This window comes from Dendrobates tinctorius, unplaced genomic scaffold (assembly GCF_039654945.1).
Source record: "Dendrobates tinctorius isolate UK_male_01 unplaced genomic scaffold, ASM3965494v1 ptg000633l, whole genome shotgun sequence".
NCBI classification, from domain to species: domain Eukaryota; kingdom Metazoa; phylum Chordata; class Amphibia; order Anura; family Dendrobatidae; genus Dendrobates; species Dendrobates tinctorius.
Window position 1 is genome coordinate 43,142 of NW_027362285.1, and position 136,530 is coordinate 179,671.

The window sequence follows — 136,530 nt, forward strand, 5'->3', positions numbered from 1 at the left end:
AGAAAAAAAAAAAAGCAATAGCAAAAAATAATGATTTATTATCATACCACCGAACAAAAAGTGCAATAACGCGCGATCAAAAAGACGCATATAAATATCCATGGTACCGCTGAAAACGTCATCACCGCAAAAAAATAAAAAAGTTATAGCTCGCAGAATAAAGCGATACAAAAATAATTATTTTTTATATAAAATTGTTTTCATTGCAAAAAAAACTACAAAACATAAAAAAAGACCTAAATGAGGTATTGCTGTAACCGTACTGACCCGAAGAATAAAAACACTTTATCAATTTTACCGCACGCGGAACGGTGTAAACGCACCCCCCAAAAGAAATTCATGGAACGCTGGTTTTTGTTCATTCTGCGGCCCAAAAATCAGAATAAAAAGCGATCAAAAAATGTCACGTGCCCGAAAATGGTACCAATGAAAACGTCAACTCGTCCCGCAAAAAATAAGACCTCACATGACTCGGTGGGTCAAAATACGGAAAAATTATAGCTCACAATATGTGGTGATGCAAAAACTATTTTTACAATAAAAAGCGTCTTAGCGTCTTGACAGCCGCCAAACATAAAAACCGCCATAAATAGTAAATCAAACCCCCCCCATTATCACCCCCTTAGTTAGGGAAAAATAATAAAACTAAAAGAAAATGTATTTTCCATTTTCCCATTAGGGTTAGGGCTAGGGTTAGGGCTAGGGCTCAGATTAGGGTTAGGGGTGTGTTGGGGTGAGGGTTGGAGCTATAATTGGGGGGTTTCCACTGTTTGGGCACATCAGGGGCTCTCCAAAGGCAACATGGCGTCTGATCTCAATTCCAGCCAATTCTGCGTTGAAAAAGTCAAATGGTGCTCCTTCCCTTCCAAGCTCTGCCATGCGCACAAACAGTGTTTTACCCCCACATATGGGGTATCAGCCTACTCAGGACAAATTACAAAACAACTTTTGGGGTCCAATTTCTCCTGTTACCCTTAGGAAATAAAAAATTGGGGGCAAAAATATCATTTTTGCGGAAAAAAATGATTTTTTTATTTTCACGCCCAGGCGTTATAAACTTCTGTGAAGCACTTGGGGGTTCAAAGTGCTCACCAGACATCTAGATAAGTTCCGTGGGGGGGGTGTCTAGTTTCCAAAATGGGGTCATTTGTGGGGAGTTTCAATAGTTTAGGTACATCAGGGGCTCTCCAAAAGCAACATGACACCCGCAGACCATTCCATCAAAGTCTGCATTCCAAAACGTCACTACTTCCCTTCCGAGCCCCGACGTGTCCCAATACAGTAGTTTTCTCCCACATATGGGGTGTCAGCGTACTCAGGACAAATTGGACAACAACTTTTGGGGTCCAATTTCTCCTGTTACCCTTGGGAAAATAAAAAAATGGGGACTAAAAGATGATGTTTGTGGAAAAAATACGATTTTTTTATTTTCACGCCCGGGCGTTATAAACTTCTGTGAAGCACTGGGGGGTTCAAAGTGCTCACCACACATCTAGATAAGTTCCTTGGGGGGTCTAGTTTCCAAAATGGTGTCATTTGTGGGGGGTTTCTACTGTTTTGGTACATCAGGGGCTTTCCAAACGCGACATGGTGTTCAATCTCAATTCCAGCCAAAAACGTCAAATGGTGCTGCTTCCCTTCCGAGCTCTGCCATGCGCCCAAATAGTGGTTTACCCCCACATGTGGGGTATCAGCGCACTCAGGATAAATTGCACAATATCTTTTAGGGTCCTGTTACTCTTGGAAAAATAAGAATTGAGGGTGAAAAGATCATTTTTGTGGAAAAATTATGATTTTTTAATTGTACGGCTGTATGTTATAAACTTCTGTGAAGCCCTTGGGGGTTCAAAGTTCTCACCACACATCTAGATAAGTTCCTTGGGGTGTCTAGATTCCAAAATGATGTCATTTGTGGGGGGTTTCCACTGTTTTGGTACATCAGGGGTTTTCCAATCGCGACATAGTGTCCGATCTCAATTCTAGCCAAAAAGTCAAATGGCGCTGCTTCCCTTCCGAGCTCTGCTATGCGCCCAAATAGTAATTTACACCCACATGTGGGGTATCAGCGCACTCAGGATAAATGGTACAATAACTTTTAGGGTCCTGTTACCCTTGGAAAAATAAAAATTGGGGGTGAAAAGATAATTTTTGTGGAAAAAATGATTTTTTAATTGTACCGCTGTACGTTATAAACTTCTGTGAAGCCCTTGTGGGTTCAAAGTTCTCACCACATATCTTGATAAGTTCCTTGGGGGGTCTAGTTTCCAAAATAGGGTCGCTTGGGGGGGTTTCCACTGTTTAGGTACATCAGGGGCTCTCCAAACGCGACATGGCGTCCGATCTGAATTCCAGCCAATTTTGCATTGAAAAAGTCAAACGGCGCTCCTTCCCTACTGAGGTCTGCCATGTGCCGAAACAGTGGTTCCCCCCACATATCAGGTATCAGCGTACTCAGGACCAATTGCACAATAACTTTAGCAGTCCAATTTCTCCTGTTACCCTTGGTAAAATAAAAAAAATTGAACCTGAAGTATTCTTTTTGTGAAAAAAAGTTAAATGTTCATTTTTTTTTAACTATTCAAAAAATTCCTGTGACGCATCTAAAGGGTTAATAAACTTCTTGAATGTGGTTTTAAGCACCTTAAGGGGTCAGGTTTTAGAATGGTGTCACTTTTGGGTATTTTCTATCATATAGACCCCTGAAAGTGGCTTCAAATGTGATGTGGTCCCTAAAAATAAAATGGTGTTGCAAAATTGAGAAATCGCTGGTCAATTTTTTAACCCTTATAACTTCCTAACAAAAAAAAACAACTTGGTTCCAAAATTGTGCTGATGTAAAGTAAACATGTGGGAAATGTTATTTATTAAGTTTTTTGTGTGCAGTATCGCTGTGATTTAAGGGCATAAAAATTAAAAGTTGGAAAAATTGCGAAATTTTCAAAATTTTTGCCAAATTTCCTTTTTTTCACAAATAAACGCAAGTTATTTGAATGCAATTTTACCACTAACATGAAGTACAATATGTCATGAGAAAACAGTGTCAGAATCACCGGGATCCATGGAAGCGTTTCAGAGTTATGACCTCATAAAGGGACAGTGGTCAGAATTGTAAAAATTGGCCCGGGAGTTAAACGTGCAAACCACCCTTGGTAGTGAAGGGGTTAAAATACAAGGTTTGCTAAATAGTACATATGATGAAATATGCTTAACTGTCAGCAATCCTTATTTACGTTACCAAAGAAGTAAAAGAATGACATTTTTATTTTGTACGTAAGGATAGCAAACTAAGCATTACACCCATGTCTTCACATCAGCTGAAAAGAGTTTCTAAGTCAAGAAACTTAAATGTCATACAAGCAATCATATATATGTATATATACACACACATACATACATACATACATACACACACACACACACACACACATATACATATTGTGAGGTAGCGCTGTCATTTACTTAGGGAATTCTTGCTTGCAGCCACAAAAAAAAATAAATCACATCCTGGACAGGGTTTTCATCAAATCAAAACAGTCCATGCGGTTTATTCACGTCTCATAAACGACAGCAGCAACAGAAAGTTCACTTAACAGCATTACCAGCATAGCGTCCATTACAGAGTTTCCCTCAATGTCCAGCATACACAGGCTCTTCAGCCTTCCTAATTATCTCACCCACGTCAGGATTCTCTCATGGCTGTTCTTCCATGCTGCATGCATTCATTCCCTCCAGGGAACTTTCAGACTCTGGCAGCCATTACACACAGCCACACACAGGCTGTTAGCCAGGAGACAATCCTGAGCACGGGACCTTCCGCTCTGGACCAACCAGGTCCCTGCATTCACCACATGTGACCTACCCTGGCCACATTATATGGTCTATAGCCACGCCCACCGGGTCAAGTGACCCATGACCTCATCACAGGTCCTTCACACACTCATATAGCCTTTTACTACAGGCGTTTTCAGACACACCCCTGGGTGGGTTTGTAGGTAAGCAGAACCCGCCCATCTCTCTAGTTACCTGAAGACTTCTCCCTTACACTTTGAAACAACACCTCAGCAATGATATTGCTGATCACACATACACAAGTCTCCATCTCAAAGCCACCCACTTTGAGATACATAACCATCCTTCAGGATTCTGCCACTCATCCGTTCTCTTGGGACATCCACACAGCGCCCCCTAGCGGACACAGTGGTTACTACACAACATACCTCACCCCTCTGTTCAAACTTGTGGAGTTTAACACACATTACATCAGGCTCTCAAGACCGGGCACTTATCACACCTTGCCCCACAGGTCGAGAGAACCTTTTCCAACTGTCACACGGCCTCCTCTCTACGTTAGGCCTCCCCCGCCCCCAGCGGTCAGAATATCGGTCCTGCTCTTTGACCCTCCAGTTACAGTCTGTCTGCGTCGTCAGACACTGTGTAGCCACCACATTCCTCTCTGTTTGTTCCGTTCCCCGACCAGCTTCCCCGGTTGGTACGGTCATCAGTCTTAAACAGGCCCTGTCTGGCCTGAGTCTGACTCATTTAGGGTCTCACAGGAACTACGGTCTCTCAACGTCATCTTGCCAGTCGACCTACCACTTGCTTACATTCTTCGGCCATCTGCCCTGTCACTTCTTGGTGGAACCCTTTGGGTCCTTACATCTTGTTGGGTTGGAGGCGGCCGCCACCTGGTATTCCGTACTTCTTTATTAATTCGCCGTCGGTCCAGCCTCAACTGCTCAATTTCTTGCAGGTACCCCACAAGCATTCGAAAGTCTCTCAGGCTTTCTACAGAGCCAACTACCATGATGGGTATCCTACCCACCTGACTGGATACCGGGTCTTCATAATCATCATCAGGAGGGATCCTCACTCTCACCACACTGGAGATATTCACAAGGTCTTGCATTACCTTCCCGGATCTTCCAATGATTCTCCCAATCAGAGCTTTGGGTACCGGCACCACATCTTTCCGCAAACCCAGCTGATCCATAGCCTCCCTTGCTAACTCTAGGCGTCGAGCAGCCTTCACATTACTCTGCCTGACCCGCTGTTTGGTGTGGAGACATTGTAGATGCATCTCTTTCAGAACAGCTACTCGGTTTGATGTATCTTCTCTGTCCGATACTATCACTAACTGCCGAGTCTCAGGTGCCCAGCGCACCTTACATGCTTTGACCGCTTCTTTGAAAGCCTCATGCACACCTTCCTCCGCACAGGCTTCTTGCACGTCCTCTGGTACATAAATTACAAACTGGAAGGTTGTGGTCTTGCTCTCTTCCTGGACCGAAGGCTCTAGCTTTACCACAGACACTTCGATCACTGCCGTTGACCCGACCGGGTGACTGTCTTCTTCCGTTCTTAACTCACCAACTTCACACGATTTGACCACTTCATGACCCTTTTCCACGAGGGCTACTGGCCGTTCTGTCCTGTTATCACTTGCGCTCACCCGTGGTAAGTCTTCGTCCAACTTCTCCCGCAGAAGACTTTTAACTACTCCCCTGAATTCTTCCATTTCTTCCCGAAGGGTCTTGTTCACATTTTGCCACATTGACAGGTGACCTCTGAGCTCCAAGACTCCTTTCTCAAGGCCTTCCACATCTTCTCTTAAGGTGTTATTCGCGCTGTGCCACGTTGACAGGTGACCTCTGAGCTGCAAGACTTCTTTCTCGAGCTCCTCCACTCTGTGCCCGGCCATTTGTCTCATCACAATTTCTCGCTCGAGATGTTCCTTCACTGTCTCTTTTATTAACTGTATCTCCTGCTCTAGTTCTCTTTTGGCCAGTATGTGTTGCCCCATTACTTAATGATATCGTCAAAAGGTACCCCTGGGTTAGTCCCGTCAGTCGAGTGAACCTCCCAGTTACCCTCTGTGTCTCTACACCCATTATCTTCTCGATCAGGTTACCATCAGTCCTGTCACGAGTTTCAGTCAGCACAGCACTAGATTCTGTTCTAGTGATGGCTACTGGCAACAACACGTCACAGTCACACCACCCCGTACGGTAAACCCCCAAGGCGCACTCTATCCGTGTGTCAGCTCTGCTTTTTGTTTACCACACCCTTCTCATTCACACTGATGTACCCTTCAGGTGACGTTAGGTCAGTAAATTCGTCCAACGCCATTCTTTCTCCGGTCGCCCCTACGTCTGGCCTGTCCACGTTAGGAGGCGTCAGCGTCTCAGTGTCTGCTAGCCCTACAGTAGAAACGTCTCTATCCTCCTCCCCCACATCATCAAATAGGACAAAGTCACGGCGCTTCTCAAAGGTATGCACTAAGCTTGGTGGTATCCTACCACCTTGGCACTCCCCCTTTATCATCTCAATCAGGACTCTGTCCACCTTATAATTCACAACGCCCCGTGGACGCAGCGAACTCTGACGTTTTTCTTGGTCAGAGATAAAACGAGCGGAGTTCCTGTCAGAGTCACTTGACTCTGGGAGTCCAGTCTACCAGAGACTCCTTCCTGGTACAGCATCACGGTACACAACTGGGGCCCGTCATTACTACCCGGAAAGGATATTTCACATTCCTCCCAAGACATACACTGCGGTACTGCAGACATAGCACTGGTTGACTCAGTGGGTGTCATTTCCTGAACCACCCCAATTTGGGTTACCGCCCCCTCCCGGGACTCCACCCCTTTTTGGGTTACCACTCCGATTTGGGTCACCGCCCACTTCTGGGACTCCACCCCCTTTTGGGCTACCACCCCAATTTGGGACACCGCCTCCTTCTGGGACTCCACCCCCTTTCGGTATCTCCCCATGTCCGTTATACAGGTCTTCTCAGACCACAGTTCACACAACACAGTTTATGTCTTAACGATACCACACAAGTCCTTGTTGGCACCACCACAGCTCCTACTGTCACCGATCACCGACTGCTGTTCACACACAGAGGCTGGAGTCACTGCAGCTCCTGCTGCGCCGTCTTCATGGACCCACCGATCCACCGGAAGCCGCTTGTCCCCTTCGTAACCCCGTCGAGTTACCGGAAGCCGCTTGTCACCTTCTTGACTCCCACTGAGCCACCGCAGGCTGAGTTGAGAAAAGAAAAGAAAAACACAACACAAAAAACTCACGTGTCCTTTCTGTGTGCTATTCAGGACGTACCGTCTCCGCCTGAGACCGTCCAACACACAGGGCGCACCCGGTGCTATTCAGGGAGCGACCCTCCTCCCAGGGTTTCCCAACACACCGGCCTCACCAGGTCCAGGGGCATAGCGGGTGCTATTCAGGACATCCGTCTCGGCCAGAGACTGCCCAACACTTACGCCTCACCAGGTCCAAGGTCATACCAAGTGCTCCAGGGATCTTCCCAACACTGACCCTCCAGGAACAGTGTCTTACTCACTTACCCAGGTCAGTACCACACGAACACCAGTCCGTTGCCTGTGTCGGCCACACAGGTCCTTGGATACCTATTCTCCTCAGAGGCACCCTATAGCAATCACCAGTCTCTTTCTCACTGATCCTGGTCAGTAAAACACGTTTTTCACGATCGTCACCTGCTGGCCGCGCAGGTTCTCGGACCCCTCTACAGCAGAGGTATCCTAGTAAACACCAGTCTCTTTCTCATGAGGAAACGGCCACACTGGGCTCACCGATTCGGACAGTGCCTTACTCACTAGGCCGCCCTACGGTTCCAGAACCACAGCCGGGCAGTGGCTTCCCCAACCATCAGCCTTCCTGGCTCAGAGTTGCCAGCACTGCAACATACTTTTTTTTTTAGAAACCATTGCCCTTAGCAACCGTCTTTGCAGTCCTCTTCCGTTGCTCCCAGCAACAAGGCTACAACAATGCCCATAGCTTTCTCCACCAAATGTGAGGTAGCGCTGTCATTTACTTAGGGAATTCTCGCTTGCAGCCACAAAAAAATCACATCCGGCACAGGGTTTTCATCAAATCAAAACAGTCCATGCGGTTTATTCACGTCTCATAAACGACAGCAGCAACAGAAAGTTCACTTAACAGCATAGCGTCCATTACAGAGATTCCCTCTGTCAGCAATGTCCAGCATACACAGGCTCTTCAGCCTTCCTAATTATCTCACCCACGCAAGGGTTCTCTCATGGCTGTTCTTCCATGCTGCATGCATTCATTCCCTCCAGGGAACTTTCAGACTCTGGCAGCCATTACACACAGACTGTTAGCCAGGAGACAATCCTGCGCACAGGACCTTCCGCTCTGGAACAACCAGGTCCCTGCATTCACCACATGTGACCTACCCTGGCCACATTATATGGTCTATAGCCACGCCCACCGGGTCACGTGACTATGACCTCATCACAGGTCCTTCACACACTCACATAGCCTTTTACTACAGGTGTTTTCAGACACACCCCTGGGTGGGTTTGTAGGTAAGCAGAACCCGCCCATCTCTCTAGTTACCTGAAGACTTCTCCCTTACACTTTGAAACAACACCTCAGCAATGATATTGCTGATCACACATACACAAGTCTCCATCTCAAAGCCACCCACTTTGAGATACATAACCATCCTTCAGGATTCTGCCACTCATCTGTTCTCTTGGGACATCCACACAGCACCCCCTTTTATATATATAAAGCTCAAGTGTGTGTATGTATGTGTGTATGTATGCATGTATGTATGTCCGGGATTGGCATCCGCACCGTCGCAGCTAAGCCACAAAATTTGGCACTGTCACACGTCTGGACCCCAAGAGCGTCCTAGGCTATGTTGTGAGGCTAAATTTTAACCCTGCGCGTTTCAATTCACCAAACAATTTTGCCCCTATCTACATAATGGGGAAAAAGTGTGTGTATCAAGCCCCGCCACTCATTATTATGTCATAATGGTTGCCATGGTGATGCTGATGTCATCATAGGTTGCAAGCCCCTCCGCTCATTAAGATGTCATAATGGTTGACTATGGGATGAAGGATGTGTGATGGGTATATGGGCAATGGACTATGGGATGGAGGATATGTATGACGGGTATATGGGCACGGGACTATGGGATGGAGGATGTGTGATGGGTATATGGGCACTGGACTATGGGATGGAGGATATGTATGACGGGTATATGGGCACTCGACTATGGGATGGCGAATATGTATGATGGGTATATGGGCATGGGACTATGGCATGGAAGATATGTATGATGGGTATATGGGCATGGGACTATGGGATGATGTGTGATGGGTATATGGGCATGGGACTATGGGATGGAGGATGTGTGATGGGTATATGGGCACTCGACTATGGGATGGAGGATATGTATGATGGGTATATGGGCACGGGCCTATGGGATCGTGGATATGTATGATGGGTATATGGGCACGGGACTATGGGATGAAGGATAATTATAATTTGCTATAACTAACCACAGTTAGTTACTATGCCCGGGCTCTTCAGCTTATATATATATATATATATATATACACACACATATACATATACACATATATATATATATATATACACATATACACACACACACATTATATATAACATGCACATAAAAGAAAGGACTTTATTACAATTATTATAACATATATATTTGTATTTCTTCAGAAACTTTGTTATACCATGCTTGGGGAAGTCCCGAAAGCTTGCTTTGTAACATCATTATTTTTAACTTTGTTTGCAATTAAAAGATACCATACATAATTAGAAGATTATCTTGTTTTTCCACACTGAAAGCATTATTTTTTCAACTGGCTAACACGATACTAAACCACCTTTTTTTTTTCCCCTTTTAACACCATGCATATACACGCAGCTGCTACAATCATCCCACACACTGTTGCATTTGTATGCTGTTTCTCTTCATTATTAAAAACTAGTGATGCACTACATGATCGGCGGTGCTCGTCCAAGCATCGTTATGCTCGATAAGCTCGGCACTCGCTCCAGAATCCGGGGTACTTTCTCGTCATGCTCGATTCCCTGCCCCACTTCACATGCGGGGATTACCTGCATATTGGCTACTGGCATTCCTGTAATTGGCTGGCCACATAGCGTCATCAGGTCTATTTAAGACCCGGAGACGCCATCTTATCGCATTGTACCCGGACATAGTGTAGGGAGGGTTGCTGTTGCAGAAGGGACAGTGTGTTCTATAGCATTTATTTAGCTGCTGATGCAACATTAAACCAACAGTCCTTTTTAGGACTAATTCAAATCAGTTCTATTCTCTAATGCTGCTCTTAGCTGCAATTAGGATAGGCTTAGCAGCTGTAGTAGGAGACTTTATTAGAGGAACTTAGAGCAGGGTTGATTGCATAGTCCTTGGTGCTGCCGTTAAGCCAACAATTCTTTTTAGAATCGATTCTATTGTGTAATAATTCCACTTATATATATGAAAATTTAGGGTTAGCTTGCAGAGTAGGGATTAGCGTATTAGACATTTTAGCAGGTTTGATTGCGTTACACATCTTGTGGCTGCCACATACAAGAAAAAAATACTTTCACAGACAATTCAAATAAAAAGTCTATTGGAAATCTGGGTCTGTGGTGAGTTGGGGTTGTCAGTGTGTTCTTAGGGATGCGCCTGTTTTCTCCACCTCTCCTCAGTCTCATGATATTCCTGATTATCTAGCCGATTTTTCTGATGTATTTAGTGAGAGCAAGTCTGCGTCTTTGCCTCCTCATAGGAGTTATGAATGCAATTGAGTTGATGCCTGGGTGTAAATTTCCCAAGGGTCGGCTTTTCAACTTATCAGTACCCGAACATGATGCTATGCGATCCTATATTAAGGAGTCATTGGAGAAGGGTCATATTAGACCATCCTTGTCACCTTTAGGTGCTGTTTTTTTTTGTGTGGCCAAGAAAGATGGTTCATTAAGACCGTGTATTGATTATCGTTCCCTTAACAAGATGACTGTTAAATATCAGTACCCATTACCTCTGATGTCTGATTTATTCTCCAGAGTTAAGAGTGCCTGCTGGTTTACTAAGCTTGACCTCAGGGGGGCGTATAATCTTATTCGCATCAAGCACGGGGATGAATGGAAGACGGCGTTTAATACTCCGGAGGGACATTTTGAGTACGTGGTGATGCCTTTTGGGCTCACTAATGCCCCTTCTGTCTTCCAGTCCTTTATGAATGATATTTTCTGTGACTTTGTGGATAAGTTTTTGATCATCTATCTGGATGATATTTTGATCTTTTCTAGTGATTGGGATTCTCATGTGGAACACGTCTGGACTGTGTTCCGGATGTTGAGGGAGAATTCCGTTTGTTAAGGGATCGAAATGCCTTTTTGGTGTAGAGGATTTCATTTTTGGGATTTATCTTATCTTATCTCCATCGACTATTGAAATGGACCTGGCCATGGTACAGGCCATTTATGATTGGGTTCAGCCTACTTCTTTGAAAGCCCTCCAGAAGTTTTTGGGTTTTGCTAATTTCGTAAAATTATAGGTAATTTTTCTGGTATTGTTAAACCACTGACTGATCTGACCAAGAAGGGCGCTGATGTGCTGAATTGGTCTCCTGAGGCCATCTCAGCATTTCAGAAGCTTAAGCAGAGATTTACTTCAGCTCCAGTTTTACGGCAACCTGATGTCTCACTTCCATTTCAGGTGGAGGTAGATGCTTCTAAGATTGGTGCAGGAGCTGTTTTGTCCCCAAAAGACCCTGTGACTTCTAAGATGAATCCCTGTGCCTTCTTTTCTCGAAAGTTCTCCCCATCTGAACGCAACTATGACGTGGGGAATCGGGAATTGTTGGCCATGAAGTGGGCATTTGAGGAGTGGAGACATTGGTTGGAGGGAGCTAGACATCAAGTTGTGGTCCTCAGCGATCACAAGAATTTGATTTATCTGGAGTCGGCCAAACACTTGAATCCTAGATAGGCTAGATGGGCCTTATTTTTCATGCGTTTTAATTTTGTGGTCTCTTTTCTTCCGGGCACTAAGAATGTTAAGGCAGATGCCCTTTCTAGGAGTTTCTTTGCCGATTCTCTTAGTGTGACCGAGCCTACTACCATCCTAGGTGAAGGGGTAGTTCTTTCTGCCATTTCGCCCGATTTGAGACGCGCCCTGGAGGAATTTCAGGAGGATAAACCTGAGCGTTGCCCTATGGGAAAATTGTATGTTCCTGACCAGAGAAGAAAGTGATGTCTGAAATTCATTGCTCCGCATTGGCTGGTCATCCAGGTATTTTTGGTACCAGAGATTTGGTGAGTCGGTCCTTTTGGTGGCCTGCCTTATCGCGTGACGTCAGGAATTTTGTATAGTTCTGTGGGACTTGTTCTCGGTCTAAACCCTGTTCTTGTTCTAGTGGGTTGCTGATGCCCTTGCCGGTGCCCAAGAGGCCATGGACCCATATCTCAATGGATTTTATTTCTGATCTTCCTGTCTTTTAGAGAATGACTTATCTGGGTGATTTGTGATAGATTTTCGAAGATGGTCTATCTTGTACCACTCCCAAAGTTGCCATCTTCTGCTAAGTTGGTGCCCTTGTTTTTACAACAGGTGGTTCGGTTACATGGGATTCCTGAGAACATTGTGCCCGACAGAGGAGTCCAGTTTGTTTCCAGATTCTGGAAAGCCTTTTGTTCCAATCTGGGAATTCAGTTATCCTTCTCCTCCGCGTTTCATCCCCACACCAATGGACAGACTGAGAGAACAAACCAGACCTTGGAGTCTTATTTGAGATGTTTTATATCTGCTGATCAGGATGATTGGGTCTCATTTTTGCCCTTGGCCGAATTCGCACTGAACAATAGAGCTAGTTCTGCCACTTTGATGTCACCCTTTTTCTGTAATTTTGGGTTTCATCCTCGATTCTCTTCAGGGCAAGTGGAATCTTCGTCCTGCCCAGGTGTGGACACTGTGGTTAAGAGAATGCAGCAGATATGGGACCAAGTGGTGGATAAGTTGTCAATCTCTCAGGAAACGGCCCAGCGATTTTCCAACCGGCATAGGACCATTGGTCCCCGGTTTAAAGTGGGTGTTATGGTTTGGTTGTCTAAGAATATTCCTATGAAGGTTGCATCTCCTAAATTTAAGCCAAGATTTATTGGTCCTTATAACATTTTGGAAATTCTTAATCCTGTTTTGTTTCAATTGGCTCTTCCAGTTACGTTCAAGATCCATAACGTATTTCACAAATCTCTGTTGAAGAGGTTTGTTGAGCCAGTGGTGCCTATGGCAGCACCTCCTGACCCTGTGTTGGTTGAAGGCAATGTGGAATATGAGGTAGAGAAAATATTGGATTCTCGTTTGGTTAGACGGAGACTCCAGTATTTGGTCAAATGGAAGGGTTATGGTCAGGAGGATAATTCTTGGGTCTCTGCCTCTAATATTCATGCCAATAGATTGGTTCGTGCTTTTCACCAGGCCCATCCTGGTCGGCCTGGTGGCGTGGATGAGGGTTTGGTGACCCCTTCTCAAGGGGGGGGTACTGTTGTGAGTTCATTCACTGGTTCACCAGTTGTGAGTTCTCCTTCCGGACTCCCTCTGGTGATAACAGGAGGTAGTGAGGCTGATTTGATCGGTGGAGATCTGCCACCTGAGAATGAAGATTGGACCTCAGGAATCTCAGATTGGATTTAAGACAGCCGACGTCGTATTCAGTTGCTGGTGATTCCTCCTGGCTTGTCAGCTCTTGGTTTTCAGCTCTGTTCCAGTCATCTAAAGCTAAGTTTTTCTGCTAATGTTCACACTTGATTTTGTTGGTCTATTCAGTTGCTGTGTGGTCAGCCAGCCCCGGCTGGGGGCTGTGCTGAATTTCCACTCTTATTTTGCCAATTTGCTTTTTGTCCCTTACTAGTTTGGCCTCTTTTTGCTCTGTCTCAGAATATTTCAGAGTGCTGTTATAGTGGGAGAAGTCTAGTGACTTCAGGGTTAATTTTGCTATCAGAAGTGTTGGACATTATTTTTGTAGGGTTTTTTTGCAGGTTGCAGACAGTGTCTTTCTCTTTCCTTTCTAGTTAGTTTGGGTGTTTGCTCATCCTATTTTCCTGCCTGTGTTTGTGCTTTCATCTTGTTTTACCGTCAATACATGTGTGGGGGCTGTCTTTCCTTTGGGGTCTGCTCTGGGGCAGTTAGTTTTCCCCTTTTCTTGCTTTAGGCTTATTTAGTCCTCCAGCCGTGCCGAGGCGTCTAGGATCATCGTAGGTACGCTCCACGGCTGCTGCTAGTTGTGCGGTAGGATCAGGGATCTGCAATCTGCATATATACCAACCTCTCTGGTTTTCTGTGACAGCTTGTTTTGCTTTTTTCTCCTCGGTGACCCATTCATAACACTCTTTGCCTCTTGTGCCACTGTGTGGCTCCACAGGTTGCATCAATAATCTGACCCCCCAGCTAAATTTTCCCACGGATCTTCGGAGCTTGAACAACAGCAGCTGTTTCTCGTACCCAGTAGAATGAGGATTGGGCTTTGGCTCCTGACTAGCGTATTCTGGGTTCCGGGTCTTATGCCGGAATAAAGACCTGAACTCTGGGCCAAGACAAGCGTTGTCTGGATTATAGAACTAATCTGGCACCATCTGGGTTCTGCTTCCAGGGGCACTCCAACCTGCTAGTTCTCATTTACTGCTGTGTTCAAGCACACCAGCCTCAGGTTATTCCTCTACACGTCCTGACCGTCCCTTCTCTTGGCGCCAAATCGCCTCCTGTTTTGAAACGCTGAACTTTTACACCAGGAAACTTCGTCATCAAGGTCACCTGACCAGGTGATTCATCAAAACCTGTCCCTCCTGAAACTCTTCTTCGGTTGGTTCCACAGGGTCCCGTATGGAGAGTGGAAGTCAGTCCTCATGCACAAATGCTGCACAGTGCTGGGGATTATCAATGTTTATGCCACATCCTCTTACAAAGAGGCAAAGTAAACCTTCAGCCATCTGTGCCCAAAAACAAGAAGTGCCGAATTCAAGGTCACTCAGGGTACAACAGGCACAACAAGGAGCTTCAGGCATCAGACAAGAGATGCATTTGGGTCTTTCATCCATGTCATAACTGCTGTTTTCTTATGAGGCTCGAAAGCAGCAGCCACAGCTCCCTCAAGTTGATTCAGTGGATAACCTGGGCTCAGATGAGGGCAAGATGTCCTAACCGCAGATACCCACTGACTGTTTTCATCAGAAGTCCCACTCTGTCTAAATATAAATGTTTATGAAGTCCTATTCTAGGTACTGTATGTTCCAGGGTGTACTAGAGATCCTCCTAATTTTGGAAGCCCTTTGCACATAGTGCAAATGCTTTACCAGTCTAGGAGGCCCACTGGTTCCAAATGGGGGAAAAAGATTTGGAGACCATTTTCTAAGTGTATTCTAGGGTGTATTGCAATCCTGCATAGGCTTCACCAGAATCTCAGAAATCTCATCCACACAATTCCTTGTTCTTTTCGGTTTCCTTACTGAAATGGAAAACTGCTGCATTATTTGTAAAGAAGCCTGGTCAATTCCTTCAGCATTTTTGCACTATTGAAAGCAATGAGAATACAAAAAGGAGTAAAAAAAAACACTCTGACATAAGCTTAGGGGTAGAGGAGGCAGTTTTTTTCTCTTTTTAACTTTCCTCATATACCAGTCACTATATTGGAAAAGAATGGTGCATAACCTTTTTTCCATGTAAAGTCAATTTTTTCTTCGGTTTGGTGTGTTTTATTGTCAGTCCGTAAAAGTAGCATAACACTGACAGTATTCTTTTCAGGAGCGACTTGGGAAGCAGATGCATCTAGGCATCTTCCTTCTGCTGTTCCCATTCCTTTTCACTGCGGTTTCCATTAATTTCAGCAATTTTCCTGCTCCCCAGATATCCTGGAAGGGTCCGTTGTAAAAATGCTTGTTTCCCCATTAACTTCCTTTATACTTTTTACTCGAGACGATCACCACTAATAGCTTGTAACAAGCATCCAAGCAGGTTAGTGCTCACCCATCACTATTGAAGAGCCATTTTTCACTCATCGAGGAGAGAGGGGTTTTGTTTGTTGCTTTGACAAATGCCTTAGCATCCAAATGTACATAATACTAGCGCTCTTCTCGTTGCCTACAGATTACAATGTCCTACATAAAAAAAATTGCGCCCTTTCACCATAACCATGCTACCATAAAGCTTGTTACCTAAGGAAAGAAATGGTATGGTCACTTCCTGTACTAGGTTTATAGTGATGCGGATTGTCAGCGCTGATTCCACAACAATGTACCAAGTCCACCTGCCGCTCTTCTCCACAAGAATGTGAACTGGTGATGCAAGGGTTGTCCAGTTTAGAAAATCAAATAACATTTACCTGGAAAACACTAAATTTACATCGCTTGGAGCAGAAAGTGGTTAAAAAGAGCATGTCTAGCTCTAGAGAACTCTGACTTCAATGAGAACCAATTTCCTATGTGATGGCACGGCAAGGAAACTGTAGGGAAACCGGAAAATAAAGGTACAGAGAACATCAAATGATGGGCGGTCTGTAATATTGATGTTCATCTAGCAGACACTTTATAACCCTTCCCTTTAGCTCTGGAGTGACAGCGGCAGTGTTCCCTTGATTGGACTCAACAGAAGTTAGGGGTGAGGATGGGGTAATGGTTTGCCAACTACAGAGACCATTTCTGCATTAGGGAAATGCTGCGTGGCATTTTTACATTTTCTTTCCTCATTCATGCTGCTCCTAAAACACTATAAAAAAGTTACCATTTTAGCACCTCTACTGGTCTATTACCATTGCTTATATCCTTTCTGTATACTCTGCTATTGAGGAATCAATCTTTTTTTTTTTTTAAATAAAAAGTTGCATAACGATAAATTTATTTAATAACGCAGTATTCCCAAGACCACTCATATACATGTGTACATGTATATTTTCACATTCGATAACATTTATAAAACAAAACATTTATACAACAAGCTGCATAAAATAAGAAATATCAACAAAAGAACATGAAAACAAGAATTCCACAATGGATGATCTTGGTATATACATTTTGTATTTTACAGAATGGTGATCTTTTTCTCTTGCAACAAAAAGAACCCAAAACAGAGCATAGGCAAATCTTGTGTTGTCTCTGCAGGAAGGTACATTCAGAAATGCAATTGACAAGTAAACCATTGATATGAATAACACAGGAGGAAGAGGAATGAATGCATAAAAATGGCAATTTCCCCACTTTTCAAATTTCCACCAAGCTTCTTCTGATTGCTTCTTCAATGTTGGCTTCTGTGGAAAAACATTAGAAATTCAATAGTTATATATGACTCATGTTACCGTGCGTGCACCTGAATGGCTACCATAGGTGTGGTTGGGAAAAAAAAACAAAGGTTTGCTTTCTCTATTTTTAAGCAATGAAGCCTCCTTCATGTGACCATAATGTCTCCCTGTTATAATGAGTGGTAAGATGGCACCTCGTGAAGTCAACGACGAAATACTGTCTCCTAGTGGGCATATTCACTAATCTGGAACCTTGCAGGGGTGCACAACAGTATCAGCAGATGCCAACAGCGGGAGAGCTACTTCTTACTCCTGAGTCCCTGGGTGGGGAACACTGCTGGAGGGCAAAGCAGGAATGAATCCAACATGCAAGGGATCCGTGAATGACAGATGCTAAAGATGGAAGCTGATGGAAAAAGATGAAGACAAACCTTCATCCAGCTCAGCTTTGCTGATTTCCATGCCATCAGGGTCTGGAACAAAAAAAGTTTATATATTACAGTTACAAACAATGCAATATATATTTTTACAGACTCTGTTGCTCTATAAAACATCCACTACTCTTCAGTCATGTATCAGATTGTGCATCTGTATTGATAGCTACCTCCGCTATCCCAGCACCTATCATATACTGAAGAAAAGCAGGGTAACAAGTCACACTGTCAGCTATATTGGATGGTAGATTAGCGGAGACGCAGAATAAGAGATGTTGTATGTAACATTCATGACCAATAATAATGGACATTCACGCATCAGCTCTGCTGTGGTTAATATTTGCTAGTGTATGCCTACAACCTCTGGAGATAAGGTTCACCAAGGGCAATTATTCCAATACTTTTTATATTCCTTACAGAATAAGTGGAAACATCATTTTTTATATACAACTATAATGAAGACACCAATGCTGTCTTGATGGCCAAGGATTCAGAATGTGTCCCCCACTGCCGGAAAGCGGTCTTCATAATGCTTCTCCTGTAGAGAGTGAACTGGTCAGATTGTTTCCAGCGGTTAGGTGCCCCCGGGCACACTACTATTGCGTAGCATAATATTGTAAGGTGCAATGACCAGTAGTAAAAGTAAATGCCAGAAAAAAAGAGAAAAAGCACTACTGTATAGTATGCACACTTACTCATGTGTAAGTGTGCATACTATAGAGTAGTGCTCTCTCTTACACAGGAGTCCCAGGACAGGTGCCATAGAGTCATCTGCTCCCTGGTGGAGCAAGTAGGCGGCAAGAAACGGCATCACGTGAGGTCAATACCAAAAGTTCATGTCAGGGACAAAACTCAGAAAGCAAGTGGGCAAAATAAAAGCAGAGGTCAGAAAACTGGATATACAAAATAGTATAAAGAGAGCAATGGCTCAGTACTGTAACCAGGTCTAATTGAACTATATAACTGGCAGTTAGGGACGGTTTGCTGGTATTTATATAGAAAGGAACCCAGTCCATGCATCCCAAAGTTAATTACATTACCAGCTCACTGCAGCAAAACACAGGTGGACAGGAAAGTGGCAACTAATCTCAGCAATCTTACAGCTAAAATAGTATTTTCCAGCAACCAGGGCAGCGATAACAGTGGCATGTTTGAGTCATGAGTTAAAATCACTCATACAAGACAATGGGCACCTGAAAATCACAGACATCACACAGATGCGATCTAAAATACTGTTAAAAGTATGACCATTATTATTTTTTAAGTTAGGAAGAGTCTGATGCATATGTGCAAAAGGTACAGAAACAAATGATGAGATGCACTATGCTGCTTCCATTCATTCAAAACTATTCAAACGGGGGGGCGTGGCTATGCCATGAACGAGAGAGGACGCTGGCTAGGAGAGCTCCTCAATCTCCTGCTAGATCCTGGACCCCCTTTTTTTGTGGCTTGCTTGGCGCTGCCTGGACCCCCTGGACGTCGGGATCCCCCGGGTACCCCGCAGCACGACGTGAGGCGACTTTTGAGAGCGGGCGGCTGATCCTCCACGAGGCGGCGGCCATCTTGGACGCGCGGCTATGCCTCTGAGAGCTGCGGCGTCGGCCCATACTGCTGCACTGCTGCTCGGGCAGTGAATACATCAGAGGACAGACCTGAGGAGACACGCGGTGAGTGCCCTGAAAGATTGGGCCCTGCGTGTTATCTCCTCTCTATCAATTGCTCACTGCGCTGGCTGGCACCATTACTAAGGGACGCTCTGAACATCCTCCCCCATTACTGCTGTCTCTGTGGGGTCCCCCTCTCCCTCCCCTGGCCACAAGGAACTGTACTGAATAATGCTGGTTGCTGTCCTCACAATTAACGTGTCCTCCTTCTGCGGCCTGAACTCTAATTAACCATTACTAGACCTGCTGTGATCCCCATCTGTGGTGGAAGATACCTGAAACACATTTCTAACTATTTCACTGAACCGCACTGCAGATAACTATGAGTCGATTTAAGGGATCAGGAGCGGCAGAAAAACTGAAAGTTTGTCAGACCCGACCCTACTGAAAGTGCACGACCTATCAGAAGCATTTCCTCTCAAGTCCAACGCAAAAATCACCCTTCTGGGGGTGAAGAGACGGAGCAGGAGGAATTGACCCTTAAACAGGTGTCTGAGCAGTTGATGCAGGCTATTTCTCTAACCAGGACATCCCTGACAGAGAAAATTGAGGATGTTTACACTGAGGTGGGGAGACTTCGTCAGGATATGCAGGCCATGAAGGGACGCATAACGGAGGTGGAGACGAGGGTGTCCAGGGTAGAGGATACCATTACACCTATGGAGGCTAAATTAACGAAAGTGGCAGGCTCCATGAATGCTTGGAAGCAGAAGGCGGATGACTTGGAGAACAGAATGCGCCGGAATAATATCCGCATCATTGGTCTGCCTGAGCGCTCGGAAGGTCAGCATCCTGAGCAGTTTCTGGAAGATTGGTTTAAGACCTCCCTGGGAGATGAATTCTCCTCAATGTTGGCTATTGATAGAGCTCATAGGGTTCCCTACAAAATCCCTGCCTCCAGGGGCCCCGCCTCGACCTTTCCTGGCATGCCTGCTCAAGGACAGAGATACCATTCTGCGTCTTGCACGACTAAAAAGTCCTATCAAGTTCAATAATGCTGTCATCGCCATCTTTCCGGACATTTCCATGGAATTGCAGAAGCAGCGGGCAAAATTCATCGAGGTCAAGAAACGGCTCAGGGACAGGAACATTGTATACTCGATGATATATCCGGCCCGACTTCGGGTTGTTCATGAAGGTGCCTCCGTGTTTTTCACAGATCCAGCGGAGGCGACTGAATGGCTGCGGTCCCATAGGGGATCCCCTGCAAAGGAATCCTGATGTGGCGGCTGTTACTCCGGATCCTTTCAATTTAGGGTCTAATTGGAGCTCTTTCGGTGAGTATCCAGTTATCAACAATACTGGACGCTGTGTTGAGTGACGGTATCCCCTTGTTTATTTTTTGATGGGGGCGTGAGACTGTGCTCCTAAACTGTGTTCCAAATTATTATGCAAAAAGAGTTTAGGAGTGACAAGGTTAGAATTTTTTTGTTTGTCATTTAAACTCATTGATGGTGATGTGTGAGAGAGCTCTTTATATCACTGAAAGCAATTGCAGATACCTGTGCAAATTAGTTTGGCATGTGTGTCCAAATAAAGGCAAGACTACTTAAGGCTGTTCCACATTATTAACCCCTACACGACCTTTGACGCCACGTAGGCGTCATGAAAAGTTGTGCCATAACGACCCATGACGCCTATGTGGCGTCATGATTTTAAAGCCCCCCTGCGGGTCGGGTGACCTAGGTCACTGAAAGGTCACCCGACCCGCAGATACAGGGGGCTTTGTTCTTCGCCACAGGGGGTGAAACAGCCAATCAGAGCGATAGTAATATTTCATCAATGAAAATTGATGAAATATTACAATCCAGCCATGGCCGATGCTGCTGTAGCATCGGACGTGGCTGGAGACACCGATTCCACCCCCCCCCCACCGGCGATCGCCCCCCCCCCCCACGCAACTGAATGACAGCGGCGATCTGCCGCCGCTGTCATCATCTGCCCCCCTCCCATTCTCTCTGCTCCCCGCCAGATTCCGATAACCCCCTCTCACCTCCCCCGGCACCTTCTAAGTCCCCCTGTCGCTCCCGGAGTCTGGCGGGTCCGGTTCATGGGCGCCGCCATCTTAGAAAATAGCGGGCGCATGCGCAGTGCGCCCGCCCGAATCTGCCGGCTGCAGATTCCATTCTTTCATTTTGATCACTCTCACAGTGATCAAAATGAAAGTAAAAGTAAATAAACCCCCCGATTATCACCCCCATAGGTAGGCACAACTAATAAAATAAAGAAAATATTTTTATTTTTCCATTAGGGTTAGGGTTGGAATTAGGGTTAGGGTTGGAATTAGGGTTAGGGTTGGAATTAGGGTTAGGGTTGGAATTAGGGTTAGGGTTGGAATTAGGGTTAGGCTTGTGGTTAGGGATGTGTTAGGGTTAGGGCTGTGGTTAGGGGTGTGTTGGGGTTAGGGTTGGAGTTAGAATTGAGGGGTTCACACTGTTTAGGCATATCAGGGGGTCGCCAAACGCGACATGGTGCAACCATTGATTCCAGCCAATATTGCGTTCAAAAAGTCAAACGGTGCTCCCTCCCTTCCAAGCCCTGACGTGTGCCCAAACAGTGGTTTACCCCAACATATGAGGTATCAGCGTACTCAGGAAAAATTGCACAACAACTTTTGGGGACTAATTTCTCGTGTTACCCTTGGGAAAATAAAAAATTGGGGGCTAAAAAATTATTTTTGTGGAAAAAAAATGATTTTTTCATTTTCACGTCTCTGCATTATAAACTTCTGTGAAGCACTTGGGGGTTCAAGGTGCTCACCACACATCTAGATAAGTTCCTTGGGGGTCTAGTTTCCAAAATGGGGTCACTTGTGGGGGGTTTCCACAGTTTAGGTACATCAAGGGCTCTGCAAATGTAACATGATGCCCGCAGACCATTCCATCAAAGTCTGCATACCAAAACGTCACTACTTCCCTTCCGAGCCCTGACGTGTGCCCATACAGTGGTCATCCCCCACATATGGGGTATCAGTGTACTCAGGACAAACTGGACAACGACTTTTGGGGTCGAATTTCTCCTGTTACCCTTGTGAAAAAATAAATTGCGTGCTAAAATTCATTTTTTTGGAGGGAAAAAATGATTTTTTTATTTTCACGGCTCTGCATTATAAACTTCTGTGAAGCACTTGGGGGTTCAAGGTGCTCACCACACATCTAGATAAGTTCCTTGGGGGTTCTAGTTTCCAAAATGGGGTCACTTGGGGGTTTCTACTGTTTAGGCACACAGGGGCTCAGCAAATGTAACATGACGCCCGCAGACCATTCCATCAAAGTCAGCATTTCAAAATGTCACTACTTCCCTGCTGAGCTCCAACGTGTGCCCAAACAGTGGTTCCCTCCCACATATGGGGTACCAGCGTACTAGGAAAAAAAAAAAGATTTTTTATTTTCACTGCTCTGCATTATAAACTTCTGTGAATCACCTGGGGGTTCAAAGTGCTCACTATGCATCTAGATAAGTTCCTTAGGGGGTCTAGTTTCCAAAATGGGGTCATTTGTGGGGGAGCTCCAAAGTTTAGGCACACAGGGGCTCTCCAAACACGACATGGTGTCCGCTAACGATTGGAGCAAATTTTCATTTCAAAAAGTCAAATGGCGCTCATTCCCTTCTGCGCCCTGCCGTGCACCCAAACAGTGCCCCCCCCCCCCCCCCACATATGGGGTACCAACATACTCAGGACAATCTGGACAACAACTTTTTTGGTCCAATTTCTCCTGTTACCCTTGTGAAAATAAATAATAGCGTGCTAAAAAATCATTTTTGAGGAAAAAAAATGATTTTTTATTTTCACTGCTCTATGTTATAAACTTTTGTGAAGCACTTGGGGGTTCAAAGTGCTCACTACACATCTAGATAAGTTCCTTAAGGGGTCTAATTTCCAAAATGGTGTCACTTGTGGGGGAGCTCCAATGTTTAGGCACACAGGGGCTCTCCAAACGCGACATGGTGTCCGATAACGATTGGAGCTAATTTTCCATTCAAAAAGTCAAATGGCACTCCTTCCCTTCCGGGCCCTGCCGTGCACCCAAACAGTGGTTTATGACCACATATGAGGTATCGGTGTACTCAGGAGAAATTGCCCAAAAAATTTTAGGATCCATTTTATCCTGTTGCCCATGTGAAAATGAAGAAACTGAGGCTAAAAGATAATTTTTGTGAAAAAAAAGTATTTTTTTTTTTTTTAAGGATCAATTTGAGAAGCACCTGGGGGTTCAAAGTGATCACTATGCATCTAGATAAGTTCCTTGGGGAGTCTAGTTTCCAAAATGGGGTCACTTGTGGGGGAGCTCCAGTGTTTAGGCACACAGCGACTCTCCAAACGCGACATGGCAAGCGCTAAATATTCCAGCATATTTTCCATTCAAAAAGTCAAATGGCGCTCCTTCCCTTCTGAGCCCTGCCGTGCGCCCAAACAGTGGTTTAAGACCACATATGAGGTATCGGTGTACTAAGGGGAAGTGGGAAATTGCCCAACAAATTTTAGGATCCATTTTATCCTGTTGCCCATGTGAAAATGAAAAAATTGATGCTGAAAGAAAATTTTTGTTGGAAAAATTAAAATGTCCTTTTTTTCCTTCCATGTTGCTTTAGTTCCTGTGAAACACCTAAAGGGTTAATAATCTTCTTGAATGTAGTTTTGAGTAGCTTGAGGGGTGCAGTTTTTAGAATGGTGTCACTTTTGGGTATTTTCTGCCATATAGACCACTCAAAGTGACTTCAAATGTGAGGTGGTCCCTAAAAAAAATGTTTTGTAAATTTTGTTGAAAAAATGAGAAATCACTGGTCAACTTTTAACCCTTATAACTTCCTAACAAAAAAATATTTTGCTTCCAAAATTGTGCTGATGTAAAGTAGACATGTGGGAAATGTTATTTAGTAACTATTTTGTGTCACATAACTCTGGTTTAACAGAATAAAAATTCAAAATTTGAAAATTGCAAAATTTTCAAAATTTTCGCCAAATTTCTGATTTTTTCACAAATAAACGCAAAAATTATCGATCTAAATTTACCACTAACATGAAGCCCAATATGTCACGAAAAAACAATCTCAGAATCGCTAGGATGCGTTGAAGCGTTCCAGAGTTATTACCTCATAAAGGGACACTGGTCAGAATGGCAAAAAAATGGCCAGGTCATTAAAGTCAAAATAGGCTGGGTCATGAAGGGGTTAAGCAGCCTACATTTTTTGCCAAAATGGGAAAGAAAAATAATGTGTCGGCTGCTGAGAAGCAACAAATTGTGGAGTATTTAGGTCAAGGCATGATTACAATAAACATTGCCAAGACACTTCATTGTGATCATCGCACAATCAAGTAGTATGTAGCTGATTACCAGCACACACGTGTGCGTGCTGAAAAGGAAAAATTGAGGACTCTTTCCAACAGGCAATTGCGTCAGGTTAAAAGAGCAGCTGCAAAAATGCCTTGTCATAGCAGAAGACAAGTTTTTGAAGCTGCTGGTGCCTCCAACGTCCCCCACACAACAAGATGCAGGGTCCTTCAGAGGTTTGCAGCTGTGCGTAAGCCATCCTGTCGACCACCTCTATCCACTGCACACAAGCAGAAACGGCTCCAGTGGGCCAAACGATACATGAAGACTGACTTCCAAACTGTTTTGTTCACCGATGAGTGCCGTGCAACGCTCGATGGTCCAGATGGATGGAGTGGAGGATGGCTGGTTGATGGACACCCCATGAAAACACGGCTAAGGCGCCAACAAGGAGGAGGTGGAGTAAAGTTTTGGGCTGGAATCATGGGGAGAGAGATTGCCGGCCCCTTTAGGATCCCTGAAGGGGTAAAGATGAACTCCATAATCTATGTGGCGTTTCTAAAACAGCACTTCCTGCCATGGTTCAAGAGGAAGAACCGTGCTTTCCGCAGCAAGATCATTTTCATGCATGATAATGCACCGTCTCATGCTGCAAATAACACTTCTGCATCTCTGGCTGCTATGGGAAAACAAACTTATGGTGTGGCCATCATCTTCCCCTGACCTCAACCCCATTGAGAACCTCTGGACCATCATCAAAAGGAGTGTCTATGATGGCGGGAGGCAGTTCACATCTAAGCAACAGCTCTGGGAGGGTATTCTGTCCACATGCAAAACAATTGAAGCACAAACAATCCAAAAAATGGACGAGAGTTCAGAAGCTTCTTTCGAACAAGGGGTCCTATGAGCAAATATAACATCACCTAGAATAAAGTTTTGACTTGAAAACTGATTTCATTTTGTAATAAGCTGATGCTTATAATTTCACAATTGACCATTTTTTGTTCAAAAACAAAATAAAAAGGTTGAAAACTGCTGTGCATAATAATTTGGAACATGCATTTTGAGTGTTTATCATTTTAAAAAATATACTGTTTTCATATGCAGTTTGTTCAAAAACACTGCAATTATACTAGAATAGTAGATGACTGGAAAATAGCAATGACTGCAATTCATATAGGTAATTTAGAGAAAATATGAGAAAATATTTTTTGCATAATAATTTGGAACACAGTGTATATTGCAAGGTTCTTGTTTTGTTTTTTCTTTTTCAAAGGTTTTAGTTCTTACAGTTATTTAGGTAAATGCCGCAGCCGACGCCAGTTTTGTTCTCTAGGTGAGATTTCTGCATTCTGTTTGGGCACCAGTATGCAACATATCCAGATGGACGGGAATGGGTTCGGAGTTGATTTGTATGACTTGGAATGTAAGAGGCATCAAAACCCCTCGAAAGAAAATTAAAGTGTTTTCACAAATTAGACACTATCACCCTCACATTGTGGCTCTGGTTGAGACGCATCTGACTAGGGATACGGTTCAGTGGGTGCAGAAACCGTGGGTGCAATGGTTTATACATGCTTTTCACACCAGCTATTCAAGGGGAGTTTCACTGTTAATTCAGCAGGATGTTTGGTAGGAGACCAGGGAGGCACGGAAAGATCCTGAGGGACCGTTTTGTTTTTGTACATGCGCTGATCAACTCTCAGAAATATCTACAACCCCCCCCGGCCAATATGTCAATTATGCAGAAGGCATTGAGTTTCGCCCTGAATTACCCAGATGCACACGTCATTTGTATGGGAGATTTTAATTTGGTCGTGAATAGTCATCTTGATAAATTGAGACTAGGCGACGGAGTACAAAGTGGGACACCCCCCCGGTTACATCTCAGCTGTCACAATTTATGGCGGGAAGCGGGTGGCTGGATCTATGGAGAATGCGCCATCCTGAGGCGAGTGGGTATACTTGCCATTCCTCCACTAAACGCTCTCTGTCTCGCATAGACTACATCTTTGGATCCAGCAGCCTAGCGATATGGGTAGATAATGTTGAACATGGAAGTAGGGGGATTTCAGATGATAGCCCGGTTGTTCTTAAACTTAAATATGGGACATCGACCAATAGGAGAACATGGAAATTGAACCCTTTTTGGCTGAAGTTGATAACATCGCCCGATAGAACGATATATCAGTTACGTTGCTTCGTCTTGTCCCACCCTGAACCATGAAATATTAATTTTGGGATGCTCTTAAAGCTTACCTAAGGGGTTGTTTATCCTCTACGATTTCTTACATTAAACAGGTGACATCGGAGGAGGATGGCGCGACGTCTGAAAGATTCGGAGGCAGCCTATATATCTGATCAAACTAACAGCAATAGGGTGGAGTGGTTGACTGCTCAAAGGTTATATACTCAATATATTGACACAAACGAAACAAATTATTTTTTGCCCGACAATCTTATTTTGAGATGGGGAATCAGGCAAGCAAATTTTTTGCTTATTTAGTGCGACAGCATAATGCAACTAACACAATATTACAGATTCGCAATTCGGATGGTACTTTGGTTTCCTCAACTGAAGAAATACTGAAGTGCTTTTCTGATTATTATGGTTCATTATACAATTCTAAGACTGATGTTGATAGCCCGGGGTGTCTAAATTATCTGTCAGATATAGTTTCCTACACTGAGTCCTTCCCAGCGGGCCTTTATGGATGCTGAGTTTACTCTACTTTAGAGGAGGTGGAGGAGGCCATAAAAGATATGGCCTCTGGGAAGGCCCCTGGCCCGGATGGATTTCCTGTCGAACTATATAGAAAATGCCAGGAGATACTGGCGCCCCTTTTGTTGACGGTGTTTCGTGGGATTTGGGAGGGGGGATGCATGCCGGAATCCTTTTATGTGGCTAATATAATAGTTCTTAAAAAGGAGGGGAAGGACCCTTTAGATTGTAGATCTTATCGGCCCATATATGTGGATAAGATTTTTACAAAAATTTTGGCCAAAAGGTTGAACTCAGTCATATTAGATCTCATACACTCTGACCAGACTGGTTTTATGCCTGGTAAGAGCACCTCCATCAATATTAGACAAGTCCAGTCAGTGGTCCAATATAGTTCTCTGGTACCAAATAATGAATGAGCATTGGCATCGCTTGATGCAGCCAAGGCCTTTGACTCTCTTGAATGGCCTTTTCTCCGTGCATGTCTGCAGAGGTATGGATTCGGTGATAGATTCCAAAAATGGGTCAGTGTTTTATACATGAAGCCTAAGGCCCGGGTCATCGTAAATAATTCCATATCTGAGCCATTTTCATTGCATAGAGGAACTCGTCAGGGGTGTCCCCTTTCCCCGGCCCTTTTAGCTCTTGCTATTGAGGCACTGGCAATTCGTATAAGATCTTCTCCTGGTATTGCTGGTATAGGAATAGTGGGTCGGACAGACACCATAGGCCTTTATGCTGACGATATGGTGATATTTATGGACAAAGCGGAGGAAACACTGACAGGAGTGATCACTACTATAAATAAATTCAGTAAATGTTCTGGCCTATATATAAATTGGGAGAAATCTGCCTTGATGCCTCTTTCAAATGCTCCAATGCCACGACTTGAGACTCTCTCCTTACTGCCCATTGTAACAAGTTTTAAATATCTGGGTGTCCATATTTCTCAGGGTAGTAAATTTGATTTGCAACTTAATATACATCCATTGCTGGAGACGGTCAAAGGTAAATTCGCAATCTGGGGTAAACTTCCACTGTCTGTAGCCGGACGTATTAATTTAATTAAAATATTACTCCCCAAGCTTAGCTATTTTCTCCAACATAGTGCTGTGGTGGTGCTCAGATCCTTTTTCGCTAATCTGAATTCCCAGATCACATCCTTTATATGGGGGAAAACCAGGCCTAAAACTTAAACTATCCACTCTACAGAGACCCAAGAGGGGAGGGGGGCAGCGCTACCCGATTTCTTCCTGTATTATCTGGCTGGACAGGCCAAAGCCATAAGTACATGGATGCCTGGAGGTCACCTCCCTAATTCTGAAAATAATCTACTGCATGCTGGCCAAATTAGCTGCCCACTGGGTTTTTTGGAAATGAGGAAAATAAATGTTTCGCGACTGTTACCCCTGCTTCGGCTGGCATGATCAATATGGAGACAGATTAAAAGGGTGGTTGGATTTGGGGATATTATAGCTGAAATGCCCCTATGGAATAATGACTACCTCCCGGCGCTACTTGAACATCCATCTGCCGAGTTTTGGGCTCAGTATAGTATCTCTATGATAGGTGATCTATATGTTCATGGAACTTTGATGTCCTTTGAACATTTACAAGTTAATCGCAATGTCCCGAGATCCCAGTTTTTTCATTATTTACAACTAAGGTCAGCTTTTCAATCGCACATGAGATGTATAGGTATGAATAATGCTATTTCGTCTCTACCCTTGATAGGGATCCTTAAATCACAAGGCCCCCAAGGTCTCATCTCCTCTCTATATACATATATGCTGTCAGTGGGGACGGAGTCTACCTTAGATTCCGTTAAAAAGAAATGGGAGAGGCTCATCCCAGATACACAGGGAGAGGTGTGGGAAGAAATCCTGGAGTCACCAATCTGGGTATCTCTGTCTGCCTTGACTCCAACTCGAATCTTTAAGATGGGCTGATACCAATCATCGGAATGTTTGAGATGTAACTTAATAGATGCAGACTTTATCCATATGATCTGGTGCTGTCCCATCGTTGCACAATATTGGAGGGAGGTGACATCACTATTGACATCTTTGGTACAAATCCCTGTTCCCCTTGAACCACTGGTCTGTCTATTTGGAGTATGGGATGAGGAGACATGGGGTCAATATGCTGGGATTTTTCTACGGGAGGCACTGTTTATGGCGCGAAAGGTACTGGCATTACGGTGGATGGGAAGTTCATCTCCTTCTCTCGGGTCCTGGATCAATTTGGTGAATTTGATTATCCCATATGAACGTACCTTATATCAAAACAGAGGGTGCCCGGGAAAATTCTAAAAGATTTAGGAGAGGTGGACTTCCTCTCACCTCACTTTGTAAAGTAGAGATGTCACATAGTAAATAGCTAATTATGTGGAAGTAGGCTGTGGAATAGTTTAGGTCCTTGTAGGTGTAGGTATGGTTTAGAAGCTAGGTAGATTTCATCACTGGAATAACACGAAGCTATTGTGATTTAATTAGCATTATGTTTTGCTTTATTTGTATACAACTGATGCGCACATTTTGCTTTACATTTTCATGTTATATGAAGCATATGTATATCTTGTATCAAGCTCAACATCATGTACCAGTGTGTGTACTGTATAGCTGTTTACGGTTTAATAAATGAATTTAAAAAACAACTAAAAAAAAAAAAACACTATTCAAACCCCATTGCAAATTAGGTTAATAAGCAAAACATAGAAACTTTTTGCAATAAACCAAAAAAGAACAATTTAAATATTATACCACAAAGAATATAGCAAGTGAATTCTCCAATATCATAAAATGCCATTTCTAATGATTACTGCAGCCTCAGAATTATTCAACGCCTCCACGACAAGCGTCCAATACTTAATTGAGATCTATTTGGCTGCTATGACCTGCTGCAGATGTGATGCAAAGAAAGACAACAGCTTCTGCTTTCTTGCTTCATCAAATTCAACCAAAATTTTCCGTATAGGTCAAGTTGGGCAACTGTCATGGCCACTCCAAAATATACCAGCACTACTTCTGAAACCAAATCTTGGTGGATCATGAGGTATGCTTGTAATCACTGTCCTGTTGGAAGGTCCAATGAAAGTTTCAGTTTCCTCACAGAAGACATGATGTTTCCTCTTAGGATTAGCTGATACTTAATTGTATCTATCTTGTCCTCCACACTCTGCAGGTTAACAGTGTCAGAGGAAACAAAGGAACCTCGGAGCATCGACGAGCCACCACCATGCTTCACTGGAGGGTTTTCTTTTCATCACATGCCAAATTCTTCCTCCTCCAGCCATGCCACTGTTCTATAGGCCCCTACAAAAGTTTCAGTTTTGTTTTAACGCTGCACACAGCAGAATCACAAAACCTTCTGGGTGGCAGCAAGTAATGTTTCATTATGCAAAGTAAGGCACAAATTAAATATTGAAGGTCTCCAAGACACACACACACCTACTAATCCCAAAACACAGGTAAAGTCAGATCTAATAAGATCAAACCATATGACTAACACAAAAAAATTGGGATCCTTCTTTATGGAGTAATTAAACAAAACTGGAACTTTCTGGGTCAATGGATTGCCAGGATGTTTGGAGGAACAAAAATGAAGAAAATAAGAAAAGGACACCACTTTCAGAGGATCATGGTAGTGGCTTGATGCTCTGGGGCTGCTTTGCTTTCCCTGACATTGGAAACCTGCAGCATGTGGAGGACAAGATAAATTCAATCAAATATCAGTAAATCCTAACAAAACAAAAACCCAAACATTCATTCATTTCAAGGATCTGAAGCTTCGGCATCATAAAACATTCCAACAGGACAATGACAAGGCTTGGCTTCATAAGGAGTCCTGGAAGATTCTGAAGTTGGGTGTCACATTTGCCTGACTTGAATCCCATAAAAAATGTTTGTTATGAGAAGGCGTGCCCTGACAGCCATGTGAAGAGGATGCACTGAACTTCGCTCCACTCTACATTCCGTCATTTCCATGGATATTAGTGAAATATTGATTCCTTTGCATCGATATTAGTGAAATATTGATTCCTTCGCACCAGAAGCTGGGTTAACCCCTTCATGACCAAGCCTATTTTGACCTTAATGACCAGGCCATTTTTTGCAATTCTGACCAGTGTCCCTTTATGAAGTAATAACTCAGGAACGCTTCAACGGATCCTAGCGATTCTGAGATTGTTTTTTCGTGACATATTGGGCTTCATGTTAGTGGTAAATTTAGGTCGATATTTTTTGCGTTTATTTGTGAAAAAATCAGAAATTTGGCGAAAATTTAGAAAATTTCGCAATTTTCAAATTTTGAATTTTTATTCTGTTAAACCAGAGTTATGTGACACAAAATAGTTACTAAATAACATTTCCCACATGTCTACTTTACATCAGCACAATTTTGGAAACAAAATATTGTTTTGTTAGGAAGTTATAAGGGTTAAAAGTTGACCAGCGATTTCTCATTTTTACAATAAAATTTAAAAAAATTTTTTTTTAGGGACCACCTCACATTTTAAGTCACTGAGGGGGGTCTACATGGCAGAAAATACCCAAAAGTGACACCATTCAAAAAACTGCACCTCTCAAGCTACTCAAAACTAAATTCAAGAAGATTATTAACCCTTCAGGTGTTTCACAGAAACTAAAGCAACGTGGAAAGAAAAAAAGGACATTTTAATTTTTCCAACAAAAATTTTCTTTTAGCATCAATTTTTCATTTTCACATGGGCAACAGGATAAAATGGATCCTAAAATTTGTTGGGCAATTTCTCCTGAGTACACCGATACCTCATATGTGGTAATAAACCACTGTTTGCGCGCACAGCAGGGCTCAGAAGGGAAGGAGCGCCATTTGACTTTTTGAATGGAAAATATGCTGGAATATTTAGCGTTTGCCAGGTCGCGTTTGGAGAGCCCCTGTGTGCATAAACATTGGAGCTCCTCCACAAGTGACCCCATTTTGGAAACTAGACCCCCCAAGGAACTTATCTAGATGCATAGTGATCACTTTGAACCCCCAGATACTTCACATTTTGATCTGTAAAAAAAAAAAAAGTACTTTTTTTTTTCACAGAAATTTTCTTTTAGCCTCAGTTTTTTCATTTTCTCATGGGCAACAGGATAAAGTGGATCCTAAAATTTGTTGAGCAATTTCTCCTGAGTACACCGATACCTCATATGTGGTCCTAAACCACTGTTTGAGCGCAGGGCAGGGTCCGGAAGGGAAGGAGCACTATTTGACTTTTTGAATGGAAAATTAGCTCCAATCGTTATCGGACACCATGTCGCGTTTGGAGAGCCCCTGTGCGCCTAAACATTGGAGCTCCCCCACAATTGACCTCATTTTGGAAACTAGACCCCCTAAGGAACTTATCTAGATGTGTAGTGAGCACTTTGAACCCCCAAGTGCTTCACACAAGTTTATAACACAGAGCAGTGAAAATAAAAAATATTTTTTTTCCCTCAAAAATGATTTTTAGCACACTATTTTTAATTTTCACAAGGCTAACAGGAGAAATTGGACCACAAAAGTTGTGGTCCAGTTTGTCCTCAGTACGCTGGTACCCCATATGTGGGGGGGAACCACTGTTTGGGCACACGGCAGGGCTCAGAAGGGAGGAGTGCCATTTGACTTTTTGAAATGCAAATTACTTCTAATCGTTAGCAGACACCATGTCATGTTTGGAGAGCCCCTGTGTGCCTAAACATTGGAGCTCCCCCACAAATGACCCCATTTTGGAAACTAGACCCCCCAAGGAACTTATCTAGATGCATAGTGAGCACTTTGAACCCCCAAGTGCTTCAAAAAAGTTTATAACGCAGAGCCGTGAAAATAAAAAAAATTTTTTTTTCCTCAAAAAATTATTTTTTAGTGCGCAATTTTTTATTTTCACAAGGGTACCAGGATAAAATAGACCCCAAAAGTTGTTGCCCAATTTGTCCTGAGCATGCTGGTACCCCAAATGTGGGGGGAACCACTGTTTGGGCACACGTCGGGGATCGGAAGGGAAGTAGGACATTTTGAAATGCTGACTTTGATGGAATGGTCTGCGGGTATCATGTTACATTTGTAGAGCCCCTGATGTACCTAAACTGTGGAAACCCCCCACAAATGACCCCATTTTGGAGACTAGACCCCCCAAGGAACTTACCTAGATGTGTGGTGAGCACCTTGAACCCCCAAGCGCTTCACAGAAGTTTATAACGCAGAGCTGTGAAAATAAAAATATTTTTTTTCCTAAAAAAAAAAAAATATATATATTTTTAGCCAGCAATTTTTTTTTCACAAGGGTAGCAGGATAAATTGGACCCCAAAAGTTGTTGTCCAGTTTGTCCTGAGTACGCTGGTACCCCATATGTGGGTGGGGAACACTGTTTGGGTACTTGTCGGGGCTCGGAAGGGAAGTAGTGACATTATGAAATGCTGACTTTGATGGAATGGTCTGCGGTCGTCATTACGTTTGCAGAGCCCCTGATGTGCCTACACAATAGAAACCACCCACAAGTGACCCCATTTTGGAAACTAGACCTCCCAAGGAACTTATCTAGATGCCTGGTGAGCACTTTGAACCCCCAAGTGCTTCACAGAAGTTTATAACGCAGAGACGTAAAAATAAAAAATTTTTTCCCAGAAAAATATTTTTTTAGCTCCCAATTTTTTATTTTCCCAAGGGTACCAGGAGTAATTAGACCCCAAAGTTGTTGTGGAATTTTTCCTGAGTACGCTGATACCCCATATGTTGGGGTAAACCACTGTTCGGGCACACGTCGGGGCTTGGAAGGGAGGGAGCACCGTTTGACTTTTTGAACGCAAAATTGGCTGGAATCAATGGTTGCACCATGTCGCGTTTGGAGACCCCCTGATGTGCCTAAACAGTGGAAACTCCACAACTCTAACTTCAACCCTAACCCCAACACACCCCTAACCACAGCCCTAACCCCAACACATCCCTAACCCTAATCCCAACCCTAACCATAACCCTAACCCCAACACACCCCTAACCCTAATCCCAACCCTAATTCCAACCCTAACCCTAATTCCAACCCTAACCCTAATTCCAACCCTAACCCTCTTTCCAACCCTAACCCTCTTTCCAACCCTAACCCTCTTTCCAACCCTAACCCTCTTTCCAACCCTAACCCTCTTTCCAACCCTAACCCTCTTTCCAACCCTAACCCTCTTTCCAACCCTAACCCTCTTTCCAACCCTAACCCTCTTTCCAACCCTAACGGAAAAATATAAATAATTTATTTTATTAGTTGATCCAGCCTATGGGGGTGATAAACGGAGGGTTTATTTACTTTTCATTCTATTTTGATCACTGTGAGAGTTTATCACAGTGATCAAAATGAATGAAAGGAAATTGCAGCCGGCGGGCGCACTGCGCATGTGCCCGCCATTTTCCAATATGGCGGCGCCCATGGTCCGGGACACCGGGAGCCATAACGGCACTCGGTGAGTACCAGGGGGTAGGAGGGGGGCGATGGGAAGCCGGGGGGAGCGGAGGGAAGGCGGGGGGGAGATGATGACGGCGGCGGAACATCGCCGCTGTCATTCAGTGGCAGGGGGGCAGATCCTCCCCGTTAACGGGTGTGGGGGGGGGGTCGGATCGCTGTCACCAGCCATGTCCGATGCTACAGCCAATCAGAGCAATCGTAGTCACGTGGGGGCAAAGCCACGCTCCCTATGGTGAAGAACAAAGCCCCCTGTATCTGCGGGTCGGGTGACCTTTCAGTGACCTAGGTCACCCGACCCGCAGGGGGCTTTAAAGTCATGACGCCACATAGGTGTCACTGGTCAGATTAGCACCAGTTTTCATGACGCTTATGTGGCGTCATTGGTCGTGAAGGGGTTAAAGTCCCTGGAATGTACGGAGAAGCATTGAAATTCACTCACGCATGACGAGAAGCAAGCATGAGAAGGCGCAGTCGATATAGCATGCCTTCCAACATGGTGCCACCGCCACCCCACATCAGCCAGAGTGAGAGAGGCTGAGGCTGCTGCAGCAAACCTGAGGAGACTTGGTAGGCCTGACCTTAGACCCAATGACAGATAAATTACAATCTGATGAGGTATTCTCCCAGGGGGAGAGAGAGAGACACACAGACAGACACTGCTACTGTGCAGGGAAGGCAATGTGGCACCGCTCTAAGCGCAAAAGTCAAACAGAGAAGTGCAGGAACCTATGGGGAAGCTAATCCAGCCAATGATTCTGGGAAAGATCCAGCACTACAAGACTTTCTCTTTTGTAAAATCCTGCAGCCTCTTCATTACAAACTCTCAAACACATGGGAAGGCTTAGAAAGGACAATAATCTGATCAGACAGGACATGTAGAAAATAAACAGCAGGGTCAATGAGTTGGAGGAAAGAGTGAGTTCTGTTGAGGACCAAATACATACTATATAAAAATGTCACAGGAGAGGTCTTCGGAATATCTATGACCTAGACAATAGGCGTCGGCGAAATAACATGCATTTAGTCGGGGTTCCTGAAAAAGCGGAGGGTCGAAAATTCAGTTGATTTTTTTAAATCATGGTCGACTACAATGTTCAGCAAATACAAACTCTCAATTTTCTGCAATTGAAAGAGCTCACAGAGTTCCTACACGCCCTTTGCCACCGGTGGCTCCACCGAGGCCTGTACTCATCAAATTACTACATTTTGAAGATAGGGACCACTCTTCACTTACCATTGATGAAAGAAAAATATCTATTTATCCTGACTTTTCAACAAAAGTTCAGAAGAAGACGGCCAAGCTCTGGGATATAAAAAAGTGCCTATACTTTGCATGTTTTGCAAATAGATTTTATTCCGCTACTCCACTTCAAGCAGGAAATGCAGAGTTATGATAATATATGTACCTGCATTATTGTACATACAAACTATTCGTCTTTTAAGGGCAGTCAGGTTTGTAATTAGCCCTATTTCTCATAAGAGGAATGTGTATTTTTAGTTGAATGGTTTCTGGTTTTATGAAGGGGAATATTCAAGAGAGGTTTTCCATACTATACTATGCAAGAAAATATAACAGATTAGCAATTCAAAAGGTGGGGGGAAATTATGCTTTAGGGATTATTTAAATATTTTTCCATATAATTTATCCTGCTCTAAAGTGATGTACTACTTAATATGGGGCATATAATTAATGTGATAGTCTGGAATGTCAGGGGCTTGGGGAAAGCTGTCAAAAGATGAGCTGTGTTCTCTTCCATAAAACAATTTCAGCGTGGTATTTGTCTTTCAGAAACTCATTATCTGTGAGACTCCGATTTCTAAGGGGCTCTTTGGTAGTGTGCACAGTACCATTCAGTTTTTTCTACTCATGCATAAGCATTTTAGTGCATAGATCAATTCCATGTATCTGTTGCTCCTCTAAAATAGACACTGATGGAATATTTACATGTTTTGCTTATACCAATCCCACCAAGGCAACATCTGCAAGGAGTTTGCATGCTCTCCCCATGTTTCCGTGGGTTTCCTCCAGGTTCTCCGGTTTCCTACCACATTCCAAAGACATACTGATAGGGAAATTAGATTGTGAGCCCCATCGGGGACAGCGATGATAATGTGTGAAAACTGTAAAGCGCTGCAGAAAATGTTAGCACTATATAAAAATAGATTATTATTACCATATACAATATTAACTTTACTATAGTAGCTTTGCATATTCTACCCCCCTTACTCAGCAGAAATACTTAAAAAGGATTATTTAATAATTTAACTTCCAGAGACACCGGTTCTTATAGTAGGGGATTTTAACACCTACCTACAACCTATCCAGGATAAATTTAATACGGGAAATATTTCTCAAAATTCTCAATATGCATCTCTACATTATCTGCTAGAGGAGGTTGTAATGGTGGCGCTATGGAGAAGAAGGCACCCTGATGTCAAACAATATTCCGGTTATTCTGCCTCCAAACATTGTCAAGATTAGACCTAGCTATTGGGTCTGAATCAATCATACCCTGTATTAAATTGGAGTTTCTGTGACCACTAGCCTACACTGCTGATAGGTGTTGTGAGGTCTCTGGGGAAATATACAAGGGGCCTCCTTCCTTTTTGGCTGCAACTAATTGGCTTATGTGTACTATGTACTGGGAATAAGCATAGGGGAAATCCATAAGAAAAACCAAAAATTGCAACATAATGTTTGGGAAAAAGGCACTTTATGTAGAATAGAATGGGAAAATGCACAGAAAATACTGAATGATCAACTGGTTTTTTAAGCAAAAATACTTTATAGAAGGTGAGAGCAGGTCACCTACTGGCAACTAGTTAAAGCACAGACGGGGATAATCTATATACAGTTGCTTTGTCATGGGTAGTCGAATTTTTCCCAAAATATATCACCAGATGTCAGGAAGCTTATTATTCCTCCAAAGTTAATATTGTGCTGTACAGATTACTGACAAAGTAAATGGAGTCAAAGTGAGTCACCAAACTGTGGTCCGACGACTAAGAGCAGTAGGGTTGAATGCATGAGTTCCAGTCAAGAAGCCTTTCATCTCTACAAAGAAGCAAAAAGGTCCTACTTGAGTTTGCCAAAGAAAACAGCCAATGGAAAGCTTGGTCTAAGGCAGGGGTGGGCAATTAATTTTCCCAAGGGGCCACAGGAGAAACTGGCACTGCTCTGGAGGGCCGAACCAATTGGCTGAGCTTAAAGGGGCAGTCTGTGTAATACTCTAATCTCGTTTTCTAATATACTTCAATGAAAAATTCTCAAACATATACTCGACATTCAGACTTCCTGTCTTTTTAACTTCCAATGAAATTTTGTTAGAAATTCACCAGTGCATACTCAAATGAGCCGTCATCAGGAGGCAGACGCTGTTGACACTGCCACAGCCTCTGTGCCCTCTCTGAAATGAGACACGATCAGTGATGTCTGTTTTGGAGGCTCGGCTAGTCCTGCTCACCTCATAAAGCATCGGATGTAAATTGCGACGCATAATCAGTATGAGCTCAACCACTGACGACTCTCAATTCTAAATATTTTTCTATCTACTGGCTAACATGGTACAAAGACAAACATCTTTCCTGTATCATGAAAATATACCTTTTACGTTGCGCTGCACTTTATATACCTATTAGGGGATTACATACATATACACACACATACATACATATTGGCATATACACAAGAAAAACAGGCGATCAAAAAAAGTCCAAAAGACTAATGGATTCAAAAGATAAAACATTGAATCTTTATTATAATATGACCGAGGTGTAAGGAGGATGAAAACAAGTCAGACATGACCATGGTAGCACGAAGGCGACCAAGTGGGGCATACACAGGGCTTATGGACAATGTGGGGAAAAAACAGGTTGCTTAAAGATAATCATGATGGTAACATTAAAGGTTAGCTCCCATCCCCAGACTATGCATATTGCAAACACAACCCAACAGGATGTACAAATATAAAGGTAACACAATATCATAATGAAAACATCTTTACCTGTTGGAGTGGTAAGTGGAAGTCCACCCAGGTATGACCCCCCCCCCAACGCACGTTTCGGCGAATGGCATTTCTCAAGGGGTGATGGGAAAAGGGAAGTGAGGGATATTTAAGATAGAGTCCACCAATAAGACGGTAGAACACACACGTGACAAATCAGGCCAATCATACATATAACAGGATTTACTCACAAAAATGGCGCTTGTAACCATGGTTACAGCACAAAAGCCAAGCGGCCACATGTGACCCAATCTCATATGTCAGTGCCCAGCAGTGGGAAGTGGACAGGTGCCTCATCCAAGATTTAATTATAATAATAGCGCCATCACTAACCTAAAGAAGATATCACAAAGGATATCTAATATTGGGGCAGAAAAGACCTAAGCCCCGTCCCATATTGATGACATCAACAGGCGCGATAGAAAAAGGCAACAATCACCTCAGAGCGGCCGCTTCCCCTGCTCAATCACAGACACAGGCGCATCCAGTCATAGTGACGCGGTCGCAAAACCAAAGACCACGTCACAAACTCCTCCCCTTAATGAGTCATGTGACGGCGCGTCCAACCATAATGACGCGCTCCGCTACCCTGGCAACCCTGACGGCGGCATCGCCCAGTCGTGACGCCACATCACGTGGTTTGTCACATGACCCGATGCCAAGAGCCGACCAGCGTGTGGGAGACAGCAGCGCGTGCGGCAGGAGCGCCTGTCACATAAAGAGGAGATATATTAATACGAAAACCATAAACAGATGGGTGCCAATACTAGAATCACAAAGGGGAAAGGAGTCAGGATCAAATGAGATAAGAATTAAATATACATATATAACATTAATTTCTAGTGTCTGGAGCATATGTGGTTACTGACCATATGTACGGCCATGTAAGATAATATATACAGCACCAACAGAACAAACAAGGCATAAACAAACAAAAGAGAGAAGACATTATAAAGGAATATTGTAAGAACGTCATATGATAACATGGGCAAAACTAAGCAATATAATTATCATTATAGGTACACTAAAGATCACAAGTATACGATGTATATTGCCACGAAGATGCCCATAGCGTTCCTCATCTCAAAGATACAATATGCCCGAATGTATCCAAATGTAGAAGGGCCATGTAGATTTCCAAAGATTGAAACACAAATGTGTAATACATATTGTAAGTTGGGCTTGTCATTAAGGTAGGGGACACTCGCTTTGCAGCCAAATAATCAGATCCGGCACGGGTTTTCCATAAAACAATAACAGTCCATGCAGTTTATTCAGGCATCATAAACCCAAAGCAATAGAAAGTTCTTATCAAACAGCATAGCGTCCATGACAGAGCTCCACTGTCAACCCTGTAGTCATACAGGTTATGCAGTGTTCAATACGCAGGCTCTCTAGCCTCACAGTTATCTGACCCCGTCAGGGTTACCTCATGGCTGCTTCATACTCCAGACCTTCATTCCCTCCCCTGGGAACTGTCAGACACTTGCAGCCATAAAACACAGCGTCCACATGTGCTGTTAGGATAGCAGCCACTTCTTCCAGCGAGACCTTCCATACGGACCAACTGGGTCCAAGCATCCACACGTGACCTACCCTGGCCACCTTATATGGTCCGAAGCCACGCCCACCACATCACATGGCTATGACCTCATCACTGGTTCTACAAGCATTCACACAGTCTTTACTATAGGCATTTTTAGACACACCCCTAGGTGGATTTGTAGGTAGCTGGTCCAGCACGTATCACCAGCTACCTGGAAAGCTCTTCCTGACACAGTGTAACAGAAGCTCAGCAGTACCTCTGCTGATCAACACACATATTAAAGCTTCCATCCCAAGGCCACCTACCTTGGGATACATAACGGTCATTCAGCATCCTGCCACTCATCCTCTCTACTGGGACACCCACACAGCGCCCCCTAGCAGACAGACACAGTGGTCACTACACCACAATATACACACACAAAAAAATAAGGGAACACTCAAATAACACATCCTAGATCTGAATGAATGAAATATTCTCATTGAATACTTTGTTCTATACAAAGTTGAATGTGCGGACAACAAAATCACACAAAAATCATCAAGGGAAATCAAATTTATTAACCAATGGAGGCCTAACTTTGGAGTCACCCACAAAATAAAAGTGGAGTGTAATGTCCTTAAAACAAGTCAAAATGAGGCTCAGTAGTGTGTGGGGCCTCTACGTACCTATATGACCTCCCTACTGTACAATGCGTGGACATGCTTCTGATGAGGTTGCGTTTAGTCTCCTGAGGGATCTCCTCCCAGACCTGGACTAAAGCATCCATCAACTGCTGGACAGTCTGTGATGCAACGTGACGTTGGTGGATGGAGCGAGACACGATGTGCTCAATTGGATTAAGGTCCGGGGCACGGGTGGGCCAGTCAATAGCTTCGATGCCTTCCTCTTACAGGAACTGCTGGCACACTACAGCCACATGAGGTCTGGCATTGTCCTGCATTAGGAGTAAGCCAGGGCCAACCACACCAGCATATGGTCTCACAAGGGGTCTGAGGATCTCATCTCCGTACCTAATGGCAGTCAGGCTACCTCTGGCGAGCACATGGAGGTCTCTGCGGCCCTCCAAAGAAATGCAACCCCACACCATTACTGACCCACTGCCGAATCGGTCATGCTGAAGGATGTTGTAGGCAGCAGATCGCTCTCCACGACATCTCCAGACTCTGTCACATGTGCTCAATGTGAACCTGCTTTCATCTGTGAAGAGCACAGGGCGCCAGTGGCTTATTTGCCAATCCTGGTGTTCTGTGGCAACTACCAAGCATCCTGCACGGTGTTGGGCTGGGAGCACAACCCCCATCTGTGGACGTCAGGCCATCATACTGTACCATCCTCATGGAGTCAGTTTCTACTGTAACCGTTTGTGCAGACACATGACACATTTGTGGCCTGCTGCAGGTCATTTTGCAGGGCTCTGGCAGTGCTCCTTCTGTTCCTCCTTGCACAAAGGCGGAGGTAGAGGTCCTGCTGCTGGGTTGATGCCCTCTTACGGCACCCTCCACGTCTCCTGGTGTACTGGCCTGCACCTTCCATTTGTTCTAAATAACTACGTTTTTACAGAAACGGACAAATACACCTACCTGGGCATGGAAATTCAAAAGTCACGAGTTTCAAACGAGCCAGAGACCCTGAAGGACAAGGCCTGCAAAACCTTCTATGCCATCCGAATGAAACTCTACCATCTGAAGCTGCTAGTGAGGGTCTGGCTAAAAATTTTCGATGCCATAATCACCCCAATCCTCCTGTACGGCAGTGAAGTCTGGGGCCCTCACACATAACGAGACTGGTCAAAGTGGGATTCCAGTCCAACCGAAATATTCCACCTGGAATTCTGTAAACACCTTCTCCAAGTCCAACAGAGCACGACCAACAGTGCCTGCTGGGCTGATTCCCACTGCACCTAGTAGTCCTGAAGAGGGCGCTGTCCTTCCAGGCTCACCTACAGAGTAGCAACCAAAACTGCCATCACCACAAAGCCATGCTACTTGTAGGCGATCTCCACAAACCAGGACCCCTGGAACAGCTCATCCAAACCCAACCTGACCGAACAGTCAACCAAAGCAACCTGACAAAAGCCAGTATCAGGAAGACGGTAGACGAGAGGCAGGAGAAATACGTGACTGGAAGAACGATATCAGCAGTTCTCGACAGATCCTGAGCCGTATAGACTCAGTGCCCACAATCTGGCCATCGAGGTCAGACGTCAGAGTTACAAGCCCAGGGAAGACAGACTGTGCCTACACTGTGACCTGGAGTTTAGACCCACTTCCTGCTACACTGCACCAAATACTCAACAGTGAGGGATACGTACCTCAGGAAACTATCCAATCTCTTCCCGGATTTCAGCTCCATGAAGGAGGAAGAGAAAAATATATCCTGCTGGGGGGGGGGGGGGGGGGAGAAGCACGACGGAGATAGCATCACAGTATGTAAGTGCATGCCATAGGCTGCGAGAAAGACAACCATGATATGCAACCATGGACTTCATTATCGCCCACCCTGTACCCCATCCATCATTCTCTGAGTCCCCCAACCATTAGCCCCACAGTCCCTACTGTACATATGCTTGGGCAAAACTAATGTTTATGTTTATTTGGTCCTGCCAATAAAGCTTATTTGATTTTGAAAATATGTGTATGTATATATAATTTTTATGCCCTTAAACCAGAGAGTTGTTTCACACAAAATACACTGCTCAAAAAAATAAAGGGAACACTTAATCAACACAATGTAACTCCAAGTCAATCACACTTCTGTGAAATCAAACTGTCCACTTAGGAAGCAACACAGATTGACAATCAATTTCACATGCTGTTGTGCAAATGGAATAGACAACGGATGGAAATTATTGGCAATTATAAAGACACACTGAATAAGGGAGTGGTTCTGCAGGTAGGGACCACATCTCAGTACCAATGATTCCTGGCTGATGTTTTGGTCCCTTTCGAATGTTGGTTGTGCTTTCACACTCGTGGTAGCATGAGACGGACTCTACAACCCACACAAGTGGCTCAGGTAGTGCAGCTCATCCAGGGTGGCACATCAATGCGAGCTGTGGCAAGGAGGTTTTCTCTTCTGTCAGCGTAGTGTCCATAGGCTGGAGGCACTACCAGGAGACAGGCCAGTACACCAGGAGACGTGGAGGGGGCCGTAGGAGGGAAACCCAGCAGCAGGACCGCTACATCCGCCTTTGTGCAAGGAGGAACAGGAGGAACACCGCCAGAGCCCTGCAAAATGACCTCCAGCAGGCCACAAATGTGCATGTGTCTGCACAAACTATTAGAAACCGACTCCATGAGGATGGTCCGAGTGTCCGACGTCCACAGATGGGGGTTGTGCTCACAGCCCAATACCGTGCAGGACGTTTGTCATTTGCCACACAACACCAGGATTGACAAATTCACCACAGTCGCCCTGTGCTCTTCACAGTTGAAAGCAGGCTCACACTGAGCACGTGACAGACGTGACAGAGTCTGGAGACGCCGTGGAGAGCGATCTGCTGCCTGCAACATCCTTCAGCACGACCGAATTGGCAGTGAGTCAGTAATGGTGTGGGGTAGTATTTCTTTGGAGGTCCACACGGTGTGTCTTGATAATTGCCAATAATTTCCATCTGCTGTCTATTCCATTTGCACAACAGAATGTGAAATTGATTGTCAGTGTTGCTTCCTAAAGGCCCCGTCTAACATAGGGAGATCGCTGAAACGTCACAGATTTCGTGCTCAAATGTCCTGGGCCATTTTTTGACCACAGGTGTCCCAATGCCAGCATGCATTGCTGTGTTTGACTCCAACGAGCGACCTCCTTGGCGACTCAGAACTCAGGGACACAGGCGAGAGTCGTCAGAATCACTGCTGTGTGACAAGGTCCCAACTGCCGAGGTCGTTCTATGGACCGCCGGAACGTTGCTGCATCGCTGGGTAAATCTGCCTGTTTGATGGCTTACTGGTGACCATGTAGCGACGCACCAGCAAACCTTACCACGTCATATCATTGTCGGGATCGCTGGTGCGTCGCGCAGTGTAACGGTACCCTAAGTGGACAGCTTGATTTCACAGAAGTTTGATTTACTTGGGAGTTAGATTCTGTCGTTTAAGTGTTCCCCCAATTTTTTTTGAGACTATATATATATATATATATATATATATATATATATATATATATATATATATATATATACACACACACATACACACACACATATATATATATATATATACATACACACTATATATATATATATATATATATATATATATATATATATATATATATACACACACACACACACACACATACACACACACACACACACACACACACACATATACACACATATACAGTGGGGAAAAAAAGTATTTAGTCAGTCAGCAATAGTGCAAGTTCCACCACTTAAAAAGATGAGAGGCGTCTGTAATTTACATCATAGGTAGACCTCAACTATGGGAGACAAACTGAGAAAAAAAAATCCAGAAAATCACATGGTCTGTTTTGTTTTCATTTTATTTGCATATTATGGTGGAAAATAAGTATTTGGTCAGAAACAAGCAATCAAGATTTCTGGCTCTCACAGACCTGTAACTTCTTCTTTAAGAGTCTCCTCTTTCCTCCACTCATTACCTGTAGTAATGGCACCTGTTTAAACTTGTTATCAGTATAAAAAGACACCTGTCCACACCCTCAAACAGTCTGACTCCAAACTCCACTATGGTGAAGACCAAAGAGCTGTCAAAGGACACCAGAAACAAAATTGTAGCCCTGCACCAGGCTGGGAAGACTGAATCTGCAATAGCCAACCAGCTTGGAGTGAAGAAATCAACTGTGGGAGCAATAATTAGAAAATGGAAGACATACAAGACCACTGATAATCTCCCTCGATCTGGTGCTCCACGCAAAATCCCACCCCGTGGGGTCAGAATGATCACAAGAACGGTGAGCAAAAATACCAGAACCACGCGGGGGGACCTAGTGAATGAACCGCAGAGAGCTGGGACCAATGTAACAAGGCCTACCATAAGTAACACACTACGCCACCATGGACTCAGATCCTGCAGTGCCAGACGTGTCCCACTGCTTAAGCCTGTACATGTCCGGGCCCGTCTGAAGTTTGCTAGAGAGCATTTGGATGATCCAGAGGAGTTTTGGGAGAATGTCCTATGGTCTGATGAAACCAAACTGGAACTGTTTGGTAGAAACACAACTTGTCGTGTTTGGAGGAAAAAGAATACTGAGTTGCATCCATCAAACACCATACCTACTGTAAAGCATGGTGGTGGAAACATCATGCTTTGGGGCTGTTTCTCTGCAAAGGGGCCAGGACGACTGATCCGGGTACATGAAAGAATGAATGGGGCCATGTATCGTGAGATTTTGAGTGCAAACCTCCTTCCATCAGCAAGGGCATTGAAGATGAAACGTGGCTGGGTCTTTCAACATGACAATGATCCAAAGTACACCGCCAGGGCAATGAAGGAGTGGCTTCGTAAGAAGCATTTCAAGGTCCTGGAGTGGCCTAGCCAGTCTCCAGATCTCAACCCTATAGAAAACCTTTGGAGGGAGTTGAAAGTCCGTGTTGCCAAGCGAAAAGCCAAAAACATCACTGCTCTAGAGGAGATCTGCATGGAGGAATGGGCCAACATACCAACAACAGTGTGTGGCAACCTTGTGAAGACTTACAGAAAACGTTTGACCTCTGTCATTGCCAACAAAGGATATATCACAAAGTATTGAGATGAAATTTTGTTTCTGACCAAATACTTATTTTCCACCATACTATGCAAATAAAATGAAAAAAAAACAGACAATGTGATTTTCTGGATTTTTTTTTCTCAGTTTGTCTCCCATAGTTGAGGTCTACCTATGATGTAAATTACAGACGCCTCTCATCTTTTTAAGTGGTGGAACTTGCACTATTGCTGACTGACAAAATACTTTTTTTCCCCAGTGTGTGTGTGTGTGTGTGTGTGTGTGTGTGTGTGTGTGTGTGTGTGTGTGTGTGTGTGTGTGTGTATATATATATATACACACACACACACACACACACACACACACACATATATATATATTCAAAAGTAGGTAGACAGAAAATAACATTTATTTTCATTTATATATAAAATTATATTTACTAACATAAGCATAACGTTGACAATTTTATTCTGAACAATACAAAACAGTGCTTTCTGTGCTGACCCGCTCCCCTTGGTTTTTATGATGTCTTTCCCTTTCATTATGTCTTGTTAAATGTCTCAGTCTACCTTTGTCCTTGTTGGTGTCCTTATTTAATTAAATGAAAATTTGTTATATTGAATGAATTGTTGGTATTTTTTCTTATTTATACATTTTTTCACGAAGTTTTTCTGAAATAGTGTTGTGGTGTCTACTTTAATTTAGCCATATTCACCTGGGTACTAATTTCTCTCCTTAGTATTGATGTTTTTTTAAACAAAAACTAACACTTAGACAGTGCTCTCAGGCTTGGTTGGCTCACTTTGTTCCAGAAATTTGCACCAAAATCTATACATTTTTTTTTAGCAAGGTGTCCCATGTTTGGTCCCATCCATTTCATCATATCACTTTTCAGTGATGCCATGCTCGCTTGCCAGACAAGGCGCAAAAATTGTTTAAAAAGCATACATTTGGCGCAAGTCAGTTTTTGGTGCAGAATTCTGAAATGTTGGCTTAATAAGTAAGCCCCAGTATTTCTTCTGATTAGTTTAGGATTTGGAATGTTCAGCCATTTACTAATTTGCAGTATGGACCACCCGTTCAACACAAAGCAAATACAGACCACCGCTCAACGCTAAACTTATTTACAATGAAGTAAACAGGAAAATAAAGTCAAGAAGAGCAGCTTTATTAATGATGCAGCTAAAATGGATGTCTCTTTCTTATTGGATCATTAATGCCTATGGCATGTGGCAATGATTTCATACCTGGTGTTGTTTCTGCTATGCTGTTCAGGATGGCACACATTACATCTCCTCCTAAATGATGTGGATTAAGGACATGAGCAAGCCGCTGGGTTTTATTGAATTGGTTCTCCAATTCCAGAAAACCTTTATCACCTGATAAAATAGTGAAAGGGATTTGCTTGGGTAGTTTCTCATCTAGGCGTCCTGCCTAAAAGCAAACACAAACACAAGTTAGTGCCAAAATGTCCTGTGTGATGCCCATTACATATCAAGTGTAATAAAAATGTTATACTCAAAAACCCTAAAGTAAAAAGGAAATGTCATTCTATTTATACATATGTATTTTACATTGTGAGATCCATATATACCGTCATGAGGATAACTAAGCATAACCTTGTTAAAGTCTATGGTTTCATATATCAGGACATAATGAAAGATCTGAACCATTAACATGCTGAAGCCTTTAGACTACGAGCTGTAGCTCTTGGGGTATTTGCCATTTCTCAAGTAATGCATCGTCTGAACTTCTGTTGATACTGAAGCGACGATCACTCCTGGGGAAATATTCAGCAGTCTAGAATGTTTTCAGCTTGTGAATAATCTTTCTCACTGTAGAATGAAGCGCTCCAAAATGACTTTACAACACTACCTAAATTGATGGATAGCAACAATTGCTTCTCTAAAATCATTGCCTTTAGCTTTACTCCTTTGCATGGTGTAACACACGAACGCATACTCCAGAGCAGCAAACTGCCAAACTTCTTTTAATCAAAGTGGTCACACCTGCTGATGAATAAATAATCAGGGCCTTTGATTAGCAGCACTTGAGTGCTACTTTCCCTCTTAAGTCCTATGGAAGCAGTCAGGGTGCATTTCATTTTTTCACATACTGCTTCTGCATTTAAATCCACTTTTTGGTAAATAATAACATGGTGTAGAGACACTAAAAGGAACTTACATGCATGCAAATAGCAAAGTCAGCGGCATTTTTCCTTCTGCTGCAGTGAGGATGAAGGAAAAAACAGCCAATATTCAAAAGATACTTATAAATCTTGCAGGTCTCAGGGGGCTTCCAATTACTTCCTCCACCTTCAAACAAATTAAATGTTTAGTTAATTGGATCAATTTTAACAAGTTCATGACCAGCTACATTTGAGTTTTTCCCACATTTTCGGATTTAGAATCTTTAAAAGAGGTATTCTCATCTCCAAGATCCTATCTTGATATGTAGTAGGGATAATAATTTATCCGATTAGAAATGTAGTATAGTTCTCCTGATTCACTATGTTGCTTACCCCATGTGCAGGGCATTGCAGCAGCTTAGGTATCCATAGCTACGCCCACTCAGTGACAGTTGAGAGCAGTCGTAACCATGGATACGTAAGCTACTGCAATGTCTGCATATTTGAAAAGCCATATAGCGAATCAGGCAAACTATATTACATTTCTAATTGGAGGCATTTGCTATTGCTTACACCTACTACACATTGGGATGGGATGTTGGAGATCGGAATACTCCTAACTTCCTTGTTCAGTCATTCAAATAATTTTTACATCTTTTTTTCTTAATCCTTTAAATTACATTTTTATATTCACATTTTTATTCTATAGATTTTTTCCTTTATACTGTTGTCAGATAGGAAATGAAAAGGTGTCTGCTTTTCACATTTTAGCCACTCATTTACTCTACTTTCTATTACAATTATTTTATGGATGAAATGTTCACCTCCCCCCCCCCTCCCCCATCAGCAGAGTAGGTACCAACAGTTAATCGGACTGGTGATGGCTTTTTCATTTTTTTTTTTTTTTCTTATTGACGATTTACTTTTTTCCTAAATTTATAATCACACATTAATTATGCCTCTCCCATAAGGTCATGAAAAACACTTCAAAACACTGAAATATATTTTCTTCTTTCCTTTAATTGCCAATATCCCCTATAACTGAGGCTGAGATTTTATCCATAGTTACAGGGCACATTGAGTCTCCTGCCAGCAGTGTAGAGCCAAGTTTCGCACATTGCCTTTGTTTTATGCGAATGACTTTAACAAATAAATACATTTTATTACTATTTCTGAAACAAGATGTGTACAGCTGCAGCATATTTAAGTATTTCTTGGAAAAAAATCCAAACACAATTTTGGATATTTTCACTCAAAAAGTAGCAAATAGAGCTCCCCTTCTTGAACTGCTTCTTAGCTGCAATTTGAGTTCTGGGTAAAAAGAACTGATCACAAAGAAAAAAAAAAGACAGCCAGCTCACCGACTTGTGGAGGAAACACGGAGCACCATCCTGGTATGGCTTGATCCAATGCGAAAAAAAACGAAGAAGGCCCAGCTTCTCATGATAAAACTTGAAATTTTATTCCATCATAGGTATAAGAACAAACATACAGCTCCTTTGGACTATATCAGCTCATCAGACAGACATGAGCGACATGTTTCGATCGCTTGCGCGATCTTTATCAAAACTGACATTTCAAGACCACATACAGATTAAAAAGGAACAAACACCAATCATCTGTTAGAAACAGATCACGATTGAAGGTTCTATTCACATGTTATAAGAAAAGTGCAAAAACTATATATTAATATATAAAGACAAAAATTCATACAAAATACACAAAATTGAAACAGTAGATAAAAGTCAAATGCTTGATAGTTAATAATGAAACATAATGTCATTCTTTTTATTCAATCCGTCCGGGAATCTAGTTCCTAAGTTGAAAATCCAATATGCCTCACGGGTGAGTAAAATTCTCCTAAGGTTACCACCTCTTGCAGGTTTCTTTATTCTTTCCAAACCTGTCACCGGTAGGGAAGCAACACTACGCGAGGGAAAATTTATAAAGTGTTTTGCCGCAGAAAATATATTACGTACCCCATCACTGACATTTGTTATACCGTATATACTCGTGTATAAGCCAAGATTTTCAGCCCTTTTTTTTGGGCTGAAAGTCCCCCTTTCGGCTTATACGAGAGTCTAACGGGGTTGGCGGGGGAGGGGAAGTGGGGGGTGACCGAGACCATACTCACCCCCTCCTGGCACGGTCTCTTCAGCCCCTGCTTCCCCCATGATCTCAGCATCCCAGCTGTTCCTGCATTCAGCGGTCACGTGGTAGCGCTCATTAAACTCATGAATATGCGCATATTTAATGAGCGGTACCATGTGACCACTGAATGCAGGAACAGCTGGGAAGCAGAGATCATGCATGAAGCAGGGGCTGAAGAGACCGTGTGCCAGGAGGGGGGTGAGTATGACGGGGAGCAGAGCAATATTTACCGGTCCCCGTTCCATCGCTGTCTCCCGGGTCCTCTGGCTGTGACATTCAGCGGAGGGCGCGATGACGTAGTCAGTGCGTACCCTCTGCTAACGTCACTGCACAGGACCCGGGAGACAGCGATGGAGCAGGGAACAGTAAATATAGCCAGTGCCCGGGGCCTGAGCCAGCGACTACTCCCACACCTAGCCCACAGTGACAGAGAGGTGAGTATGTCTTCCTTTTTTTTTTTTTTTTTTTTTTATATATAGCAGCGGAAGCAGCATATGGGGGGTATTTTATATATGGAGCTTCTACTTGGGCCACTTAACCCTTGTGCAGCGTATGGGGGTATTTATATATGGAGCATCTACTTGGGACACCATTAACCCTTGTGAAGCAATATATGGGGGGTATTTATCTATGGAGCATCTTTTTGGACCACCATTAACCCTTGTGCAGCACCACCCTCGGCTTATACATGAGTATTCCCATTTTTTTTGTGTCAAAATTGGGGAGGGGGGGGTTGGCTTATACGTGGGTATATTTCTCTGATGACATTAAATGAATCAGAATAGTATAAAAATTAAATGAATCAGTGATAATCTAAGAGCAGAAAATTCTATGAATTAATCTGACAGTCTAAAAACAAATAATCAATACTTTTATCCGATCCAGTCGAGATCTGATTGTATGGACAGTTTTCAGGAGACTGTGGAACGTGAGGTTAAGCTTTTGAAATATGATAATGTTTCAAAGAAAAAAATTCATTTTTCAAAAAAGAATAGAATGGCAATACAAGAGCTTAAGGAGATGACCGATATGACTACAAAAATATTCGATAAAGGACGTGTCATAGTTGTTATGAACTCTGAGGATTACAAGAATAATATTGTGGAAATGCTATCCGTTTCTTCTACGTATAAAAAATTGCCTACTGACCCACTCCACTATATAAGAACCAGGTGGATGAAATTATAAAAGAGGCTAGGAGTCTTGTCCAAGAAACAAGCTGAATTTTTGGAAGTTTCTAATCTGGTTTTACCAATATTGCATGGACTGCCCAAGATTCATAAGAATGAAATTTTTCCACGAGACCAATCTCATGAGACCTATGAGACCAATTGTCTCGGGAATTGGTTCTGTTAATGAACATTTGGGAGAATGGCTTGACTCTCGATTGCAACCCTTAAAATTCCTGGTTTTATCAAGGATACTAAAAATGTGCTTGATGTCTTGAAACAAAAGGAGTGGTCAACTGATTATACGTGGTAGAGTTGCGATGTCACAGCTCTATACGAGTATACCACATAATATAGCGTTACAAGCCCTTGATTTTGACCTGAAAAAGCATAGCAATTATTCTTCAGATCTAATCAATTTCATGTTGCAGGTTACATATTTGTTAACCCATAATTTCTTCTCCTTCGATCAACAATGCTACCTGCAAAGTGCAGGAGTAGCGATAGGTGCTAAATTTTCACCTTCGCTAGCCAATTTAGTCATGGCTTATTGGGAACATCAATTTTTGTTTTCTCCGTCTAATGTTTTAGCATCCTACATTGTCTGGTATGACAGATACATCGACTACACCCTGATAATTTGTAGGGGCGATGTATCTGCCATACTGGACTTTGTGGATTATATCAACGCAAATAAATATAATTTGAAATTCACGTATGTTTATAACATGAAATTTCTTTTTTAGATCTTTTCTTACAGGGTATTCCCGGTCAATTAATTTCAACTTGTACATATTCCAAGCCTATGATGGGTAACACAATTTTACATGCTGATAGCGGTCACCCTAGACATACGGTGAGATCTATTACTGTTGGCGAATTTACAAGAATCAAACGAAGTTGTAATAACAATGATAATTTAGAATGGGAATTGAAGAAATCTTGCATTAATTTGAAAGACATAAATTACCCTAATTGGATGTTAAGGAGGGCTCTCAACGTGTGTGTCTGATAAAAATTCTATACCTGGACAGTGTAATAAGAAAATCTCTTCTAAAAATCCTGTTTCCAATATAGCGCCCAATTCAATCAAATAAAGGGAATTATCAAAAAATGTATACCGATTTTATACCAGGATCCCATTTTGTCATGTTTTAGATCAGGGATATAACATAGTGGCAAGGAGAGCACCCACTTTAGGCAACAACTGGTCACCCAGTTAATTTTTGTCAAAAAGAAATAGTGACACTTGGTTGAGCTGCAAGGGTAATTTTAAATGTGGGAGCACGAATTGTAAAACTTGGAAACACGATTAAAACAAAAAATTTCAGTAATAATCATGGCACCACATTAGTTAATATAAATGAATTTATTAACTGCAATTCAAATCATGTGGTTTACAAAATAGATTGCGATATTTGTAAAAAAAAAAATCGTATGTTGGGTGTACGTCTAGAAAGCTGAAGACACGTATAGTAGAACATCTACAGTATATGATATAGCAAATGTCAGTGATGGGGTACATAATATATCTTCTGCAGCAAAACACTAGAAATTTTCCCTCGCGTAGTGTTGCTTCCCTATAGGTGACAGGTTTGGAAAGATTTAAGAAACCTGCAAGAGGTGGTAACCTTAGGAGAATTTTACTCACCCGTGAGGCATATTGGATTTTCAACTTAGGAACTAGATTCCCAGACGGATCGAATAAAAAGAATGAAATTATGTTTCATTATTAACTATCAAAGCATTTATCTTTTATCTACCGTTTCAATTTTATATATTTTTTGTCTTTATATATATATTAATATATAGTTTTTGCACTTTTCTTATATGTGAATAGGACCTTCAATCATGTGATCTGCTTCTAACAGATGATTGGTGTTTGGTCCTTTTTAATCTGTATGTGGTCTTGATATGTCAGCTTTGATAAAGATCGTGCAAGCGATCGAAACGTGTCGCTCATGTCTGTCTGATGAGCTGATGTAGTCCAAAGGAGCTGTATATTTGTTTTATACAGTGCTGTGCAAATTATTTGGGACACAGCATTTTTTTAAGTAAAATCGTAAGTTGGTTACCAGTCAGTGATTCAAACCCGTTTTAACTGCTTTCAACAGGCACTCACACCTGCTCACAGCCGTTAAAACTGGTTTGAATCACTGACTGGTAACCAACTTATGATTTTACTTAAAAAAATGCTGTGTCCCAAATAATTTGCCCAGCACTGTACCTATGATGGAATAAAATTTCAAGTTTTATCATGAGGAGCTGGGCTTTCTTTGCTTTTTTCGCATTAAAAAGAACTGATGCCAGCAAAGTGAGTGAGAATCCTGAAATCTCATGCACACGTGGCTTATTTGTGAATTGCAGATTTGGTGCAGATGTAAATCTGCACAATGTCCATTCTTTCAGCATTTTTGCTGCAAATTTCACCCATAAATGATTGGGGAAAAATTAGCACAAAAACTATATGTAGAATAACGTAGTAAAAGTGCGCCTATTTTAAAGGGAATCTGTCACCTCATTTTTGCCATCACCGCCATCAGGGGCTTATCTACAGCTCATAGGCCAAAAATGAGGTGACAGTCCCTTTAAGCAGTGTTTTTCCTGAATTTGTGATGATCGAATAATGAAATATTCAGAAATATCTGTGCATGTTTACCAAATAACGAATCCAATGCCAGTCAATGAGAAAGCCATTTTTTTTTTTTTGCTGGACTCAAACAGGTCTGGGAGTATGAGGAAAAAAGCTGAAATGGATGAGAAAGATCTAAAACTAAATGGGAACAGGATGGAGAAGATACCTGCTTGCCTTTCAAACTCACATATGGTATCTGGGAATAATGTCAGACTATTGCGCTACAAAACCTAATTTTTTTTAAACGGAAAAATACTAAGAAACATTTTTTCCTTCATAATTTCATGCATATAAGGCATAAAAAAAAAAAAAAAAGAATTATACCTCCCCCTTAGGATATGTAAACAAGGAGTGTTTTGGCTTTATAGTTTTTCCTTTAACAGTTCCCTCCCTCATGCCAAATAGTTAGGAAGATAGTGGAATACATATTATCCATCCCTTTACAAATGGCATTTCAAACATGCCCATATGAATTTTGTGCTTTGTCAGCCACGTTGTCCACCATCATGTCATTATGAGGCCCTCGATTACAATTAGCAGAGTGCCAGCTGGTGCCGTGAATCCTGAGTTTGGGAAGGGCCCTCAGGTGACCCTGTATCATACATTTGTGATGGCTCTAACTCCTACATTTGGGAGGTCACTCCCTCATGCCAAATAGTTAGCCAGATAATAGTGGAATACATATTCCCCATCACTTTACAATGCCAGCTAAAACATGCCCATTTGAATTTTAGGCCCCAATCCCCACCGTCATGTCATTATGAAGCCCTTGCTTAACATTTTCAGAGGACCAGCAGGTGCAGTGAAACCTGAGTTTGGGCAGGGCCCTCAGGTGGCCCTGTATGATACATTTGTGAGAGCTCTCACTCCTATATATATGGGAGGTCCCTCAGTAATTCCAAATTTATAGCTAAAGCATGAAATACATATGCCCCATCACTTCACAATGCCAGCTATAATATGTCCATTTGAATTATGGGCTTTGCCCGCCACCACCACATTCACCGCCATGTAATTATGCTACTCGCTTCAAATTTTCAGAGGCCAGCAGGTAATGTGAAACCTGAGTTTTGGAAGCTCCACAGTTCATTTTGGCCACCAGATCCCAATGGAGCCACTATCATAGCGGGTGAAGTCACTGTAAGGTGAATATAATACAGGAGTTGGGGAAGCTGAATGATCAGTCAGGAAATTGGATTCTACCAGACACCAAAACCATTAGAATTAAATTCTAAATACAGTGTATGCAAGTAAGAACCTGTATTGTGGTCAGTGTCAGGCCTGAAACCCATGTCAGGAACATGTACAAGCCTCACTTTACTTGGAAGCTGCCTCAACAAGGAAACAGGAGTGCCACTGACGAATCTGCACAAATCTAAACACTTCTTCTGGAAATTACCCAACCAGGAAGAATGTATCTCTTGCATGGTTTTGAGCAACAATGGAGTAATTACAGGATATGGCCTGGAGAGTGATGAGGTCTATGAAGTGTATTACTCAGGTGACAGCCAGTCCTACAGCGCTCAGGTAAAGGCCTTAGCCTGGCAATGACCATGTTCCAATATGGGTAAGGCTGCAACCTGAATAGGTCTGAGGAGCTTATTAATCCAGTCTCTTAGACGTGCTTAAAATGTACAGAAACTACCAATACCCCAACCACCATTTTATTGTAAAGACCCAACTTTAGCAAATGTAAGGGAAGCGACCGTTTAAAGGGAACATGTCATCCCCCCCCAGGCGTTTTTAAGTAAAAGAGCCATCTTGTGCAGCACTAATGCTGCATTCTGTCAAGGTGGCTCTTTTACTTAGCATCCCTTCCACCGCAGAAATAGTTTTTAACCTCTTCACGACCGCCCACAGTAGATAAACGTTGGCGCTTGCTGGGCTTTGTGCAGCGCCGACGTTTATCTACTGTCGGCGGTTTTGTGCCCCCCGGGACCCCCACATACCTTACAACGCGGGGATCCCGGTGCGCAATGCATGCTGGGACCCCCGACGTCATCGAGACCTGATTGGTTCAGGTCCCGATGACGTCAGCGTCACAGCAGCCAATGGGAGCGATCGCTGGGAAAGCTGCTTGTTTCCTGGCGATCTCCCTCATTGTAACGCGGCTTCTCCCTCTGATCTAACACTGATAGCTGATCAGAGGTGAAGCAGCGTTGTGTGACTAGATCGCTGCCTGGCACAGCTGATCGCTGCCTGGCACAGCTGTGCCAGGCAGCGATCTTGTCACACAGTAACGCTGCTTCACCTCTGATCATCTGTCATTGTGAGATCAGAGGAGAAGTCGCGTTATTATGTGCCAGGCAGCGATCTTGTCACATAGTAACGCTGCTTCTCCTCTGATCTCACACTGACAGATGATCAGAGGTGAAGTGGCGTTACTATGAGTCAGATCGCAGGGCAGCGATCTTGTGACAAAAATAAAAAAAAAAGTAAAAAAAAACAAATGCTAGGGTTAGGGTTAGGGCTAGGGTTAGGGCTAGGGTTAGGGCTAGGGCTGGGATTAAGGTTATGGGTGTGTTGGTGTTAGGTTTGTGGTTAGAGTTATGGTTAGGGCTGAGATTAGGGTTAGGGGTGTGTTGGGGTTAGGGTTGGAATTAGAATTGGGGGTTTCCACTGTTTAGGTACATCAGGGGCTCTGTAAATGCAATATGACGCCAGCAGACCATTCCATCAAAGTCTGCATTTCAGAACGTCACTACTTCCCTTCCGAGCCCCACCGTGTGTCCAAACAGTAGTTTTCTCCCACATATGGGGTACCAGCGTACTCAGGACTCAGGACAAATTGGACAACAACTCTTAGGGTCCAATTTCTCCCGTTACCCTTGTGAAAATAAAAATTGGGGGCTAAAAGATCATTTTTGTGGAAAAAAAATGATTTTTTTATTTTCACACCTCTACATTATAAACTTTACTGAAACACTTGGGGGTTCAAAGTGCTCACCACACATCTAGATAAGTTCCTTGGGGGGTCTAGTTTCCAAAATGGGGTCACTTGTGGGGGTTTCCACTGTTTAGGTACATCAGGGGCTCTGCAAACGCGACATGACACCCACAGACCATTCCATCAAAGTCTGCATTTCAGAACGTCACTACTTCCCTTCCAAGCCCCACCGTGTGCCCAAACAGTAGTTTTCTCCAACATATGGCATACCAGCGTACTCAGGACAAATTGGACAACAACTCTTAGGGTCCAATTTCTCCTGTTACCCTTGTGAAAATAAAAATTGGGGGCTAAAAGATCATTTTTGTGGAAAAAAAATGATTTTTTTTTATTTTCACGGCTCTACATTATAAACTTTAGTGAAACACTTGGGGGTTCAAAGTGCTCACCACACATCTAGATAAGTCCCTTGGGGGGGTCTAATTTCCAAAATGGGGTCACTTGTGGGGGGTTTCCACTGTTTAGGTACATCAGGGGCTCTCCAAATGCGACATGGCATCCGATCTCAATTCCAGCCAATTCTGCATTGAAAAAGTCAAACGGCACTCCTTCCGTTCTGAGCTCTGCCGTGTGCTCAAACAGTGGTTTAGCCCCACATACGGGGTATTGGCGTATTCGGGAGAAATTGCACAAAAAATTTAGTGGTTCATTTTCTCTTTTTACACTTGTGAAAATAAAAAAAAATGGTTCTGAAGTAAAATGTTTGTGAAAAAAAGTTAAATGTTTATTTTTTCCTTCCATATTCCATTCATTCATGTGAAGCACCTGAAGGGTTAATAAACTTCTTGAATGTGGTTTTGAGTACATTGAGAGGTGCAGTTTTTAGAATGGTGTCAATTTTGGGTATTTTCTGTCATATTGACCCCCCAAACTCACTTCAAATGTGAGGTGGTCCCTAAAAAAAAATGGTGTTGCAAATTTTGTTGTAAAAATGAGAAATCGCTGGTCAACTTTTAACCCTTATAACTTCCTAAAAAAAAAAAAAATTACCGTATATACTCGAGTATAAGTCGATCCGAGTATAAGTCGACCCCCCTAATTTTGCCACAAAAAACTGGGAGAACTTATTGACTCGAGTATAAGTCTAGGGTGGGAAATGCTCCATAGATTATTCCCCCATATGGTGTCCTCAGAAGAAACTCCATAGATTATTCCCCCATATGCTGCTCCCATAAGAAGCTCCATAGATTGTTCTCTCATATGCTGCCCCCACAAGAAGCTCCAGATTATTCCCCCACAAGAAGCTCCAGATTATTCCCCCATATGCTGCCCCCCCATAAGAAGCTCCATATATTGTTCCCTCATATGCTGCCCCCACAAGAAGCTCCATATTGTTCCCCCATATGCTGCCCCCACAAGAAGCTCCATATTGTTCCCCCATATGCTGCCCCCATAAGAAGCTCCATATTGTTCCCTCATATGCTGCCCCCACAAGAAGCTCCATATTGTTCCCCCATATGCTGCCCCCATAAGAAGCTCCATATTGTTCCCTCATATACTGCCCCCACAAGAAGCTCCATATTGTTCCCCCATATGCTGCCCCCATAAGAAGCTCCTTAGATTATTCCCCCATGTGCTGCCGCTGCTGCTGCATGTAAAAAAAAAAAAAAAATGACATACTCACCTCTCCGTCGCTGGGTGTCAGATTCTCACCTGTCCTGCGTCCATGGCTGGTCACCGCTATCTGCACATCATCAGTCAGTGACATTCAGACTGCAGGGGGCGCGGCGCGCACTAACCACGTCACCGCGCCCTCTGCTGTCTGAAGTCACTGACCGATGACAGACAGCAGCAAGCAGCCATGGACGCAGGACAGGTGAGTATCGCTATACTTACCCGTCCTGACGCTGTCTTGAGACCCCAGCTTCTCCGCGCTCTCTCTTCCTGCCTTCAGCGGTCACGTGGTGCCGCTCATTAAAACTCATCAATATGCGCATATTGATGAGTTTTAATGAGCAGCACCACGTGACCGCTGAAGGCAGGAAGAGAGAGCACGGGGAGAAGCTGGGGGCTCAAGACAGCGTCAGGACGGGTAAGTATGACCTGACACATCCGCCCCCTCCGACCCCTTTGTATATGACTCGAATATAAGTCGAGAGGGGGACTTTCAGCCCAATTTTTTGGGCTGAAAATCTCGACTTATATTCGAGTATATACGGTATGTTTCCAAAATTGTGCAGATGTAAAGTAGACATGTGGGAAATGTTATTTATTAACTATTTTGTGCGATATCACTCTCTGATTTAAGGGCATAAAAATTAAAAGTTTGAAAATTGCAAAATTTTCTAAATTTTTGCCAAATTTTGATTTTTTTTAACAAATAAGTGCAGATCATATCTAAAAATTTTTACCACCATCATGAAGTACAATATGTCATGAGAAAACAATGTCAGAATCAGTAGGATCCGTTGAAGCGTTCTAGAGTTATGACCTCATAAAGTGACACTGGTCAGAATTGAAAAAATTGGCCCGGTCACGAAGGCAAAAACAGGCTCAGGTGCGAAGGGGTTAAAATTGTTCAAAAATACCTGAATTTTGACAGATGCCTTGCATCCAGTCATTTATTTGGCGCCGCCTCCTCAGTGTTCTTTTGACATGCAGGCGCCTGCGCGGTACTATAGTTTCGTGGGCATGCACAGTTAGCGCTGCCCGACGTGCCCATACTCAGATCACATCCTGGCCTTCACATCGCGCGGCCACAGATCCCGCCCCGCAGTCGCTTATGATTTATTCACACTGCGGGGCTGGGAATCTTGGGCATGAGAGCCGCAGAGAACTACTGCGCATGCCTAAGATTCCCAGCCCCGCAGTGTGAATAAATCATAAGCGACTGCGGGGCGGGATCTGTGGCCACGCGATATGAAGGCCAGGATGTGATCTGAGAGCACGGGCACGTCGGGCAGCACTAACTGCGCATGCCCATGAAACTATAGTACAGCGCAGTTGCCAGCATTTCAAAAGAACACTGAGGAGGCGGCGCCAAATACGAAATGACTGATGGATGCGAGGCATCTGTGAGAGGGGGAAAGACCTGCCCCCCTGTCAAAATTCAGGTATTTTTTAACAATTTTAAAAACGATTATTTCTGCGGTGGAAGGGACGCTATCTAAAAGAGCCACCTTGACAGAATGCAGCATTAGTGCTGCAAAAGGTGGCTCTTTTACTTAAAAACGCCTGGGGGGGGTGAAAGGTTCCCTTTAATAAAGAGTCAAAAGTCTCATTTAGGAGCCTGGAAAACTCAGTAATGGTCATTGTTTAGCACTGGACAATGTAAATTGCTAAGAAATATGTATGCCACACCTAAGTAACAATTTGTGAACGGACATATATGCTGACGAGAGACAACTGAACGCTGCGTTGGGACAACAAACTGGACGTGGTTGCTGACTATTGTGTCTGTGCAACTGCAGGTTGTGGACAGGAAGCATCACTGCCTCCATCTTGGCCAGCAAATTGGGAAGAACGTAACATAGGGGAAGGGCCAGTGGTTGCAGTCAGGCACAGATTTTGTACCCAGGCGTTATGCCCACCTACTGAGGTGCTGCATATATGAGAAGTATATGGCGTATGGTAACAGAGGTATGTCAAATTTCCCTTTATAAAAAGGATGTTTGGATAAGATTTTCAAACTAACAGCATATATAGAGCATGTTTCATTACTCCTATTATCCTTTATTAATGCATTCATGCTCCAAAATCTGCAAGTGCAGATCCAAAAATCAACATCAGGCTACCAGATACACGCTTAAAGAGACTGTGAGGAGGGCAACACAATAGTAGTATAATAATAGAATCTAGAGAGATTGAGAGTAGAAAATTGACCTTTGCACAATGGCCAAAGGTTCTAAAAAAATTACCCCAAGGGGGTGTGTATCTGACCAGCTGAAAGATGCTGTTATGGGGACCTCACAAATCAGTAAGCAGTTATTACAAGTGGTAGAGATAGAGAGCATAAGTTTCACCATTGCACATTGTTCAAAGGTTTCAAAAAGTACAAAACGTAGGGTATACATAGATAAACACTAAGTACTTGTTGCAGAAGCAGGAGGAGGAAGAGTAGGTGATTTCCTGAACAAAATAGTTTTGGATAGCAAGAGATGGACGTTAAGACAACTTCCAAAAAAACAAACATTTGGCCTGCATTTACATAACGTTGCTGTCCTCCGTAGGGCTTACAAAGTCGGAGGAAATCCAGCCCTTGTTAAATTTTAGAAGAGTCAGTCTGTCTGCATTTTCCATTGACAGGCATCTGCGCCTATCCATAATGAATGCACCTGCCGAACTAAAAATCCACTGAGACAACACACTTGCAGCAGGGCATGGCAGCACATCCAAGACGTACAAGGATGTCCCTCATCGTCATAGTTACACCCACAGATAGCCCTTGCTGAAGGGACAGTCACATGAAAATGGCCCAATTGGTGAACATTCTCCCCACCCCGAGTTGCAACTGGTGTGCGTGGCCCTCCCCTGTAATCCTTGTGGGTGAAAAGAGCCGGGGTACCTCTGCTACCAGCGTTGTCTCCTGAGGGTAATCTTTTGAGCAAGTCTTACACTACGGCCCTCTGGCATACATGCACAGAAAATGGCATGTGTCTCAGACATTAAAGCAAATTTCTCCTTGTATCGTGGGTCTGTAAAGGTGCACAGCCAGTATTTCATGGTGGACAAAATGTCTTTCACAAGAGGGCCTTGGGAAAGGCATCTTGAAATGAACTCTGCCATGTGTGGCAGACTACAAAGAGTCAAACGTTCAGTGTCCTCACCAGAAAGAGAACTAACCATCCTCTTTCCTCCTCATGACGCATAGCCTCCTCCTCTTCAGGCCATCCATGCTGGAGAGGCATGAAGCTGGGATTGGGAGTCCCCTCTGTAGCACTGAGCAAAAACTCCTGTTCCTCCTCATTCTCCTGTACCTTATCACCCAATGTGGCCTGAGACTACTGTGTGAGGTTGGGCCGTGTGTTATCAGCTGCTGTACAATCTTGCTCCATTAGCCACCTGCTCGGCATTCAAAGCTTCCTCTTTCAGATTCTGCAGCCAACGATTTAATAGACAACAGCAGGATGGTTAAGCTGATAAATAGCGTCATCAGCGCTCACCATCTTGGTGCAGTACTCAAAGTTTTGAAGAACCTCACATAGGTCAGCGATCCACACCCACCTCGGCAGCTATATGTGCAGGCTGAGTGTTACTCTGTCAGGCCTTGAGAAGCTGGAATTCAGAGACTGCCCTCTGCTGCTCACTATACCTTGCCAACATATGGAAGGGCGAATTCCAAAGTGTGGGCAAGTCACAAATCAGTCGGAGAAGAGGCAAATTAAAGCGCTGCTGCACTGAAGCTAGACTGGAAAAAGCCTGAGATGACTTTTGGAAATGTGCGCTGACACTATCTTGGCAAGTAGGTTAGGCAAGTCAAGGTATGTTTTTAAAAAATGCTATACAACCAAGTTCAGCACGTGGGCCATGTATGTAATGTGTACCAGCTTGCCAAGCTTTAAAGCTGCTACAAAGTTACGCCCATTATCGCACACAACCAGTCCTGGTTGGAGGCTCAGCTGGGAGAGCCACTGATCGGTCTGTTCATTAATCCCTTTCAACAACTCGGCTGTGTTGTGAGCTTTATCACCTAAACAGATGAGCTTCAGCAGTGTACTGCCTTGCCAAGGCAGTGCTACAGATTGAGACTGAACCCCTGATGGAAGTTGGGCTCACTATTCTAGGTGTGGGTAAGATGTGTGATGTCCCAGACTCCACCAGGTTAACCCAGTGTGCTGTCATGGAAATGCCTCATCCCTGTCCAAAAGAACTTGTCCATGTGACTGTGGTTAGGTGGACCTTACCTGTGACTGCACTGGCCAGAGCACGGCTGATAATGTGTAACACAAGCTTATGTAACGTGGGGGCGGCACACCGAGAAAAATAGTGTCGGGTGGGAATAGAGTACCGTGGGGCTTCCACCACCGAAAGTTCACGGAAAGACTCAGTTCCCACAAGTTGAAACTGCAACATTTCCAGGGCTAGCAGTCTGGGTGTTTAGAGTGGGTGGATGGCTGGATAGGTGTGCTTTCCGGTAAACGTCTGGGGCAGGGACAACTGAACGCTGCACTGGGGACAACTAACTCAACAAGGTTGCTGACTTATGTGTGTGCAACCGCTGGTTTTGGGCAGGAGGCATCTGCGCCTGCTTCATGGACATTAGATTGGGAAGGCCATAACAGACACCCTCAGACACAGAATTTGTACCCAGGCGTTCCACCCACCTACGGGGGTGCCGTCCATGTACTTTTGCATGCTGGTGCTGCTCAGGTTGGCAATGTTCTTGCCTCTTAGCTTGGTTTGGCAGATGCTGCAAATTAGAGTTGTTTTATCTGAAGGACTTTCCGAAAAAACCTGCCATACAGGGGAACAATGCATTCTTGGCCTTTTATCTAGCCAAGTGGGGGGCTCTGTAGATCAGTTGACAGAGTTCTACCTCTGATAAAACCACTACCTCTTCTTGCCTGTTTTCTTGCTACAAATCCATCCCTCTCTGCACTGTTGTGTTGTGCTCATTAGGCATGCCATCGTGCCAGGTTGCATCAGTGGCCTCATCATAGACAATGTCATCCTCCAAATCCTCAATCTGATCCTTTTGAGTTGTGATTTGAGGCTGACCTAATGGCAACTGTGCGTCATGATTATCTTTCAACACTTCAGACATTAATTGACCTTCGCCAACATGGCGTTCTCCTGGTCTTTGGTGCTCAAATGTTTTGGGCATCACTGCACTCCACCTCATGACCCTCTTTAATGGTGCACGTTGAGAAGCCTGACAAATTACAAGTTACTCAGAGTGGCCAGCGGTGGGGTCATATGTCTCCTGGGTCTCTTGATGGAAGTAGGACCAGGTTGAAGATTTAGAGGTCAAGCCTCTTAGCTACTAAGACTGAACCGTGTGGAAGACTTAGTCTGCCATCCAACCCACAACATTCTCGCACTCTTCTGGGTTAGTTAGTGGTGTAGCGTGCTGACCAAATTTGGACAGGAACCTAGAACGAGATCCAGTCACCTTCAGGTCTGTCAAATGGCCTTGGCGGGCACCACCACATCCCTTAATGTCACCCACTATTTAATGTGTTATGCTTATGAAACAAAAAAATACTGGCTTTATTTTTCACAAAAGGTCTTATGTACAAATTCACTGTATGTAGCAATGTGTGACTATTTTTGGACATCACAGCTTGATTATACACGGCAACTGCAGACTGATGTAAACTACAGGTAAATAGTCACGTCTGCGTATCTCTGCAGGCTTTGCGCCAGTTGCACAACTAATAGATAAAGATACTCTATTTTTTAAACCAACAGAAAATTATGATTTTTTTTTTTTTTTTTTTTTTTTAAAGATCGCCTTGCTGACACCCTCCAAATGCGGAGTAATGAAGATTATTGCCCCTGCTAAATTATCACTTAAGATCATCTCTACCCAGATTGCGCCAGTCGCACAACTGCTAGACAAATATTAGGTATTTAAGCAATGGACGAGGTTTATTATTTAGCAATTAGATTTTAAAATGGATGTTACTATATGCTGCCACTGAGGAACATTATTTTGCAGTAAAAAATAAAATAAAAATTATAGGCTGCTACACAGGGATATTATGTAGCTCCCAAAAATGGTTTGGTATATTGCCGTCACTACTTAATATTAGTTCCCTCTACAAATAGCTGATTTTTATATTTTGGTAGTGGCTGAAACCCTCCCTATTTCACCCTAATCACAATGTCTGTTCCTAATACTAACTACTATACAACACAGTGGAAAATAGCAGAGATGTGAAGAATGTACTTGCAATGATGATGTGATATCACCCTGGTGCATGCCGTTCACTCTTCCTCCTATTAAATCTCTCCATACTTAATCCCCACCTAACAACTATATCTTGACAATCTTCAGCTATTAAAAGAGCTTTTAGGAATGAAGAACATTTAATATAATCTCCTTTCACCCTCACTATGCTCAAACTACTCTCTCCCTATGCTGTTTCCAGCTGCAATGTGCGCAAGATGGCGCCGGCAACCTTAAAATATCCCCTCATGACCCTGTAAGGTCAGACAATCACAGTAATGCCCCACCAAAGATTGCGCAGGCATTACTGTGATTGCAAACCAGCCCAGCATGTTCATTGGCTGCAAATAAAGCGCCAAACATGCTGGGCGGGTCACTCGAATATACCCAGGTGAATACCTAAATTACAAAAAGCCCGAATACCGTACTATTCATGCGAGCGATCATCACTACTGCTAAGAGATGCAGAAATGTCTGCACCAAATACTTAATGTGCACATACCCCAAGACTGACAACACACAGACAAGAAAAAAAAAAAAAAAAAAAAAAAAACACAACTGACAATTCCCTCTCCCGATCCCACATACGTAGCGCACAGAATCTGGATATGTGTACATGTGTTCTCAGTAGAGGAGTAAATTACAGCCAGACTCCTCTTCCTAAGCACAAAATAATAAGGTAGCTAAAAACCAAATGTCTATTGCTTCGTTCTCTGCCCTCGTGAGGTCAAGGCCCCCATTTACATTAAATTTTAACAGTTGAACCCACCAATTCCAGTATTGTCTAAACTATAGGGCCAACAGAAAGTTTTCCCTAAACCCTCCAAATTATGTATGTGATGTAGTATCAGTGCATTAAAATACTTACCAATTGCAGTCTCTCTGGTCCGCTTCTTGCTCATGCGACATGAAAACAGACTAGCCAGCTCACCCAGAGGTCTGTGTGTGGAGCGGAAGTCGCTTTCTTTTTATAAGTCTATGGAGACTCATTTTGGTTCTCATACACTTACATCGGATAAGAAACCACTGTACACAATAAAATCCGACAAAGCTAGAGCGGTCACGTGGGCCAGAAAAGAACCGGAGTCGTGCTGGAAACCGGGGGAAGACTGCAATCGGTATTTAAATTACACTAGCACTACATCAAATACATAATTAGGACAGTTTAGAGATTTCATCTTTAAAAGGGGTTCTCTACACTTTATATAATGCACTGTCAGGATTTTAAATGTCAGCTGCCTTCTACAGCAGTTTCCCAGCTGAGACGTAGTAGGACAGGTTACATAAAAACCATCTGCTCGAGACCGATATCGGATGAGAGCAACATCCTGTCAGATATCGTGATCGCGCACTGAACCTGACAGGACAGGAGCTACCGGGATAAACAATGCAGACTGTCTTCAGCCGGCCTGGCATTTCTGCTTGTTAACTCACAGAATCCTTTCACTATCGGGTATATTCCAAGTAAAAATGTAGGTATCCTTTATTACAGCAACTCCATGCCCTCCTGCCCACCACTAAACCTGTCAGGTTGCATGAGATAAATGTTCAATCTCGGTCAGCTAAACAAAGTTTATCTAGTGCTGTAGTCCGCTCAGTTTTGTTCCTCCGTGGTGTCCTATCAGGTTCAGTAACAGAGCAATGCGCGTTCATGTTCCTGACTGGAAGCTGCTCTCACCGTCTGTCTCGAGCAGCCCGTCCTACTATGTGTCAGCTGTGAAACAGCAATGGCAGCACACATTTGAAATCCCAATGTCACGCCGTGCTCACCTGGGGGCGGGACCTCAGTCCCGACGTCATCTCTTCCGGAGCTGCGGTCACTCCGGGGGTCCCGTAGGGTGCGCACGCGCAGCTCTCGTTCCCGGGCCTCCTCCTACATGTCACGTTTGCGCGCTCCTGTCAGTGCTGTATAGGGCTCGGTCCTCTCTATGGTAATGGAGGACCTGACCCGGAACCTGTAGTGGTCATGTGCTTTCTGGCTAGGTCCTGACCCGGAACCAGTAGTAGTCATGTGCTATATCAGACGACCTCCCCCTAGGGGAGGTGCCTGATTATTGTTGTGCTTCCTGGCTTGGTCTGCCGTGTCCCTGCCTGGCTGTGCGCTGTACTCAGGTCCTCTGCCTTGCACTCTGTTGTGCCTCTTGGCACACGCTCTGAACCTGCACTCTGCTTTGTACTTGGTTGTGCCTCCTGGCACACGCTCTGACCCTGTGTTCTGTCTCATACTCGGTTGTGCCTCCTGGCACATGCTCTGACACTGTACTCTGTCTCATACTCGGTTGTGCCTCCTGGCACACGCTCTGACACTGTACTCTGTCTTATACTCAGTCGTGCCTCCTGGCACACACTCTGATTCCGTGCTCTGTCTTATACTCAGTTGTGCCTCCGGGCACACACTCTGATCCTGTACTCAGTCTCTTACTCTGTTACACCTCCTGGCACACCTGCTGCCTGACTCAGTGCTCTGACGTGCTCCTTGCACGTTTCCTGCTTCACTCACACCCGGACGAACAAGTCTCTGTATACCACGTGTTCCCGTGTCCACACTTTACACGTTCCTGCAGACACTCTCACCCACTCATGTCTCCTGTGAGCCGGCCGCCTGGTGCCAGCAGTCGTGGTGCCTCACCCCCTGGGGCTTGCCCCTGACACTCCCTGTATAGGGGGTGGTCTTCACTAGGTCAGCTCGCCCTGGGAGGGTTGGTGTCACGACCCAGAGAGTCCACTCCAGGAGTCGTCACAGTATAATCAGGCCATGGACCCCGCTGGTGCCACCACCTCCATCCAAAAGGAACTGGTGTTCCTACGGGAGAGTCAGACCAGGATTATGGTCTTTTTGAAATCCATGGAGTCTCGTTTGTCGGCCATACAATCCGTTTCTGCCCAGTCCTCGGCCCCGCACCCGATGCCGCGCCTCGGCAAGCCACCCCGATATAGCGGGGACCCTAAGTTTTGTCGAGGATTTCTGAACCAATGCCGGTTACATTTTGAGCTTTTGCCGCAGCACTATCCCACTGAGCGCGCCCAAATTGCCTTTATTGTTTCACACTTAGAGGGGGAGGCATTAGCATGGGTGAACCCCCTCTGGGAGCGCAATGACCCACTCGTCTCTCGGCTTTCCACCTTTTTGGACACCTTCCGCAAGGTGTTCGACGAGCCGGGTCGGCTGGCCTCTATCACCGAGTCCCTCTTTAACCTCCATCAGGGTACGCTACAAGTAGGACAGTATGCCATCCGTTTTCGTACCTTGGCCTCCGAACTCGGTTGGAACAACGAGGCTCTCGTAGGGATCTTTTGGCGTGGCCTGTCCAGTCGGATCAAAGACGTACTGGCAGGTCGGGATACTCCCACCTCTTTAGAGGATCTGATCTCACTGGCGACACGCATCGACCTGCGGTTTCAGGAACGTGCCCGTGAATTAGCCAGAAAGAGGAGCTCCTCTCACCTCCTCCGTTCCTGCTCCAAGAAGCCGGGAAACTTCTCCGCCTAGGGTTGATAGGAGAGGCCTCCCTAGGTGTACGTGATTCCTCTCCTCCCCTGCTCGTGTCCGTATTATTGAATCTCGGTGCCAAGCGTTATTCTGAGGAGGCTTTCCTGGATTCTGGCGCGGAGGGGAATTTTATCACACTCGAGGCGGTTAAAAAATACCGGATTCCTGTCAGATCCCTGGAGACTCCTCGGTCGATTGTTTCGGTCAATGGTACGTCCGTGCTGGAGTCCGTTACCCAGGCCACCGAAGAGATCGAGCTGCAGATCGGAGCCCTGCACCTGGAGAAGATCTCCTTCCTCGTCTTGTCCACCATGTCTCACGCACTTCTTCTAGGCCTCCCTTGGCTACGGACTCATGAGCCAACCCTGGACTGGCGGTCGGGCGAGATACTCCGGTGGGGACCGTTCTGTCAGGAGAAGTGCCTGTTGCCCGTCCGTCTGATGAACTCTGCCGGTCCATCCCCGGCACCTACAGGTCTGCCGTCGGCTTACTGGTCCTTTGCAGATGTTTTCGACAAGAAGGAGGCCGAGACTCTGCCACCCCATCGGCCATATGACTGTCCGATTGACCTCATTCCTGGTTCTACGCCACCCAGGGGTAGGATATACCCGCTATCCCCTGCTGAGACCCAAGCTATGTCTGACTATATCCAGGAGAACCTTGCTAGAGGTTTCATCCGTAAGTCCTCCTCGCCCGCGGGAGCGGGATTTTTCTTTGTAAAAAAGAAGGACGGCTCCCTCCGTCCTTGCATAGACTACCGAGGCCTGAACAATATCATGGTCAAGAACAAGTACCCATTGCCATTGATCCCGGAGCTCTTTGACCGACTTAGAGGAGCTCGAATTTTCACCAAACTGGATCTTCGTGGGGCCCACAACTTGATCCGCATTCGTTCCGGGGATGAGTGGAAGACCGCCTTTAACACCAGAGACGGTCACTACGAGTACTTGGTCATGCCCTTCGGCCTCTGCAATGCCCCAGCGGTTTTCCAGGAGTTCGTGAATGACGTCTTCCGGGATATGCTGTACTCCTGCGTGGTAGTCTATCTGGATGACATTCTCGTTTTTTCTCCAGACCTCTCCGCCCACAGAAAGAACGTGCGTCAAGTCCTCCAGCGCCTGAGGGAGAACCGCCTTTATGCCAAGCTCGAGAAATGTGCCTTCGAGCAAACGTCCCTGCCATTCTTGGGGTACATTATCTCAGAATCAGGTCTATGCATGGATCCGGCAAAAGTGTCCGCCGTCCTCGATTGGCCACAGCCCCATGGGGTGAAGGCAATCCAACGCTTCCTTGGTTTTGCGAACTACTACCGACAGTTCGTTCCTCATTTTTCCTCGTTGATTCGCCCCATCTCGTCCCTTATCTGCAAGGGAGCTAACCCAAAGGCTTGGCCCTCTGAGGCTGAAGAGGCCTTCCAGTCGTTGAAACAAGCCTTCGCCGCTGCTCCGGCGCTTCACCGACCTGAGGTTAGTAGACCTTTCACTCTCGAGGTAGACGCATCCTCTACTGGGGCTGGCGCAGTCCTTCTGCAGAAATCCTCTTCTGGACGTTTTGTCACCTGTGGCTTCTTTTCTAAAGTATTTTCCTCCACTGAGCAGAACTACTCCATTGGCGACAAAGAGCTATTGGCCATTAAGTTGGCCTTGGAGGAGTGGAGGTACTTACTGGAGGGTGCCATACATCCATTCAAGATCTTCACAGACCATAAGAACCTGGCGTACATCCAGTCCGCACAGAGGCTCAATCCTCGGCAAGCCAGGTGGTCCCTATTCTTCGCCCGCTTTGACTTTGAGCTACATTTTCGGCCCGGCGATAAGAACGTTAGAGCGGATGCGTTGTCAAGATCATTCCTGTCGTCTGATGCAGAGGAAGAACCCTCTCATATCATTGATTTATCCAAAGTAATTACTGTGGCTCCTGTCAAGTTAACCACGTTACCTCCGGGAAGAACCTTTGTGGCTGAGAATAACCGAAAACGAGTGCTAAATTGGGGACATTCGTCCAAGATTGCTGGCCACGTTGGTGTCAAAAAGACTTTGGACTTAATCTCTCGCCATTATTGGTGGCCTTCACTCTCCCAGGATGTTAAAGACTTTGTAGCATCTTGCCCGTCCTGTGCCCAGAACAAGATACCCAGACAACCACCCTCCGGTCTTCTGTTCCCGCTTCCCATTCCGTCGGCTCCATGGCAGCACATAGCCATGGATTTCATTACTGATCTGCCTTGTTCTTCCGGTTGTACTGTGGTCTTGGTTGGTTGTAGACCGATTTTCAAAGATGGCTCACTTCATTCCTCTTCCCGGACTACCCTCTGCTCCTGACTTGGCGAAGATCTTCATTTCCCATATCTTCAGGATTCACGGCTTCCCCCAGCACATCGTGTCGGATAGAGGGGTCCAATTCACCTCCCGGTTCTGGAGAGCTCTATGCGGACTCATGAAAGTGTCATTGGATTTCTCTTCCGCCTATCACCCCCAAACCAATGGGCAGGTGGAACGTACCAACCAGATCCTTACATCCTATCTCCGGCATTTTTCTAATGCTCATCAGAATGACTGGGTCGGTCTACTTCCTTGGGCTGAGTTCGCCTACAATAATCACTCCAGTGAATAGTCTACCAAGTCTCCTTTCTTCATAGTCTTTGGACAGCATCTCAATGTGCCTCTACCGGTACTTCCTGTCTCGGGGGTACCTGCTGCCGATTCTCAGTCTGTGGAGTTCTCCAGGGTATGGCAGGAGACCAAAACCGCTCTCGAGAAAGCACGGGACAGAATGAAATTACACGCTGACGTTCCTCCATTTCTCCCTGGTGACAAGGTGTGGCTCTCCACCAAATACGTCCGCCTTAAGGTACCATCTTACAAACTGGGTCCCCGTTACATTGGTCCTTTTGAGGTCCTCAGGTGGATTAATGATGTTGCTTACAAATTGAAGCTGCCTCCTTCACTCCGTATTCCCAATTCCTTCCATGTGTCTCTCCTAAAACCTGTGGTTCTTAACCGATTTCATCCTTCTCCAGGCCACACACCCCAGCCTGTTGGCTTGGGGGATGAGTTTGAGGTGAATGACATTTTGGCCATGAAGAAGGTAAGAGGGAGAACCATGTTCCTGGTCGATTGGAAGGGTTTTGGCCCCGAGGAGAGGTCATGGGAACCCAGGGAGAATATCCACGCACCCCAGATTTTGTCTAAGTTCCTCTCCAGTTTTAGAAAGAGGGGGCGTAAAGTGGGGGGTACTGTCACGCCGTGCTCACCTGGGGGCAGGACCTCAGTCCCGACGTCATCTCTTCCGGAGCTGCGGTCACTCCGGGGGTCCCGTAGGGTGCGCACGCGCAGCTCTCGTTCCCGGGCCTCCTCCTACATGTCACGTTTGCGCTTGCGCGCTCCTGTCAGTGCTGTATAGGGCTCGGTCCTCTCTATGGTAATGGAGGACCTGACCCGGAACCTGTAGTGGTCATGTGCTTTCTGGCTAGGTCCTGACCCGGAACCAGTAGTAGTCATGTGCTATATCAGACGACCTCCCCCTAGGGGAGGTGCCTGATTATTGTTGTGCTTCCTGGCTTGGTCTGCCGTGTCCCTGCCTGGCTGTGCGCTGTACTCAGGTCCTCTGCCTTGCACTCTGTTGTGCCTCTTGGCACACGCTCTGAACCTGCACTCTGCTTTGTACTTGGTTGTGCCTCCTGGCAAACGCTCTGACCCTGTGTTCTGTCTCATACTCGGTTGTGCCTTCTGGCACATGCTCTGACACTGTACTCTGTCTCATACTCGGTTGTGCCTCCTGGCACACGCTCTGACACTGTACTCTGTCTCATACTCGGTTGTGCCTCCTGGCACACGCTCTTACCCTGTACTCTGTCTTATACTCAGTCGTGCCTCCTGGCACACACTCTGATTCCGTGCTCTGTCTTATACTCAGTTGTGCCTCCGGGCACACACACTGATCCTGTACTCAGTCTCTTACTCTGTTACACCTCCTGGCACACCTGCTGCCTGACTCAGTGCTCTGACGTGCTCCTTGCACGTTTCCTGCTTCACTCACACCCGGACGAAGTCTCTGTATACCACGTGTTCCCGTGTCCACACTTTACACGTTCCTGCAGACACTCTCACCCACTCGTGTCTCCTGTGAGCCGGCCGCCTGGTGCCAGCAGTCGTGGTGCCTCACCCCCTGGGGCTTGCCCCTGACACTCCCTGTATAGGGGGTGGTCTTCACTAGGTCAGCTCGCCCTGGGAGGGTTGGTGTCACGACCCAGAGGGTCCACTCCAGGAGTCGTCACACCCAACTTAAGTAAAGCTAACCTTTTGCTAAAGTATTTAATAAAATTTCTAATATTTAAATGCATTCTATTTCTTTATTTTATTACATTTCTCAGAGAACCCCTTTATTGATGCCTGGGTATTCTTTTTATAAAGATTTTGGTAGAGAATCTCATTGTATGTCAGTATAGATAGTAAAGGCTTACCTTGAAATCCCCATACAAACGTTCCCTGGTTCAATTGCCCTGGCAGGTGAGTAAAAAATTGTGCCCAGTTGTCCAAGTCAACGAACACTATGTGGGTCATTGTTTGAAGAAATTCCAAATCGGGTAATTCACCTTCCTCAATATCTAGTTAAGGACAGAACACCTGTACATCAGAGGCTAGGAATGCTTTCAGCAAGTAAGAGCTTATTATTACACAAGTTAGTGGTTACATTGAGTTACAAAAAAATTCTGCTTTAAAGAGGACCTTTCACCATTTGGAACATGTTAAACTGGTAGTGACAACAAAGTTAATTAACCCTTTCGCACCCGAGCCGGTTTTTGCCTTCGTGACCGGGCCAATTTTTTCAATTCTGACCAGTGTCACTTTATGAGGTCATAACTCTAGAACGCTTCAACGGATCCTACTGATTCTGACATTGTTTTCTCATGACATATTGTACTTCATGATGGTGGTAAAATTTTTTAGATATGATCTGCGCTTATTTGTTAAAAAAAATCAAAATTTGGCGAAAATTTTGAAAATTTTGCAATTTTCAAACTTTTAATTTTTATGCCCTTAAATCAGAGAGTGATATCGCACAAAATAGTTAATAAATAACATTTCCCACATGTCTACTTTACATCTGCACAATTTTGGAAACATAATAATTTTTTTTTATTTAGGAAGTTATAAGGGTTAAAAGTTGACCAGCGATTTCTCATTTTTACAACAAAATTTGCAACACCATTTTTTTTAGGGACCACCTCACATTTGAAGTGAGTTTGGGGGGTCAATATGACAGAAAATACCCAAAAGTGACACCATTCTAAAAACTGCACCTCTCAATGTACTCAAAACCACATTCAAGAAGTTTATTAACCCTTCAGGTGCTTCACATGAATGAATGGAATATGGAAGGAAAAAATAAACATTTTACTTTTTTCACAAACATTTTACTTCAAAACCATTTTTTTATTTTCACAAGTGTAAAAAGAGAAAATGAACCACAACATTTTTTGTGCAATTTCTCCCAAATACGCCAATACCCCGTATGTGGGGCTAAACCACAGTTTGAGCACACGGCAGAGCTCAGAACGGAAGGAGTGCCGTTTGACTTTTTCAATGCAGAATTGGCTGGAATTGAGATCGGATGCCATGTCGCATTTGGAGAGCCCCTGATGTACCTAAACAGTGGAAACCCCCCACAAGTGACCCCATTTTGGAAATTAGACCCCCCCAAGGGACTTATCTAGATGTGTGGTGAGCACTTTGAACCCCCAAGTGTTTCACTAAAGTTTATAATATAGAGCCGTGAAAATAAAAACAAACAATTTTTTTTCCACAAAAATGATCTTTTAGCCTCCAATTTTTATTTTCCTAAGGGTAACAGGAGAAATTGGACCCCAAAAGTTGTTGTCCAATTTGTCCTGAGTACGTTGGTACCCTATATGTGGGAGAAAACTACTGTTTGGGCACACGGTGGGACTCGGAAGGGAAGTAGTGACATTCTGAAATGCAAACTTTGATGGAATGGTCTGCGGGTGTCATGTCGCGTTTGCAGAGCCCCTGATGTACCTAAACAGTGGAAACCCCCAATTCTAATTCCAACCCTAACCCCAACACACCCCTAACCCTAATCTCAGCCCTAACCATAACCCTAACCACAAACCTAACACCAACACACCCATAACCTTAATCCCAGCCCTAGCCCTAACCCGTGTACCTGCTTTTTTTTTTCTTTTTTTTTTTTATTTTTGTGACAAGATCGCTGCCCTGCGATCTGACTCATAGTAACGCCACTTCTCCTCTGATCTCACAATGACAGATGATCAGAGGTGAAGCAGCGTTACTGTGTGACAAGATCGCTGCCTGGCACAGCTGTGCCAGGCAGCGATCAGCTGTGCCAGGCAGCGATCTAGTCACACAGTAACACCGCTTCACCTCTGCTCATCTGTCAGTGTTAGATCAGAGGAGAAGCCGCGTTACAATGAGTGAGATCGCCGGGAAACAAGCAGCCTTCCCAGCGATCGCTCCCATTGGCTGCTGTGACGCTGACGTCATCAGGTCTCGATGACGTCGGGGGTCCCAGCATGCATTGTGCACCGGGATCCCCGCGTTGTAAGGTATGTGGGGGTCCCAGGGGGCACAAAACCGCCGACAGTAGATAAACGTCGGCGCTGCACAAAGCCCAGCAAGCTCCAACGTTTATCTACTGTGGGCGGTCGGGAAGAGGTCAAAGGGAACTTGTCACGTGGAAAAAACAGCTATTAATCTGCAGATGTAGGGTAATGTAATTTTAAGCAGCGCTGCTGGGGGAAAAATTAAATTTATTCCTCCTGCTAGAGTTCAGCGTTCAGTCATGAGGTTGGTGCCAGTTTAGTCACCGCTTTGTGTATAGTGAGGGACGGATTTAACTGCGCCCCTTGCACTGACTGACAGCCGGTCCTAATGATGAGCTGACATCAGTGTCGTAGAAGTGGTACAGCCTCCGCTGTCTATACACAGCGAGACTGAATCCACATCGGCGGCGCCTCCATAACTGAGTGCTGGCGGGAGGAAAAAAAAAAGCTAGCCGAGACCCTAGAGAACACGATCATGGCTGGTTTTCCAGGGCACCAATCACAGCTATTCAATAAACAAAGAATAAAAAGAAATAAAAAAATAAAAAAATAGTGTGCCCGCAATTAAAAAAATGTCTCTTCTGAGATGATATTCATGTGGGAGTAGAGTTAGAGGAGGACGCCGCCACCACCCCCAAATTCCACCATCTACCATCCCTCCACTCTGTCCCTCCGCCAACACTTCCCTTAAAGAAGCACCCTGATGCAAGCTCAAGTAGCGAGCACTCATGTTCAACACTGACGACATTCACTATAACCCTGGATAAATTCCTTGAGGGTTGCTAAAGTGGGTTAGGTTAAAAGCGAGGGTTAGGTTAGGGTTATGGTTGGGATTAGGGTTGGCGTTAGAATTGGGGGGCTCCACTGTTTAGGTACATCATTGGGTCTCCAAACGCGACATGGCACCACCATTGATCCCAGCCAATTTTACGTTCAAAAAGGCAAACGGTGCTCCCTCCCTTCTGTGCCCTGCCATGCACCCAAACAGTGGCTTTTCCCCACATATGGGGTATCGGCCTACTCAGGAGAAATTGCACAACAATTTTTGTGAAAATAAAAAAAAATTGGTTCCAAAGTAAATTTTTGGTGAAAAAAGTAAAAATGTTTATTTTTTCCTTCCACATTGCTTTATAGTTTTTGTGAAGCACCTGAAGGGTTAACAAACATCTTGAATGTGGCTTTGAGCATCTTGAAGGATGCAATTTTTAGAATGGTGGCACTTTTGGGTATTTTCTGTTACATTGACACCCCCACACTTACTTCAAATATGATGTGGTCGCTAACAAAAATGGTTTTGTAATTTTTGTTGGAAAAATGAGAAATCCTTATAACATCCTTACAAAAAATAATGTTTCCAAAATTGTGCTGACGTAAAGTAGACATGTGAGAAATGTTATTTATTAACTATTTTGTGTGACACCACTCATTTAAGTGTGCAAAAATTGCTTGAAAATTTTTAAAAAATTTTTTGCCAAATTTCCATTTTTTTCATAAATAAACACGTTATATTGAAGAAATTTTACTGTTAACATGAAGTACAATATGTCATGAAAAAAAAAAAAATTAAAATCACTGGGCTAAGTCAGAATTGTAAAAATTGGCATGGTCATCAAGTACCAAATCAGCTGTCACTAAGGGGTTAAAACATCTTGTGTTTGTTTTTAGTTTTCGTTTGACAATCAGTGATGGGAGCGCGATTACAGTCACAGCTCTCCATATACGTAGCGGTGACTGAACCCACACCAACACCCCAACGCTGCAGGGGTGGAGGGCAATTAAATTGAGATCTATACTACCGCAAGGAAATTAATGTCAGAAACTAGCAGATGAAGCTCATATCTACAGATTAATAGCTTTTGTTCAGGTGACAGGTTCCCTTTAAAAGCATAAAGTGTTATCTACTAGCTCAATAATGTGAAAATCTGTGTTCACTGAACACAGATTTTACCCTGGGAGTTGCGAATGAACGATTAGTCCAGGAGGACAAAGAAGCGGATATCCCAGATACAGGGATTTTTGTGCACTCACCGTAAAATCCTTTTCTCCGAGCCACTCATTGGTGGACACAGGACCATGGGTGTTAAGCTGCTGCCACTAGGAGGACACCAAGCAAATACACAAAGAGATTAGCTCCTCCAAAAGTATACACCCTCTGCTGGCTCTACCCTGAACCAGTTCGGTGTCAAAGCAGTAGGAGCTCACAAATAGCAAACAATAACGCAATATGTCAAAACCAAAGGACAAATCACAAGCCAACAGGCTAATAGGGTGGGTTCTGTGTCCCCCAATGAGTGGCTTGGAGAAAAGGATTTTACTGTGAGTACACAAAAATACCTGTTTCGCCTTCGCCTCATTGGGGGACACAGGACCATGGGACATCCTAAAGCAGTCCCTGGGTGAGAAACAGAACGACAGCTGAAACCTTGTATACCATTAGGTTAAATCTGCCGTACAGATGTGATACTGCCGATTGCAGAATCCGCCTGCTAAGGGCCTTATACGCAGAAGCTTGCGAATGAATGTTGTGATGCTTAACAATCGTGTGCTGGGTGGACCAGCCGCAGCAGTGTACACTTGCTGTGCCGATGCCTGGTGCTGAATGGCCCAGAAAGCCTCCACTGACCGAGTGGAGTATGCCTTGATCCTCGCAGGGATAGGCTGAACTTTTGACACTGTAGGCGTCATGGATCACTGAACTGATCCCTTTGCTATAGCAGCCTTAGAAACAGGTAGGTCCCTTTGGAGACACAGGAAAAGGGGATCAGATGTGTAAAAAGACATTTTCCTGGGAAAGTATTTCCTGAGTGCTCTCACAAGGAGTGGAGAACCTTCTCCGTACGATGGACCGGAGCTAGGCAGAACGAGGGCAAAGCTATGTCCTAATTCAGATGAAAAGAAGAAACGGTCTTAGGCAAAAAGGACGGAGATGTCCTCAACACCGGAAAACCAGAAAAGGAGCTTTGACAGACAAAGCTGCTAACTCCGAAACCCACCTGGTTGATATCAATGCCACAAAGAAAGCAACTTTCCAAGAAAGAAGGGGAAGCAACGTATCCTGCAGGGATTCGAAGAGAGACTCTTGTAAAGCACTTAGGGCCAGATTAAGATCCCAAAGTTCCAGAAGCATCTTGTATAGAGGGATAAGATGCAACACTCCCTGTATGAAGGTCTTAACTTGTGATTTGGAAGCTATTCTTCGGTGGAGCAGGACAGATATAGCTGAATTCGGCTTTTGAGAGAAGCCAGTGCCAGACCTGAGTCAAATCCTGCCTGGGGAAACTGTAAAATGGAAGAAATAGAAAATACAAGAGCGACATCCCCAGGTTTTGCACCAAGGGAAAAGGGCCTTCCAGATGCAGAGGTAAATGTGGATGGATGTTGGTTTTCGAGCACAAATCATAGAGGAAGCTACCTATTGCGAGAAAACCGGCCTGGGCTAGAATTCAGGATTCAATGGGCAGGTCGATAAACTCCGAACCTTGGAGTTCTGGTGGAATATTGACCCCTGAGAGAGAGAAGGTCTGGACGGTCTGGTAACCGCCAGGGAAGGAGACTAGTTGCACTAGATCCGCATACCAAGCTCGGCTTGGCCAGTCTGGTGCGATGGAAATCACTGGGATTCCCTCCGCCTTGATATCCCAGTTGGCCCTTGGGATTAGCGGAAGCGGCAGAAAAGATGTAAGGGAAGCAAAACTGATGCCACAGAAGCACCAGGTCATCCGACCCGAGGGCTAATGGGTCACGGAACTGAGCTACAAATGCCGGGGCTTTGGCATTTAGCCTGTAGGCCATGAGGTCTAAATGCGGCATTACCCAGCTATGGCAAACCTGCTGAAAGGCTTCCAGGGAAAGGGGCCACAGTCCTGAGACCAGGCCCTGGTGGCTGAGGAAAACTGTGCTCAATTCTCTACTCCTAGAAGATTAACTGCCAAAAATAGTAAAAGGTTTGTATTGGCCCCTTGCAGAATGTGAGCTACGTCAAGCATAGGTCTTCTGCTTCGTGAGCCCTCCTGACGACAGATGTACGCCACAGCCGTGGCGTTGTCTGGTTGGATCCGGATGGGACGACCAGCGAAAAGCTGGCAGAATCGCTGAAGGACTAGTCTGATTGCCCGGTTCTCGAGAATATTGATCAGGACACGCGATTCCCAAAAGGGCCAGCGTCCCTGGCCGTGTGGTGGCGGAAGATTGCTCTCTAACCTAGGAGACTGGCGTCGGTGGTCAACAACCGCAAGAGAACATGAAGAAAGTACTTTACCTGAATCAATGAGGACAACAACATCCACTACCTCAGAGACCGCCTAATCCAGAGGGACAGGCGAAAACCGGCGGTCCAGAGAGGACGGATATTTGTCCCACACGGATAGCAATTCCCGCTGCAGAGGTCAGAGATGTAGTTAAACAAACGGTTCTGCTTGGACTGTCGAAGCCATTTTCCCCCGGACCTGTGCTCTAGACCGCAGGGAGAGGAAATGGCCGAGGGGAATGTTCCGAGCTTCCTGGATCAGTGTGGAAATCTTTTCTGAAAGGAGAATTATCAACCCTCGGGAAGTGTCCATGCCTTAAAAAAGGGGATCTTCTGGGACAGGGCTGGAGAGGAGTTGCTCAAGTAAGCCGATCAACCTAGGGGAATGAGAGTGTCCACAGAGATGATGGATAGTCTGATGAGGAGGTCATCTGGGTAGGGTAGAATCACCATACACGAGAGTGTAGCACAGAAATAATGACTGTCATGACCTTGGTGAACACACTGGGAACAGTGGCGAGCCCGAAGGGGGAAGCCTTGAACTGAAAGTGCTAGTCTCCGATGGCGAAGCGGAGAAATCTTTGATGGTCTGGGAAAATTGGAATGTGAAGATAAGCGTCCTTGATGTCTACATATGCGAGGTATTCCCCTTTTTCAGTGAGGTGATAACAGAACGGAGAAATTCCATTCTGAAATGACGCACACTGACAAACTTTATCAACAGTTCTAAGTCTAGGATTGGACACATGGTTCAGTCCTCCCCTGGGACCACGAATAGGTTTGAGCAAAATCGTTTGAAACTGTGTGTGTGTCCGTAGTTGCGGAGCGCATAAATGGCCTGATATAAAAAAAAAAAAAAAAAATGCAGGCTTCCCATTTTTAGAAGATGGGACTGGAGGTAACGTGTTGGCGAGGGCGACACTTTCTTATTTTGTATCCGGAGGACACCATATTTCTGACCCATTGGTCGTGAACGACCGCCAGCGAGACCTGGCAAAACAGGAGTAGTTGGCTGACTACCCTGTCTGTGTCTTCCAGATACTGCAATGAGTCATTGAGCAGAAAACTTGCGGGGAGGGATACCCTTGGGTCCGGACCGTGAGGGTCTGTGTCTTCAGGAATGGGAAGGCTTGAATGAAGGTTGTGAATCCCTGTCCCTACGCGGGGGAAGGGCAAAGCTGGAGGAAGTGGTTGCTGATGACCAGCCTGCGTTACTGCAAAAAGGCCTGAGGCAAACCTGTTTGCTTCAAAAGGGCCGACTGAACTTGGTCTTTCCTCCAGTTGCGTAAGGAAGGGAAGTTACAGATTTTTTGGAAGTGGAATCTGCTCGCCACTCCCAGAGCCATAGGGTTCTCCTGCTAGTAATGGTGTTTGCGGCTATAAGTGCAGCACAGTTAGCTACATCTAGGGATGCATGTACCACATAATCCCTGGCCCGGGCCATTTGGTAAGCAAGACTGACCACCTCGGGAGGTAGGTTATTGTCTTGACTGGTCTTGGCTAGGGCCTCAGCCCAGACCGCCATAGCTGCAGCCACCTAGGTGGCAGGGAAGGAAGGGAAGAGTGCTGCTCCAGCAGCCTCAAAGACGGACCGCTAAAGATTGACAATATGACAGTCAGTGGGGTTTTTAATAGACGAGCCGTCGGACAAAGATAGTAGGGTTTTGGAAGCGAGCCGGGATATGGGAAGACCCACTGCTGGAGACTCCATCCACTCTTTTTCTTAGAGTGGGGGAGAAGTGGAACCATGCTTCCAGCGGCTTTTGCCATGAGAATAATTTGTCTGGGCGACTTCTAAATCTCTAAACAATGTCAGTAAACTCAGGGTGGTTGGCAAAAAACCCTGTGAGGACGTTTGGTCCTTTTGAAGGACCCAGTGTGATCAGGACTAGATCCAGGCTCATCTTCTCTCAGAGCCTTATTAACCGCTTCAATGAAGGCATCTAGGGACTCCCGGGTACTCTAGCGAGTCCAGGTCAACAGCCGCATCAGGCTCATATTCTGAGTCATGTTCGCTGCAAACCCCAGCATGACTTGAGGAGGAATCACGAAAGGATTCTATAGCCTTAGCCAGGGAAGTCATGGACTGTGTCAGGGACATGACTCACTCGGGTGGATAGGTCCACTAGAGCCGGCAATAGTGGGGGCCTCATGCCAGGGGTCGTAGGCTACACAGATTGCAGTGGGGTGCCTCCGTGGTAGTGTGGCATTACATGCAGTACATGTGTGTTTTATTAGTTTGTTTTTTTAAAAGAGCCCCCAGGTACTGTGTACGTGCCTCAAGAGATGGCAGTCTGCGCCACAATGTAAGCAGAGTGATGGTGTCCGCAGTCAGAAATGACACGTGCGGTGGGGCCAAAGCCTGTTGCCTGAAAGACCGTCCGACAAAGTGAGTCGAAAAGTGCGTCGGTGATGGCGGGCTTATGCCCAGTGTTGCACATTATAGGCAAGCAACACCATTGGATGGCCTGATATATTCCAGCATCCATCTGTGCACATGTGAATGATTCCGCTGGTGTGCAACATTGTATACTAGCCCATCACACATGCCCATATCGCTGTACCGAAGTGCTTCATGCACATTTATACAAGGGGACCCTTGTAGCCATTACTACCCGATCCTTCCATATGTTCCATAAATGTGTGTTTTTTTAATGGAGAAGTGGTGACCTGAGAAGGGGATGGCGCCTCTCGTGAGGAACAAGAGGCGCCAGAAATGTGGGCAGAGTCAGGGCCAGGGAGCAAGCCAAGAGGCCACAGCGCTTCTCATTGAGAACAAGAAGTGCCAAGACGGGGCGGAGTCAGCCGGGTGGGTGGAGTTAGGACTATCCCGGCCAGAAGCCGGGGCGGCCGCGGTGAGAGCGGCGACATGGAGAGAGCGATTTGGGAGCGCAGTGGGCACCTATCCCTCTGAGGGCAACGGACCATCCCTAGGTGAGCCCCCCTTTTAGACAATGTGCTGCTCTGAGGCCAGATCCAAAGAAAAGCAGCAATGCTGTGGAGATCATGCAGAAACCAATAATCTGCAAAAAAAAAAGCAGATTATTTTCCTATAATACATCTCTAGTTCACCAGGGTTATTGCATGGCTATGGTCTGCGGACCCAGAAGTGGCAATGGCACATTTACGCAGCAGAGCCGAGGCTGCGCTGGAGTAGGCTGTGAGGCTGGGCTAGGCTGATCATCCTCAATCCACCATCCCTTTGATAGGGAGATGGAGAGGGCTCATTCGCCACCTGGCATCATCCACTTTCTTCAGTGGCGATGCAGGGGTCCCACACGGACGCCGATGAAAGTCTGTTACCTGAGGTAATGCCTTGGCACGGGGAAGGCTGTCCGGCTGAAGGCCTGGCTCCAGAAGGGGGTACGTCAGAGCGACACCCCATGTTCCCGTCCATCATAGGTGTGGGTAGAGCGGGCCCATTGAAGGTAACCATCGCCCCTAAGGAGAGCTCAGGTATGCATTAAGGTTGCAGGAGGGGGTACGAGGAGATGACACTCCACGTTCCCGCCTGTTGATGATTTTGGGAGATCGGGACCTTTAAAGGCCCCGTCACCCCTTGAATCCTTTTGAAAAGAAAGTAAAAAATGAAAAATAAAAATAATAAAGTTGGGGTCTGAAGCAAGACCCTAGTGCCTCCTACAGACACTAAGCAAGAACTGGTTCAGGGTAGAACCAGCAGAGGGTGTAAACTGTGGAGGAGGAGCTCTCTGTGTATTTGCTTATTGTCCTCCTAGTGGCAGCTACATTACACCCATGGTCCTGTGTCCCCAAATAAGGCAAAGGGGAAAAAAAAAAAAAAAATTACAAAGTTGCTTATTCCCACGTGTCATTGATTTGTTGAAAAACATTTAAAATGATTACACCTTAGAATTTAAGCTGCAATCTTCATTCCTTCATTTTCATATCCCCAAAATGCAATTTGCAACCTTCTCCTAGTTTTAGGCTTTTCTCATACACATCTCTTCCAGTAACACACACCATGTCATACATTCAGGATACAAACACTAAAGCCCAGATTCAAGATGACAGCAATGGTCACGCTGGTCTTGAAGAGGTGGTGTATTGAGTCAGACGCTGGATATACAGGTGCATTTCACAAAATTAAAATATCAAAAAGTTAATTTTTTTCAGTTCTTCAATACAAAAAGTTAAACTCATACATTATATATAGAGTCATTACAGAGTGATGTATTTCATATGTTTATTTCTGTTAATGTTGATGATTATGGCTTACAGCCAATGAAAAACCAAAAGTCATTATTCTCAGTAAATTAGAATACTTTATAACACCAGCTTGAAAAAAATGATTTTAAAATCCAAAATGTTAGCCTACCGAAACAGGGATTTTTGTGATAACTCACCGTAAAATCCTTTTCTCCGAGACGCTCATTGGGGGACACAGACCATGGGTGTTATACTGCGGCCAATAGGAGGCTGACACTAAGTTGAGACAAAGTTAGCTCCTCCTCCGCAGTCTACACCTTCCTGCTGGCACCATGTAAACCAGTTCGGTGCAAAAGCAGTAGGAAATCATTAATATCATATCATAGTACGATCATTACCATCATATCAGTGTATAACCCACTGAATGGGAGACAAGAAGCAGAAGCCATCAGGCTAACAGGATTGGTGCTGTGTCCCCCAATGAGCGTCTGAGAAAAGGATTTTACGGTGAGTTATCACAAAAATCCCTGTTTCTCCTTCACCTCATTGGGGGACACAGACCATGGGACGTCCCAAAGCAGTCCATGAGTCCTGAGAGCCGTTACTGCATGCAGGACGTGCATACCTATATCCATCCGAAGTAACAGTGTCGGGCCTAAAGAGGGTAAGACAAAATTATTGTAAAAATTGAAGAAGGGTCAACCAACGCTGGAAAAAACAGGGGCAGAAGCGAACTGAGGACAGTCATATTCAGGTTGGAATGCAGAAAGAAAAACACCAAATGAGCTAAACAGGACATGGCTCCGAGCGTCGCATAGTAAGTGATACTGCGACAAGGGAGACTTCCCAAAACAGAACTGCCTGCGTGACATCATGGAACGGTTTGAAAAAAACGTCTCTTAAAGCGCCCCCAGGACCGGAACTAGTGTTCCAGGCTTCTAACTGACCCTTGTAGGGGGGTACACCTGAGAAGCCCTATGAATGAAAGTCATGAATTATGTCTTGGAAGCAATCCTGCGCTGAAATAGAGACAGGTAGAGCCAACATCTGGCCCTTGAGGGAGGTGAGCGTCACGACCAGAGTCCAAGTCAGTCTGGAGAAAAACTCTCAAAAGAAATGGAGCAGCGAAGCGAACGACCGTGGTCTTTACAACATGCAACAGAAGGAATTCAGGAGAGAATGATGCAATCTGCCGTTGACCTCTGTGCACCAATCATAGTGGAGACCCCTGAGGAGAGTAGATTAGAGCTCAGGCTTTGAAAACCAGATCGTTAAACACCAGATCGTGCGATCTGGTGATCCATTGGACGTAAGGAGAGCATGTCTGGACGATGCAACCGTCACTTGTGGATGGCGTGTATGATCTGCAGTAACTCTGCATATCACGTCTGGCGAGATCAATCCTAGACACCTAGGGATACCGGCACGGCCTCTACCTTTGCTTACCTAACCGTTGATAGGGGGGAAGACTAAACTGGTGCTACGGAGCAGCCAGTCATGAACCCCTATGGTGTCTGGGATCCCGAGACCAGGCTCAGAAGTTAGGTACTTGTCTTTCAGTCTTGAAGCTACCAGATCCCCATTCAGAGCCCCCCAACGAAACCTCCATGGTGTATGCCACAACCGTGGCATTATGCTATTGAATTCAGATGGGTTGATCGTGAGTAGATACTGGAACTGCTGCCGGGTTAACCGGATTGCTTGGCATACAAGGATAAATAAAAAAAGACTGCTCTCCAACCAAGGAGGCTGGCATCGACAGCCAGTACTGGAGATTAGATCAGGAGAGAAAATCTCTCTCCTTGGTATATTCACTTGTATTTCATTTGTAATTTAGGCTGATGAAGGGATCGCCTGAGCTCTGACAGCTTGCAAATATAATTTCTCTTATTAGCCAATAAAGGTATCATTCCTTGAATACCCTTCTCATTCTTTTTTCTTTCCCTTTTTTTCTTCGGAACACATCGATCTTTTCTGGCTAACACGGTACCACAATACTATCTTGTATTGTACATCTCCTTGGTATAGAGAGAGAACCTCAATGTCCACTGCCTGTGAGGCTATTTGACATGCGCGGGCGAGCGGCACTGCAGCCGAGGAGAGCAGTCTTCTGGCGCAGACTGCCAGAAGAGTATACAGTGAATGGAAGGTGATCACTTCAAATCGCTGGTGCGTTTCCCCCCCCCCCCCCCCCGTACCTTCACGGCAATCCGATATGACTAAGGGGATGAGTGCCAAGGATTGGTAACTGAGAAGCTGCTCATGATCAAGGTAAGGGCCGAACAGAGTCTCCATCCGTGGAAGGTATATCCTGGCCGAGATCCAGTGTGGGTCCTGCCGATCCGTCTCTTTTTTGGGGAAGTCGGAACAGATTTCAGCAGAAGTAATCGATAGCTACATTTTGTAGCATCCAATAACAGCTCCGTCCAAATGCTGTGCATCTATGGCTCGGAAAATGGAAAACCTAGTCCCAATGCACAAGTCTTTTTGAAGGACACACATCCTGTAGAGGGATGATAGAAGAAAAAGCAATCTTTAAATATAGAAGACACAAGGACTTGGGCCCATTCGATACGAAAGGCATACAAGTGGACCACACGAGCCAGGAATAGGTGACCGTCCGTATGCTGTGTGTCAATTGTTTACACCAGAAATCACTAAGTGAAAAACGTCAGGGACCTATTTCAGGTCCAGACCATCTGGGGTGGCCCTTACATTGCTGGCTGAATCTATGGGAAGGCTGGGATCCTTTGGCGATGGGTGCGCCGGGTTTATGCAAAAAGGACCAAATTCAGATTTGTTTCCAACGCCAATGAGGAAGATGCCCTAAGCCTTGCCGGGGAAGAAACATGTTCTTCCTTCCCATGGCTTCAGAGATAGGCTGAAAACGACTACTGTCCATGCCAATCCACTCTGGTACGAACGATGTTGGAGGTCCTTCTGTGAGTGCCGAGCTCTTTCCATTCCCTGAGACAAAGCCCTATTGAGTGCAATGGCATCTGCCACGGATAATGTGGTGCCGCTAGCCACATGTAAAAAAAGGCATCCAGCTAAAAACGGGAAGAAAGCTGGTGTCGAGGCCCACAGACTGGAACGGATCAGACTCTTGTCTGTCGGCCTGTGGGACTCTTAATTTGACTATCTACCCGGCCTAGATATTCAATGGAGATTCAATCCATTGTTCCCGTCAACCAGCTGAAACCAATTGTGATTCCTCCTTTTCGGAGGCTTCTGGCTTGGTTATCCCATCGCTCCCCTTGCTGGTCAACTGTACTGCGAGTCCCCGGTGAGTGGTAACCGCTGTATTATGGGGTATGGCCCATTGGAAGAACGCTACGTGATTCGGGAGAGACGAGGCATCCTCACTGACATTCAGTGAACTGGATGCCTGCCTCGCACAAGAAAATCTGCCCAATACCAGAGAATCCAGATTCAATGAAAAACATTAAGCTGATATACAGTCATGTACTCTGTAAACCTGTGGTGAGGGGGCGAGATACAGAAAATATGGACATTTAAGCACGTAGTTGGTCGGCTGGCATACTGCGAGTCTTTTCTCTAGATGCCTGCGCATTTGTAGAATGCCTGCGGCTGCTATTCGACCGCTTCTGTGAGGCTGCGCATGCTCCGATGCCCAGAGAGATCGTGGATAATATGTTAGAAGCCCGCACCTGGAGTGGGGGGGCTTGTAGCCCAGTGTTGGCGGCAAATTAACAAGTCGTTTGCATGGCTGGTGAACTCAGGCTATTCTCCCATTCTGGTCCTGGCCCGCCTCAAGCTGCTTGGCAGCCGCCACCTGACGAGAGCAGTCACGCTCCCTAAAATCGGTGGCACTTGCAGAGCCAGTACTAATCCTAGCATGAGTACTGCCAAAAAACAGTGCTCTAATCCCCTGTAGCGCAGGCTGGCCGGCGATTTAGAGCAGGGTTCCCCAACTCCAGTCCTCAAGGCCCACCAACAGATCATGTTTTCAGGATTTCCTTAGTATTGCTCAGGTGATAATTGCTTCACCTGTGCAATACAAAGGAAATCCTGAAAACATGACCTGTTGGTAGGACTGGAGTTGGGGAACCCTGATTTAGAGAACACAAAAACGTATACCAAAACCACACACAATAATATTTTCAATATATATATAATATATATTTACACACACACACTGTGTGTGTGTAAAAAAAAAAAAAAATATATATATTATATATATATATATATATATATATATATATATATATATATATATATATATATATATATATATATATATATATATATATATATTTTTTTTTTTTTTTTTTTTTACACACACACACACACACAGTATCCTTCAGGTCTTACCCTGAGGCTGTGGCATCCCCAGGGAAATAGTATCAGCGCTGTGAATGAGCGCTATCTTTGCCCTCGGTGCTATATGGCCCTTTAAGAATTACAAGGGTGTCCGGTAACCTGGTCTGCAAGAAGAAGCGACCGGCGGCGCACTCTGTTAGAGGGCGAGGATGAGGGCGACAGTCTTCTGCTGAAGGACCACAACTCCCAGAGATCCCTGGCTCTACAGCCATTACGCCAGAGCCGGTAACGCAGTCCGGCGAGGTATATGGCCGCCGATATTGGGTGGAACTTCATCAAAGTAGGCAGAAGCCGGGGCCTAAATTTTTGATGCCTGCCCGGGGGGGGGACATGGATCAAGCGATTCCCGGCGGACGCCGAGGGAGACGCCGACACTCCCGCTCTGCCATGCACCCGTACAGTGTACCAGGGCACTGAGGGAAACGCCAGGCAAGTTGGGTGGTACCTCCGATATGACACGCGGCTGGTGGGCGGAGCAACTGGCCCGCGGCCTAGCAAGGGCTGAAGCCAGGGCCTAAATTAGCGGTGCCCGGTTGGAAAGAATGACCAGGCCCAAGACGTGCTCAGGAGCCCCCCGCCAAGAGTTGTGGAGGAGTGAGAGCAGAGCTGCCGCTCTGCCAGTAGGTCCGTGCTGCGATAGCGACGGTGCAGGAACCCTCAATCCACCATCCCCTTTGAGGGGGAGATGGACCGTCCAGCTCCCTGCAGCACCACTGTTCCATCAGTGGTTGTGCAGAGGGAGCAGCGCAGACGCCATGGGGGGCCTCCGTGTATCTTAAGAGTTCGCTCCCCTAGGATTTCACAGGGCTATGTCCGGCTGTGGAAGACCCTGTGCTGCACGGATTCCATGGCACTTACCGCGGTGCGGCATCCCGGCATGGAGCCACTGCGATGGGACCCTCTGACTGTTCGGACACTTATCCGTGTGGGCCATCTTCAGGAAGGTATGGGGTAAGGGAACGCCTCAATCCACCATCCCTTAGAAGGGAGGTGGAGAGGGACCATCCGCCTCCATGCATCATCTGCTTTTAAAAGTGGTGAAGCAGTGGGGGCTGCACGGACGCCATGTAGAAGCCTCTAAGCACCCTATGGGTTCAATCCCTAAGGGTGGGCAGGGCTGGTTGACCGGCATAGGCCTGGCTGCGGAAGAGGATACATGAAGGCGAAACTCCATGTGCTCAGCAGTAAGTCGGTGCGGGGAGATCGGTGCCCTTCAACAGACCCGTCGCCCTCGAATCAGCTCAGGCATGGCATCCCACGTCGCAGGAGAGGATACGTGGAGGCAACACTTGCACGTGCTCGCCAGTTGTTGGTTTGGGGAAATCAGAACCTTGAAAGGATCCGTTGCCCCTTCATCCGGATTAAAAAATGAAAAAAGTGAAATTCAAAAAATTAAAATAACAAATGGTCTGAAGACCAGACCAGTGTGCCTCCTACAGACACTAAGCAAGAAGTGGTTCACCTGGGGCCAACAGGAAGGTGTAGACTGCGGAGGAGGAGCTAACTTTGTCTCAACTTAGTGTCAGTCTCCTATTGGCCGCAGCATAACACCCATGGTCTGTGTCCCCCAATGAGGCGAAGGAGAAATGTATATTCATTAAATGCACTTAATACTTGTCCAGGGCTCCTTTGGCATCAATTACTGCATTAATGCGGCATGGAGGCGATCAGCCTGTGGTACTGCTGAGGTGCTATGGAGGCCCAGGTTGCTTGGATAGCAGCCTTCAGCTTGTCTGCATTGTTGGGTCTGGCGCCTCACCTTCCTCTTGACAATAACCCATAGATTTTCTATGGGATTAAGGTCAGGCGAATTTGCTGGCCAATCAAGCAGTGTTACTGTTGTTTTTAAGCCAGGTATTGGTACTTTTGGCAGTGTGGACAGGTGCCAAGTCGTGCTGAAGAATGACATTTCCATCTCCAAAAAGCTTGTTGGCAGAAGGAAGCATGAAGTGCTCTAAAATTTCCTGGTAGATGGCTTGAGCCGACTTTGGTCTTCATAAAACAGTGGACCTACACCAGCAGATGATATGGCTCCCCAAACCATCACTAATTGTGCAAACTTCACACTAGACCACAAGCAGCTTGGATTGTCTGTCCCTCCATTCTACCTCCAGACTCTAGGGCCTTGATTTCCAAGGTCTAGTGTGAACTATCCACAGTCAATGATAGTTTTGGGATCCATGTCATCTGCTGGTGAAGGTCCACTGTGTTTTATGAAGACCAAAGTCAGCATAGCCGTCTACCAGGAAATTTTAGAGCATTTCATGCTTCCCTCTGCCAACAAGCTTTTTGGAGATGGAATTGTCATTCTGCAAGTCTTGGCACCTGTCCACACTGGCAAAAGTACCAGTACCTGGTTTAAAAACAACAGTATCACTGTGCTTGATTGGCCAGCAAACTCGCCTGACCTTAACCCCATAGAGAATCTATGGGGTATTGTCAAGAGGAAGATGTGAGACACCTAACCCAACAATACAGATGAGCTGAAGGCTGCTATCAAAGCAACCTGGGCTTCTGTAGCACCTCAGCAGTGCCACAGGCTGATCGCCTCCATACCATACCGCATTCATGCAGTAATTGATGCCAAAGGAGCCCCGACCAAGTATTGAATGCATTTACTGAATATACATTTCAGTAGGCCAACATTTCGGATTTTAAAATCATATTTCAAACTGGTGTTAGGCTAGTTTCACACTAGCGTATGGCTGAGGTGAAGCTCTGCCCCCTGCCGCGCCACCTTGGTTCAGCCCCGCCTCTGTCAGCATGCAGCCTGCGTATCCTAATGTGTTACATTTTGGCATAGTCACCGCATGTCAAAAAGACGCATGTGGCGGCATCCGCATTCATCGGCACGGCCTGCGTACCTAATGCTAAAGATAGGGTACGCAGGCCGCATACCAACGGAGGCGAGGCTGAAAGGAGGAGGTGCGGCAGGGGGCGGAGCTTCATGGAGGAAGCCTGCAGCCCTCCGCACCTCGGCCATACGCTAGTGTTAAACTAGCCTTAGACCAGTTTGAAATATGATTTTAAAATCCGAAATGTTGGCCTACTGAAATGTATATTCAGTAAATGCATTCAATACTAGCCTTATAAAGTATTCTAATTTACTGAGATAATGACTTTTGGGTTTTTATTGGTTTGTGAGCCATAATCATCAACACTGATAGTAATAAACACTTGAAATAGATCTCTGTTTGTAATGACTCTTTATAATATAGGAGTTTCACTTTTTGTATTGAAAGGAAATAAATTAACTTTTTGATGATATCCTAATTTTGTGAGATGCACCTGTAGGTGGATGCTTCTTAATGAATTTCGAGCGTCTGATAAGTGGCGAGCAGGACAGTGAAAGACTGGAGTAAGATGTTTGGGCTAAGGTTATGAATTAGACAAATGGTGGAGTCATGCCTTTGTATCGCCCCAGGTCTTTGACAATGCCAAGTCACATTTTTTTGCAAATCAGCTATGCGCAAAAATGTTGTGACATTTTAAAGCAGTTTACACCACAATTGTTATAACTGCTTTGATTAATCAGAGCCTAGGTATTAGTTTCCCTCTTCTACAACCCATGGAAGGTCTCCTTATCCTATGTGCTAACAGATACTGAGAAGTATGAAATATTCTCTCGTCTTGTGGAGATTGACGCAAGTACTCTGCTTTCTCGCTGTACTTGTAAACAGCGCATGTGATCCAGCCCCCACCCCTGTGCTTTTCTCCCTTTCCACAGGCTTTATGATCAGCCTTCCCTGAAAATTTGGAAGCTGAGCCTTTCTCCTTCCTCTGCTGCTATGTCTAACATTAAAGGTGTCTATACACATTGATTAACTGTTGAGCCTCTGGATCAGGCAATTAAAATCAAACAGCTGGCTCTTTATTTACCTTGCATCTCTCACTCAGGGGACTGCAGTATCTATAAGGTGATGTTCACACCCAGCAGATTTGCTGCACAGACATGTGCAAATGTAAAGTGTATCTGAATGTGGTTTGTAGAAATAACCCCATTTGTAAGTATGAAGCATTTTTCAGCATCAAATTTGCCAAGTGAACATACCCCAAGCCTTACACAATATTTCACAACATATATGACTGGAAATCATCTAGTCAGTTATAAAAATAAAACATACAATACCTATTTCCATAGGCTGTAGGCTTTCATCGTTTTCCGCTTTGCAATTACTAGTAGTTGAAACAGGTTCTGGTACCAAAGAGGGCGTTCCTGAAAAAGTTTAAAATGCTTAAAAAACAAAATAGAAATATTACAGGAATAAAATTATGTAGTGGTGCTGATGTAAGGCAGACACGTGGGAAATGTTATTAATGCTTTTATGTGCTATGACCATCTGGATTAAAGGGATAATCATACAAAGTTTGAAAACTGCAAATTTTTTTTTTTTTTTTTTTTTTTTTTTACATTTGTCAAGTTTCTGATATTTTTTTATAAACAAACACAAAAAGGTATCATTATAAATTTCCAATTATCATAAATTATAATGTGTCGCGAAAAAAAAATCTCAAAATCACTAGGATTTGTTGAAGCGTTCCAGAGTTATCACCACATAAAGTGACACTGGTCAGAATTTTAAAAAATTGGCCCCATCACTAAGGAGTTAAATCTCCATAAATGAAAGATTCTCCTGGGTCCCATCTGTGAGAGGGAGAGCGCTCATAGGGACTGTAGTCTTTTACATTAGTCATCCTGCCTTGAAAAAACCTTGGCAGCATGAAAACAACTGTGCCACACAAAGCTGGACAAGGTCAAGAAAAAACAGGATTTTTTGGGTTGCTTACCGTAAAATCTGTTTCTCGGAGCCTTCATTGGGGGACACAGAGACCATGGGTGTATGCTGCTGCCACTAGGAGGCTGACACTATGCACAAAAAAAGGTTAGCTCCTCCTCCGCAGTGTACACCCCACCGACCGGCAGGAAGTTCCTCAGTTAGTGAGAAAGCAGTAGGAGAAGTAACAGAATAGATTGAAAGCAGAACAAACAACTCAACTGTAACAAACCGACAAACATAAGAACAGGAGTTGTAGAACATGGGAGGGTGCTGTGTCCCCCAATGAAGGCTCCGAGAAACAGATTTTACGGTAAGCAACCCAAAAAATCCTGTTTTCTCGTTCGCCTTATTGGGGGACACAGAGACCATGGGACGTCCCAAAGCAGTCCCTGGGGTGGGAAACAAACTTCCATCAGGCCAGTGGACTCGCCACCACAGCCTGCAGAATCCTTCTACATAGGCTGGCGTCCGCCGAAGCGTAGGTGTGGACCCTGTAGAATTTCACAAAGGTGTGAACCGATGACCACGTTGCAGCATTGCAAAGCTGCAGCGCGGAAGCTCTGTGGCGCACCGCCCAGGAGGCACCCACCGCCCGGGTAGAGTGCGCTCTGATCCCTGGAGGGGCCACTCGATGCTTGACCCGGTATGCCTCCAAAATTGCCGATCTGATCCAGCGCGCAATAGTGGCCTTTGAGGCTGGGTGATGAACAGAGAGTCTGACTTCCGCAAGGAAGTCGTCCGGGCTAGATAGACTCTCAATGCCCTGACTAGGTCCAGCTTGTCCAAAGACCGCTCCCGAGGGTGAGCTGGGCTCGGGGAGAAGGATGGCAGAACAATGTCCTCATTGAGGTGAAACGAAGATACCACCTTCGGAAGAAAGGAGGGCGGAGGCCGCAGAACTACCTTGTCCTGATGAAGGACCAAAAAAGGAGAGCGGCAAGAAAGTACCGCTAATTCCGACACGCGCCGGATGGAGGTAATGGCCACCAGAAAGGCCACTTTCCAAGAAAGGAGGGAAAGGGAAACGTCCCTGAGAGGTTCAAAAGGAGGACCCTGCAGAACCTGAAGAACCAAATTAAAATCCCAAGGATCCACGGGAGCTCGGTACGGAGGAACCGTGTGAGCCACACCCTGGAGGAAGGTTTTGACCTGGGGCCGGGAGGCCAGCGTTTTCTGAAATAAAATGGACAGTGCCGAAACTTGACCCTTCAAGGAACTGAGAGCAAGCCCCGCATCCAGCCCTGCCTGAAGAAACGCCAGAATAGAAGGGAGCGAAAAAACCAAGGGCGCGATGTCATTGGCCTCACACCAGGAGAAATAGGCTTTCCAAGTACGGTAATAGATCTTCGAAGAAGGCGGCTTTCTGGCGCGGATCATGGTATGAATTACCCGATCAGAGAATCCTGCCAGTCTCAAAACCTCGGTCTCAACAGCCACGCCGTTAAATTGAGCGACCGAGAATTGGGGTGGCAAATCGGGCCTTGAGACAGCAGATCTGCCCGTCGGGAAGCTTCCAGGGGGCGTCCGCGAGAAGGTTGACAATGTCTGCGAATCAAGACCTTCTGGGCCAATTCGGGGCGATGAGGATGACTGGAATCCCCTCTGCTTTGATTTTCTTCAACAACTTGGGAAGAAGAGGCAGAGGAGGGAACAGGTAGGGGAGCACGAACTGTGACCAAGGGACGGCCAGAGCGTCGGCGCCCACTGCCAGAGGGTCCCGAGACCTGGACACGAATTGTGGTACTTTCCTGTTGAGGCGAGATGCCATGAGGTCTACATCCGGGGTTCCCCACCGACGGCAGAGCAGATGAAACACCTCCGGATGTAGGGACCAATACCCTGCCGCGAGACCCTCGCGGCTGAGGAAATCGGCGGCCCAGTTGTCCACGCCGGGAAAGTGAACCGCGGAAATCGTTGGAACAAAGGTCTCTGCCCATTGAAGAATTCTGGACACTTCCGCCAGGGCTGAGACACTCCGTGTCCCCCCTTGGCGGTTGATATACGCCACCGCTGTGGCATTGTCTGTCTGAATCCTGACAGGCAGGCCCTTGAGGCGCCTTTCCCAGTGGACGAGAGCTAGATGGATCGCCCGTATCTCTAGGACATTGATCTGCAGAGCTGATTCCTGAGTCGACCATCGACCCTGAACAGTGTGATTGCGGAACACTGCACCCCAGCCGATGAGGCTGGCATCCATAGTGACAATCTGCCAGTGAAATGGGAAAAGACCGCCCCAAGAGAATGAGGGGAGACGTCAACCACCAGTTGAGAGACCGCCTGATCCGGCAGGAAAGGCGAACCGGACGATCCAGAGACAGAGCCGACCTGTTCCACCTGGACAAAATGGCCTGCTGGAGTGGCCTGGCGTGAAATTGGGCAAAGGGAACTGCCTCTATCGCCGCCACCATCTTCCCCAGGACCCTCATGGCTGACCTGAGGGATGGAAATCGTGTGATCTGTAATGACCGCACGCCCTGCTGCAGGGAAAGAATCTTGTCTTGTGGGAGAAATACCCTTGACCGACGAGTGTCGAACAGAAGGCCCAGAAACACAAGGCGTTGAGTAGGGACCAGACAGGACTTTTCCCGGTTGACGATCCACCCAAAACTGGACAGGGAGTCTAGAACGATTGCCACACTTAGGCGGGCCTGTTGAAAGGAGGGGGCCTTGATCAGGATATCGTCGAGGTACGGAAAAAGAACGAGACCTCTGATCCTCAACAAGGCCATCAACGCCGCCATAATCTTCGTGAAGACTCTGGGAGCGGTGGCGAGCCCGAAAGGAAGCGCGACGAACTGGTAATGTTCGTGAAGAATCGCAAACCGCAGGAACTTCTGATGTCCGGGAAATATGGGCACATGTAGATAGGCATCTTGGATGTCTATGGAACCCATGAATTCCTGCTCCTCCATGGAAGCAATTACCGAGCGAACTGACTCCATCCGGAAGTGGCGAAGGCGAACTCTCTTGTTGAGTAACTTGAGATCCAAGATGGGTCGAACTGTCCCGTCCTTTTTCGGCACCACAAACAGGTCTGAATAAAACCCTGTGAAGCGTTCCGATTCGGGAACGGGCACAATCACCCCGGGATTGAGAAGAGAGGCGATGGCCGAACCGAACCCCGGGACCAAGGCCGGATCCCTCGGCGGACGGGATTGTAAGAAACGATCCCGTGGAAGAGAAATGAACTCTATTTTGTATCCTGTTGATACAACCTCTCTGACCCAAGCGTCCTCTACTGAGGCGAGCCAGACGTCGCTGAAGAAGAGAAGTCGACCTCCCAATTGGAAGGGACCCAAGGGAGACCGATGGTAGTCATGCGGACGTAGACCGTCCAGATCTAGATCTGGACGGTCTTCCCTGGGAAGAGTGGGACCGCCAGGACGGAGTGGGCCTGAAGGAAACCTTCTTTCTTTCCTGACGTGCCTGTGGCCTTTGCTGGTTGGAAGGGTTTTCCGCCGTATTTAAACGGCGGAAAGTCCGACAGGGACGAAACTGACGCCTTGGAGGAGGTCTGCGAGGCTTGGAGGGGAGAAGAGAACTCGTACCTCCGGTAGCGTCCTTAATAATCTGATCCAATTGTGATCCGAAGAGACGCACTCCCTGAAAAGGCAGATTGGTCAGAGACTTTTTAGAGGACAAGTCCGCCTGCCAGGCCTTGAGCCAAACTGTACGTCGGATTGCCACGATGTTACTTGACGCCTGAACTGCGCAAGATGCGGCATCCAAGGAGGCAGAAAGCAGATAATCCCCCGCATGGGAAATCTGATTGGCGAGATCGGCCAAATGCTCTGGTCGTGCCTTATCCAGAATGCCCTGCCGAAGGTCATCTGCCCAAGTGGATATGGCCTTTGCTGCCCAAGAAGAAACAAAGACTGGACATACCGCTGCTGATGCCGCTTCGAAGGCAGATTTTGCTAGAGATTCTATGATCCTATCATTAGAATCTTTTAGAGACGCCACACCTGACAGCGGAAGGACCGTATTATTAGAAAGTCTGGACACGGGAGGGTCCACCGAGGGAGAAGCGGCCCAGTTGTCCGTGAGCTCTTTAGCAAACGGGTACAGCACGCCGAGACGCTTTCCTCTTTGAAAGCGTCTGGTCGGATCTTCTCTCTCCTTTGTAAAAATCTTTCCAAACTCAGAATGGAAGGGAAACACCCTGGATGGTGTTTCCGCCTGTCTGGACGAAACCTCCTGATCTGAGGATTTCGCAGGGGCGTCAGCGATGTCAAAGGTATGGTGAATCGCGGCAATGAGGTTTTGCACCGTAACCTTCATGTTCGCATCCTGGTCCGAATCCAGCTCTAAGACCCCTTCCGATTCCGAAAGCGCTTTGCCTGACTCGGGGGAGGAGGCCCGAGAGGGAGACTGCTGGGGACTATGGGGTGAGGTAGGACGAGGGGAGGACTCCGCCTGGAGGTCCTGCCTGGGCCTCTTGCGACTGCCGCTGGCTGGCTCAGATGGGACGTCCTGAGACGTGCTGGGTCCCGCCGAAGCTCCCAAGGGCAACTTGTCCAGAACGGCTACTAGGGACTGAGACACCTTGATGAGGTCTGCCACTGACTGTGATTGAGAGGAGGCCCAACCCTGGCATGGGGGGCTCACTCGCCCCTGGGGCTATGGATGGCTCCTGAGCGGCGTCGGGCTGGATGCAGAGCGGGTACGATCAGACTTAGCATTGGACATAGTGAAAAGAGAGGCAGTGCCGGCCGGTTGGGGGACAGAAGGCAGAGAAGGGTGTCAGTCTGCAGGTGCAGAGCTACTCACGGTCCGGTGTCCCCAAGGGCGACGCTCTCTGATCTGGCTGCAGGATGAGGCCAGGCCAATCCGGCTGAAAAAAGGCCCAGCGACCGAAATCCGGCAGGGAATGAGGTCCGGCTGGCAGGCTGAGAAGATGGCGACCACCAGGGAAAGGGCGCGCTGCCAGAGGGAGAAGAAGGGAGGAGCTCGCCGCAGAGATCCCCTTAGCACCGCCCGCTGTCCAATAGCAGGCTGGTGTGAGGCAAGGGGGCTGGGAAGGCCTAGGACGGGCGGGAGAGAAGCCCGCTTAGAAGAAAGGGGCAGGGGGCGTGGCCGCGACGCAGCGGTAGGCCCGAGATGAAGCCGGGGCCTAAATTAATAGCGCCGGCCGCCTGTCAGCAGGGGGTCGGCGCGGAAGATGCGCCGCAACACCGGGCCGCAACCCAGGGCCGCGTCCCTGCTTCCCACAGCCCGACCCCTGTATACCCCTGCCGGGATGAAGAAGAAATGGGGGGGGGCGCGCAGAACAAGGCCCGAAAGAAAAGGGGCCTTCATGGATGCGGCGACCGTGGGGAGAAGCGGGCGCGCAGGCCCTACCGTGGTCCCCTGGCGACCGCCTTAGGATGAAAACGCCGGGGGACCGCTAGACCGCATACTCACCCAGGCCGGGGGCCACAATAAAGGTACCTGAGAATCCCACGCTGTCTGTCGTCTTTATGGAATCCACGCCTCGTCCAACCGTCAGGCTCTGGTAGGCGAGATGGTGGGAGGCGGGGGGCAAGGACCGTCCGTATAGCTGGCACGCACCTGTGCGAGGCTCCTGGTCCTGCCGCGGAGACCTATGAGGATACGGGGTGGCAGTACACGCCATACTCATAGTCTCTTTGTGGGAGTACGGATGTGACTGTTCACTCCGTATCCCTCCGAAACCTGTAAAGGAACGACGCACGACGAGGTAGATAAGGGTCTAATAAAAGACCCGTGTCCACCTCCTACTGACACTAAGCTAAACTGAGGAACTTCCTGCCGGTCGGTGGGGTGTACACTGCGGAGGAGGAGCTAACCTTTTTTTGTGCATAGTGTCAGCCTCCTAGTGGCAGCAGCATACACCCATGGTCTCTGTGTCCCCCAATAAGGCGAACGAGAAATGGCTACTTTTCATGTATGCAAAAAGAAGCTACTAACAAAGTAGCAGGCAGAAATCCTCGACTATAATGCCAAAGACAAAATAATGAAGCAACGCCTCGCAGTGGCCAAGATGTACACATACAGGTAGTAGTCAACATATTGAAGAGAACGTGACCGCTGATACATGCTGCCCATGTATCTGCCGCTGGCTGGATGATCTCCGCTAGGCATGTTTGATCCTGAAACGCCGAGGTGTATCAGAGAACAACATGCTTTAAAGGCGCTGGGGACCAAGCCACACGGGTGACTGGTAGGAAAGGCACTTTTCTGTCAACTTCTCTCTGCCCGCTACCCAGGATTGACATCTCTCCCCATACACAGGCAGACTTTTAAAGTAGGCATCTCTCCGAAGCGTCATAGCATCTCATAGTCAAACTAACCTGGCGGCGATCAGAAAGCAAATGTCCGCTACATGCTGCCTGTGGATCGGGCAGCAAGTATCAGCTGCTAGGGTCCCTTTAAATTGCATTATTACGGCTCTTATACGGGAGAGGGAAGGTAATATGGGAACTAGAGCCTCCGACATTAGTCATTCTACCTTTACAGCAAGAAAACAACTGTGCTACACACAGCTGGATAACATGAAGAAAGATCGCATTTCCTCTTTGCACAAGTCAAAAATGGCCAACAAAGTGGTAGGTAGATGTCCCTGACAGCAATGGAAAAGCACAAAAAAAAAAAAAAAAAAGCAGCACTATATGGGGGGCTAAAATACACGCACATAACACCTTAAATATGTTAAACTGCATTAATGCTTATATTCTTGTAAATGTAAGACTTCTCAGTGCCATTTCCTGAGATATGAAGACATCATCTGGTGTGCATTCACAAGTACTTTTTTTTAGTATTTTTTTTTTTATCAAATTTAATAAATAAATCAATCAATAAAAAATTTACACTTCAAATTGCTGTTATGGAGCTGGAAAACAAATATACTGCAAGCTATATTAAATCTTTTGAAACAAAAATTGATATATATGATAATTTTTCAACATTCTAAAATATATATATTTATGTGATAAAATGAAACCTAAGATACCTTTTTCTGCAGGGATAAAATCCATAAACTCTGTTCCATTTCCAATGTTTACAGAGGATGACCCTGGCTTATCTTCATGAATCTCTACAAATCTACCAAGCACTTCATAATATAACTTTTTGGTAGGCGCATGCTCCATCTTCAATGACTTCTTAGTAACAGGAGCACTCGCTGTGAAGTTAAACACCTCGTTCTTGGATTCCCGAGGCTTGATACTAATGTGAGGTTTCTCCAGGAAACAGTGCTTTTGATGAAAATGACTTTGGGCACCAACAACATCGGAGAAGAACTTTGGGCAAATGCTGCACTTTATGACAAAATTATTGTCGCTGGATTGTTTCTCTCCTTCACAAAAATGGCTCCTTATGCCTTCAAATGTCTGGTCAGTGGTCGGGCAGGAATTACAGCGGTACCAGAGTTTTCCTTTCTCGAAGAGCTTAGCCAAGCATTGGCGGGAGTCCTCTCTCCTAATTGCTTTATCGATATATTCTGGAAGACAGCCACATGTAAGGCGGTTCTCTACCCCTGCAGGGCTGGAAGATGGAGCTTCAAGACTTTTTAAAGGAGACTGGACCTGATTTGGAACATACCCATAATCCAAGCCATGGAAGGTCTCATAGTGGGTAAGAAAATCACTTTCCTCATCAAAGTAGAGATCTTCGCAGAGGCCACAGAAATACTTGATCTTGACATCTCCATCATGTTGGCCTTGACAGTGGCGGAGTAAGGTTTCGAGCTTATGAAACTTCTTCTTGCAGGTTTCACAGATGTACTTGTGGAATTGGTGTATGGAGAGTGATTTGCAATGTCGCTGAACTGTCTCCTCAGAATCAAACATGTCTTCACATATTTGGCACTGCCACGAGCCTTTAGCACACTGCTGGGGTGGTGCAGCTGGAATTTCTTCTTCCAGTGGCATAGGAGTCATCTGTGGCTTAATAGATGTAGATGGCTGCTCCAAAACATCATCTTCATAATAAAAGGAATGACCTCCATGACAATCGGAAAGGTGAATCATGACGTGTTCCATTCTTACCAGTTCTATGCGACATATTTGGCACCAGAAGCGGAAATTACTCAGATGTGCCCCACCATGGAATCTGCTCATATGAAGGTGAATAATGCCCAAGTCTTCGGCCATCTTACCACACACTAAGCATCTGTGAAAAATTCTGTTGGCCGTCATGATATGCTTTTTAGCGGCTTGCTCAGATGGAAACTGCGCAACACATTCACAGAGCCATGCCTTTACTAGTAGCTCCTGCTCACTCTTCACCCGGCTGGCACCAACTGCGGCAATTTCGCTTTCTTTTTTGAACTTTTCCGACCGGTAAGTTACAATCTCTGGCAAAGTCCTTTTAAGCATGCAGGATTTAAGTCTAGCGTTTGCTGCGGACAAACAGATCTCAGCGGGGGTTTTGGTTCCTTGATTGATATAACAAAAGGCCAGTATAGATTCTTCTATGGAAGTAATACGCCTTATATTATGAGGATTTTTTGCCACATGCTTCGCAATGTGAGTGTCAGTATTTAGAGCTTGCTTACAATATGGACAATAGGCCTTCAGGCGGAATATTGCGGCCACATCTGCTATGCTTTTATCAGAAATGGAGACGGGACCAGATTTTCTGCAACGGGTTCTAAATTGAACAAAATGAATATATATATAAAAAAAAACAAAAAAAAACACCACATTATGACAGATTGACAATACACTTTTACAAATGAGGTATACAAAATATTTAGGCATATTAAAAGGGAATGTCCATATTTGATAAAGTGGTCTCCAAAGTGTGTAAAGTACCGTATATAAACTCATCTGCCATGACCCCAGTGTTAGGATTAGAGGGGTGTCATCAAGAAGAGCATGCGCTCAGTGCTTGAAAATGCTTAATGCTGAGCTCAATGCATGAGCTGCTGAGCTCAGTAACTGAATAGGACAGACACTTATTACAGCATTCTTAGGCCTGTTTCACATTTCCGTTTTTTGACGTCAGTCAAAATCCGCAACTTTTAGAAAAAACAGATCCGCCTTTTTTTGGCGGATCCGTTTTTTTTCCCCCATAGTCTTTCATTAGCGGCGGATTTTGACTGATGATCGTCCGTTGAATCCGGTTAGAATTGTAGCGTCTCCCGGGCGGAGGAGACTGACTCAAACGTTTTGTTTTTTTTGAGTGACGGACCGCTATTTTCAATTGCGCATGCCCGGCAGATTTGCTCTGCCAAGCATTTTAACCCTGAAAAGCTTTCTGAAAACGCCGTAAAAATTCATATTCTCTCTCTCGCCTTTTCCAGACCGAGGTTGCTTTAAATTTCAACCACATGCCGGCTGCAGCGGATCCATCCAAAAAACAGATCCAGTGGCATCCGTTTGGCCCAAGACGGAAACAGATCCGTTTAACTGACATGAAAAGACGGAAATGTGAAACAGGCCTTACTGGGATGCTTAGTGTAGGTTTTATAAAATCACTGTTTTATCAGCATATTATCACTGGAGGGCTAGTTGGCCTGCTGCCCCACCAAAGTGATTGGCAGCCTTCTGAACATAGAATGCTGTCAGTGCAGTGTGTGTGGTTACACAGAACTCAGCACTCAAAAAACTGGTAGATCTGCAGCAGATGAATCAATTTTTAACTCACTGCAGATTTGATTAAGAGATCCATCACTGGATGCAGGCTCTCTGTCCCCACAAATGGGGTAGCAGTAATCTACTGATAATTCCCTGAGGCGCATGTACACTGCACACTTACTGGGAACAAGCTTTCCAAAAAACACTTTTACGGATAATTAAGCAGTGTAAAAAGACTGCCGATCACCCAGCAAATGAACAAAACGCTCAGTCGCCAGGTATAATCATCTTTTGGTTTTCTTAAAAGATTATGGCAGCATATTACTCTGGGTAAACAGGACCCAAGCTGCCGAGAACAGACTACGTGCCCTGAACAATCTATTCCTGTTCACCCTGTGCACATATTAAATGCAGTCTGCCTGCGTAAAAATACTAAATGGCAGGCGATTCGATCAGCAAACAAGTAGTTGATCGGCGGTCATTCAGTGCCGGTAGTCGGGTGGTGTGAACCCATCTGTCGTCAGATCTAAAGCTGGGATGGGAACTTTGTTCTCTCCAACACCGATAATCAACCAAATGTTTGGATGGCAGAACAATTATTGGTGTGATGGCAACGTTATGCAAACTGTGGGACTGAAATCAATTTTAGGTCACCCAAATCAGAAAAGTTTCCGTTCAAAGCTTTTATCATCATACATAAGGCTGATCAAGGCCGGGAAACAGGCCGAGCAAGGCCCGGAAGCAGGCCGAGCAAGGCCCGGAAGCAGGCCGAGCAAGGCCCGGAAGCAGGCCGAGCAAGGCCACATCAGCTGACACTACTTTGGCCTCCAGTACAGCACAGATGCCATTGGTTTTTGCATTACAAAATGTACCTAAAAGTTTCAAGACAAATTACATACTAAGGTTCGATAAGTGAGAAACGCACCTAAAATGAGCAGTGAGTTCGGTATACGAGCGCAGCTCCAGACGACAAGATGTACAAACGGTCTGAAAGTGAACATCTTTACATAGGCCAATCAGGACATTTCTTGCATATGCTGGCATAGGTATAGGATATGCAGGGCCCTGCTGGTCTGAAACAAAAGAAACACAGGAAACAATGTAAATGTAAGAAAATATTGGCTTATAGCGCTATAGACCCCAGACATTACAAACAGTGCCATAGATTGGTAATCGAGAAGGGTTATTTTTAACAAAGACATTGGCATTGTTTAAGTCAGTTTGGGGCATTTTATGAAGAAAAAAAAAATAAACACAAAGTGACAACCATCATGTTGCTCTTTTGTGTGTCTTCTTAGGCCTGTTTCACACTTCCGTTTGTGACCATCAGTCAAGATCCGCAGATTTGAAGAAAAAAAAACGGATCCGCCATTTTCTTGGCGGATCCGTTTTTTTCCTCATAGACTTGCATTATCGGCGGATCTTAACGGATGGTCGTCAGTTTGATCCGCTTTTGTACGGATCCGCCAAAAGTTTGGCGTCCGCTCAGCGGCCCGGACGGAGCATGTAACGTTTTTTTTTGCTGTCCGGATCTGCTATTTCCTGATTTAACCCGCATTTCTGTCTGGCTGCTGGATAAAAAAAAACAAAAAACACACACTCTCTCTCTCGTCCCCCAGGCGCGGTTCCTTTAAATTTTTACCTTCGGCGGAACCGTACATCCGCCGATCCGCTAACCCCCGTTTGTCAGTCCGCCTGCGGATCAGTTTTCCGCTATTTCGGCGGATTTTAACTGACAGAAAAAACTGAAGAGTGAAACAGGCCTTAGGCCTCTATCCAGCGACTTTTTTTTGCACTGGCACCACATTGTTCTAGCAGTAACTGGTAAAAAAGCATAACTGGTGCAGTTTTGATATCAGTTAAAGGGTTTTTCCCCAAAAAAGTACACTTTAATCCATAGATCTTGGAATAATAAGTTCTACAAATGGATGTGTTAAAGATAAAATATTCCTGTGCTGAGATAATATTATAAATGTGCCCCTGTGGTAGGATCAGAACTGTTCCCCTGACCGTACTGGGACATGGTCTGATCATACCACATTTTCTGGGCAGGGAGGAAGCAAGAGAGATTATACAGATATTACAGCACGGGATCACTGCTGATTCTTTCTGTGAGGCAAAACATTTTCTGTTTGGTTTTACCTCACAGAAAGCAGGAGCTGTAAAATAAGCAATCGTCTACGTTCTCTATGTACTCACCGCTGATCTCCTGAAAGGAATTCCACAGCTCCATATGCACAGCACATCAACTTTTGAGTAACTGCAACTCCCAGCATGCTGTGACAGCTATGGGCTGTGAGGGCACGCTAGGAGTTGTAGATTAATAACAGCTAGTTACTGAGCTGCTGTAATCTATTTATCTATATCTCAACAAGGTAAGCGATTAATGTGCAGATCTGAAAAACATCAGATAATGAAACAGATTAGGCCTGTTTCACACATCCGTATTTTACCATCAGTCAAAATCCACCGTTTTGCAAAAAAAACGGATCCGTTTTTTTTCCCATTGAGTTGCATTACCGGCGGATCTTGACGGATGGCCATCGGTTGGATCCTTTTTTGGCGGATCCGCCAAAATTTTGGCGTCCGCCGACATGCCTGGACGGACAATGCAACTTTTTTTTCAGGCGGCCGGATCCGCATTTTACATTGCGCATGCCCGGAGGACTTGCCTCGGCCGCAAATTTAACCCTAAACTCTGTTCTGGCGGCGAAAAAATTCTTCTCTCTCTCCTCCCCTGACAGCGGTTCCTTTAAATTTCTTCCTTCACCGGATCCGTCAAAAAAAAAAACGGTCCGGTGGCACATGATGTCCGTACACAGGCGGATCCGTTTTCCGCCATTTTGGCGGATTACAACTGACAGAAAAAACATGTGTGAAACAGGTCTTAATGGTAGCTTACAGCTATAATGCCTAAAGGGGTCCTGTCAGTTCCACTGTAAAGTGTTTATCACCAAAGTATTTGGGACCAAAATTAAATCTGTAAACTACCATTCCCCTTATTAAAGGGGAGCATAACTACTCAGACAGTATCAGAGTGTTAATAACACCCCTCAACTAGTAGCTTCCATGTCCAGGACGAACACCACAATGCCCTGTTAAAGGGGTTGAGCCACCATAAAGAATACATTTAACCAAGCAGAAAATGTCAAAATAAATGCTATTTTTGACTAGAGAATCATTTTAAATAATTGTAAATGACAAAACCAAAGCTTTCATCCTCTGGAGTGTGCCTCCTAGCGTTATTCCATTCCGTCCTGCCAGTGGCTGATCAGCTGGCCGAGCATGCTCAATACCGATCATCATAAGCGTTGCCCAACCTCTCCATCCCCGTGTGCACAGCGTACGGGACGCTCACACAGCTCTGCCAGCATACGCAGGATGCAGAATGCTGAGAAGCACAGAAGCGTGTGCTGCAGTAGCGTAGCTACCGGAGGGGGGCAGTGGCCCCGGGCTCTGAGGGGGCCCAGCCGGGCTACGCTGCTGTAACTACCTGCGGCAGAGCAGGGAGTATCGATCATCTCACTACTCAGCCGTTATGTTCTCTTCTCTGTCACAGGATGGCAGGAGTCAGGGGTCACATGATCAGGACCCTCATTATATGCAGGACTCTGCTGTGCTAGTTGAGGGAAAGTTTATGTGTGGGGTCAGGAGGGGTTTACAGGGTGCATGGAGCAAAGCCGCATGTGTACAAGGTTTACGGAGTGGAGCTATGTGTGTACAAGGTGTACAGAGCGTGGCCGCGTCTGTACAAGCTGTACGGAGCAGAGTCGCATGTGTGTACGGAGCAGAACCATGTTTGTACGAGGCATAGAAAGCGGATCCGTGTGTATGAGGTGTGCGGAGCTATGCGTGTACAAGGTGTATGGTGGCGAGCATTCACACCTCCCAACCATCTCGATTTTGAGAGTCTGCCCTGACCGGGAGCTTACTTTTCCCGCGGACACAGGAGTACACGGCAGAGCCCCGAGGAGCACTTTAAAATTTGCAGGTGACGTTCCACCGGAATTGACGTGCTGGAAGCTGACTGGAAATGAGGTAATTTCGGGAGGAGATTGTGACGGAACCGTGGAGGAACTTGTCAGTACTGGGGGGCTGCGCTGACGCCGCAATAATGGAATATATATGTATATATTTTTGCCAACAGCGCGGTCATCTGCTGAGGTTCTCTGGTTAGGGGCCCACTCAGAAGTTTCGCCCCACCCGAACCAAAACCCTAGCTACGCCTCTAGTGTGCTGTGATATTTCCCTGTGCGCTCACACAGCTCTGACATCTGGGCGAGATCGTTCTGCTTCATATTTGCTATTTTTTTAACAGAGCCTTATGGAAAATATAAGATTTGCTACCACAGAAGTGTCTGGAGATCCGACAGAGCCTTAAATGATCTGACCTTTGGGAAGCCCACCTGTATGGATATAATGTACAAAAGTATATTCACTGTCTCTAGAAGTCCCTGTCAATTCTATGAAGGGCGCACTTCTCAGCGGTGTGCTTAGTGACGGGGTGCGACCCATGGGGCAGCCTCTGCCTTGTAATCATTCCTTTCATATACAATGAGCTTTGCATTGAACATTACAATACAATATGAACATTTCCATGGGCGTCCAGCTGTGATGGTGAAATGTGATATCGTGGCAGCACACCTTTTATGACAATTGCTCGCTTGAAGTGACTCTTCGCAAACATGTGTTTAAGGCATTCATCCATTTGGAAAAACAGCAGAAAACAGCTCGGACAGGCAAAGCTTTGGATATGCAGCGAGGGTAGGCGGGTTTCATGGCCATCAGCCAATTTTGCCTAGAAGAAAAGTAAATGTGAATACAGCACTTCAAGAAGTAAGCCCACTCACTAGTTATCAATGGAAAGGTAAAGAGATCATTTATACACACACTGTCCAGTTTCGGCTCCTTATCCAGCACGGGTAGGAAGTCACAAACTAGATTCTCATCCATTTCCATTAACGCTATTCCCTTCTACCTCCAGAATGAGAGCGGTCACACTGTGCATAGTGGTGGTCATGTGCCAACTAGACTCATCAGCTTCTCTCAATAGCGCTAATTTAAATAACTGCAAAGATTGGAGGAAAATCACTGTCACGACTGGGCAGTCGGCAGTCTCCTAACCCCTTCATGATCTTGAGATTTTCTGTTTCTGGCTTCCCTTCATCTCAGAGCCATAACTATTTTATTTCCTTATCAACACGGCCGTACGAGATCTTGCTTTTTACAGGACAAGTTGTACTTTTGAACGACACCATCGCTTCTACCATATAGTGTACTGGAAAACAGGAACAAAAACTCCAAGTGCAGTGAAACTGCAAAAAAAAAAGTGCAATTCCACAATGGTTTTTATTTTTCTAACCATGTTCTCTATATGCTAAAACTGACCTGCCATTATGATTCTCCAGGTCATAATGAGTTCTCAAATACCAAACATGTCTAGGTTCGTTAATTTATTTATGTGGTGAAAAAAAAAAGAAATCCAAAAGTTTGAGGGGGGGAGGGGGAGTAAAAAAATAAAAAGCCATTTTCCGAGACCTGTAGCATTTATATTTTTATAATTTTTGCGTGCTGAGCTGACATTTTTACTGATCCAATTTTTGGGTAGATACAATGTTTTGATCATCTGTTACTATATTTTACAGCAATTCTGCGGCAACAGAAAAAAAAAAAAACGTAACTGACATTTTGATTTTTTTTTCTCATTATGGTGTTTACCAATCAGATTCTTTCCTTCTCTATCTTGACAAATTGGCCGTTTCTGAACGCAGATCCACAATGTCAAGCACAATGCAGACCCCTGGTAGTCATGCCAACCAATCAGCACCCCACGATTATGTGACACAGCGACCAATGGGTGACATTAGTGACATGCTTCTGGAAAGTGCGAGTTAAATTTCACTGTCAGAAATTGACAGCCGCATTTAACTAGTTAACAGCTGTGGGTGCATCATGATTACACCTGCAGTTGTTAGGGGCACATGACAGAGGATCAAATCAGCTGTCAAAAGCTGGACATGGAGCTGGAAAAGACGTGGACATGGCGGACGAGACTGCACCAAAAAGGAATACATGACCTATGAAATGTTTATACACGTTATAGGTCGTAAAAGGGGATTACACTGCAGAAATTTCTGTTGAGCCTCCAAAATCCTGTTAAAGAGAACCTGTCACCTCATTTTTGGCCTATAAGATGTGGCCACAGCCATCAGGGGCTTATCTACAGCATTCTGTAATGCTGTAGATAAGCCCCTGATGAAACCTGAAAGAGAAAACGAGTTAGATTATACTCACCCGGGGGGGCTGTCCGGGTCCGGCGCCTACCTTCTAGTGATGACGTCCTCGTTTCTGTCGAGATTCCTGTGAAGGTGTAATTCTCTGCCCTGTTGAGGGCAGAGCAGAGTACTGCAGTGTGCATGCGCCGGGAAATGTCAGAGAGGTCCGGCACAGAGAAGTACACCTGCGCAGGAGTCGTGACAGAAGCGAGGAGGATGTCATCGCTAGATGGGAGGCGCTGGATCCGGACCGCCCCCCCGGTGAGTATAATATAACTCGCTTTTCTTATCTTTCAGGTTACATCGGGTGTTTACCTACAGCATTACAGAATGGTGTAGATAAGCCCCTGATGGCGGTGGCCGCATCTCATAAGGGAAAAATGAGGTGAAAGATTCCCTTTAATAATCTGTCCTATTCACAGTTCATAGAACAAGGGGAAACCCTGTATCTGTGCCATATTACTAATGCTTGTCAAAACAAACTGAAAATTTATGTCAGAATAAATAACTGACGCCAATAAATAACAATTTTTTTCCATGTGCTTCAGTAGTATCCTTTGGAGACTTTAAGCTCCAATCTTCTGATCTGTTGAGCTACACATAGCAGGGCTTCAGCCCTGCTATGTGTAGCAGAAATGCTCATCTGTAACTAACACCAGCCAAGGGGCGGTACTCATAGCACATCAGCAATGACAACCACAGGGTCTCCTGCAGACCCCAGGTGTAGTGAGCACCACTGGTCAGACTTGGTGACATGCTTCCAGCACAGCCATATTAAATGCCGCTGTTAGAGACTGACGGTGGCATTTAACAGCTGCAGGTGGATCACGATTCCATCAAGGCTGTTAGAGGCACACAACAGCTGATCAAATCAGCCGTCATGTGCCTGAAAACAAGAGGGCTCAGGACCGGTGTCCGTATGGAATGCAGGGACACGACCAATGACAAATACGTCGAAAGTCATGAAGGGGTTAAAAACTAACTAGCTGAAACCTTCTAAGCTCTATGCAGGAACAGGAAGTATCTTTCCTGCATGAGTCATCACTGCAAAATCAGGAGTGAGCAGTTACTTTAGGAGCCCATGCAGGGACAAGAGACTTCCTGTTTCCACATACAGCAGAGAAAAGAGAAGAATTAACTGGGTAGAAAAGCAAAATGAGCAATTGTAAACACACAGTGCGATATAATATGATGATTGCAATATATTAAGAGGATAAAAACTTTGATGGTAAAGCTTCTTTAAGGCATGTGATTGTTCAGGGCAACTGATAGTTGATCTCAGCTAAGCTCCTTAGAATACTGCATTATATAGGAATTCTGTAATTTAAGCAGATAGAGGGCAATCCATTCGTGGTACCTAGAATGCATGATGGCATCAAGTGGCTGAACAGTGACAAGCACACGGAGCTGTAAAGTGGGTCGATCACATTCGCATATTGCGAAGTGTCTTTCCTAAGTATTGCCATCTGAACAGGTTTTAAGCAATAAAAGGTTTATATTACTTTTAGGAGCACAGTTTTTTTTATCAAAAAGAAAACGTTAGTCCAATCTACAAAACTGAGGATTTCCTTTTGTGTGATAAAACGAACCTTTTCTGCAATATGATCATCATACGCTTCTATGCTTCCAAATCGCTTGAGACACAGAAGACAGGCATAAGAGTTGTCACACACACCATGGAGAGCAATGGAGGGGTCGCAGGGAGAATGGTCGAACCTTGGGAAAAATATGGTAATGGTTAATGAACGACGCATGGCAAATTACGCCCAATTCCCTTATAATTGGGCTACATTCACATTGTGTGTGAGGTTCCTTTAGGCTACTTTCACACATCAGGTTTTTTCCGACAGGCAGGATCCGGCTATTTGCTAAAAAAAAAAAAACGGATCCTGCGAAAGCTGCTGCCAGATCCAGTTTTCTCTCATTGAATTGTATTATTGCCGGATCATGCCGCATGGCCTTCCGTTTCTTCCAGTTTTCGCTGGATCCGGCTAAATGTTTCATTCCGGCTTCTGGAAAAGACATCTCTAGTAACTTTTTTTTGTCTGCGGCAAAAAAAAAAAACGAACAGCGGCGCTTCCCGTTTTTTGCCATAATGGAAGCCTATGGGCTCCAAAATGCGTCGGTTCCGGAAAGACGGATCCAGTTTTTTAAGTCTGCGCATGCTCAGATCCAATTGGCCAGCCCCCAGGAAACAAGATACACCTGCTAGACGGATTCAGCAGAAAAACGGGTCCATTTTTTCAGTTGTCCAAAATTTACGCCGGATCCTGCCTGTCAGAAAAAACCTGATGTGTGAAAGTAGCCTTCGAAACAAAAAGTTTCTAAAAGAGCCCCTTTAAAATTTTACCTCTCACAACACAATTATAGTGTGTGTGTGTGTGTGTGTGTGTGTGTGTGTGTGTGTGTGTGTGTGTGTGTGTGTATATACACACACACACACACACACACTATATATCTACATATACATACCATACATACACATTATACATATATCTACATCTCTCTCTCTCTCTATATATATATATATATATATATATATATATATATATATATATATATATATAAAATACATACACACACATACAGGTGCATCTCACAAAATTAGAATATCAAAAAGTTAGTTTATTTCAGTTCTTCAATATAAAAAGTGAAACTCATATAGGGTCATTACAAACAGTGATCTATTTTACGTGTTTTTGATAATGTTGATGATTATGGCTTACAGCCAATGAAAACCCAAATGTTATTATCTCAGTAAAATACTTCATAACACCACCTTGAAAAATGATTTTAAAATCCGAAATGTTAACCTCCTGAAATGTATGTTCAGTAAATGCACTCAATACTTGGTCGGGGCTCCTTCTGCATCAGTTACTGCATCAATGCAACGTGGCATGTAGGCGATCAGTCTGAGGCAATGCTGAGGTGTTATGGAAGCCCAGGTTGCTTTGATAGCATTCTTCAGCTCATTTGCATTGTTAGGTCTAAGGTCTCTAATCTTCCTCTTGACAAAACCCCAGAGATTCTCTATGAGGATAAGGCCAGGCGAGTTTCCTGGCTAATCAAGCACAGTGATACTGTTTTTAAAGCAGGTATTGGTACTTTTGGCAGTGTGGACAGGTGCCAAGCTCTGCTGGAGAATGAAATTTCCATCTCCAAACAAGCTGAAGGCTGCTGCTATCAAAGCAACCTGGGCTTCCAGCACAAATTAACTAAACGATTACCTAAGTATTGATAGCATTTTATTTTCAACTCATTCAAGAGCCTTTTGATAAACATTTTTGGGTTTTCCTTTCGGTGCAAAGAGGAACAGATTTTTGGCAGTTTCAACTCTTGAACAGGCCACGTAAAGTTAACCATGAGAAAAACATTGAGATTGCAAATCGATACCTACCACTTTCAACGACTGTCCCTGAGCATTGTTAATGGACATTGCAAATGCCAGTCGAAGAGGAAACTGGATGAGTTTAAAATGAAAAGGCAAATCAGATGGAATGAGTGGAATTCTTGGAAAGAAAATGTCCTCCTTTGGCTCATCCAGTTGCTGAGCTGTGTATCTAATCCTATCCTGTGTGATACAGTCTGCTGCGCTGCCATAATGGGTTTATGGGCACGGAACTATGGGATGGAAGATGTGGGATGGGTATATGGACACTGGACTATGGGATGGAGGATATGTGTGATGGGTATATGGGCATGGTACTATGAGATGGAGGATGTGTGAAGGTAAATGGGCACTGGACTAAGGGATAGAAGATATGTATGATGGGTATATGGGCACTGGACGATGGGATGGAGGATAATCATAATTTTCTATAACTAACCACAGTTAGGCTAGTCTCACACTAGCGTTTGGAGGCGCAGCGCACGCTTGGCGTGAAGCTCTGCCCCCTGCCGCGCCTCCTCCGGTCAGCTCCGCCTATCGTCGCATGACGCTGCATGCGACCTGCGTACCCTATCTTTAGCATTGGGTACGCAGGCCGTGCGCAGGTATGCTTTTGTCGGCGCATGTATCCTTTTGACGGTGCGCTAACCTGCGCCAAATGCACTGTGTTGCACTTTGGTGCGCCCGGCGCACTGTCAATGTGACGCATACGCCGCCAAAAGCATACCTGCATACGGCCTGCGTACCCAATGCTAAAGATAGGGTACGCAGGTCGCATGCAGCGGCATGCGCCCATAGGTGGAGTTGACTGCAGGAGGCGGAGCTTCACGCCGAGCGTGCGCTGCGCCTCCAAACGCTAGTGTGAAACTAGAATATATACGAGGGGCGATCCAAAAGTAATGATAATCAGTTATTTCTATTGCACACAAAAATTAAAATAAAATGTTTTCTTCTCTGTTAGGTAACCACTAGTCCAGGAAAAAAAAAAAAATCACTTAAATAGGCCACGATTCCCGGGAGCTACATTCATTTGAATATGAACTGCCAAGGAGTGATCAAAATGGAAAAAACGAGCTCAAAGCTGTCATCAAATACCTCTGCTTGAAAAAAATGTCTACCAAAGACATACACAGCGACTTGGTGGAAACATTGGGGGGACTCTTCTCCATATTCCACAGTTGCACGCTGGGCCAAGAAATTTTAGCTGGGAAGAACATTGACGGAAGATGAACATCGCGAAGGACGCCCATCCACGTCCCTCAATGAAGAAAACGTGAAAAAAGTTGAAGTTGTGTTGGCAGATCGAAGAGTGACTATCAGGCATGTAGCTGAGGTCACAGGGATCTCATATGGCAGTATTCAAAGAATCCTTGCAAAAGAATTGCATATGAGAAAGGTCTCCGCGCGTTGGGTGCCAAAAATGTTAACCGACGAGCAAAAGAAGAAACGAGTTGACATTTCAATAGCAAATCTCGAAAAGTTCCAAGCAGACAAGGAGAATTTTTTGTCACGTTTTTTGACCATGGATGAGACCTGGATCCACCACTTTGATCCCGAAACTAAACAATCGATGACATGAAAACGAGCCGACGAACCGACGCCGAAGAAATTCAAAGTGTCAAGCTCAGCAGGGAAGGTTATGGCGTCCGTTTTTGGGATGCTGAAGGAATTATTATGGTGGGCTATTTGGAGAAGGGAGCCAGTATTACGGGCTCCTACTATGCAGAACAAATAAGAAGATTGCGGGAGGCTATCAAGGAGAAAAGGCGCGGCAAACTGCGGGCTGGAGTGCTGTTTCACCAAGATAACGCACCGGCTCACAAAGCTGCAGTTGCCATGGCTACCATTCAAGAAGCGGGCATTGAACTGGTGGAACACCCCCCCATTCGCCAGATCTAGCCCCCAGTGACTTTTTTCTCTTTCCTCGGCTCAAGGAACACATCCAAGGCAAGAAATTTGACGACAATAGCGACGTGATAACCGCTGTTGGGGAGTTTTTTGAGGGTCAAGATCAAGAATTTTTTTCGAAGGGAATTCTAAGTTTAGAAAAGAGATGGACTAAATGTATAGACTTGTTAGGAGACTATGTAGAAAAATAAAAATATTTTTTGACTATATTCATTGTGTTTACTATTGATTATCATTACTTTTGGATCGCCCCTCGTATAAATAAATCAGCTTCTCTAAATGTCTGACAGCCATTAATAATAATAATCATTATTTATATAGCGCCAACATAATCCGCAGAGCTTTACAGTTTAACAGTTTCAAAACACAAGTCATTCCATTCCTGTGTCAGTTGAATTCCAACCAGAGTACGCCTCATTCTACTTAAAGTACATTATATATATATATATATATATATATTACACACATACACACACACTACTGTTCAAAAGTTTGGGGTCACCCAGACAATTGTGTTTTCCATGAAAAGTCATACTTTTATTAATCAAATGTGTTGCCAAAAGAATTTAAAATCTAGTCCAGACAGACAAGGTTCGAAAAAAAGTTTATTTGAAACAATTTTCTCCTTCAAATTTTGCGTTCGTCAAAGAATGCTCCCTTTGCAGCAATTACAGCGCTGCAGACCTTTGGCATTCTAGCAGTTAATTTGCTGAGGTAATCTGGAGAAATTTCACCCCATGCTTCCAGAAGCCCCTCCCACAAGTTGGTTAGGCTTGATGGGCACTTTTTGCGTACCATACAGTCAAGCTGCTCCCACAACAGCTCAATGGGGTTGAGATCTGGTGACTGCACTGGCCACTCCATTACAGATAGAATACCAGCTGCCTGCTTCTTCCCAAATAGTTCTTGCATAATTTGGAGGTGTGCTTTGGGTCATTGTCCTATTATAGGATGAAATGAGCTCCAATCAAGCGCTGTCCACAGGGTATGGCATGGTGTTGCAAAATGGAGCGATAGCCTTACTTATTAAAAATCCCTTTTACTTTGTACAAATCTCCCACTTTACCAGAACCAAAGCAACCCCAGACCATCACATTACCTCCACCATGCTCGACAGATGGAGTCAGGCACTCTTCCAACATCTTTTAAGTTGTTTTGCATCTCACAAATGCCCTTCTCTGTGATCCAAACACCTCAAACTTCGATTTGTCTGTCCATAACACTTTAAACGTTGACACTGGCGTTTTGCGTGTACCAATTAATGAAGCTGCCAGTTGAGGACCTGTGAGGCATCGATTTCTCAAACTACAGACTCTAACGTACTTGTCTTGTTGCTCAGTTATGCAGCTAAGCCTCCCACTTCTCTTTCTACTCTGCTTAGAGCCTGTTGGTGCTCTCCTCTGCCCTCGGCTTATACGAGAGTCATTGTCCAGAAAGCCGGAGGGGGAGCGACAGATCAGCGGCAGTTAGCCGGAAGTTGTAACTGTGCTGCTGCTAAAGAGAAATGAATATTCATTTCTCCTATAGCAGTTACAGCTGCAGCCGCCAGCTTCCAGAAGACCTCATATTCCTCCCCCCCCTCACGTCGTCGCTGCATCTCCGTTGTTCCCAACGCCGGCAGCTCTTCCTGTGGAGAGCGATCACGAGGCACCGCTCATTAAATATGCACACATCTCCACTCCTATAGGCGTGGAGCACATATTCATTACTTTAATGAGCGGTGACACTTGATCGCTCAGCAAAAGAAGCGTTATGGTAAGCTGGAACAAAGTGCTGCGCCTGGATGGCACACTGGAGGAGGGTGAGTATTATGTTTTTTTGTTTTTTTTTCCTGAAGCATGCACACCAGGAAAGGAGGGGGTGAGCCATGCATACAACTATGGGACCTGGGAGCCACGCATAGCAGGACAGGGATAAGGGGGCAAGGCATATCTGCCATCTACTCGGAAAAAAAAATAAAATAAATTATAATATATATAAATATATATACACATACACAGTACAAATCCAGAAGTTTGGACACACCTTCTCATTCAAAGAGTTTTCTTTATTTTCATGACTATGAAAATTGTAGATTCACTCTGAAGGCATCAAAACTATGAATTAACACATGTGGAATTATATAATTAACAAAAAATGTGTGAAACAACTGAAAATATGTCTTATATTCTAGGTTCTTCAAAGTAGCCACCTTTTGCTTTGATTACTGCTTTGCACACTCTTGGCATTTTCTTGATGAGCTTCAAGAGGTAGTCACCGGAAATGGTCTTCCAATAGTCTAGAAGAAGTTCCCAGAGATGCTTAGCACTTGTTGGCCCTTTTGCCTTCACTCTCTGCGATCCAGCTCACCCCAAACCATTTCGATTGGGTTCAGGTCTGGCGACTGTGGAGGCCAGGTCATCTGGCGTAGCACCCCATCACTCTCTTTCTTGGTCAAATAGCCCTTACAGAGCCTGAAGGTGTGTTTGGGGTCATTGTCCTGTTGAAAAATAAAGGATGGTCCAACTAAATGCAAACCGGATGGAATAGCATACCACTGCAAGATGCTGTGGTAGTTATGCTGGTTCAGTATGCCATCAATTTTGAATAAATCCCCAACAGTGTCACCAGCAATGCACCCCCACACCATCACACCTCCTCCACCATGCTTCACGGTGGGAACCAGGCATGTAGAGTCCATCCGTTCATCTTTTCTGTGTCGCACAAAGCCACGGTGATTGGAACCAAAGATCTCAAATTTGGACTCATCAGACCAAAGCACAGATTTCCACTGGTCTAATGTCCATTCCTTGTGTTCTTTAGCCAAACAAGTCTCTTCTGCTTGTTGCCTGTCCTTAGCAGTGGTTTCCTAGCAGCTATTTTACCATGAAGGCCTGCTGCACAAAGTCTCAACAGTTGTCGTAGAGATTTGTCTGCTGCTAGAACCCTGTGTGGCATTGACCTGGTCTCTATTCTGAGCTGCTGTTAACCTGCGATTTCTGAGGTTGGTGACTCGGATGAACTTATCCTCTGCAGCAGAGGAGACCCTTGGTCTTCCGTTCCTGGGCCGGTCCTCATGTGAGCCAGTTTCTTTGTAGTGCTTGATGGTTTTTGCCACTGCATTTGGGGGCACTTTCAAAGTTTCCCCAATTTTTCGGACTGACTGACCTTCATTTCTTAAAGTAATGAAGGCCACTCATTTTTCTTTACTTAGCTGCTTTTTTCTTGCCCTAATACAAATTCTAACAGCCTATTCAGTAGGACTATCAGCTGTGTATCCACCAGACTTCTGAACAACACAACTGATGGTCCCAACCCCATTTATAAGGCAAGAAATCCCACTTATTAAACCTGACAGGGCACACCTGTGAAGTGAAAACCATTTCTGGTGACTACCTCTTGAAGCTCATCAAGAGAAGGCCAAGAGTGTGCAAAGCACTAATCAAAGCAAAAAGTGGCTACTTTGAAGAACCTAGAATGTAAGACATACAGTATTTTCAGTTGTTTCACACTTTTTTGTTAATTATATAATTCCACATGTGTTAATTCATAGTTTTCAAGAGAAAAAAGGTCGCACTCTGCGGGATAATGATGAATGTTTATTGACACTGAATTACATGTCACGTCGGAGATGTGCAGGAGAGTGTGTCAAATGGCTGACTACGGCCGTTTCACGCTACTCGAGCGCTTCCACGGGACCCGTGGAAGCGCTTGAGTAGCGTGAAACGGCCGTAGTCAGCCATTTGACACACTCTCCTACACATCTCCGACGTGACATGTAATTCAGTGTCAATAAACATTCATCATTATCCCGCAGAGTGCGACCTTTTTCTCTTGAAAACTACATTCGTCTTGCTACGAGGTCAAGCACCCGGGAGTCCTGGATGTGAGCTCTCCGCCTGCTGCCAGCCACGGACCTTAGCACGGTAACAGCGGTGCCATCCGCTTTCTTGCATTAATTCATAGTTTTGATGCCTTCAGTATGAATCTACAATTTACAGATTCATGAAAATACACGATGTTCCAAATTATTATGCAAATTGGTTTTAAGTGTCATAGCGTTTTTTTTTTTTTTTTTCAATGAAACTCATTGACGGTATTGTGCCTCAGGGTTCTTTGGATCACCGAAATCAATCTCAGATACCTGTGATAATTAGTTTGCCATGTGAGACCAATAAAAGGAAGGCTGGATGTTCCACACTATTAAGTAGGCAAGAGTTTTCAAGTAACATGGGAAAGAAAAAGGATCTCTCTGCTGCTGAAAAGCATCAAATAGTGCAATGCTTTGGTCAAGGCATGGAAACATTAGCTATTTCCCGAAAACTCAAGCGTGATCATCGTACTGTTTGTACATTGTGCTCAGATTTGTGGCTAATTCTGAGCACAGACGTGTTTCATAGAATCGTAGAGTTGGAAGGGACCTCCTGGGCCATCTGGTCCAACCCCCTGCTCAAAGCAGGATTCGCTAAATCATCCCAGTCAGATGTCTGTCCAGCCTCTGTTTGAAGACTTCCATTGAAGGAGAACTCACCACTTCTCGTGGCAGCCTGTTCCACTCATTGATCACTCTGTCAAAAAGTTTTTTCTAATATCTAATCTGTGTCTCCTCCCATTCAGTTTCATCCCATTGCTTCTAGTCTTTCCTTGTGCAAATGAGAATAAAGTTGATCCTTCTACAATGTGACAGCCCTTTAGATATTTGTAGACAGCTATTAAGTCTCCTCTCAGTCTTCTCTTTTGCAAACTAAACATTCCCAAATCCTGCAACCTTTCCTCATAAGACAGGGTTTGCAGACCGGTAACCATTTTGGTCGCTCTTTTCTGAACTTGCTCCAGTTTGATGATGTCTTTTTTAAAATGTGGTGCCCAAAACTGGACACAATATTCCAGATGAGGTCTGACCAAAGAGGAGTAGAGGGAAATAATGACTTCACGTGATCTAGACTGTATGCTTCTGTTAATACATCCTAGAATTGCATTTGCCTTTTTTGCTGCTGCATCACACTGTTGACTCATATTCAGTCTGTGATCTATTAGTATACCCAAGTCTTTTTCACATGTGCTGTCACTTAGCCCTATTCCTCCCATTCTATATATGCTTTTTTCATTTTTATTGCCCAGATGTAGTACTTTGCATTTCTCCCTGTTAAAAACCATTCTGTTAGTTGCTGCCCACTTCTCCAGTTTATTTATCAGCAGTTTGTGCTGTTATCAGCACAGCAGTTTGTGCTGATAAAGGCAGAATAAGGAAGGTTTCTGCCAGGCACGTCCATCGGATTAAGAGAGGAGCTGCTAAAAAGCCATTACAAACCAGCAAACAGATATTTGAAGCTGCTGTTGCCTCTGGAGTCCCTCGAACCTCAAGGTGTAGAATCCTTCAAAGGCTTCCTGTGGTGCATAAACCTACTATTCGGCCACCCCTAAACAGTGCTCACAAGCAGAAACGGTTGCAGTGGGCCCAGACATACAAGACGACTAATTTTCAAATAGTCTTGTTTACTGATGAGTGTCGAGCAACCCTGGATGGTCCAGATGGATGGAGTAGTGGATGGTTGGTGGATGGCCACCATGTCCCAACAAGGCTGTGACGTCAGCAAGGAGGTGGAGAAGTCATGTTTTGGGCCAGAATCATGGGGAAACAGCTGGTAGGGCCCTTTAAGGTTCCTGAAGTGTGAAAATGACCTCTGCAAAGTATATAGTTTCTGACAACTCTTTTCCATGGTATAAAAAGCAGAAACACCTTCAGGAGCAAAATCATCTTCATGCATGACAATGCACCATCTCATGCTGCACGGAATACCTCTGAGTCATTGGCTGCTATGGGCAAAAAAGGAGATAAACTCATGGTGTGGCCACCATCTTCCCCTGACCTCAACCCTATAGACAACCTTTGGAGTATCATCAAGCAAAAGATCTATGAGGGTGGGAGGCAGTTCACATCAAAACAGCAGCTTCTTCTTGCAAAGAAATACAAGCAGAAACGCTCCAAAAACTCACAAGTTCAATGGATGCAAGAATTGTGAAGGTGATATCAAAGAACATGTAACTTGGCCTGTTAGGATGTTTTGGAGGTAAATACCTTTTTTGTTCAGTGAATGTGACCTCCTAATATGCTGCAAATTCCACAAATGAGCATTTTCAGCTCTTTAAAACATATCAAATGTTTAAAAATTCTACTGTGCCTAATAATTTGGAACAGTGCATTTTAAGTTTTTATTCATTTTGGAGATTATACTGTTATCATTGGGAGGTTCCTTCAATAAAATTTGATGTATACTCTAACGGGTGATGAATTTTATTAGACTGACTGTCATTTGCACCGACCATTTAGGAAAATCAGAGAAAAATATCATTTGCATAATAATTTGGAATGTGTATTATATATATATATATATATATACACATACACACACACACACACACACATACACATATACCCACACACACATACACATATACCCTGCCAAAACTGGTCTTAGGAAAAATAACCGAGGCATCAGCAACGTAGTTCATTTCCTTTACGCGAACAAGGAGAGGCGGGTCCAATTAAAAATAAAAAAAACTAAAACTAAATGCTATACAAAAGGTTTAGAAACTCTGACAGCAGATCATGAGGAAGACTAGCGTTGAAACACATTGATCTGTGCCTCTGTGTGTATAGTGCCAGACAATATTTGTTTCCAACATTTTTAAATATTTTGACGTAAAGCTATTTTGTAACTACCCTCGCCTACCGCTGGATCCCTCCCTACCTTTTTCAAAATGCTATAGATATAGAAAATCTGACAGCAGGTGTTTGCGTTGTAATCCGAAAACAGCATGCTGTAGAGGCAGAGACCTTGATTCCAGTGATGTATCATTACTGGGCTGCCTACTGCAGTTTTGATAAAATCCCTTTTTTCTGTGCTGCAGATCTAGCAGTTCTCTGAATGCTACGCTGGTATAATGCCACTCACACCACTGATTTGCAGCTTTGTACACTGCATAGGCAGAAAGCGGCCAATCAGGAGGACTACATGCCATGCGACAACTAGTCCTGTAGTGATATTTCTCTGCTGAAAAATAACTTTATTGAAACTGCAATAAACAGCCTAGTAAGTGGCATTGCTGGAATCTGGGTCTGTGCCCCAAAAAACGCTGCTCTTGGATTACATAGCAAAACTTGCTGACAGATTGCCTTCACATTTCGCCATGATAGAAATGGGTCAGGACAGTGCATTGCAGCTTGAGTACAGTTTCATAGACAGATCTGTCATAGCACACAAGTGAACCACCAAAATCGCCTATAATTGGCATGTGAGCATAGGAATTGGACCAAGAATTCAAGGAAGAATATGGCCAGATCTGAATACTGTCTGATCTTATTATCATGAGTAGGGACAGGTACCTGTGTGTTGGGCTCTTCATGCATGTGATGTGACAGTGATACAGCCGCGACACATGCAGCAGTGGCACCGATCAGCTGATCGGCCTGTGCGATCCAAGAAGTCAGGTTCCCTCTGTAGCTTATTCAATAAGCGCTATAGCTTGCCGAATAAGAGGGAACTCGAGCATACTTGCTCATCTCTACTGAACACTACCTAATAATAGCAAACAAGAATGAAAATATCCATGGTTTCCTTCACCAGAGCAAACAAGGATTAGGACAGAAACCCACGAGGTAACCCTGTGAATAAATGAAGAAGTGATAGAGGTCATGCTGGAGGACATCTTACCGTTTCAGGTGACCTAACAGCAGTTGTCCATTGTCAAACCTCCGGTCACAGTTCATAACAGGACATGTGATTCGCTGACTCCTCACGGGGTTGGTTTCATGGGATCTAGACAACGGTCGGCGGCTGGCGGAAACGCTGCCGGGTTTAAGGCCTGGAGTATAAACATAAAATACGTCAAATGCATCACACTAAAAGGAAAACTGGTGAAAAGAGGTGAGCAATAAAGTTTGTGCAGCTTGGTCCAGTCCAGTCGTCCTGGCAGTTGCCTTCACTACTGCACCGGGCATCCTGGGCCGCTCAGGCGCCAACTACAAAGACTACTACTTACATGGCATCACCGGCTCATGAGAGATACTCAGAAAGACCGGCGCAGAAGTGAAGAGGAACAGACTGGACACCGGTCAATTGCTCATCTCAATTATCAACTTAGATTTTTTTTTTGTTTTTACTGCTTGTAAACCTTTTTCTTGGCAATATTTCAATGCTCTTCTGTTGCAATGCCTTATGCTAGTCTGTAGCCAGTCACACCCGGCCATTAGACTTGGCTCCTCTGTTGGGCACTCGTTCTCCAAAGCAACCAGTCCGCACCCCACAAGTGAATCACACCAGCACTAGTAGGCTTATGGAGGAAGCCGCAATATTCTACAAACCCACTGAGAGCTATCTTTAGGATAAAAATCTCCATAGATCAGATGGCAGCACACTGGAGTCAGAGACATGACAAAGGGCGAGGTTAAAAGAGGAGGTTGATTATATATGCATGTGTTAATCAACTAACCATGGAGGTCAGTCTAGTATAACTGGTCCTGGAGGTCAGCGGCTGCACAGGGGCAGAGTCTAGTATACCTGGTCGTCAGAGGCGGCACAGGGGCAGAGTCTAGTATACCTGGTTGTCAGAGGCGGCACAGGGGCAGAGTCTAGTATACCTGGTCCTGGTGGTCAGAGGCGGCACAGGGGCAGAGTCTAGTATACCTGGTCCTGGAGGTCAGCGGCTGGACAGGGAGGGGCAGAGTCTAGTATAACTGATCCTGATGGTCAGAGGCGGCACAGGGGTAGAGTCTAGTATACCTAGTCCTGGTGGTCAGAGGCAGCACAGGGGCAGAGTCTAGTATACCTAGTACTGGTGGTCAGAGGCGGCACAGGGGCAGAGTCTAGTATACCTAGTACTGGTGGTCAGAGGCGGCACAGGGGCAGAGTCTAGTATACCTGGTCCTGGAGGTCAGCGGCTGGACAGGGAGGGGCAGAGTCTAGTATACCTGATCCTGATGGTCAGAGGCGGCACAGGGGCAGAGTCTAGTATACCTAGTCCTGGTAGTCAGAGGCGGCACAGGGGCAGAGTCTAGTATACCTAGTCCTGGTAGTCAGAGGCGGCACAGGGGCAGAGTCTAGTATACCTAGTACTGGTGGTCAGAGGCGGCACAGGGGCAGAGTCTAGTATAACTGATCCTGATGGTCAGAGGCGGCACAGGGGCAGAGTCTAGTATACCTGGTCGTCAGAGGCGGCACAGGTGCAGAGTCTAGTATACCTAGTCCTGGTGGTCAGAGGTGGCACAGGGGCAGAGTCTAGTATACCTGGTCGTCAGAGGCGGCACAGGTGCAGAGTCTAGTATACCTAGTCCTGGTGGTCAGAGGCGGCACAGGGGCAGAGTCTAGTATACCTGGTCGTCAGAGGCGGCACAGGGGCAGAGTCTAGTATACCTAGTCCTGGTGGTCAGAGGCTGCACAGGGGCAGAGTCTAGTATACCTGGTCTTGAAGGTTAGAGGCAGCACAGGGAGGGGCAGATTCTAGTATACCTATTCCTGGTGGTCAGAGGCGGCACAGGGGCAGAGTCTAGTATACCTGGTCCTGGTGGTCAGAGGCTGCACAAGGAGGGGCAGATTCTAGTATACCTGGTCCAGGAGGTCAGAGGCTGCACAAGGGCAGAGATGATGAAACAAACTGTGCTTTTTCCTCCTTATATCATCTGTAACCACTCTCCTACACAGAGCACCAAGAAGTAAAATTGTTGATGCTGCTCTCAAACTAAAGCTCAAAGCCCTTATTTTGTAGCCCCAAGAAGAGAGTAAAATTGTGACATATTACGTCTGACAATGAGAAGACAAGCTGGGCAAATAGAACAGAATCAGTAACAGGGAAGATGGTGGTAAGCCATGAGCCAAGGGCTATGATCACATTGTGAATGATAAAAGCCGCCCGAAGCATATGGGCAAGTATCAGGCATTGGCTGTATTTCACCCATACATGCTTCTACTACCTGTCCGCTGCCCTCGAGAGACACACAGAGAGAGACCCATCACTGAAGGGGAGCAGGCGGGAAGAAGCTGCTGGGGACAGATTTTTCGACTAGTCTCCCATGCGGCTTTGTCCCTGGCAGCTTTTAACCCCTTTATCCCCAAGCCTGTTTTCACTTTCCTGACCACCGACACTTTATGAGGTAATAACTCTGGAACACTTCAATGGATCCCGCTGACTCAGATAGTTTTCATGCGACATATTGTACTTCACGATAGTGGGAACATCAGTTCTACATGACTTGCTCTTATTTGTGAAAAAAAAAAAAAAAAAAAGGGTGAACATTTTTCGATTTTCAAACTTTTAATTTTTATGCCCTTAAACCAGAGAGTTGTGTCACACAAAATACACTGCTCAAAAAAATAAAGGGAACACTTAACCCCTTCACCCCCAAGGGTGGTTTGCACGTTCATGACCGGGCCAATTTTTACAATTCTGACCACTGTACCTTTATGAGGTTATAACTCTGGAACGCTTCCATGGATCCCGGTGATTCTGACATTGTTTTCTCGTGACATATTGTACTTCATGTTAGTGGTAAAATTTCATTCAAATAACTTGCGTTTATTTGTGAGAAAAACGGAAAATTTGGCGAAAATTTCGCAATTTTCCAACTTTGAATTTTTATGCCCTTAAATCACAGAGATACTGCACACAAAAAACTTGATAACTAACATTTCCCACATGTTTACTTTATATTAGCACAATTTTGGAACCAAAATTTTTTTTTTGTTAGGAAGTTATAAGGGTTAAAAGTTGACCAGCGATTTCTCATTTTTACACCACCATTTTATTTTTACGGACCACATCACATTTGAAGCCACTTTGAGGGGTCTATATCATAGAAAATACCCAAAAGTGACCCAATTCTAAAAACTGCACCCCTTAAGGTGCTCAAAACCACATTCAAGAAGTTTATTAACCCTTTAGGTGTGTCACAGGAATTTTTTTGAATATTTAAAAAAAAAAAAATATGAACATCTAACTTTTTTCTTTTTTTTTTTAAACCAGTTATTTTTATTTAGGTTTCAAAATATTTTAAACAATAAACAGTGGATATCAATATACATGTAACAATTCACATATCTTGTAGTAATACAATCAAAGCCATCCCCCCCTCCCCCAATACTCCTTATGCCGGGTATACTTGAGAGTCTTGGCAATCATATCACCGCCATCCAGGCGGACCATATTTTTTCGAAAGTGCTTTCACCATGCCTTCGCCTGTAAATGCTTTCCTCTAAATGCATTACCGTACGTGTCTGGGCAATAAATTCCCTCCTAGTGGGGGGTTCCGAATCCTTCCATTTTCGTGCTATTAGTTTGCGTGCCACATACAGCAACCTCGCTATTGCCACTTTGTAATGTTCTGAGACAGGTATCCCATCCACCTCCCCCAAAACACACAGCACTGGATTCCTGTCGAGCGTACATGCATAAGCTCCCTCAATTTTGTTGATAACGACCAGCCAGTATGCCACCAGCCGCGGACACGACCATAACATATGTAACAGTCCGGCCTGGTCTGTGCCACATCTAGGGCAGCTAGAGTCTCCCCTCAAGCCCGCCTTGAATAGGACCAGCGGTGTTTTGTATGTTCTATTACATATAATTGGGAGAGCCGTGCCTGCTCGCTTAGAGAGATCTTCGGGACATATTCAAGAATAGTCTCCCATTGTTCTGTTGTGAGGGTACCCAACTCCCTCTCCCATTTACTCTTTGCAGTGAAGTGATTGTCCCCCAGATAAGAGTGTAGTAGATCATGATATATGCTCGATATAACTCCCCTCGTCCCTCCTTTCATACACACAAATTCTAGTACAATGTCGCCCTGAACCGTCATGGCTCCCAATCTACACTGTGCCCTCCAAGCATGTCGAAGCATATAGTATTGAAACCCCCATACCGAAGGCAAATCAAATTCCTCTCTCAATGTCTCAAAGGTCTTCAGGTCCGTTCCACTCTGCAGCTGGCACACATATCTTACTCCTTTCACCTTCCAATTGCCCATTTGACGCAGCTTATTAAGTTCCGGCAGATGCTCATTGTCCCACACCGGTGAGTACCTAGTCAGCTCATCCACCCCTCTGATCCTTTTAATGGTGTCCCATACCTTCTGAATCATGCCTATGGTAGGATATGGTGCTCCCAGTTTCTTAAAGGTACCATCCTCTAGACCCTGGATAAGTGGGCGTCTCCCCGTCACATGTACCAGCACCCGGTGAGCTGCTCCTCCACAATCGAGCTCTCTCCATCCCCTGACATGCTGGCCCTGTACTGCCAAGAAATAGACCCATGGATTTGGTGCGGCCAGTCCTCCCTCTTCCTTTCCTTTTTGCAGAGTTCCAAATTTAATCCGTGCCTGCTTCTTGCCCCATATCAAGGATCTGAAGATAGAATCAATGCCCCGAAACCTTTTTTTGGTAGCCATATCGGCGAATTGTGCAAAACGTACATTAGTTGTGGCATAAGGACCATCTTAATCAGGTTAGTTCTACCCGTTACCGTTAAAGCCAATTTGCACCATGCACCTATTTTCCCTTTAAATTTCTCTAGCAGAGGAACCAAATTCAGATCCGTGAATCGGGACAGTGGAAGAGCTACCCATATCCCTAGGTATTTAAACTGTGAAACTAGCTGGAGTTGTTTCCCCCTCTCATCTATCTCCTCCGCTTCTATTGCTCTATCCACAGCCATGACATAAGAGTTGTGCCAATTTATCTCCAGTCCCGAAATGCTCCCAAATTGTTTAATTACATCCATCGCGCACCCCAGTGTCTCTCCTGCACTTTCCAGAAACAACAGGATGTCGTCGGCATACAATGATATTTTTTCTTCCAGCTTCCCAAATTTAAATCCGACCACTCCCCTCTCAGCTCTAATCTTGGCCGCCAGGGGCTCCACTGCCACCGCGAACAATAGCGGGGACAGCGGACACCCCTGCCTTGTGCCCCTATGCAAGTCAAACATCCCGGACTGTTCTCCATTCACCTTAACTACCGCCTTTGGGGATGAGTACAATAACTTCACCCAGGCCATGAACGCGGGGCCGAATCCCATCAGTTCCATGATTTTCCATAAGTATTGCCATTCCACGCTATCAAATGCTTTCCTAGCGTCCAATGACATCACTATTCTCCTGCCACCATTATCAGCAGGCAGTTGCATATTAAGAAATAATCTTCTTAAGTTAACAGCCGTGGAGCGGTTAGGCATAAAGCCCGACTGGTCCTCGTGTATAATGGTATGCTCAACCCCGGTGAGCCGGGTGGCCAGGATCTTAGCGAGTATTTTGACATCCGTTGTCAACAACGAAATGGGCCTGTACGACTCCGCATCCATGGGATCTTTTCCCTCCTTTGGCAGAACTACTATCACCGCTTCCTCCATTGATCTCGGCAGTGCCCCCGTCACTAAAGCCTCATCAAGCACAGATTTCAATTTCGGAGACAGCAGTTCCACTAACTCCCTGTACACCTCCCCAGGTAGACCATCAGCTCCCGGTGATTTGTTATTGGGCATAGACAGTATTGCACATTCCACCTCCTTCACACTCACAGGTTCTTCCAACCTCAACCTATCTTCCTTAGACAATTTAGGTAGTGAAATGCCTTCCAAAAATTTCTCCACATCCCCCTCTGTGTCCCGTGCTCTCGAAGTGTACAGTGCCATGTAATATGCCTTGAAGACCTCCAGTATGTCCTTTGTGTCTGTCAGAGTCGCCCCTGTTTGATCTCTCAGTTTATACACCCTGGAAGACTCCCTTTGTGCCGCAGATATCACCGCCAACAAGTGACCTACTCTCTCCTTCTTCAAAGAATTGAGCTTGCTGAAATGCCCTTTTCCTCTCAGCTTGCATCATGTGCAGTTTATCAACTGCCTCCTCAGCCAATTTTAGTCTATTGTGAGCTTCACTCGTTGGCGCCAAAATCATGTCTGCCTCCGCTCTTGTCAGGTCATCCTTTATTTGTTGATCTGCCAATTTAGTTTTGGTCTTACACCTCGCAATCTCACTTATAAAAAGTCCCCTCATAAATGCCTTCATGGCATCCCATACCGTTGTGGCCTCAGTACTCCCTTCGTTGATTTGGAAGAAGTGCTCTAGCTCTTTGGTTATGCCACCCATGTCCACCACTTTAAGCCACGTCGGGTGAAGACGCCAACCTCCCCTCTGACCCTGAGCAGATCTCACCAGAAGCGTGACATATGACCATGATCCGAGAGAGTCCTCTGTAGGTATTCCACCTCCCCCACCATCCCGTCCATAACGGTATCCCCCAAAGCCAGGTCTATCCTCGACAGTGTTCCATGTGTTGCCGAATGACATGAAAAAGTCCTCTTACCCTCATTTCGTACTCTCCACAGATCTACCAGCCCAAGTTCCCCTACATACTTGCTAAAGGCAGTCATCCTGTCCTGTCCAGCTTCCGTACCTGCCGGTCGTACTTTATTCCAAAAATCATTCATAGTGTTATTAACATCTCCCATAATCAACAATGGAGTCTCCCCCCATCTGCCCGTCAGTTCCAGTACTGCTTGTAGTTTCTTTTTAGAGTAAGGTGGAGGGATATATAAAGCCACTAAAATCATTTTGTGTCCGAACAATCTGCAAGCAATCCATACATACTGCCCTTCACTGTCTACATGCACTTCCAGCTCTTCATAATGTGTGTTTTTGTGTATTAGGACTGACACCCCCCTGGAGTACGAGGAATAAGTAGAATGATAGGTCTTTAGCATCCAGGCTCTTGACAACCAGTGCATAGTGTCTCTAGTGAGATGTGTCTCCTGCAAGCACGCGATCATAGGTTCACAGGATTTGATATGATTCAGAACAGCCGCCCTCTTAACCTTATCAGATATACCACGTATATTCCAACTTAACATCCGAACAGTACGGTTACTCATTGTGCATTAGAAAGAACAATCGATCATCAAGTAACATCATTACATTGTGGTCCCAATCATACCCGGTCAAACAGCATGAAAACCCCCATCTCCCTACAAATCCGCCCCACCCACCTCCCCCCATCCCTCTCCGCTTCCCCTCCCCCACCCTTCCCCTTTTTCAGTTGTCACTCTCCCCCCAACATGAGAGTGGGAGCTCAAAGAACCTGAGCAACTTCTCAGTATTCCGCACTTCAACATGCGTCGTGTCCTCCTCCATCATTGGCAGCCTCTCCGCCATATTGTCAACGTATGCATATTCCCGAACCATTAGTCAAACAATTAACCATAATACGTAGATCCCAGTGGGGAGTTCTCCCCCTCCTCTGCGCTCCTATTTCGCAGAGTAAAGCAGCGCCACAACCCTGTCCAGTGATCAGTCTAGCAGGGTCATGTGGTCATATTGCCATTATCTTCTCTCAATTTGCTCCGGTTGCGCTCCAACCACGAAGCAGCATCAACCGGTGACGGGAAAAAAATGACCTTTCCAAAAGCTTCCACTCTTAATTTAGCAGGATAAATTGTAGAGTATTTCAAATGCAAAGAGCGGAGCTGTTTCTTCACTTCGCCATACCGCAGTCGCAACTTTTGCACCTCGGCTGAGTAATCCGGGTATATTTCGATTCGTTTGCCCTCCAGGTTAAGATCTGTCAACTTTGCAGCCTTTCGTAAGATAGTGTCCCTGTCTCTGCAATTCAGGATTCTGGCTAGCATCGTGCGAGGTCCATCTCCCGGCACTGGGGGTCTCATGGGTACGCGATGGGCACGCTCCACCACAAACACTCTCGACAAGTTATCAGCACCAAACTTGTCCAGCAGCCAGGTTTCAATAAAGGCTGTGGGGTCAGCACCCTCAGCTCTCTCAGGGATGCCCACAATGCGCAAATTGTTCCTACGTGACCGGTTTTCCAGGTCATCATTTTTATTGGCTACTACCGTGATCCTCTGAGTGTGCTGTTGTTGTGTCTTTTGCACTGAGGTTAAGTGATCTTCTGTTACACCAACTCTGTCCTCCACCTCAGTTAATCTGGCTGTAACTTTCTGCATAGATGTTTTTATGCCTCCCATTTCTTCTTTCAAGCAATTCACTTGCTTTGTTAGAGCAGTTAAGGCAGTCTTGCAGTATAAGACAGCTTGGAATACATCCCGCAGGGTGGGCTCTGCTACATCTGCACTTTCAGCTAACTGCACAGTGTCACCATCCCCCTCTTCCTCCTGCTCCAGCTCTGCATTCAGCACAGGCATCTCCTCATCGTCTTCCTCCTCATCTCTGTGCTTCTCACTCTCTCCATTTCCTTCTTCATCTGTCTCTATGCCCTTCACATACCTGTTCAGCCTGGCTGAGACTTCCAGCCTCTGTGCAAAGGCTGTGTTTCTTCTTCCCGCCTCCTCCTCTCTCTCAGCACCATCTTGGACTGAGGCACTGCTGCAGGCTCCGACATCTTTCTGCCTTTTGCGGCCCATGTCTGTCTCTCTGAGTCTGGCAGAAGCTCGCCCCTGACTCCTGGGACCTTCAGACATCGGATCCTGGTAAAGGAATTAGCTGGTTCGGGCTCTGTGCAGGATAATTGAGGCTAATGTGGCAGAGAAGCACAGCCACCCGCCTTCTCACATGAAGAGCTAGGCCCCGCCCCCATCTAACTTTTTTCGCGAAAAAAATACTTCAGGTTCAATTTTTTTTATTTTACCAAGGGTAACAGGAGAAATTGGACTGCTAAAGTTATTGTGCAATTTGTCCTGAGTACGCTGATACCCCATATGTGGGAGAAAACTACTGTATGGGCACACATCGGGGCTCGGAAGGGAAGTAGTGACGTTTTGGAATGCAGACTTTGATGGAATGGTCTGCGGGTGTCATGTTGCCTTTGGAGAGCCCCTAATGTACCTAAACAGTGGAAACCCCCCACAAATGACCCCATTTTGAAAACTAGACCCCCTAAGGAACTTATCTAGATGTGTGGTGAGCACTTTGAACCCCTAAGTGCTTCACAGAAGTTTATGACGCTCGGACGTGAAAATAAAAAATTCATTTTTTTCCACAAAAATGTTATTTTTGTCCCCCAATTTTTTATTATCCTAAGGGTAACAGGAGAAATTGGACCCCAAAAATTGTTTTGCAATTTGTCCTGAGTAGGCTGATACCCCATATGTGGGGGAAAAACACTGTTTGGGCGCATGTCAGAGCTTGGAAGGGAAGCAGCACCATTTGACTTTTTCAACGCAGAATTGGCTGGAATTGAAATCAGACGCCATGTTGCATTTGGAGAGCCCCTGATGTGCCCAAACAGTGGAAACCCCCAATTCTAACTCCAACCCGAAACCCAACACACCCCTAACCCTAATCTCAGCCCTAACCCCAACCCTAGCTCTAACCCTAGCCCTAATGGAAAAATGGAAATAAATACATTTTTTTAATTTTATTATTTTTCCCTAACTAAGGGGGTGATAACGGGGGGTTTGATTTACTATTTATGGCGGTTTTTATGTTTGGCGGCTGTCGCACGCTAAAAGACGCTTTTTATTGTAAAAATAGTTTTTGCATCACCACATATTGAGAACTATAATTTTTCCGTATTTTGACCCACTGAGTCATGTGAGGTCTTATTTTTTGCGGGACGAGTTGACGTTTTTATTGGTACCATTTTCGGGCACGTGACATTTTTTGATCGCTTTTTATTCTGATTTTTGGGACGCAGAATGAACAAAAACCAGCGTTTCATGAATTTCTTTTGGGGGGGTGCATTTACACCGTTCCGCGTGCAGTAAAATTGATAAAGCGGTTTTATTCTTCGTGTCAGTACGGTTACAGCGATACCTCATTTAGGTCGTTTTTTTATGTTTTGTCGGTTTTATGCAATGAAAACTATTTTATATAAAAAATAATTATTTTTGCATCGCTTTATTCTGCGAGCTATAACTTTTTTTTTCGCTGATGCTGTGTGGCGGCTCGTTTTTTGCGGGACAAGATGACGTTTTCAGCGGTACCATGGATATTTATATGCGTCTTTTTGATAGCGCGTTATTACACTTTTTGTCTGGCGGTATGATAAATTATTTTTTGCCTCGTTTTTTATTTTTATTTTTTAAGGGGTTCGCTAAAGGGGTTAACTAATGGGACAGTTTTATAGGGCGGGTCGTTACGGACGCGGCGATACCTAATATGTGTACTTTTATTGTTTTTTTTTTTTATTTTCAAAAAATGGATTTGGGGGAATATTTTTTTTTGTAATTTATTTGGCGATTTTTTTTTTTTAATTATTTTAACACTTTTTTTTATTTTTTTTTTACTTTATTAAAATAGTCCCAGGTGGGACATCACTGTTCTGTGACAGATCTGTCACAGGCAGTGCACAAGGCTTCCTCATGCCTGCGCTTTGCAGGCACTGAGGAAGCCAGCTTCCTGCAGGCCCCCGTCGCCATCTTGGATTCGGGGGCCTGCAGGAAAGGAGCCCCCGGCAGCAGCGCTGCACATTGCGCTGCCGTGGGGGGCTCAGGGAAGCACGGAGGGAGCCCCCTCCCTGCCGATGCTTCCCTTTAACCCCGGTACACAGCGATCGCGTTTGATCGCGGTGTACAAGGGGTTAACGTGTCGGGGGCGGTCCGTGACCGCCCCTGACACATTGTGCCGGGTGTCAGCTGTGATAATCAGCTGACACCCGGCCGCGATCAGCGGCGCTCACCACGTGGGCGCCGCTGATCGCGGTAGACGTACTATCCCGTCCATGGGCATAGGGTCCCGGGTCCCATGGATGGGATAGTACGTCTGATGTCAGGAAGGGGTTAAACAACAGAATATAACTCCAAGTGAATCAAACTTCTGTGAAATCAAACTGTCCACTTAGGAAGCAACTCTGATTGACAATCAACTTGACATGCTGTTGTGCAAATGGAATAGACAACAGATGGAAATTATTGGCAATTACCAAGACACCCTCAATAAAAGGAGTGGTTCTGCAGGTGGGGACCACAGACCACATCTCAGTACCAATGCTTTCTGGCCGATGTTTTGGTCACTTGAATGTTGGTTGTGCTTTCACACTCGTGGTAGCATGAGACGGACTCTACAACCCACACAAGTGGCTCAGGTGGTGCAGCTCATCCAGGATGGCACATCAATGCGAGCTGTGGCAAGAAGGTTTGCTGTGTCTGTCAATAAATAATACATCCTTTACACTACTAATTATCAACACCCAAGGGAGTGTATAATGCAAATAATGCACCTAACTAATGATGTGATCAATAGGGAGGGAATAGAAGGGTGCCGTCATGTCTCATGAAAAAACACATTACCAGGTATGCAATACCCGTGTTTTTCCATCATAGATGACGGCACCACGAGAGTTACAGAGGTTTGTATTCTCTTAGGGAGGGATCACTGCTTGTAACACTCTTCTCCTGAATGTGAGATCAGAGGTAGTAGATAGGTCTAACCTATAAAGTTTAAAAAAGGTAGACGGAGAGGACCAAGTGGCCGCCTTACAGATTTGGTCGATGGAGGCGTCTGCTCTCTCCGCCCAGGACGTCGCCATGGCCCTCGTGGAGTGGGCTTTTAGACCCTCTGGAACAGCCCTGCCTGCATTACTATACGCTAGCATAATGGCCTCTCTCACCCATCTAGCTATAGTCTGTTTAGAGGCTTTAAGGCCCTTCCTTGCCCCCTGGAATGAGACAAATAAGGCCCTCTGCTTTCTCCAAAGTCTAGGCAATGAAGCCTCTCCTCCTTCTAGTTGTTAGGGTTAGGACAAAAGGATGGTAAGACTATCTCCTGAGCCCTATGGTATTTTGATACCACCTTGGGAAGGTATGCTGGATCTAATTTTAAGCACAACTATCATCCATGACCTGAGTGTAGGGAGGGTCTGCTGACAACACGTGTAAATCCCCAATCCTATGGGCCGACGTGAACACCACCAATAAGGCTGTTTTTAATGTTAGAATTTTATCTGATGTCTTTAGTGGTTCAAACAGACTCTCTGTCAGAGATGATAGGACTAAATTTAGATCCCAAGGAGGAGGAGTAGGAGACAGGACAGAGTCAGCTCTAGTACAGGCTCGGATAAACCTGGCCACCCACCTATTTGTCAGATCAGAGTTAAGTAATGCTGCCAAGGCTGAGACGTGTACTTTGAGGGTACTGACGGCTAACCCCAACTCTAAACCTTTCTGCAGAAGTTCCAGAATTGCCACTATCGGTACTTCCCCCTTCCCGTATTGGGCCTGAGACATAAGAATTGTTTCCATATCCTCCCATAAATTTTTTGAAATTACTAGTTTTCTGCTACTGAGTAAGGTGGATATTAACCCCGCTGAGAATCCCTTTTTTAAATTACAGGCTGTCAAATGCAGCCCAGACCTCAGAGGGTGATTGAAGGGACCCTGTGTTAGAAGGTCCTGGTCCTCCGGGAGCACCCATGTGTCCATCACTGACATTACTCTCAGCCAGTAGAACCATGGTATTTTTGGCCAAAAGGGGGCTATCACAATCACTCTGGCTCTGTCCTCCCTGATCTTCCCCAGAACCGCTGGTACGAGGAATATTGGAGGGAAAGCATACAGGAGACGTGATGTCCACTCTATCCTGAAGGCGTCTACTAACGGCCTGTCTGCTGGACTTAGGGAACAGAATTTCTGAACCTTCCAGTTGGCATTTGAGGCGAAGAGATCTATACTGGGTTTTCCCCACATGTGCACGATCCGATGAAAAATGGACCCTTTTAGGTACCATTCTCCTTGCCTCAAGTGGTTTCTGCTCAGAAAATCTGCCTTCAGGTTGTCTACACCTCGAATATGCAGGGCCGACAAAGAGGAAATGGTGATCTGCCAGAGTCATGATCCTCTTTGTTATATGCATCAAGGACTGAGAAGGGGTGCCCCCCTGGTGGTTTACATATGCGACCGCTATTCGGTTGTCAGATAAGAGGATATCATGTGAGTGTCCTAAGTGTGGTAACAACCCCTTTAGCGCCCTTTTGATTGCTAGAAGTTCGCAATCGTTTGAGGATAGATGTTTTTCCTCCTGGGTCCAGGGATACTGGAGCCATAACGTGTCTAGGTAAGCTCCCCACCCCCCATGAACTGGCATCCGTTGTGACTATCTTGGAGGCTGTGTATGTCCAGGGTACTCCTCTCGGAGATGACTATCTGTAACCACCACCTGAGTGACTGGAGTACAGAGTCTGGGAGGGTGAGCTTCCACTCTAACTGTCCCTGAAGTTTCAGGTCGTTCTGCAGCACACACCACTGCAGTTCCCTTGTGTGGAACTGGGCCCATTTCACCGCTGGTATGCAGGAGGTTAGAGACCCCAACACCGACATGGCCCTTCTCAGAGTCATTTCTGGCTTTTTATTGTTACAATTAATTGATTATTTCCTCTTTCTCCTCTGGGAGTCGACACTCCTGCAGCACCGAGTCCACTAGAAACCCCAAGAAATTCTGGATCATTGCTGGTTTCAGTTTGGATTTTTTGAGGTTCAGCTGCCATCCCAGCGTCTGTAGTGTCTCCATCACTATTCTGACTTGTTCTTGACAGTGGGAGATTTTTTCACACTATCAAGAAGTCGTCCAGATATGGTATTACCAGAGTATCTTTTTCACTGAGATGCGCTCTGACTTCTGCAATCGATTTTGTGAAAACTCGAGGGGCTATAACTGAAAGTGACGCCACTGTGACCCATCTGGACTGCCATCCTGAGATATTTGCGAACTTGTTGCCGGATCGGGACGTGATGTTAAGTGTCCTTGAGGTGCAGGACTGCCCTATAACACTGAGGAAAGGGGAGTTTTACTGCTGACCTTATCGTCTCCATCTTGAAAGACTGGATTGTAATTGTCCTCCAGGAACTGTTTTTTTTTTTGTTTTTTTTTTTTTTTATAAGAAATAGGGGGGGGTAAAAACCTTCCTTTCTTTCCGCTACCGGAACCTCTTCCAGGACATGTTTGGCTAGTTTCACACTAGCGTTCTCGGGTGCAGCACAGGGCCGCCGCTAAGCTCTGCCTCCGGCCGTGCCCCCTCCAGTCAGCTCCTCGTATGATCGCATGACGCTGCATGCGATCAGCGTACCCTATATTTAGCGTTGGGTATGCTGGTCATGCACTGGTCTGATTTTGCTGGCGCTGCACCCAGCACACAAAAACGCAGTGTTGCATTTTTGTGCGCTGGGCGCAGCGCCAGCAAAATCAGACCTGCGCACGACCAGCGTACCCAACGCTAAATATAGGGTCAAAAGCTGCTGATTTTGCTGCTAGCCTTGCTGAATCCGCTGAAGCCTCAGCTAGGAATACTGCCGCTGATCTTATGGCGGGTATTGCTTCTAGGATTGACTCCCTGGGGACTCTTTGCTCTAACTGATCCTCCAGGTTATCAACCCATAATTTTAGGGATCTAGCCACACAAGTGGCCATGATGGCCGGCCTTAGTGCCCCAGCCGAGGCCTCCCAGGCTCTTTTAAGACAACTGTCTTTCTGTCCAGAGGTTCTTTCAGGGAACCTAAATCCTCAAAGGGCAGGGAGGACTTCCTGACGACTTTTGAGATCACTACGTCAATCTTTGGAGCCCTATCCCAGGATGAGGATGCCTCTTCATCAAAGGGGTACCTCCTTTCCAGGGAATTGACTATCTGGGACTTCTTCTCTGGTTTTTCCCATTCCCTTTTTATGAGTCCTTGCAGCTGTTCGTTAATAGCGAAGGCTCCAAGTTTTTTCTTTTGCAAACCGCCAAACATGAGTTCATGGGCCGTCTTTTTTGCTCGCACATCTACCAGCACCATGGTAGATCGGATTGCCTTTATAAGCTTATCTGTAGTTTCCACTGGTCATGCATCTTCCTCATCAGAACTACTTTGAGTAGCGGGATTTATCTGAGTCCTCCTCCGATCCTGTGGAGTCCTCCTGAGAAACCAATGAGAGCCTGGAACAAAACCTTGCTTTTCTATCCGTTGATTGTAAAGCCCTTACTAACTTATAAACCTCTGACTGTATCAGAGATCTTAGATTCTCAGCGAAAGAGGGTGTCTCTTCCGCTACTGTCCTAGCACAATCTCTTATTCCAGGATGTTCCTAAGGGACATTTGCATAAGGGGCACTCCTTATTCTTAGATTTACTCTTC

At 45.2% G+C, this 136,530-nt stretch overlaps 1 protein-coding gene across 4 annotated transcripts; it reads right to left on the reverse strand.

Moving 5' to 3' along the window:
- Nucleotides 1-16,711: 16,711 nt before the first annotated feature.
- On the reverse strand, nucleotides 16,712-121,362 carry LOC141079193 (E3 SUMO-protein ligase ZNF451-like). 4 transcript variants are annotated; one of them, XM_073565284.1, is made up of 12 exons: nucleotides 121,185-121,362; nucleotides 109,784-109,910; nucleotides 106,564-106,717; nucleotides 102,845-102,992; nucleotides 99,351-100,990; nucleotides 91,732-91,818; nucleotides 72,725-72,868; nucleotides 48,096-48,226; nucleotides 47,291-47,345; nucleotides 47,159-47,209; nucleotides 17,555-17,596; nucleotides 16,712-17,132 (listed from the first exon to the last, which is right to left on the reverse strand). In XM_073565284.1, exons 1-12 carry the CDS (start codon nucleotides 121,238-121,240, stop codon nucleotides 17,086-17,088), a joined length of 2,682 nt encoding a protein of 893 aa, XP_073421385.1. In that variant the 5' UTR covers nucleotides 121,241-121,362; the 3' UTR covers nucleotides 16,712-17,085. The 4 variants fall into 4 exon arrangements, 3 of the variants coding, with proteins under 3 accessions (XP_073421385.1, XP_073421384.1, XP_073421386.1); XR_012228204.1 differs by having other exon boundaries at nucleotides 17,434-17,596; nucleotides 47,159-47,345; XM_073565283.1 differs by having other exon boundaries at nucleotides 47,159-47,345.
- Nucleotides 121,363-136,530: the final 15,168 nt, after the last annotated feature.

Coding starts and splice junctions, on each gene's coding strand:
- LOC141079193 (XM_073565283.1), bottom strand. CDS start 121,240: ATGAACTGTGACCGGAGGTTTGACAATGGACAACTGCTGTTAGGTCAC. Junction 102,993..106,563: donor GCGAGCAATTGTCATAAAAG/GTGTGCTGCCAC, acceptor CTTTTGTTTCAG/ACCAGCAGGGCCCTGCATAT. Junction 47,346..48,095: donor ACTTTGCTATTTGCATGCAT/GTAAGTTCCTTT, acceptor GTTTGCTTTTAG/GCAGGACGCCTAGATGAGAA.